Raw genomic sequence first — 144,179 nt, forward strand, 5'->3', positions numbered from 1 at the left:
TTAAAGTACTTTTGTTTCTACTGATAATATTTTAGTTTGCTTCTGAAGCATTTTGTTGTTATTAGCAAATGATAGATAAAACATACTGCTTTCATTTCCTGAATACTGATCTATAGCGTTTCTTTTTTTTCCCCTTCAACTTTTAAGTTCCAGATCTATAGTGTTTCCAACATCAGATGATCAGTGACCTTAAACTGATGACATAATCACAGGTACTTCCCAACCTTGAAATTTTGTGGTAAAGTCAAAAAAACTAAGTGTTTTTGTTTTTAAAAAAGGTCACATTTAATGACTATATATTTGATAATATTAAGAATTACTGTTTACGCTTTTTTTCAAGCTATGATAATGGATATTGTGATTATGTTTAAAAATGTTCTTATATTTTAGTGGTATGTGCTGTCTTAGTTTGGGCTGTGTAACAAAGTACCATAGACTGTGTGGTTTAAATCAGCAGTCTCCAACCTTTTTGGCACCAGGGACCAGTTTTGTAGAAGACAATGTTTTCACAGAGAGTGGCGGGTGAGGAGATAGTTGGGGATGAAACTGTTCCACCTCAGATCATCCCGGTATTAGATGCTCATAAGGAGTGTGGAACCTAGATTTCTTGCATGCGCAGTTCACAATAGGGTTCGTGCTCCTATGAAAATCCAATGGAGCTCAGGCAGTAATGCTCGCTTGCCCACCGCTCACCTCAGGCTGTGTGGCTCAGTTCCTAACAGGCCATGGACCAGTACCAGTCCGTGGCCTAGGGTTTGAGGACTCCTGGTTTAAACAACAGATATTTATTTCTCACAGTTCCAGAGGCTGGAAATACAAAAATCAGACTGCCAAAATGTTTGGGTTCTGGTGAGGACACTCTTCCTGGTTCCAGACTTTTCATTATATTATTACATGGCAGAAAGAAAGCAAGAGAGCTGTCTAGGGTCCCTTTTATAAGGGCACTAATCCATTCATGAGAGTTCCGCCAGGACCTAATCACCTCCCAAAGGTCTCATTTCCTAATATCATCACACTGGGTGTTAGGATATCAACATATGAATTTTGGGGAGGCACAACTATTCAGACCACAACACATACTAAAATGTTTACAGACAAAATTATATCATGTCTTAGATTTGCTTCAAAACAATACAGTAGAGGATAGGTGGTGAGAAGAGGGAGGTTATAGATGAAACAAGATTGGTAATCAGTTGATAATCATTGAAACTGAGTGATAGATTCATGGAGGTTTATTATACTGGTCTCTCTACTTCTGAGCAAATTATAATCTTTTTTTAAAACTTTATTTTATTTTTTATTTTTTTGAGACGGAGTCTCACTCTGTTGACCAGGCTTGAGTGCAGTGGCACAATATCAGCTCACTGCAAGCTCCACCTCCTGGGTTCAAGTGATTTTCCTGCCTCAGCCTCTTGAGTAGCTGGGGCAAATTATGATTTTTAATTTTAAAGACTTTTTTTAAAAAAAAAAGCTGTATTAAATCCACTTAATTTTTAATTATTTGAAAAGATTACATTGGTAAGTATATTGAGAGTTGTTTTTCCTTAATGCAGAAAAGAAAAATGTAAAATAAGATCTGTATATTATACTCACATATTGCTTTTCTCATATTTTATTCTTACCATAGATGATTGATTATTCCCAAATGATATTAAGCTTGGCTCATACTAGAAACAATGTTTTTCTCTTCTCTCCCTCTGTCTCTCCCTCTCTTCCTTCCTTCCATCCCCAGGATAGACTTGAACTCTAGGCTTAAACAATCCTCCTGCCTCTGCCTCCCAAGTAGCTGGGACTGCTGGTGTGTACCATCATGCCTAGCTAGAAACAATTTTTAATGTCTAAATATTGCATAATGAGTTGCACAAAATTGTGACAAAAACACACTGCTCTTGAATTGACGCATAATCCAAGCATGCCACTCTCTGGCTACAGACATAGTGCAGTTCTGTACAACGTAACTTCCTGCAATGATGGAAATTTACTATATCTGCTCTGTCTAATATGGTAGCCACTAATCACATATGGCTATTAAACTGACTAGTGCAACCAAGTGGCTAACACAACTGTTGAGTGGTTAATGCAACTGGGAAATTAACATTTAAATCTACTGATTATCATTTATATGTTTAAGCACTTTCCTTTAGAAGATTTGACAAATTATGTTTTTTGTTTGTTTGTTTGTTTGTTTGAGACAGAATTTCACTCTTCTTGCCCAGGCTGGAGTGCAATGGCGCAATCTCGGCTCACTGCAACCTTCACCTCCTGGGTTCAAGCGATTCTCCTGCCTCAGTTTCCTGAGTAGCTGGGATTACAGGCATGTGCCACCACATCCAGCTAATTTTGTATTTTTAGTAGACAGGGTTTCTCCATGTTGGTTAGGCTGGTCTCGAACTCCCAACCTCAGGTGATCCACCCACCTCGACCTCCCAAAGTGCTGGGATTTATAGGTGTGAGCCACCACACCCGGCCTTGACAAATTATGTTTTTCAGTTAAGATATACATCCTTTGACAAGTGGAAAATAAAATAAAAAGGTTAGTCCATAAATGAAAAAATCAGGGATTAGTAGTTATACTACTTGACATCAAATACTTTCTTGATGTTAAAACTTAAACTGAAAAAGCATTATAAATAAGTTATCTATAAACAACTGTATTCGTTTGAAGAGCTTCCATAAGAAAACACCACAGACTGGGTGGTTTAAGCAACATAAATCTATTTCTTACAGTTCTGGAGGCTAGAAGTACAAGATCCAGTTGCGATCAGCATTGGTGATCTGATAAGGCCTCTCTTCCTGGCTTGTAGATGACCATCTTTTCACCGTGTCCTAATATGGCCTTTCTTCTGTGTATGCATGCAGAAAGAGAGATCTCTGGTGTCTCTTCCTTATCCTATAAAGACAACAATCTTATCAGATTAGCGCCCCATCCTTGTGACCTCACTTAAACTTAATTGCCTTGCTTAAACGCCCTATCCTCGAATACAGTCACTCAGGGGTTAAGGTTTCAACACATGAATTTTAAGGGGATGCAATTCAGTCCACAACAATAACGATATAGATTTTAAGTGCAGTTAGTTCATTATTAATCTACCTTCTTTTAAGATTTCATTATTTACATGTCAAACCAAGGATTTTAAATAGCTAATGATAAGTTAACATTTATAGAATGCTTACCATATGTGAGGCACTATTCTAAGTATTTTATATGTTTTAACACATTAACCCCATACCAACCCTAAAAGCTAGGTATACCATTAACATTCTCATTTTTCAACGAAGAATCTGAGACACAGAGAAATAGTAACTTCCTCAAGTTTATGCTAGCAACTGGTGGAAGTCAGAATTTGAACCCAGAAATTTGTTTCAATCCTTTCTTTAATTTCTTTGCTATACTATTGCTCTTGAAATAATTTGCTTAGAGAAGGATTAAGAGAGAATGATTAAGCACTTGTTAAAAATGTGTTCACAAATTTTCTCATCACTTTGGAAAAATCCCATGTAGGTAATTATATTATAAAGTTAAGTGAAAAAAGGATACAAAATTGAATATAGAGAATTGTTCATTATGTTTAATCTCCCCCTACCCTCAAAAAACTATGCTTAGAAAAAAAGACCTGAAATAAATCTGTTGTCTACCTTTTGTATGTTCAAAATTTCTTTTATCAGGAAAGTGTTTATTATAAAACTTTAGTTATTAAAATTATGAAGAATATTTAGAAGTTATTTATGGTTGTATTAATAACCAAAGTTAGAGGCAATCTAAATCTAGTTTGTTGTAAAAGTTCATTAAAAATCCAGCTGAAAAGATTTGGCCATTTATTTTCCCAGATGTTTACCCTGATAATTAGATTAGTTTTAGTTGAGTCTAAAGATGCTTTCATTTATAATGAATTATCAAGTCTATATTCTTAAAGGTATGATTTTATTTTTCAGATAAACAAAGTAAAACAGTTATCCCCAAAGACAAATCATTGGTACTCCTTCAATTGAATTTTTTGACTTGACTTTTCTGAGGTTATCAAATAGATTGTGGGTAGAAAAGAAAGCTCATGTTTTACAAATGATTCCTGTCTTCCTTCACTGATTTCAGTATTTTGCAAGCTAAAAACATCTTCAGGACATGCCACATATACACAACCTAAGATGACTTTTAATAAAGCAAGAGACACATTGCATACCTTAGTCTGGACTCCTGAAATGTCTGGAACTGACTTGAATTGTCTTCTTTTGCCAGGAGTCATGTTTCTAGCTGCCAATTGTTGGATACCTACTATTTGCAGGGTTTATTCTAGGTATCTCATTATTTTATTAAATCCTCACTCCAGTCCAGTGAGGTAGATATTTTCACTTCCATTTTACAATGAGGAAATTAAGATACAAAGCGAAAATTCAACTTGGCCAGGGCCAGCTGCTGTGTAAGTAACAGAACCAACTTTAAAATTCAGCTCTGCCAAGGGCAGTAGTTATGAAGATTAAATAAAATAACTCAGGTTATTTTAAACAACCCAATGTTCATTTGTGGATGAATGGATAAAGGGAATGTGGTTTATAATGCAAGTGTATATTATTTAACCAAATAATTCTTACACTTAATACAACATGGAATGAAATTCTGACACATACTACAAACAAAAAGCAATAGGATTTTGACATATACTATAACATGGAAGAACCCCAAAGACATTATGCTAAATGAAATAAGCCAGACACAAAAGGACAGATATTGCTTGCTTCCAGTTATGTAAGGTAACTAGAAGTGTGACAGTCATAAAGACTGAAAGTAGAAAGGTGGTTGCCAGAGGTTGGAAGGAGATGGGAATGGGGAGCTAATGTTTAATGGGTACACAGTTTCATTTTGGGATGATAAAAAAGTTCTGGAGATGTGGTGGTGGTGGCCGCGGTGGCATAACAATGTGAATGTACTTAATGTCACTAAAATGTACATTTAAACATAGTTAAAATCATAAATGTTATGTTATTTATATTTTTTCAGAGTAAAACAGTCACCCATAAAGTCTCTTCAGTAGAGTTCTAGCTCATTATAGAACCAACATATGGTTGAGGATCACAAGAGACTATCTGTAATAATAAATAAAAGGAGGTCATTAATGAGGTACCATTTAAGTGGTCAGACCTATTGACATTTAGAGAAAAATCAGGGAAAAATTTAGAGACCTGTACTTACACTTAGAGAAAATCAGAGAAAAATTTGTGGAGAACTGTCAGAAGTTTTCTAAACCTCGTTTGCAAAGTATGATACTTTTTTTAAACCTCCTGAAATACTCCTTTCTTGAAATTAAAAATTCTTAAGAAATGACACAGCATCTTATGGTTATTTCTACCTAGCAATGGAAGGGAAACTTCAACCAAGTTTAGTCAACAAATCAATAATGAGGCCTTTATCAGGGGAACCCCACCCCCGATATTCAGCGTGGGTTCTTTTCTATTTCCCTAAGCGTTGGCTGGTCTGAGAAATAAAGGGAAAGAGTACAAAAGAGAGAAATTTTAAAGCTGGGTGTCCAGGGGAGACATCACATATTGGCAGGTTCCGTGATGCTCCCTGAGCCGTAAAACCAGCAAGTTTTTATTAGCAATTTTCAAAAGGGGAGGGAGTGTACGAATAGGGTGTGGGTCACAGAGATCTCATGCTTCACAAGGTAATAAAATATCACAAAGCAAATGGAGGCATGGCAAGATCACAGGACCACAGGATGGGGTGAAATTAACATTGCTAATGAAGGTTTGGGCACGTATTGTCATTGATAACATCTTATCAGGAGACAGGGTTTGAGAGCAGACAACCGGTCTGACCAAAATTTATTAGGGGGGAATTTCCTCATCCTAATAAGCCTGGGAGCACTACAGGAGACCAGGGCTTATTTCATCCCTTTGTCTTTGACTGTAAAAGACAGCCGTCCCCAAAGCAGCCATTTCAGAGGCCTACCCTCAAGGGCCATTCTCTTTCTCAGGGATGTTCCTTGCTGAGAAAAACAATTCCGCGATATTTCTCCTATTTGCCTTTGAAAGAAGAGAAATATGGCTCTGTTCCACCTGGCTTACCGGCAGTCAGAGTTTAAGGTTATCTCCCTTGTTCCCTGAACATTGTTGTCATCCTGTTCTTTTGTCAAGGTGCCCAGATTTCATATTGTTCAAACACACATGCTCTACAAACAATTTGTGCAGTTAATGCAATCATCACAGGGTCCTGAGGCGACATACATCCTCCTCAGCTTATGAAGATGACAGGATTAAGAGATTAAAGACAGGCATAGGAAATCACAAGGGTATTGACTGGGGAGGTGATAAGTGTCCATGAAATCTTCACAATTTATGTTCAGAGATTGCAGTAAAGACAGGCATAAGAAATTACAAAAGTATTAATTTGGGGAGCTAATAAATGTCCATGAAATCTTCACAAATTTACGTTCTTCTGCCATGGCTTCAGCCAGTCCCTTCGTTTGGGGTCCCTGACTTCCCACAACAGGGTTTATTCTATGCAGGTCTTATGTTAGATATTGAAAGTGGAAACATCCAATCCTCTGCAGCCAGAGCTGGACGGCAGGGGAAGCAAGCCCAGATAAAAAATTATAAAGAAACGAGGTGAGCAGGCAAAACTGATGAAGTGTTCTGAAGGGAACTTCAAAAGAAAGAGACAGATAGTCACTGGGATGTTCACATGGACAAACACACTCCCTGAAACTAAAGGTCAAATAAAGAACCAACAAAATAAAACAAAACTTCAAAGAGACCATCTGCTGATGGACAGTTCTGTACCAATTTATTCCTCCTCTCCCTATTTTGTAGTATGATTTTTCCTCTTCTACCTTGGGCATTTTCCACACAGGCATAGAGAAAGAGGCAGAAAGTGAGGCAAATCGACCACATCTGACCATCCGCCTGAAGCCTGGTTCCTAAAGCCAAGAAGAATGAAAAGGGACGTCAATATCTCTACCTCCATTTCTATATCTAACAAGGGACCCATTTCCAGAAAAATAATGTGTTGCTGCAAATCCAAGAAAAAAAGTAGGAGACTCAATACAAAAATAGACAAATAAATAGGTCGGCAAAGATGACCTCCAGATGGTCAAGAAGCATGTAAAGAAGAGTTTAACAGTCACTGGAAAATCCAAATTAAAATAACCAGATACAACTATAGTCTCATCAGAATAGCTAAAATAAGAAACAGAGACAATACAAAATGTTTGTGAAGCTGTGGCTCACCTGGAATTCCCACACATTGATGATGGGAGGAAAAACTGGAATAACCATTTTACAAAACCATTTAGCAGCATCTACTAGAGCTGAATATACACACATGTGTCTGTGTGTGTGTGTATATATACACACTATATTCGTTTGCAGGAATATACTCATCAGAAATTGCGCATATATTCACCACAACATGTACAAGAGTATTCTTAGCAGTATTGTTTGTAATAGCTCTCTTATGGGTTGAACTGTGTCCCCTCCACCCTCCAAATTCATAGGTTAAAGTCCTGGCCTGAGAATGTGATCTTGTTTGGAAATGGTGTTGTTGCAGGTTTTATTAGTTAAGATGAAGCCATACAGGAGAAGTGTAGGTCCCTAATCCACTATACTGGTGACCTTATAAATTGAGAAAATTTGGATATAGAAATGTACATAGAGAAAATGCCATATCAAGATGAAGACAGAGGTCAGGGTGATACTTTTACAAGCCAAGGAATACCAAAGATTGCCAGCAAACCACCAGAAACTATGGGAGAGGCATGGAACATATTTTTCCTTACATCCCTTCAAAGGAATCAACCCTGCTGACACCTTGATCTTGAACTTCTAGCCTCCAGAACTATGAGACAATACATTTCTGTTGCTTAAGCCACTTGGTTTGTGGTGCTTTGTAACAGCAGCCCTAGGAAACTAATGCAAGACCCCAAACAAAAACAACTCAAATGCTCACCAGTCATATTTATTTAGTAAAACAGGTAAATAAATAGTGTATTTGCACAATGAAGTACTGTACAGCAACAAAAATGAATCAACTATAACTACACCCAACGATATGAATAAATCTTACAAACATGAAGAAAATGAATCAGACTCAAAAGGATACATATAGTATGATTCCATGTACATAAAGTTAAAAAACAGTAGAAACTAATTTATGGTGTTACAAGTCAGGATGATGGTTACCCTTTGCACAAAGGTAGAGGCAAGAAGTGTACTGGGGTCTTTTGAGGTTCTGGAAATATTTTGTCTCTTAATGTGGGTGCTGGTTTCATGGGTTTGTCCAGTTGATGGAAAAATCATCAAGGTGTACAAGTATATTAAAGTATACATAAGGTGTATACTTTCCTGTATTGATGTATATTGTGATAAAATGTTGTTAAAGTAAAAAAAAAAAAAAAAAAGAAAGAAAAAGCCAGCAAATCTTCCTTCTCTAGTTGTGACCTTTGTTAAAATTTCTTAAGATTCTAAGACTCAGTTTCCTGCTACGTGAAATGGTAATAACAATAGTACTTATTCTGTATGTTTGTTGTGAGTTGATACAATGAAGTTGTGACTTAATACATATGAAGCACTTAGCAAAATGCTAGCAGCATTCAATAAATGTAAGCTATTATTGCCATAATTATTATGATCGACAAACATATAATAGTTTCACTTCTGGATAAACAACTAGTGACATATTTTCCATGGTTGCACACACTGGAATCTATTACGAATTTTGTGACGAGTCATTATGTAAGGTAAAAGCTCAGACACATAGCCTAGAAAAAATATGGAGCTAAGTTGGGAGACCTGACTTGTCTGTTCTATTACATAGCCTCTATCCTCCCTGAATTACAATTTTTACTCCACATTTTAAGTGCAAAATATTTTAAAATTTTTCTTTTTTTCTTCTTTGGGAGCCACTGGAAAATGAAAGAAAAGAAAAGCACCTCTAGGAATTATAAGCCTTTATATTTGTATGGTTATATTTTCACTTGAGCCTCACAACAACCAGACAGGGATGGAATTAATATTCTGATATTAAAGATGAGCAAACCAGCTCAACAGGTTAAGTAACTTATCTGAGGTCACCTTGCTAATATACAGCAGAGTTGGGACCAAGGCTATTACAAAATTATTTGGATAATTCAGGAAGTGAAGGAAGGAGATGCTTTGTTTTTGTTGTTTTTGAGACAAGGTCTTGCTCTGTTACCTTGGTTGGGGTGCAGTGACATGATCATAGCTCACTGCAACCTCTAACTCCTGAGCTCAAGGGATCCTCCTGCCTCAAGTTCCCAAGCAGATGGCACCACAGGTACACACCACTGCACCTGTCTAATTTTTTTATTCATTTATTTTTTGTAGTGACAGAGGCTTCACTTTGTTGCTGAGGCTGGTCTCTGGGTCTTGCTCTGTTACCCAGGCTGGAGTGCAGTGGCGTGATCATAGCTCACCGCAACCTCTAACTCCTAAGCTCAAGTGATCCTCTTGCCTCAGCCTCCTAAAGTGCTGGGATTGCAAGTGTGAGCCCAGCTGGAAGGAGAATGCAAGGTGAATAGTAAGAGAATATCTGCTTGAGCAATGATGTCCAATAAACTTTCTGTGATGATGCAAATGTTCTATATTTGCTCTGTCCCATATGGTAACCACTAGACACATGTGGTGACTGAGCACTTGAAATGTGGCCAGTATGACTGAAGAACTGAATGTTTAATATTTTAACATTTATATTTAAGTGGTCATACGTGGCTAGTGGCTACTATATTGGACAGTGTAGCTGTATTGTTTCAGGAATCATGGTAAAGTTCCATGGTCAAAATTTGGAGGCTGGACCAAGTGACGTAGGCTCCCACATACTTTACGTGTTTAGGTTCTCTTTTATCCCAACCTTACATAAATGGAAATGTATGTGTGGAGTTGGGATTCTTTGGTTTTTAAGCTTGAATACATACAACTAATGTTAGGTACTCATCGTATTTTCAATGATGATTTGTGGAGGACACTTTTTATTGTACTTTTAAAAGTTGATGTTTTACTTGTTTTAAAGCGTCAACCCCTGAGAGGATTCACAACTATCTTAGAATTTATCCTTTTTGGTGACAATACAATGCCTGCAATGTTTCTTCCAAAAGCATTTTTGACACGTTGAGTTCATAATGTGTTTTGAGTTCTTTTAATTTTGATTTTTATTAGTGCTGTTTTGGAGGGCTATTTCTAGTTGGATGAGGTAGGAACGGTCAACGGACTATTTTGGCTTGTTCTATTAGTTACCACATTTGAATCAAGCTGGAAATGGCGTGGTAGTTGCTTCCTAGATATCACTCTGAGGCTGCATTTACCTCTCTAAGCCTCAGGTTCCATATCTTTAAAATTAAGCTTTGGGGTGGGTGATCTCAAAGTTATAGGGTAAATAAAGGCTAAAGTTTTACTGTTCTATGAAAACATGCATTTTCTCTCTTTTCTAGACAATTGAGTTCTAAAGAACGTACAGGGACTACAGGGAGCCACATCATCTGTCTCATTTAGACAAAAAAATTTTGATTTTCTAGTACATGTGCTGTATTTGTGTGTGTGTGTGTGTGTGTGTGTGTGTGTGTGTGTATGTGTGGTTTTGTAACATTTATGCTTTTTTAATTATACTTTAAGTTCTAGGGTACACATGTGCAATGTGCTGGTTTGTTACATAGGTATACATGTGCCATGGTGGTTTGCTGCACCCATCAACTCGTCATCCACATTAGGTATTTCCCCTAATGCTATCCCTCCTCCTGTCCCCCATCCCCTGACAGGCCTCAGTGTGTGATGTTCCCCACCCTGTGTCTATGTGTTCTCATTATTCAACTCCCACCTATGAGTGAGAACATGAATGTTTGGTTTTCTGTCCTTGTGATAGTTTGCTTAGACTGATGGTTTCCAGCTTCATCCATGTCTCTGCAAAGGACATGAACTCATCTTTTTTATGGCTGCATAGTATTCCATGGTGTGTATGTGCCACATTTTCTTAATCCAGTCTATCATTGATGGACATGTGGGTTGGTTCCAAGTCTTTGCTATTGTAAATAGTGCTGCAATAAACTTAAGTGTGCATGTGTCTTTATAGTAGCATGATTTATACTCCTTTGGGTATATACCCAGTAATGGGATCACTGGGTCAAATGGTATTTCTAGTTCTAGATCTTTGAGGAATCGCCACTGTGTCTTCCACAATGGTTGAACTAATTTACACTCCCACCAACAGTGTAAAAACGTTCCTATGTCTCCACAGCCTCTCCAGCATCTGTTGTTTCCTGACTTTTTAATGATCACCATTCTAACTGGTGTGAGATCATATCTCATCGTGGTTTTGATTTGCACTTCTCTAATGACCAGTGATGATGAGCAGTTTTTCATATGTCTGTTGGCTGCATAAATGTCATCTTTTGAGAAGTGTCTGTTCATATCCTTTGCCCACTTTTTGATGGTATTGTTTGTTTTTTTCTTGTAAATTTGTTTAAGTTTTTGTAGATTCTGGATATTAGCCCTTTGTCAGATGGGTAGATTGCAAAAATTTTCTCCCATTCTGTAGGTTGCCTGTTTACTCTGATGATAGTTTCTTTTGCTGTGCAGAAACTCTTTAGTTTAATTAGATCTGATTTGTCTATTTTGGCTTTTGTTGTCATTGCCTTTGGTGTTTTAGTTATGAAGTCTTTGCCCATGCCTATGTCCTGAATGGAATTGCCTAGCTTTTCTTCTAGGGTTTTTAGGGTGTTAGGTCTTACATTTAAGGACCTCTTCAAGGAGAACTACAAACCACTGCTCAACAAAATAAAAGAGGACACAAACAAATGGAATAACATTCCATCCTCATGGATAGGAAGAAAAGGTAATTACAGATTCAATGCCATCCCCATTAAGCTACCAATGACTTTCTTCATAGAATTGGAAAAAAACTACTTTTTTGGTTCCATATGAACTAAAAAACAGCCCGCACAGCCAAGAAAATCCTAAGCAAAAAGAACAAAGCTGGAGGCATCACGCTACCTGACTTCAAACTATTCTACAAGGCTCCAGTAACCAAAACAGCATGGTACTGGTACCAACACAGATATATAGACCAATGGAACAGAACAGAAGCCTCAGAAATAACACCACACATCTACAATCATCTGATCTTTGACAAACCTGACAAAAACAAGCAAGGGGAAAGGATTGCCTATTTAATAAATGGTGATGGGAAAACTGGCTAGCCATACGTAGAAAGCTGAAACTGGATCCCTTCCTTATACTGTATACAAAAATTAACTCAAGATGAATTAAAGACTTAAATGTATGCTTTTTTTTTTTTTTTAAAGTCAGTATCTGGAATTGCACTTGGTGTCTTCACCTTTACTGGGGAAATCATGACAGATTTCTCAACAATCATCTTCATAAACAGAATTTATAGGTATTTCATGAAAATTTCACATATAATTGATAGGTGAAGTGAAATGCAATATAAATATTTTATTTTTTCTAGGATATACCTGCCAGATACAAAAGGAACTTCCTTTTTTTTCCCCAAACATTATCTTGGCTTACTTTGGCTTTGTCAGGCCAGTAGTTTTTTCCCCTATTTGAATGTTAAAGCCAGGAAGTGGGTATAATTTTCTTCATAGTTCTAGAAAGGCAGCATCTGGTAAGTTATTCCATCTGATTATCATTGTCATTTTATTCTTCAGATATTTAGTGACCTTTATCATCAGGACTGAAATCAGGCAACCTTCTTATATGTCGATCTTATTGTTGTGTCATAATATGTTGCTAATGGTGAGGCAGTGTACTGACATTAGACTGTGTTAAACAAATGAGGCCTGGTTTCTGTTATGAAATAAAAAGAGCAAATGCACATTAACATGTTAAGAAGATCTGGGTGCATAGCACACATTTCTCTTTCCTAATATTTTGCACATACAGACACACACACATACCACAGACACAGACACACACACACACAGTATTTGTCTTCTTATACAATAATCACATTAGCCAGTTAAGGGACACCTGTCATAACAGCCCTATGCTCAGTGACTGTGCTGCTCTTCTATGGCTTACAGAGTAAAAAGGAGATAACATCATAGAAAGTCCTGCTTTAGTATGGTCAAAGAACAGCCTTCCATACCCAAGGTAAAGTAAAGATTATTTTAACAACTTATGAGTTATTCCAAATTCAAATATGAATTCCCCAAAGCAACATGGCTACTGATTTGCTCACATTTGTTGCCTGTTAACAAATAAAGGAAAAATGAAAATGCTAAATAAAAATATTGTTAGGACTGAGATGTAGCTTATCAGAATTCAGATCTTTTCCAAGTGTTTACTGGTGATGCCATCATATATAACTATATGTATTATATAAAGCTGATAGGAAAACTTAAATTTAGGAAATTCATTTAAATTTCTAAGCTAACTCTGTGGTACTTCCTTCCTTTCTCCTGTTCCTTCCTCTACTTTTATCTCTATTATATAGATACTATATTAGTTTGTTGTATTTACATAAACAGGGAATGTCAGTTCTCTGTATCAACTTGGCTAGATTGTAGCCCTAATTATTCAAACACTGACATAGGCATTGTGGTGATTTAATAGATGTAATTAAAGTCTTGAATCAGTTGACTTTAAGTAAAGAAGATTATCCTCAATAATCTGGGTGGGTCTGATTGAGTCAGTTAAATGTACTTAAGAGCAGAACTGAGGATTCCCTGAGGAAGAAGAAATTCTGCCTGTAGACAGCAGCTTCAACTCCAACCCTAGAGTTACAGGGGTCTGCCCTGTGGATTCTGGACTTGCTGGACCAGCCCACAGAACTGTAAGCCAATTCCCTGCAATAAATCTTTTAAGGTATGTCTTCTACTGACTCTGTTTCTCTAGTTGAATCCTGACTGATAAAAAGTTTTATTTCAGATTCTTCCAACATACTGGAGGAGAATAAAGAGAGGAAAAACAAGTAGATACTTGATTTTAAAATTGCTCACTTAGATATCCTCTCTAAAATTATAGAGCTGAACAGATGACAGGAATCTCAGAACCAGTTAAATAAGAAACACTATGTGAAGCTGAACTGAGGTTCAAGCCTACAAACTGATTAAAATATATATATATACACACACACACATTATAAAAGTTTCAGAGATAAAACTGGAGTCATTATTGTGTTAATTTTCATTTATATATGAAAAGCAATAGTTTCTTATATTTTCTAAAATACACTTTAGAATTTAATGTCCAGAAAATGATTGCTAGTGAATTTTCATTAGGTAGAGATAGAAATTTTCAGATAATACAATTTTACCTCTTTCTAGTCATTCTACAGGTAATTATACAAAAACCATACATATTCCAAATGTGATTCATTACTAAGATCTGTGATCACACTAACCATCAATAGCTACTTTGAGTAGTTCTATGTGGTAAAGGAAATGATAAGAAACTAAAAATCAGTGAAGTAGTAAGGAAAATTTGGAACATCGCCTCCCTGTGATTTAGGCCTGTGTAGATGGCTTTCTGTAGGCAATGGCATGTCTTATTGCTCTTTAACTGGTGGGAATCCCAACAAAGAATCCTGGCATTTGGGTGTGCAGCTCAATATATCTGACGGTATAAGAAAGAGGATGATGAATGTTAAGTTGCTAGTTTACCTCTAGAGGGAATGACCCTGCTACTGGGAAGGTGGGAGGGGTTCCCAATGGGAAGTACGCCCCAAGCAAAGAGATCCCCATGACCTCTATACAGCATCACACTACAGAACAACATCAAAGTCATTCTTAGTAGGAAGGCTTACGGATACATTAAATTCACATGAGAAAATGCTAACAATGTAGAGTCCTGAGGGTTATTCTGAAGATGAAACACCAACCATGTAGAATGATAGTTGTAATTATCTAACACAATTTTGATAATGCTCCTCTATCACTATACACCTTGGTACTTGTCTTAGTTGGGTTCTCCAGGATGCAGATGCTGATATAAAGTTTTAAGTGCAACAGATTCACTGGGGAGCAACATCTGTGAAAAGAAAAAGGACTGGGCAGGGCGAGCTGCCACAACATGCTGCAGGGCTGGAAAAGTCTCTGCCAGCTTCACAGGGAACTCTGAAGCAAAGTTTGTCCCTTAAAGGGCTTCAGTGTCTAGCAAAAATAGCCAGAGCCTTGTACCACTGCCTTGCTCAGTTAGTGGCTGGATGCCACCCTGAAAATAGCACCTCCTCAGGTTGAAAGCTGAGGGAGACCCTGACAAAGCAACCAACTGGAAGTTGTCTGACAGCCACATTCCTTCCAGCTGGGCAGAGTGTGCTTTCTTGAAAGGGAATCTGGGCAGCTTATCTCCATGTCTTCTCCAGTACTGCAGAGCAGCACTAGTAAAATGTTGGGTGGCTGTGTGTTTGGAGATGAAAATTGATCAGGCCAGAATGAGAGGTGTTAGTGAAGTGCACTAAAATTCTACAATTCTACTTGAGGTAGCTTCTAGTGCTGCACCACCGCAAATTCCTTAGATAACTAGAGTTGTCACCCTAATACCAGAGACTGAAAATATTACTGGATGTTGCTTAAGGTCTGTAAAATGGTAAAGAATATTGTTATTCCCATCGCATCTCAAGTACGTTTCTCCTAGTGGGACAACTCAGTGCCTCTGCTTGTAATGGTCCATTATAGGTCACACGGGCTTAGTTGTAAAGTGGGCAAAAGCAGCTCAGAATGGCTCTTTTGGGGATGATGAATAAGAATCATTATTTTACATAGATCAAGAAGGTGGGATTTAAAGAAGTCAGATTGGCTCTTTGTGATACATTGCTATCTTTTTATGTCTTCTGCACGTTTCACAGTAGTGGTGGTTAGGAAGAAGAAAGAGACAAGGACTCTTTTTATTAGGTACATTACACTTAATATCAGCTTAATGTAGTGCTTAATATGGTGGAGGCTCTGATGTCTGTCATCATCTACTAGTGATTTGGCATTAGCCAAGTTCATGGAACTCTTTGTGCCTTATTTTCCCTCTTCATCTGTTAACCCAGGAGTGCAATTGTGCCTATATCATGAAATTGTGGTGAGGCTAAAATAATAGATGCATAGTACTGGCTTAGAAAGGGCTCTATACTAGTAAGCTGTTGTTCTACTTCTCCTTCCTGTTTCTCTTCCTCATTAAAAATACGCTTTCCTGCTGAATTTGTTACTTCACTAGATTAGCAAAATGTTCAGGGAATCTGAGAGGAGGGTAAAATAGAAAGAATCTGTTACTCTATCAGGATTCAAGATGTCTGCTTTTCATCAGGTCTTTGATTTTTACAGTTATGTTCTCAGTGCTGCGTTGGATGTAAGAAATGGTCTCTGCTCTGAGCGGCCGTCTATTTGAGAAACAAATGAACACATGAATGATTAATGAAAACACATATGCATATAAAATTAAGTTCTAAATAAATCTTATAGATCGTAAGTGATATAAGGATCTAATTTCAGTCTGCTGACACTGGCTGGTGTTTTGGTCATCGAGAAGCAATACCATTTGGAGTGAAATTGTGAGAGTGAGCGTTTATACCAGTTATACCAATAAAATGGCATATGTTTATTGGCTTAGAAACTAAAATACATTAAGATCAAAACAAGGCAAGTTTAACAATATTTAAGTATGAGATATCATTGCCTCTTATTGTTAGCACAGTAATGCTTTCTACTATTAGACATGTCAAAATGGCACAAATAGGAAGAGTTGATGAATGCTTTAAAAAGAACTACGAGGAAGGCTTACCTTTTCAGTTGTCAATCTCTCAAAGAGTTTTTGGGTTTTTTTGTATCTTGCTATTTTAACCAGTTAATTAGGCTCACCCAGTGGCAGTCTTCATTTCAAGGATGTCCTCTGGACATTCATGAAGGAAATAAAGTAAATGGGGCTCCAGATCCCTTTCCTTCCCTTCAGGGGGCTCCACTGTAAGATCATTTTGGGAAAATGTGGTGTTATCTTAAAAACATAGCTGGGCCACATCAAGCAGCACCATAGTTTTGAGGGTATAGAACGTTGGTCTTCAGGTTAAAAGGCACTTTTCACTGCTCTGTCATACTCTTCTACTTGCTAGAGAAATATGTTTTATGCCGTGTCATGTGTGGTTAACCAAGTGATTCCTTGCTGTTAAATCCATTGGAATTATTGAGTATTACCACAAAATAATCCTATCTGATTTCATTACTTTCTTCTAACGTCCTTCCAGTAACCTAGAACTCTAGAGACCTCTTCCTTTGAGAACTGTCTGGATAGTCTGTTGGATTTTTAAATCTCTTATTACCAAAAAGTGGAAAAAAATTTAAAAAGTAACCAAAGAGCTGGTGCCTGTAGTCTCAGCTACTCCAGAGGCTGAGGCAGGTGGATAGCTTGGGCTGAGGAGTTCGAGGCTGCAGTGAGCCATGATTGTGCCTGAGAACAGCCACTGCACTCGTCTGGGCAATATAGTGAGACCCCGTCTCTAATCATCCCACAGAAGAATTTCAGGGCAGTGGATAACTTTGTAATACTACAATGATGAATGCCTGCCATTACACATTTGTCGTAACTCGAGGAGTATACAACAACCTGAGTGAACCCCAAGGTAACTATGGACTTTCAGTGATGATGATGTGTCAATTCGGGTTCATCAATTGTAACACATGTACCACTCTAGTGGGGGATGTTGATAATGGCGGGGTTGGGGGTGGGGTTATGCATGCGTAGGAGCAAAGTGTATATGGGATATCTCTGTAACTTCTCAATTTTGCTGTAAACTAGAACTACTCTGTATTAGTCTTTTAAAAATCCCTTATCTTACGAATGATTTTGAATAAGCGTTTTAGCAATGTTCTAGAGATGAATCTCCTCCCCACGTCCTACGCTGGGTGAGTAATACGAGGAAGTGTCGGGTACCCGGGCGACCTGTCCTCAGGTGTTCTAGGAACGCGGCCCCATGCCTTTGTCAGCCTCTGTCTCTGTGTGGTGAGAAGGCGCACTAGCTCGTGCCTGCGCGACACTCGCGCACATAGAAAAGACCAATCAAGGACGGGTCATTCCCGCCCCCCGCGCGCCTTCTGCGACCGCCCACTCGACAGGTTGACAACCTAGACAGCTCCCCCGGACTTGCCTTACTTTTCCATCTCCTCCCACCCAGCTACACCCTCCCACTGGCGGCGCGGATGGGACGCCGGCGGAGCCAGCGAGTCTGCGCCAGCGGTCCGAGCATGCTCAATAGCGCGCGCGGCGCCCCGGTGCTCCTCCGCGGAACCGCGACCAACGCGGAGGTCTCGGCGGCCGTTGCGGGAGGCACAGGAAGTGAAGAGCTTCCGCCGGGAGACCGCGGCGGCAGGAACGGAGGCGGAAGGGGCCCTGCGGCGACGACGTCGTCGACGGGGGTGGCCGAGGGAGCTGAGCACGGAGAGAATTCCCCCGCTTGGAAGCCGGATCCCGAGCCGGGCAGGATGGATCACCACCAGCCGGGGACGGGGCGCTACCAGGTGGTGAGTTCCCGGCCTCCTGTGCTTCTTGGGACTGCCTCCCGCCGGGGCGTCCCGAGAGTCCCTTTCCTCAGGTTATTCCCAGAGGAAACGCTGTGGCTTTTGTTTTGTTTTCTTTTGGATCTTCTGACTGGAGCTGCTTCACTCGCCTCTCCTGCGCACTCCTGCCTAGGACTGCTTCGAAACCCTTCCCTGTCGCCCCAAGTCTCCTCCTAGCTCCTCACCCGTACCCTTAGCCCCCTTTGAGACACCCTCCCTCCGCACACCTTACAACTTGTATCTGTTTTAATTTCTCACTTTATCATTTTCTTATTCTCTGACTCAGTCACTTCTGAGACATTCTAGTCGATTGTCTACTGGAAGTGGGGCTGACTTCACGTACCTGCCCGGAAGGTGATCGCCGTCATAAATGGGGTGGGTGGGTGGGTAGGTGGGTGAAGGTGTAAGTACTGTGTAGAGTGGGATTTGGCAAAAATGTGGGTTAGGAATTGTGGAACCGAAGAGAAAGACTAGCCATAGTGCTGATCTTGTCTGCTCGTTAACCTTGTCATTTTTGTCCTTTTCCATTATGTTAGTATTAAAAATGACTGTATTTTTTGTAATCCCCAGTTTTTTGTTTTTGTTTTTTTTGTTTGGCTAGAGGGGAAACAGGTAGTTTTAGTAGAACAAATTCTAATCTTGTTCGAAAAATTATTTTAATTATTTTTCGTTAAATACAAGGTTTTCCAGCTTAACTGTGTAAACTTTGGTAACTGTATGTTGAAAAAAGTGAAATATGTTCCTCTATATTTTCAGTGTCAATTTTTAAATATATTTTTCTTTGTGTATTCTGGTGGTGACGTTGAAGACTCCTGTTGTAAACCTTAGTTAAAAATGGACTGAGCAATAGTTGACTGTGCTGTTGTGCTGTTGCAACTAGGTAGCATGTCATTCTACAAACTTTCAGCCCATTTACTGAGGGAGACGAGATAAATAATACATAGCAGTGGTGGTGCAATTTATGGTTTATAAAATTTTACAAATTTAGGTATGTTAGCCCCAGGTTTCAACTTTGAAATCTATCTGCACATGTAAGTCTTAGTTATAAGCCAAGACTTTCTATTAATAAGTACATTTTGGCAATATGAAGGACACTGTAAGATGAGATCCCAATGTATGTAATTTTGCATTTTTCTAAGATAAAAGCTCATGAGGCTTCTATTTTCAACTGGTTTGCATTCTTTAAAACCTACAAAAGGTCCGTGTTCCGAATTCTTTGAAAATGTATCAGCTTTTCTCAACAACTTGGGAAATACTGTTTCTCCTAGTATGGAAAGCATTTTTCAAGTGTACACCCTTTTGATGGTTTGAAGGGCATTTCTAGGTTTGTAAATGTTAGCAAAAATAAAATGATACAAATATTGAATAATACCAGCAGTGGAACTTGTTTCATTTTTCTAATCTTTCTATTAGATTAGAAACATCAACCATGTTCTCCTACACACGTCACTACTCAAAACACTGTTAATTTATGTAGCTCTTAGTTTTAAGATATTTGTTTTCCCTACAGCTCCTTTCAAAATAAATGGACATATTTTATTGCTGCCCCCTCCCCTCATTTTTTTCAAACTGATGATGTGTCCCACATAGACTTTGAATGTTCCTTGAGAGCAGAGGGCAAAAATCAGTTCTTCTAAAGATAATGCCTACCAGTCCCTCTAAAGATAATACTTTAAGTAGGTAGGACATCGATTTGTTTTCCTTGTAAGGCAACAGTGTTAGGGTTACACAACTTACATAGTCATTTACCCTATCCAGTATAACTCTTGGTTTTGTTTATAATGGCCTGATTAATAACATCTAAGTGTATGTCAGAGAAAAAGCTGAACTGATGTTTTCAGTAGACTTTTTAAACTAGGGATCAGTATTCAGCTCTGGCTTATATGATGAACATAACTATTTTGTGGTTGCCTTTAGCGCAGTTTTTGGGAAAACTGGAATGTGTAATAAACTGGAGCAATAAACAGCTTGAGTTGTTGAATGTTAAGGGATGACTAAGTCAGGAGATGGGCAAGTATACTTAGGGGTGAGATGGTATACAATGTTAATTTTTCACTTATTTAAAGAATTTAAATACAACTTTTCATACTGGAAAGCTAGCAGTGATGCTCAGGGTCATCAGAACGACCTACTACCATTAGCCAGTGCACAAGCTTTATCTAGAAACTGCTTTTTCTGTGATCTTTCCTTTCATTGTTAAAAGCACCCAAAATTTATTAAGTAAAGCAGTTAACAGTTTAGAGCTACAAAAATTCTTGATTGTTACCCTTCTAATTTCAGAAAAAGCCAGGTATGGTACATAATTTTCTGGGAAATTCAGTTTTGTTCGTTAGTAAATGAGCAGTGTTGCTAACTATGATAAAGTTGACTTGGCTTGCAGCTGCTAGACCACATTCTAACTTTGATGTTCTTATTTTATTATTTATTTATTTTTTGAGATGGAGTCTCTGTCACTCAGGCTGGAGTGCAGTGGCGTGATCTCGGCTTGCTGCAACGTCTGCCTCCCAGGTTCAAGTGATTCTCCTACCTCAGCCTCCTGAGTCGCTGGGACTACAAGTGTGCTCCACCATGCCTGGCTAATTTTTGTATTTTAGTAGAGATAGGGTTTCACCGTGTTGGCCAGGCTTGTCTCAAACTCCTGACCTCAAATAACCTGCCCGCCTTGGCCTCTCAAAGTGCTGGGGTTGCAGGTGTGAGCCACAGAGCCCGTCCAAAGTTCTCTATTTTAAAGGATTATGTACTTCTACCAAGCTGACTTCTAAGATTGTACCTGTACCAAGCTGACTTCTGATTCTGTGTACAAGTTAAATTGGCAGTGTTGATTGTAGCAGTAATTTCCCAAACTATATTTCAGAATGACAGTAAGTGTAACTGGAAGATTTACAATACATTAGCATATTAAAACCATGAAAAATTCTGCAGTAAAGACAGTGATTTGGATTTCTTTAACCTAGCTCTTCCTAATCTTTGTTTTGTTTTGTTCTTTGTTTTTAAAAATTTAAGATTATGTTAACATTTCCAAAATATCAATTTTCTGTGGAACATAATTTGAAGTATTCATTCTACAACGATCTGAGTACTTTGCTCTTGTATCTGGGGAATTAGAGTTGCCCTCAATAAATCAGCTGGGAAGGAGGCTTGAAGGAGGCCTGACTATTAACGGGTAAAAAACCTGCAGGTTTTAAAGCCATCTGGGCTTATATATTAGATGGTGCTGTTTGCAATTTGTGAGACCTTGGCTTAGTTACTTTACATCTTGAAGCCTCATTTTCCTCATATTAGTACCTACCTGACTAGGATTATTGTGAGAAATAATATAATACGTGTGTAAAACATATAAAGACTGGTACATGATAAATAAGTACCCTTTTTACAAGCTAATAAGTTAGTGTGCTAATGTTTCACGGTTGCTGGCAAAAAAGAGGTGACCTCCAGGTTAGAGACCGATCGTTACTCATGGCATAGCAAGCAGCACGAACATCAGCATATTTGTGTAGGTTTTCCTAGCTACCAAATTCCACAAAGGGGCTGGGTGTCCATATGGATGCGTGCAGTGGGTTTGCATCACAGCTGAGGAACTCAGAACCAAGGGTGCAGCCTTTTTTTTTTTTTTTTTTTTTTCTTCAAGCAGCAAATATCTTAGCAAACAAAAAACAAACTAGTTTACCTTTTCCTGGGATGGCAGTTACACACTGTGGTTGCCTGATCTTTGTTCCCGATGTAACTTATTAGAAGAAACAGCTCAGTATCAGGAAATGGAAAGCTTTACAGACTGACACACTCAGCAAGAATGTGCAGGGACATTCAGGCCCATGGCTGACTGCCTCACACAATAGTGCATGTTCTGGATGAGATAATGTATAATGAGTTTTCGGTATAGTCATTTCATTTTCCGTTGGAAGGAAGTGTTGCAGCCTCTTACCTTTCCTTACTGTCTAGTTGTCACCTTTTCTTGCCAACCTTATTCCTTTGATCGTCTCTTGTTTGTTTCTTTGGAATTTATCAGTGTATTTTATCTGGTTTATATTCTTACCATACCTTTTTTACATTATCAAGGTTACCCAACTGCATAGTCTAATAGCTACTTTTCAGTTCTCACATTGCTTGATTTCTCTGCTATATTGACAGTATGAACGTTCTTTGAAAGTCCATCCTTATTCCTGATAATAAGAAACTTCCTACTTCTCTTGACTTGTTCTGACTTTTCTTGTCTTAGTGAACTCTTTGTACTTAATTCCTTCTCCTTAAATATTGATGCATTACCTGGTATGGAATATTGTCTATTAACTTTCTTCCTCATTTGACCATCCCTGAGGAATTGTTTGTACTATGTGAATCATATTTGTAGAGTACAGGTTGAGTATTCCTATTCCAAAAACCTGAAATCTGAAATGCCCCCAAATCTGAAACTTTCTGAACACCACATGATATCACAAGTGGAAAATACCACACGTACATATTCAACACAATTTAGTTTCATGCACAGTCACGTTCATCTTTGGGATCCATTCCCAAGATATTTCGTTATGTGTATGCAATATTCCAAAATCCAAAAAAAATCTGAAATCCAAACATTCTGGTCCCAGGCGTTTTAAATAAGGGATACTCAACCTGTATCAATCTTATTTTTGTTCTTTTGCTCAAAAACCTTCAGTGGCCCCTTACTGAACCTGCCCCCAACATTTAATAACATTTAATATTTAAACTTCCAAATTTATAAAAAAGTTGAAAGAATTGTACAGTTAACCTCCATACAAATTGTAGGCTCTACAGTTGTTAACAGTTTATTTTATTTGTGTTGTGTATTTATCAATCCATCTTTTTTTTTTTTTGATCCTTTTGAAGTAAGTTGCAGGGATCAGTGTACTTGCATGCAAGCCACGAATTTTTCATTAGCCTACATTTTAATATTTGTTTGTGGTTCTTTTTCTTTGGGGTAAAATCAGTGTATATTGAAATGCACAAATCTTACATGGCCTAGTGGATGAACTTTGGCAAATTCATATACTCATGTAACCCAAACCACCTTTGACATGTAGAGCAGAGATCAGCAAACTATGGTCCAACTCCTGGTTTTGTAAATAAATTTTATTGGCACACAGCCATGCCCATTCATTTACAGTGGTAGAGTTGAGGACATTCATGTACTGCATAATGACTTTTCATTCAATGAGGGACCTCATATACTAGGGTCCTGTAAGATATATTTAGATAAATACTGTTGTGTTACAATTGCCTACAGTATTCAATGCAATAACTTGCTGTACAGGTTTGTAGTCTAGGAGCAATAGGCTAGACCATACGGCCTAGTATGTAGTAGGCTATATATACAACCTAGATTAGCAAAAGTACACTCTCTGATGTTAGCACAGACACTCATCCATCATAGGGACCCCACCCTCATGACCTCATCTAAACCTAATTACCCCCCAAAGGCTCTAACTTCAAATAACATTACTCTGGTGATTAGGGTTTCAACATACACATTTTGGAGAGACACAAACATTCAGTTTGTACCACTACCTTTTACAGATAAATTTTACTGACCTGATACAGAACATTACCATCACCCTAGAAAGTTTCCTTATTATTCTTACTAGATCAATTCCTACCCCCCAGGTGACTGTTCTGATTTTTTCACTTCAAATTACCTAGTTTTGCCTATTCTAGAATCGTACGGCATGTAGTCTACAAAGCTTCTTTCATTCAGCATGAGGTTTTTTAGATTGATCCATGTTTTTGTGTGTATCAGTAGCTTATCCCTTTTTATTGTATATTTTTCATCATCTAAATCATATGAATACACTGCAGTTTATCCGTTGCTATTGATGGATATTTGGCTTGTTTTTGGTTTTTTTTGCTGTTATGAGTAAAACTGTTACATTCTTGTACAAATCTTTTTGTAAAGCTAATATGAATATTCTTGTACAAATCTTGTTGTGGACATATGTTTTTATTTTCCATGGGTGGAATTACTGAGTAATAGGGTAGGTGTATGTTTAAATTTTATAAGAAACCACCAGACTTTTTTCCAAAGTAGTTATGCCATTTTATACTTCCACCATCAATGTATGAAAGTTTTGGTTGCTCCACACACTTGCAAACATTCTGCTGCTGTCAGTCTTTTTAATTTTAACCATTCTGGTGGGTTTATTACATTTTTGAAGTTTAAAATTTCTGTTCTTAGCATACAAATTTTTTTGAATGGGCCCTCCCTACCTGCACAGTGACATATCTCAGCAATCTGTCTTCTTAATTTTTATGCACTCATTTCTCATCTGAAGTTCTGTACTCTCTCTGGTTTGTTTGCCTCATAAAATCCTGTTCTTAAATGTAAAAACTCCTTCGAATCTATAATTGAAAGAGGGAGGTAAAGAGAGCTTCTTACCTCTCTCATCAGCATCAAGGCAGAAGAAAGTTAGGATAACTTGTTATACTGAATTATGTGTTCTTGTGTCTTTCTAACCTTGTAGACTCTTGCTTTTTCTCAAAGGTGTGTCAGGGTTATGTCAATGTCTGATTTTTATTTCATCTTTAAAATAGATCTTTACATGTTGAAAAAACTAATTGAGGAAATTTACACTCAAATATGTTGTATACTAAGTAGTACACCAAGTTGTACACCAATACTCAAATGTGTTGTATACCAAGTTGTTGCTTCTAACTTGAAGACCAGTTTTATGTTAATTTGGGTTGCAAGGGTAAATTGCTTTTAAACATACCCCAGATTAAAGTTTCTCTTGCTATTTTTGTGCATGTCATGATATTAACTGTAAATATGTTATTTATTTGTTTGAGTCTAGATCATTAAAAAAAATTATACAAATGAGTACACACCTGAACAGTGCTGAATCAAATGGTAGCCTTTGCTTAGGCACATTTGAGCAGTACATGATCTAGTACTGGAGGACTATATGTGAGTGGCAAATAATTGCATTGGAATTGTATCATGAAAATACCATATTATAATTTATAGCTTATGTTTTTGTGTGCCCTTTGTCAGATTTATGCTAAAGATATGGTAGCAGTTTTTAGATATCATTATTAATTATGAAACAAAGATCCTATAACTCATTCATCTGACATATAATAGCTTATGAAGTACTTCTGTCTGCTTCTGTTTTAGGTGTTGGTGAATAAGACAGTTAAGTTTTTGTCTCATGGCTCATGCTTTGGTGGAGGGAGTGCAGATAGATAAGTAAGCCTAATTTCAGATAGTAATGAATTCTTTGAAGAAAATAAAGCAAGTTGATGGAATAAATAATACATTCTATCAATTATGAAATAGCAATAATAGAACAGTAATTACATTAATAAAATGCTGCTAAATGCTTTATACATATTAGCACACTTAATCCTTCCACTTCTATGAAGTAGATAATGTCATTATCCTCATTTTGCAGATGAGAAACATGAGACACAAGTTAAATAAAGGCCCAGCTGTGATGGAGTTGGTATTCAGACTTGGGTGTTTTAGTTTTATATTGCTGTGTAACAATCATCTCTAAATACAAGCATTTTGTTTTCTTTTAAGATTCCATGGGTTGAGTGTGATCAGGGAATTGTTGAGTCTAGTCTACATAGTGTTAGCTGGGGCTGGAGCCATTTTGGGGCTTGATTGGGTTGGAATTTCCAAGATGTCTCACTCACTTGGCTGCAGTTGATGTTGTCTTTTTTCTGGGAGCTCAGCTGGGACTGTTGACTTAAGCATCTCAGTTCTCCTCTGTGCGCCCTCTTGATGTGACCTTGGCTTCCCACAGCATAGAAGGAAGAGGAAGCTGCCGTTCTCAGGGCCTGGGCTTGGAAATTCATAGTGTCATTTTTGCAGTGTCCTATTGGTCAGAGCAGTTGTAAGACCCCCTAAATTCAAAGGAAGAAGGAATAAATTCCATCTGTCAGTGGGGGAGAAACATGCACATACATGGAGGGAAGAAAGCGATAGTGGCCATCTTTGGAGATGATGTACCACACCAGTCAATTTGACCCCTTAGTAGATAGGGATCAGCTTAGTCAGGGAACTCCATCCACTCTGAAGTTGTGACAGTCAGGCAGACTTGATTGAAATGTGAAGATCTAGTTCTAGTTGATGAGTATTGTAAATGTAATAGTAACCTGTAGTGAAAATCAGTTTGTTGATTGAAGATATAGGAGGAAAGCTGTATGGCTGCAGCAAAGTTAAGGGGATGGCCTAGAGTGGAATGGGACAAAACAGAAACAAATTTTATGCTGGATTCGATAGACGAATGCAACTCTCATTTATAACTCTAGTTTATAATTGTTTCGTGAAAGCAGTTAGGTCCACCTACATGATTTGCAAAGTCTAATGCTGAATGAAAATGTGGGGCCCTGGCCTGTGATGAGGAAGTCAATCTCCCCTTTCTGCAGAGCTCGTCTTTGTACAGGTCTACGGACCCCTAAGCAAATATGGAGTCTCCACGTCAGGACATGCTCATTACCTACATCAGTGATAGGCAAGAGGCCACCCTCTGAAATGTGCCAGGGTGCTTCTAGCCTAGGATGGAGATGGCTGTCACCTTGCCTTTCCCCAAGTTGTGGCGTGAGGACTGGGAGGTCAGACTAAGCCAAAGGGTTCAACTGAGTGAGAACACTTCCTGGAGAGGCAGACTGCTGGTAAGCTGAGGTGTCAGGCCCCTGGCACATGCTCCATTGGAGTCCTATTAGAGTTTACTTACAAAACTGATATTTAGAGATAAAATTATTAAGAATTTTAAGACAGTGATCACAGGGTATTAAACCCCAATCATGGGTTCCTCTTGACTGGTGGTCCCATGTGACTACAGTGATCACATGCTCATGAAGATGGCCCTGAAGGCTGTGTTACTTGGGATGGTGGTGGTGGTGATGTAGACCGAGGGTTAGTAAACCCTTTCTGTAAAGGGCCAGATAGTATTTTCGGCTTTACAGGCCATGTGGTCTCTGTCACAGCTACTCAGATCTGCCATTGTAATGTAACAGTATCCATACCAAATATGAAAAATGAACAAATGGGCTGTGTTCCAGAAAACTATTTGCAAAAACAGTGTGCTGGATTTGGCCTACTTGCTCTAGTTTGCCCACTCCAATGTAGATGTTATAGGAATGTACCTCATATAGTCCTGAAGCTTGGCATGTTGAAGGGCACTTCAGAAAAATTAATTTTTTTTTCTTTTTTTTTTGAGACAGAGTCTCACTTTGTTGCCCAGGCTGAAGTGCAGTGGTGCGATCTCGGCTCATTGCAAGCTCCGCCTCCCGGTTTCATGCCATTCTCCTGCTTCAGCCTCCTGAGTAGCTGGGACTACAGGCGCCCGCCACCACACCCGGCTCACTTTTTGTATTTTTAGTAGAGATGGGGTTTCACCGTATTAGCCAGGATGGTCTCGATCTCCTGACCTCGTGATCCTCCCACCTCGGCTTCCCAAAGTACTGGGATTACAGGCGTGAGCCACTGTGCCTGGCCCAGAAAAAATAATTTTTTATTTCATCCAGTCTCTAAATAAATTCCTAACGATGTGGTGAGGTTGTTTTGCATCCCTTATTTGCACCTGATAATCAGTCAAGCACCTAGTCTGTCCCTAGAATTGGGATGGATGTGAGTGGATAGTAGAAGAGAATATAATACTGCCTGTGAGAGTGGCAAAGACAGCTTATTCAAATATGGTGGAATCTTCATTCTGTTAGTGTGATCTCCTCACCGAGGTTATCCTTGACTACCTTATTTTAAATCACTGTGTTTTATCCAGAGTACTTATCACCATCTGGTATTCCAAATATTTTGCTTATTTATTTCCTACCTCCCTTCTTCCTCCCTGAATTTAAGTCTCATGATGATAGAGAGATTTTTGTCTGTTTTGCTCACTACTGTGTATATCTTTCCATACCTGGCATGTGGTAGACTTTCAGTATTTGATAAAGGTGAATGAATGGTGCTAGTTCAAGGCCAATCTTATAGACATAAAACCTTGCCTATGTTATTTTATTCCTTTTTATATTTGTTCTGTCTCTGCTACTGAGACCTGGGCTCTTTAAGGTGGGGGTGATGGTGGTGGTTGTTTTTTTGCATTCTCTTCCAGCTTAAAATAATTGCTTAGTCTTCCTCCGCCTCTCCTCTCTCTCTGAATCTTCCTCCGCCTCTCCTCTCTCTCTGAATGGTGTCCTTTAGAGTTGTTCAGTAAGTAGCCTATGAAGCCATATGCAGTGGCCCTGCTTATCACTTTCATAAACTTTGGAGTTGTGAATACTGGTTTGATTTTCCTTATCTTTTTTATATTGATTACTCAGCAACTATTTTCTTCTTACTATTTTCTTAATATCTGACTTTCATTCTAAAACATTGCTCAATTGTATGTGTATCCACAGTATGTTATTTTAGGATTTTGTATGTATTCTATATATGTCGGCCTAACTTGAGTTTAATTAACTGTGGAATGGTATGGAATCTTCTGCTGACATTTAGTCAGTGTAAATTTACTGACAAGATCACTGTAATTAAGGCTCTGTAATTGTAAATCATTGTATGTCTCTGTTTTTGGGCCTTGTTGTTATGGTTTTGAACTTTCCGATGTTTGATCACTTAGCTGGAATTAGGGTGTGGGTAAAATTCTTGTTAAAGACATGCTAAATGCAAGTTGGGAAATGCAGTAGTCTAAGATTTACTATCAGATTATTTCAGGGTTTTGACTTGCTTGCTTTTAAGATTTGTTAGAACACGTACAGTTTAATATTTTAAAAGTTCAGTAATGTGCTGTGGTTTAGTTCGTCTATGATGTTTCTCCAGAATTACTCATAACATTATGTAAAGAAATTGTGCTGTTTGGACAGAGGTTTTGAGAATAAGGGAGTGAACTGGAGTTCATTGTGTAAAAGAACCTTTCAGTGTGATGGTATTAACCCCTTTACTAATTTTAGGGGTCTTAGGACATATAGCCTGTTGGATATTGGACTGAGGAAATCCAGTAGTGACACTTTTTTTTTTTTTTTCCTTTCTTTACAAGTGTTCAAAGTGACAGCTTTTATAGAACATTTGTTCTCACCTCGGGAGAGCTTTCATCTATATCGGATGACTTTTTGTGTGATTTCTCTCCAAAGGGAAGAGTCTTGAAATAACACTTGAGAGTTTTGTGTTTTTTGAGGCAGAGTCTTGCTGTGTCACCCAGGCTGGAGTGCAGTCTGGTGGATCACAGCACTGCAGCCCCAACCTTCTGGGTTCAAGCAGTCTTCCCCCTCAGCCTCCCAAGTAGCTAAGACTACAGGCATGCATCACCACACTTGGCTGATTTTTTTCTTTTTTAGAGATAGAATCTTACTATGTTGCCCAGTCTGTTCTCAAATCATTTTCATGCCTTGGCCTCCCAAAGTGCTGGGATTACATACGTGAGCCACTGTTCCTGGACACACTTAAGACCCTTTTAAGTTTTTGTTTTTAACCTTTAGAGAGCAACAGGAGCACCCGCATAGCTCATCCCTGCCTACTTTGTTGTTGCATTGCGTACTTTGGCCATGTTTTAAACTATAATGCTTTTGTTTCTTCTATCACCATCCCAAATCATGCTATCTCTTGCTTTGTAGCTTTTAAACGTATCTTTCCCATTTTTTCTTTTCTCCCTCCTTCCTCCAGGACTAATTTCAATTCTGTATTCAGATCTATATTTAGATCTTATTTTCTTCAAAAAACCTTTCCTTCCCTTTTACCTCCCCATCTCCATTTCCTGCTCTTTACTTTCAAGTTCTGTGTGTTCTTTTAACAGTGTGCACTTATCCTTGTTATAGCCCTTATTTCATGGTGTATATTTCCTCACTAGATTGTAAACTCAGTGGGAAGCAGGGCTTAGATCTGTCTTGTTTATAGTAGTTTATGTCATTGTACTGGTCCTGTTATAGGTGAAAAATAAATATTAAAGAAATAAATGGATGTCTTTTCTGAATGACTCCAAGTGTATGCATGGCGATACTGGTATATTTTCTTAAGTTTATAAAGTGATATGTAGTTTTACAGAATTCTGTGCTATAAAAGTAATAATGTTTTGCACAGCCTATATACTGTTGATATTCTTGATGTTCATAATTAGGATATATCCTTTGCTTTTATAATAGTGCTGATTAATCAGTTTAGATGAGTTCTGTTATTTTTGAATAATTCCTCTTGTGGCCCATGGCTTGCATTTGTAAGACAGTAACTATGGTTAGGTTATTTTGTCTACCCATGGAAAAGAGAAAAGGAAATTGTTTCCAGATATTGTGGAAGTAGAGGAGTCCTTAGTAATCATTTTCTTCAATGTGCTCATTTTACAGAAGACTATCGAAGGGAGGTTCTGTTCAAGGTTATGCAGGAAAGCTTAGAGGACAAATTTTATTACCATAAACATAGCAACAGAGTTAAAATACATCAAGGATCCTGGGAAATAAAACCTTTATGATAGCTAACTTTCTTTTATTTATGACAATGCCAGACATAGGGAGCATGGATGGTATAGCATAAAAGTCTGCTACAGTGAACCCAGCCGATTGTGTAGCACCCACAACTCAGTAACCTTTCATGGGGCTGGGTTTAGCTTGTAGGTAAGTTTTCTTTAACTGTCATATTAAAAAAAAGTCAAGTAGTACATGTACAGTTTTAAAATTCCGAGCACCAAAAGACAAATAATTAAAAACAGCAATCTCCTTTTCACCCTTTATCTTGTACGTTTTTCTCCTTGTAGGGGAAGAACCCAAAAAACCTTTGAACTATTTCAGCTGCTTTATTTTACTCTGTATTTTTAACATATGCAGTTTCAGCCACTAATTTATTTTTATTAATTTTACTTTGCTTTCTTACATGTCCTTGCTTTCCCTACCCAAATCATGATCTTTGTAGTCCTGCCTCTTGGGTTCAAGTGTTGACTTTACAAAAACATTGTGACCTTGGGCCAACTATTCTATGTTGTAGTTTCCTCATCTGTAAAGTACGGACAGTACAGAATTCTATCTCAGAATTATTGTGAAGATTAAATGTATGAAAACCATCTAATTTTTGCTTAAATCAGTGACTAATATTTACATTTTATGACTGAAAAAATAACTCATCACTGAGTTAAGCAGTATATTTTGTATAATTTAAAAAATGTTTCGTGGGGTTACTTTTTATTTCTTTAGTTATCTGTATATTGTTAATTTTTTGCATATCCTCTGGTGACTTTCCCAAACTTACTTTTCATGTTAATTTTTGCATGGTCAGAGTCATTGGATTAGTTCCTTTTTTCTTTGAAGACATTCTTCCTAGAGCCCTCTATTCTCCTATTTCAACTGTACTATTTGCTCTCTAGGCCTGATGCACAGCTGTCATACTGAGACTTTTCCCTGTAGATGTGTTATATTTCCTGTTTGTTGCACTGTAAGTCTTTTGTTGTTTTTGTTTACTCGTTTATTTTGCTGGAAGATGTTTTCCCATAGGTTCTTAAGAAGGGATACTTGGGAGGTTAAACATTTTTTAAGACATTGAGTTTGCTGACGTAAAGCTCATTTTAATGTCATTTTAATGTCTGTAATACCTGTAGTGATAATAACCTCTTTTTCATTGCTGATATTGGAGATCTTCTGTATTCTTTTTTCCTTAAATGGTCTAGCTGTGATTTTCTGTCAATTTTATCGATCTTTTTAAAGAATCATCTTTTGACTTTGTTAAATTTCTGTTGTTCTATGTTACCGATTTCTGTTTTTACCTTATTTACTGTTTTTCTCTTTGTGTTATGGTTTCCTTTTTTGTGTGTCTAATTTCTACTTATTTGATATTTTTCTAGAAATCTTATTTTCTAATTTGATTTTATTCACTTTAAATTTCTTGAGACATTTTTATGGGCTAATATATCCAACTTGATATACTGTGTGCACTTGAAAATAATGTATATTCTTCAGTTGTTGGATGTAGTGTTCTAAAAATGTCAGATCAGGTTCATAGTATTGTTCTGATCTTCTATGTCTCTACTGATTTTGTTTTTATGTTCTACTAATTGCTGAAGAAGAGTTATTAAAATCTGAAATGATATAATGATCCTTTAATGATCTGTTTCTTGTTTTCTAAATTTTGCTCTCTTATGAAATGCCCCACTTTATCTCTGATAGTGATCTTTGTCTTCAAGTCTATTTTACATGATACTAACATAGGCTTCTTATTTTATATTTAGGTTGGTGCAAAAATAATTGCAGTTTTTGCCATTTCTTTGAAATACTTTCAAATGGCAAAAACCACAAATACTTTTGCAACCTAAATATTTTTGTGTGGTGTATCTTTTTCTGTTTACTTTCAACCTATCTAGGTCCTTTAAATGTGTCTTTTGTTGGTACCTTATAGTTAGGTCCTACTTTTAACAGCTTCTGCCTTCTCATCGGAGTGTTTGTATTGAATGTGATTGTTGATATGATTGATTTACTGTTTGGGTGAGGGAGAAGGGACAAGATGGAGGAAGGTAAACAAGAAGGCACCGCCCCTGTTGCTTCCGGGTGCTTCATCACCAACTTACCCGCAGCGCGGAAAATGTAGCCCGCGCCTGGGAAAATGCAGATCAACTGAGCAGGCGCCACCGGACCTCAATCCGAAGAGATCGAAACTTACCCGGCCACGCCTATGGAGACGCCCCTATCATGCCCTAATCCCGCCCACTGCCCTCCCCCTTCCAGTACCAATGCATAAAAGTCCGCTGCGGGCAGGAGCTGGCCTGACTTCTTTGGCCCCCGCATTCGTGGACTGGAGAACCTCACGGGAGAGCGAGAGCGCCAGTGCGACTTCAGAGAACCTCGCTGGAGAGTGTGTGCATATTTGCAATAAAGGGCTGCCGCTTTCATATGTACTTTGGCCTCATGTTTAATTACTTAGCTCTCCTAAATTAAGTATTAAATTAAGTTACATTAAATTAAATTAAGACAGTTTTGTTTTAGCAGGCAATCAGCTCTCATAGATTCAGATTGTAAGCTGGATCTCTTATGCTGTGTGCAGTGATTCAAATCTTAGCTCAGATCCTTAGGCTTTTACTAGTATCAGTTTTGGATCAGTCCTACATATGCATGGCTTAAGGGTTAATGGTTTCCCCTTACTTTCTAGTTTGCATGGGCTCCATTCCATGCTTCCTCTGGCTAGAATAGGGTCTCGAGTGGAATTTTAGCATCCTGTATCTCTGTTCCTCTCCATAACTGTAGTTTTACCTTAGAACAAAGCTGCAAAAAGAAAGGGAAACTTACCTGGTACAGGTTACTTTTTCAAGTTTAACTTCCCTCTACGTCTTTGCCTGTCTTTTTTAATATTGAGAATGCCCAGGTAGTTGTGTTTTTTAAATTTTTTAAAATTCTTTTTGTATTTTGTCCTAAGTTCATAATTGCTCTCAGTTGGGAAGGCTGGACTGTAGGGGGCTACTGCCATGCTGGAAGTAGAACCAACTGTAGATATTTGAGGTTTTTTTTTTTTTTTCCATACTCACTGCATTAACTTTCCCCCTAGTATTTTTGTTTTTTCTTTCATGTTGGAAGTTTTCTTTAAATTTGGGTGTTCCTTCCATGCCCATTTATATCCTATATCTGTGTGTGTGTGTGTGTGTGTGTGTGTGTATACTTGTTGATCTTGGTTTCGATGTTTTATCATGTCTTGGTGAACCAGCCTTTTCTGTGGGACCCTCCTAGATGTCAGTGTCTGCAATTTATTTAGGAAGCTATGGCAGTAGTTTAGGTAAAGGATAATAGTGGCTTGGATTAGGGTAGTGTCACTAAAGAGAAGTGGGTGGATGGATTCAAAGATGTGTGTGTTTGAGTGTGTACCTTCAAATCAGCTTTACAAATACTCATAAAGGTCAATTTGTGCTGAGAGGAGATTACTACCTGTGAATTTTTATTGGAGGCATCTTAAAATAGAAAGAGCTTGAATTTAGAGACCGTTAAACCCGGGTGTGAATCTTTTTGTCTTGTTCATCTTAGTTCCTATTGCAGACAAATGAAGTAATGAAATTCAGGTTTTTACATTTTTACTAGAAAATGCTAGTCATGTTGTTTTCTTTAAAAACCTCAGTATGGCAGTGTTTTTAAATTGTCTAGTGCCTTAAGAGATATGGCATTATAATGATCAGTATAACTTGAAAATGGGTATTATTAATACAAAAATAAAGGAATATGAACCTTTCAAAACAGAAAGCACCAGGCCCGAATGGGTTCACTGGAGAATTCTTCTGTCCTAGTCTGATTTTGTGCTGCCATATCAATACCACAGACTGTGTAGTTTATAAGAAAAGAAATTTATTTCCCACAGTTTTGGATGCTGGGAAGTTCATTATTAAAGGTGCTGCCATCCGTTGAGGGCTTTCATGCCATGTCATTCCACGTCAGAAAGTAGAAAGGCAAGAGAGTATGAGAGAAAAAGAAGGGAACTGAACTCATCTTTTTATCAAGAACCTACTCCTGCACTGATTACATTAATCCGTTTATGAGGACAGAGCTGTCATGACCAAATCACCTCTTGGAGATTCCATCTCTCAACATTGTTGCACTGGAGATTAAGTTTGTATCACAGGAGTTTTGGAGGACATGCTCAAAGGATAGCGTCTAACAATAATTTAAGGAAGAAATTATTTCAGTTCTCTACAGTCTTTTCCAGAAAATTGAAGGCTGACTCATTCTCTGAGGCCAGCATTTCCCTAATATCAAAGCCAGACAAGATATTTTAAGAAATCTACAGACCAATAGTTCTTATAAATGCAGATGTAACAGTCCTCAACAAAATAACAAGTAAAATTCAACAATGTGTAAAATTAATTATGTGCCATGACCAAATGGGATCTTTTCCAGGTATGCAAGGGTGGTTCAACATTCAAAAATTAATTAATGTAATCTATTACATCAGTGGCTAAAGAAGAAAAATCACATGATCATATAACAGCTTCAGAAAAAGCATTAAATTCCAACACCCATTCATGATAAAATTCTAAGCAATCTAGTGATAGAGAGGAACATCTACTAAAAACCTATATCAAACGTCATACTTTGTACTTAGTAATGAGAAACGGAAAGTTTTCCTGATTAGAACAAGAACAAGGCAAGGATATCCTCTTCACTGCTTTTCAACATCCTACTAGAAGTTCTAGCTAATGCAATATGACAAGAAAGGAAATAAAAGTTATAGATTGGGAAGGAAGAAATAGAATTATCTTTGTTTACAGAGGAGTTGATTATCTGTGTAGAAAATCTGAAAGAATTGACAAACCAAAATAAAACAGAACCCTCCTGGAAGTGATTATAGCAAGATTGCAGGATAAATAGTTAATACACAAAAGACTGTTCTCCTAAATGCTAGCAATGAACAAGTGGAATGTGAAATTAAAAACATAATACTGTTAGCATCCCCCCAAAAGAAATACTTAAGTATAAATCTAACAAAATATGGACAAGATCTATATGAGGAAAACTACAAAACTTTGAAAAAAATCAAAGAACTAAATGAATGGAAATATATTCCATGTTCACAGATAGATAGACTCGATATTGTCAAGATGCCAGTTCTTCACAACCTGACTTGTAGATTCAGTGAAATCCAAATTAAAATCCAAGCAAGCTATTTTGTGAATATTGACACACAAATTCTATAATTTACATGGAGAGGCAACAGATTCAGAGTAGCCAACTCAATATTAAAGGAGGAGAACAGAGTTGGAGGACTGACACTACCCAGCTTCAAGAGTTAACTGTAATGCATGGTAATCAAGACAATGTGGTGTTGGTGAAAAAACAGACAAATAGATCAGTGGAAGAGAGTGGAGAACCCAGAAATAGACCCACAAAATTAGAGTAAACTCGTTTTAACAAAGGAATAAAGGCAAAACAGTGAAGCAAAGATAGTCTTTTCAACAAATGGTGCTGAACAGCTACACATCCACATGCAAAAAAAAAAAAAAAAAAAAGAACTTAAGTACAGACTTTTACACCCTCTACACAAACTCAAAACGGATCACAGATCTAAATGTAAAAGGCAAAACTATGAAACTCCTAAAAGATAACATAAGAGAAAAGCTAGATGACCTTGGATGTGGTAATGACCTTTTAGAAAAAAAAGGTAAAAAGCTAGATTTCATTAAAATTAACAATTTCTGCTCTGCGAAAGATACTGCCAAGAAAATAAAAAGTCACAGTCTGGGAGAAAATCTTTGCAAAAGACATCTGATAAAAGACTGCTATCCAAAATATACAAAGAACTCTTAAAATACAACCCTATTAATCAGGACAGAAACCTTAAGAGACACCTCACCACAGAAGATATACAGATGACAAGTAAGCAAATGGAAAGATACTCTGCATCATTTTGAAATGATAGTTAAAACAACTAGGTACCACTGCATGCCTGTTAACGATGGCCCAAATCCAGAACGCGGACAACAGATTCTTGTGAGAATGTGAAACAAGAACTCTCATTTGTTGGTGGGAGTCAAACTGGTAGCCACTTGGGAAGATAGTTTGACAGTTTCTTATAAAGCTAAACATACTCTTACCATACTATCCAGTAGTCATGCTTCTTGATATTTACCTGAAGGAGTTGCAAGCTTACAGTCCATTCAAAAACATGCACATGTATGTTTATAGCAGCTTTATTCATATTTGCCAAATCTTTGAAGCAACTAAGATGGCTGTCAATAGATGAATGGATAGACTGTGAGACATAGAGAGAACAGATTATTATTCAGAACCAGAATGAAATGAGCTGTCCAAATACAAAAAGACAGGGAGGAAATGTAAATGCATATTCCTAAGTGAAAGAAGCCAGTCTGAAAAGGCTGTATGCTATGTGATTTAAACTGTATGACATTCTGGAAAAACAAAACTATGGAGACAGTAAAACAATCAGTGGTTGCCAGGTGTTAGTGTGGAGGGAGGGATGAATAGGTGGAGCACAGAGGATTTTTACGACAGTGAAAGTGCTCTGTATGGTACTGTAATGGTGGATGCCTTATATGTTTGTCGAAACCCATAGAAACAGCACCAAGAGTGAACTCTAATGTAAACTGTAGACTTTGGGTAAAAATGATATGTTATTGTAGGTTCATCAGTTATAACAAATGTTTCACTGATGAGGAATGTTGTTAATGGGGAAGGCTTTGCCTGTGTTGGGAAAAGGGGGTATATGGGAAAGCTCTGTACCTTATGTGGACTTTAACTGTGGATCTAAATCTCTAAAAAGTGAAGTCTGTTAAAAAATGTGATTTGGTGAATTACTATGGGGGTTACATGATTGCTGACTTTGAGAGAGGGAAACAGAAAGAGTGAGTGATAGTGTGTGTATGTGTGTTCGTCTTCGATATTCTGAAGTTATTCAAATTATGTGTTTAGATTTAGCGGCCAACTTTGGAGCTTTTGCTTTGGCATATAACACTTTGATGGATCAACCCCTTAACTATCATTTGTAGTGGTGTCTTGGCATTTGCTATGCTTCCTGGATGAATCACTAACAACAGTATGTCTAAGTAATTGATGTTACTGTATTTAATTTTGCTTGAGTATTCTGTTGTTAGCTTCTCTGAGTTTGTTGAGGGAAGAATGAAACTTTCTGTGAAGGAAGTTGGTGTTTCAGGCCTGGTCCTTACTGGTTTCAGCTCCTTGGTTTGCCTATGGTAGAATATGTTGACTTTTCCTTTATTCCTCTTGCTGAAGTCATACTTGTTATGACCTTGCCTCAGAGCTTCTAGTTGTTAGAAGCTAGAAGTTGTAGGGATTAATGAGATGGGATTTGCACGTGTTTCCTACACCGACTATTATACCTGCAACATATTAGGCTTTTAGTAAATGTTAGCTGAATGATGGATGATTAATTGACTGAATGAAAATGCACGAATCATAGAAAGAAAAAGAGGCTCAAAGAGATTAATAACATCAAGATTATCCAGCTGGTAGGTGGTGGATCTATATCTTAAATTTAGATTTCCTGGCATCAAATCGTGTTCTTTTTTTAGTTTATTCATTTAGCAACCAGCTTTTTTTCTAAAAAGATGTGAAATTAAGTAAGACAGTACATCATGCTAATTTTTAAAAAGGACAAAATAATTTTTCTAATAGTAACTCTAACAATATTACGTGGGGTTAATTGCTTTAATGCCCTTGCAAATGAAACTTAAACCAAACCAATTACACACTATCCAGCTTCAGTCCAGTCCCTGGGTCAGAGACAGTATCCGTAGCTCTGGATTTAGTTTTAGATAAGACTCTTTAAAGTTGGCTGAGGAGAATAAAGCCCCTTACAAAAGAAACAGAATGAATGGTTGAAGATAGAGGGAAAATCAGAAGGGAATAGTTAAAGAAAAACTAATTAGAAGTATAGTTAAGTGTGTTGACTATATTAAATATTTAAATAGTATGAGGACTGAAAATAGGCTTTTGGATTTAATAATTAGAAGGTCATTGTTCTAAGCAAGAGATGTTTGGGTGAAAGCCACATGGTCATGAATTGGTGAGGAAATTAAAAAAGTGCAGAAAATGGGAGTATATACATACGTATATATATTTCTTTTCAGGATGTTTGTCACTAAAGGAAAGAGGGAGCTATGGAAATAGTTCAAAAAGCAGAAGAAAAAGTGTTTATTTTTAGCTGGGGGGAGGTGTTTTTTTTTTCTCTCTCTTTAAAGTATGGTGTGAATAGAATATACACGTGGGTAGGGAGAAAGAAGTCAGTGTTGAAAAGGAAGGAGAGAGAATTTAAAGAAAAAACAATCCTTTGGGAGGCAAGATCGTCTCTGTACAGTTGTCTGGCATTTGGGAGTGAAGAACATAAGTTAGGATGGATGCCATAATGCTAAGTTTAGAGCTGCAGAGGAGAGAAGTTAAAGGAATTTTTGCTTGAAAGCTTATTTTCCTACATGAAAATAGGAAGCAAAGATTTTGACTGAGAGTCTCATGGTTGGAAGTGGAGAATGGTGGAATTGGAACACCTGCCACGATGTCAGTGAACTCTGATGGCCCTGTTGGAATTGGAAACTAAATTTGCTGTGGCAGCCATCTACATAGTCACGTGGTTTGTTTTCCTCCTCCACCAGAAGGCAGTAGACAGACTTATCCCAAATTGAGTCTTAATGGGATAGATGTGGCCAAGGATAAGAGGACTAGAGAATTGAGGGTGCAGTTGAATGTCATGCAAGTTTTGCATTTTATAGTCCAGACTACATAGGGTAGAAGGTAAAACCAGGTAGCGGGGAATAGAGGGCCCAGAGAATAGGCTCAGTGGAAGTAAGGAATGAAAAATGTTGAGGCCAGGAGGTTGGGATCAAGAACCAAGTTGTGTGAATGTAATGTTTTCGAGAAGAAGCAGTTCTAGGTGACCAACCAGATCAGGCATTCTGTCAGAGGATAGAGAACTGAGGTGTACTGAACCACCCAACTCTAGATATCCATCATTACTTCTTGTTTTGTAGCTGAGGTGTTAGGATGGTTTAGTTGTCTTGTATTACAGTAGGATTTAAGGTTGAGGGGATGATATTGTGGGTGGAGAGCTGGCTTATAAATCTTACTCCCTGGGAATAAATGGACTTCTGTCAATGCCACTGATAAGAATAGGGCGATAGAGAGTCTGGCAGGCTATATGGACAGTGTGAACTTCAAAAGAGCCTCTTGATCTAGAATTGAAAATATCCAAGAAAATTTTCCTTGTCTTGTTCCCAGATAAGAGGGAGAGAGGTGAGGATTAGCACTCTTATTTGAGAGGGCTTTGAGGGATGTAGTCCCATTCATGGAAAGTTGGAGTTCAGTTAAATGTGGAGAGATCATTTTATAAAATGGCTGAAGGTATAGAGGAGTTAATCATCATATAGGGGTTCTAGAGATAGAGTGAAAATTTTTAGATACTGAATCGTAATGTTTTAAATTAATGTATTTGTTTTTATACAATATATTCTACTTTCTTACTATATAGCATTTTGCTTTTTAAACTTTATTTAAAAATAATTTTAGACTTACAGAAAAGTAGCAAAAATAATACAAAGAATTCCTGTGTATATTTTACCCATTGTCCCCAAATAATATTTTACCACATTTGTTTTGTGATGAGTTCTTTATGTATATTTATATACAAGTACATTTTTTCCTTGAAACATTTTAAAGTAAATGGCAGAAATGATGTTTCTTTGTATCTAAATGTTTCAGTGTGTATTTCCCAAAAACAAAGACATTCTCTTATATAGAGTGCAGTTATCAAAATCTGTAGCATTGGTACAGTATTAAACATACTTCACTGGTTTTTCTACTAATGTTACACAGCAAAAGAAAATACATTTTTATAAAAAATTGGAATCTGATCTCTGATTAAACATTACACTCAGTTATCAAGTCTCTTTACCTGCAACAGTTCTCTAATTTTTTCTTTTTTGTCTTTCATTACATTAATGTTTTAGAAAGGTTCAGGTCAGTTATTTTGTAGCTCTGTTTTATTATACTTTCACTCACTGGTTTTAAAATTCATTGGTGGTTCTTGCCTTAAATAGTTATAACTTTAGTGGTTGTCAAATGGTGATTTCCTAATTCCTTTTTTTCTATGTTTATTAATTAGAATTCTGTAACAGTTTTCTCTTGCTCCCAATCTATTAATTTATATCAGTATGTATTCATGGATTCATGTTTTATTTTATGAGTTATAATCTGATACTGTCATAATTTATTTTGAGGCTCATATTATCGCCGATTTGGCCAGCAGGAGCCTGTTCCATCTGCTCTTGCATCCTTGTAACATGTTCTTGGCATTTTTGTACTTTCTTACCATAGAGCATTCAGATAATGTGAATATGTCTGACTTCGGGAGTTTAATTTGGGTTGAAGAAGCACTGTTTACACTTATGCATGGGGCATCAATGGGAGAAAACTGACCAACACAATAGTTACTGCCACAATAGCTTACTGCTACTGTGCTAGGTGCATAATGAACATTTTCTCACAGAGTTGCTTGTGGAAAGGTTGCTAGAGTCCTTTATTAGCTGGATTGTTGAATAAAGCAGTTGGAACTTTGGTGGCATGTTGCTCACAATGTGGGTGTGTCGTCCTTACTATTGGAGTTCTAAAGAATAAGTAGTTGCCAGTGCAGCAGCTCATGGCTGTAATCCCAGCGCCTTGGGAGGCCAAGACAAGGGTATTGCTTGAGCCCAGGAGTTCAAGGCCAGCCTGGGTAACATAGCAAAATTTCAACTCTACAAAAAAAAAAAAAACAAAAAAAAACGTAATAAATTGACCAGACGTGATGGTGTCTGCTTGTCCCAGCTGCTTGGGAGGCTGAGGCGGGAGGATTGCTTGAACCCAGAAGTTAGAGGCTGCAGTGAGCTATGATTGTGCAACTGCACTCCAGCCTGGGCAACAGAGAAAGACCTTGCCTTTAAAAAAAACCCCAAAATCCAAAAAGCTCCCAAAGAATAGGTAGTATTGCTGTGAAACTAGAATGCCATTTTAGATTATATAAATGAATATACAGTGTAGGTAATAACTAGTTACAGCAAAAGGGCACTATGAGGAAAAATCTTGTAACAAGTGGGAAAGAGAAAAAGAAAAAAAAAAGCCCTTACGAATCATTGTAACTTCTAAACTGGGTTTCATTAGAAAATCATCACCTTAAAGTGGATACATGCTGGTTTTTACTCTATGTATTATTATTGTTAAATTATTGATGGCAACCAACATCATATCTGTGTTTATGTACTTGACTTTCTTGTGAAGATGAAAATAATTATCAGAGGTTTTTGAGTGGTTGTAGAATCTGTGATGATCTTGTTTATCATCATGGAGAAATTTAACAAATATGAGTTTTCTGACTTGTAGAAACTTATTCCTTTAAGCACAGATGGAAATCTCTTTAACATGTTACCTTCTGTCCTACATTAAAAACAGAAAGATATGTTCCTTTCTTTATCCCTATTCTAGGGAACTTGGAAAAAATACAGAAAAGTGAAAAATAAAAAAGAAAATGCAACTTGTAAGCAACCATGATACCTATTTTGTCTATTAACAGTCATTTAAAAACTGTTAACATTTTTGTCTTATTTAAAATTGGAATAATATATGATTCACACAGACACAACTCTGTTACTTCTTTAACATCTTTTCATGAACATTTCCTTACACTGTTAAAGATTCTTTCAAAACACCATTTAAAATGGCTGTATAATATTTTATTACCTTGATATAGCGTGTTTGTTTAACTCTTCTATTTTGGACAAGTAGTTTTTTTTTTTGTTTTTTTTGTTTTTTTTTTCAGTTTCCTATTATTGTAGTATCATGATGAACAACATTAGAAAGAAATCTTGTTTAAGTTTCTGGTTAGTTCCCTAGGGTATAGTTTTAAAATGGGAAGTGTTAGACTGACATGTGTGAGCGTTTTGTGTTCGAAAAATAAGCGATATATACTTTATTTTTTAAAAATATAGCAATACATATAAGTATAAAGAGACAAGCAGTCTAGGCACCCAGATCTTACCTATGTTAACATTTGGTGAACATCGTCTTATTCATGCTTATGTATAGACAGACAGGAATAATTTCATAATTATGGGATTATGCTATTTTAAAAAACAAAAAATTTAAATTATGATTTTGTTTGAATTTAATAACAAGGGAAAAATACCTTAAGCTCTAGGTAAATGCTGAACTCTAGGTAAAGGTTTCTTTGCCACAAAAATCTTAGGTTCCATAAGAGTTCACTAAAATTAGGAAAATGGTTTATAAAAAACAGTAAGAAATCGGAGTATTTTTAAAAATATTTTTAAATTTTTTAAAACTGCATGTTTAAAGTTTAGATATGAGATACGAAATCCCTGCCGTGAAAGATGAAGTTGAGTGCTGTTCATACGTTCTGTCATCTCTTTCTTCAGTTCTGAATTTTATGTTGTATTTTTGCTTTTTTAGGGCGTATAATATTTGCTTTCTGTTTACCAGAAGTTAGTCTTTAGTTCTATGTTTAGCCTTAGGTCTATATTTAAATGGATTTAGTGCTTACCATTGTATCTTTTCCATGGATTTTCTGTTTCTGTGGTTTTTGTTCTGATTGAGTTTTTAGTTGTCTTGTTTTCATCCTGGGGAGTTGCTTTTTCAAGGACACATGGGTGCTGTGTATTCTGTCTTCTTTCATGTTTAAAAATGTCTATTCGTGGAAGACAACTTGGCAGGATGAACTTTTTTAAAAATTTAAACATTAAAACTATGAAACATTTCAAACATAAAGTAAAAGATAGTTCTATATCCACCATGGACATAATAGGTGTTAACATCTTGCTGTATTATTTGTTTGAGATCTTGAACTTTTTTTTTTTTTTTAAAGAAATGAAATAAAGCATTACATTCTATGCTTTTCCTCATCTGTTTATCCTCTTAACGTTATCCTGAAGCTGATATTTATCATTTCTGTGAATGTTTTTCTGCTTTTCTTTTAATACTTACATGTATGCCTTATTATAATATGTATTTTAGTTTTAGATTATGTGAAAATGTATTTGTTATAGTATTCTGTTTTATACTTTTTGAACTTTACTCATTCAGCATGTTTTAAAGATTTATCTGTGATGGTTAATATAGATGTAATTAGTCTTATAAATCATGGGATAATAGTTATTTATTGCCTACTGGCTAGAAAGTTGTTTTAAGTTTCTCACCATTACAAATATTACTGCCTTGAACATTCTTGTACATACCACTTTATTTCCATGTGAGAATTTCCTAGTGTTAACATTTGGAAGTAGAACTCTTGGGTCCTGCACACTTTTACTTTTACTAGTGTTCCTGGAAAGGGGTCTGGATCAGAGAGGGTTCTTAGATCTCATGCAAGAAAAGAATTCAGGGCAAATCCATAAAGTGAAAGCAAGTTTATTAAAGAAGTAAAGAAACAAAAGAATGACTACTCCATAGACAGAGCAGCCCTGAGGGCTGCTGGTTGCTCATATTTATTGTTATTTCTTGATTATATGCTAAACAATGGGTGGATCATTCATGCCTCCCTTTTTTAGACCACATAGGGTAACTTCCTGATGTTGCCATGGCATTTGTAAACTGTCAGGATGCTTGCTGGTGGGAGTGTAGTAGTGAGGACAACCAGAGGTCATCTCTTGGCCATCTTGGTTTTGGTGGGGTTTAGCCAGCTTCTTTACTGCAGACTGTTTTATTAGCAAGGTCTTTATGACCTGTAACTTGTGCCAACCTTTTATCTCATCCTGTGACTAAGAATGCCGTAACCTTCTGGGAATGCAGCCCAGTAGGTCTCAGCCTTATTTTACCCAGTTCCTGTTCAAGATGGAGTTGCTCTGGTTCAAACATCTCTTGACAGTAGGAATTACCAGCTTGCTCTTCAAGGTGATTGAATTTATTTATACTGTTACTAGCTAATTCAACTCCAACTCTCTTCTTTCCAACGTGCAGTTTTACTTCCTTCATTACTAGAAATATTTTATTTTTATTGATTTACATTTCTTCTGTGTGCTGTTGTTTCATGTGTTTTGTGTAATAAAATTATTCTAGAGTTGGCGTTTTTACTGTGTCACCCAAAAAGTATCTGAAACAGGTCTCAATTAATTTAGGAATTTATTTTGCCAAGCTTAAAGATATACTGGCGACACAGCCTCAGGAGGTCCTGACAACATGTGCCCAAGGTGGTTGGCCTACAACTTGGTTGTATATATTTTAGGGATACATAAGATATCTATCAGTATGTGTAAGATGTACATTTATTTGGTCTGGAAAGGTGGGACAATGGGTAGGGGGGCAGTGGAGAGTGGGGACTTCAGGTCATAAGTGGATTAAAAAATTTTCTGATTGGCAATTGGTTGAGTTATTATCTAAAGACTTGGAATCAATAGAAAGAAGTTATGATAAGAGGTTGTGGAGACCAAGGTTTTATCATTCAGATGAAGCCACCAAGTAACAGGCTTCAGAGAGAATCGATTATAAATGCTTCTTATCAGACCTAAAGAGTCTGTTCTATCAGCCTTAAGGTCTGTGTTGATTTTAATGGTAATGAGGCATGTCCACTCCCTCTTCTCATCATGGCCTGAATTAGTTTTACAGGTTAACTTTGGAATGCCCTTGGCCAAGGGGAGGAGTTGTATTAGTCATATATATATATAGAGAGAGAGAGAGACAGAGAGAGAGAGAGAGAGAGAGAGAGGTTTATTAACTCACACAATCACAAGGTCCCACAGTAGGCCTTGCATCTGCAAGCTTCAGTTTTCAGTTTTGGGACTCAGTATGGCTCTCCTTGCTACTCAGCTTTCCAGACCAAATAAATGTACATCCAGCACAGGAAAGAGATGTAGGCAGGGCACCTAGGCCAGTCTCGTCTTTTCATATTTTTTTGCCTGCTTTATATTCTAGCTGTGCTGGCTAGATGGTGATGGAGGTCAGGAGTTCGAGACCAGTCTGGCCAACAGAGTGAAACCCTGTCTCTACTAAAAATACAAAAATTACCCAGGGTGTGGTGGCACACACCTGTAATCCCAGCTACTTGGGAGGCTGAGGCAGGAGAATCGCTTTAACCTGGGAGGCAGAGGTTGCAGTGAGCTGAGATCTTGCCACTTCACTCAAGCCTGGGCAACAGAGCAAGACTCTGTCTCAAAAAAAAAAAAAAAAAAAAAAATTGGTCTCAGTTAAACTTTCCTGGATTGGACAAGGGAAGGCCCTCAGAGAAAGCCTGGCTGCATCAACGTAGATTTTCTCTGTAGATGGAAATCTCCCACAAAAGATGGCTTTTCAGGGCTACTTCTGTTTGCAGGCCCTCTGAATAGCAATCTCAAATTATGTCAAAGCCGTATAATTTGGGGTAAAATAGTTTGATTTCCTTAGCTCTCTCGTCTAGCTATGGTAAGCATGGCCGTCACTAAAGTAGTAGTTATTATAAAGGCTTGGGTGATGTGGGGTTGGAATTTACATTCTTGTTTAGGATACATATTGAGTGACCTGTAGTTTTCAGAAACCATTGTTTAATTTTGTAAACTTTTAGGGGCACATATTTACTTACTAAATTATGGTGACTGCTTCGTAACAGTTGAATATGAAATATTTCAAGTTTATATATGTAAAGCACTGTGGGAATTGTAGAAATCTGTGAGGCGTGCAATATTGAATCTTGATGTATTCAGTGCATATTGCATCCATTATTTGACAAGCTCCCATTTCCATGAGGGAAAAACTCTACGAGGTTTAGAGGACAGTATATTTAATGTGAAGCCAATTCTATGCCCTAAACTCTGTTACCTGATTTAGGGGATACCAAGATGAACAAAGCATATTTCCTAAATATCAAAAGCTTATGATCTGATTGGGAAGGCAGACATAATTCCCAAATCTAATTAGAGATGGCCAGGTGTCCCTAAGCCCCCAGGGACTCAGAAAGCAGCACAAACTTGTGAGTGAATGTTTCCTGGAAGGAAATGGTTGCAATTAGAATTTACTAGTTCTTGTTTTCTGTTCTTCTCCCTAAATAGTTTTGCTTTTAAAACCTCTTAATGTTCAGATTCTGATTGCTGAATATTTTGATATTTTTCTATGCTTTAATGTGTGAGACCTCAGTCTTTTATTATTATGTATATATTCTTTGCACAATTTGACTTTCAAACTTTATTAGCCACCCCATTTTTGACTAATTTTTGGTACATGCAAATCAGAAACTTTCTGGAGAATCTGTCAAAATGTCCTTACTTAATTTGATTAAGGAAACAAAACCTTTAATTACTAGTTACCATTATCATTATATTGTCGATGGCTTTGTTGGATAGAATACTAGTATGTTAGCTTGTGAAAACCAAAGCACTGGAATATTTTGAAAACTTGAAAATTTAAATAGTTTTATAAATTCAAACACTATCATTTAAAATGTCTTCTGCTTTTAAAAAATGCATTGAAACAGCCTTGTTACCAAGCACATGGGCTTGCTGTTGCTGCCTGATGGATACACAGAGACCCAGTAGTATGTGGAACTGGCTTTTGAGAAAAGAAAGGCTTTACTACAAAACTGGTAAGCAAGAAGATAGGAACAGATTCAAAACCGTGTCCCCAGTTTAGGCTCTAAGGCAACTTTTAAGGGATCAGAGGGCCGGGAAAAGGATTTAGGAATGTTGGCTTGGCAGGGTCTGATTGGAGAGCTGCGAATTTGACCATTTGTGGAAAGGTATATTGATGTGGATTGTAGTCTCAGATCTTCCAGGCCAATGGACCCCTGTTTTTGGTCACATCCCAGTCTTCTTGGTTCTGAGGGGAGGATTCTTTGGTTGTGGGGATTGTTAGAAGTCAAGCTTTTTCTGTTGCATATGCCCAGGCTACATGTCTTGCAGTCTCTGAATCTGTTACACCTGAAAGGTACTTGACATTTTGTTATTGACAGAGTAGGCTCAGTTTGGGCTGGTCCTGTGGTTGTAGCTTCTCCATTTTGGTTTCTAAATTATGGTCTCCAAGCCACTTAAGGAGGGAAATCTTAAAAACTAGAATCACTCTGTGTTGTCATTTTATTAAAACAATTTGATGAAAACCATATTTGTCTTGGAAATTAGCTCAATTAATTTATGTGAATATTAAAATATGCCATCATCTTTAATTGGATCGTTTTAGGTTACCTTATCACCTAGCTTTGACCCAGGTATCCTACACAGGAGGAAAGCCATGCTGGTTGGGAACCAGTTGTCATGCCAAAGGAGTATCCTGATTAATGTAGTTGGGGTTAGGCTTGGAGTAGGGTGGGTTAATTCCCACAGAAATTACTGTGGACTTACAATGAAAGAGTTATGGAAAGGATTTTAGGGAGACAATCACATGTCTACTCTGTTTAACACCCAGCATAGTCGCCAACAAATATTCAAAAAGTTCCAGGCCTTAATGAAATCAAGATATTGTACTGTGGAGAGACACAAACTCAAGTTCGTTGCCAGACTTCAAAAAATGCCATCTTTTAAAAGTAAACTTAAAATATATCTAACACATATTGTGATATAAAACTACAAAAAGTGAGCTGAACATCATCCCATGATGAAACATATAGACATTAATGACATACATTGTGGGCTTTTCATGATAAATTGATGGGAGCTAGATTGTTGGATTTTCAGAAGACTTTGAGAGGGTGAGTGGAGTCCAGCAGGGAGCAGCGTCCTTGAAGACAGACAACCTTAGAGGGAAAGAAAGCGTGAGAAGGTGTCAACCCAGCACACTCAGATGTTTTCTCTCCTTTATGTTGGTTTTTTCTCTTCTCTCTCTCTCTTTTTTTTTTTTTTCCATTAAGGATTAGGAGATCAGCAAGCCATATGTTCAGATCATATTGACCTATTGATAAAAAGTCATAATTGTAGGACAGATTCGTAAATACTTTTTTCCTTAGATAAGATCTGAGTAAGGTAAATAGAATTTTGAAGAGAGTATGTTTTTGTTGATATTTTGTAAGATTTCAAGAAGCGTATCTCTCCTAATCAAAGGAGTGTAAACACAACAAATGAATGTGCCATAGAGAGCATGTTGTGTTCCAGGAGGGAATCTTGGTATTTAGTATATTTACGTTGCAGTCTTAACACATGAAAAGGAATTTGACCAGAGTTGTGATTCTTTTTTAAATAGAAATTTATATAAGATCTTTATTCCACCCGTTTGACTTCTTTGTTCCTTGGAGGTCTTTGAGAAGTTAATGTTCTTCAGCCCTCTCTCTTTAATTTATTAGGTTGGTGCAAAAGTAATTGTGATTTTGCCATTAAAAGTAATGGCAACATATTAAGGAAAGTAGTACTAACTGTTAGAGACGTCAAAATACTTGTGTTAGCAAGGTTTTTCTCTCTCAGAGCTTTCCATCTTATGTCATTATGACTGGTGACCTATATTATATTTTCTTTTAATTTTAACCAAGGCTGAATCAGAGTACTTTGGGGGACTTACTTCTATTTAATATTTTCAGAGTGTTCGACAAGACAGATATAACCTCCACTTTTGGAGAGCTGTTACTTTAACAGGGTCTCCCTGTGTTGCGCAGGCTGGTCTTGAATTCCTGGGCTCCAGTGATCCTCCCATCTTGGCCTCCCAAAGGGATTACAAGGTGTGAGCCACCACAGTCAGCCAAGTTTTTTATTGAGCTAAAATTTATCTCATTGCAATGACTCTTATTCCTGGATCTGCCCTCTGATACTAAATATAGTAATAATATGATAGTATACATATTCATAGGCTGTTTAGATCACTTTTTTTTCCTACTTTAAAAATGATTTGTAAAAAATTACAGTTCTCTTCCTGTAGGTCTAACCTACATCCAAATTAAAACAGAAAAGAAATGAGAAGAGGTCACATTGCTGGCTGACCCACCAGGCTCTAATGTAGTGCACTGCTTGCCAAGCAACACTTGATAGCGCATCTGCACAGTCTTATCTTGTTACTTTTAGAGAACATTCAGTGAGGTCTCTAGCTTCTCAAAAGCAAAGCATCCAGTTATTACATTAATATTTTATCACCTTAAGATAGAATGAAAGGTTATTATACAGGATAAATGCCAATAAAAGTAAAAGAAACAATCTTTATACACTAGAAGGCTGTGCTTCCAGCTAGAGTTAATCATAATGCTTACAGTTTTCTTGTTATTAAAAACACTCAGTATACATCTGTAAAGACTAGCTACAAATGCTTTTAAGACAGCACTGTTGTCATTTTTTTTTTCTTTAAACAAAAAGAAAAAAATTTCGGTTCATTCACTGTGCAACTTTTCACCACCCTGGTTGATATATTAAAGACAGTTTAGTTCTCATGTGCTATATTGCCCACATTTTTTCAGGAGACTTACAAGTAGGAAAAGCTGGAAGCTTTTGAGGTGATGTATAAATCGGGCACAGAGCTTAGCGCATTACGGTATACAGGTAGGTCCCCTCTTCTCCTGCCTCCCCCTCCTCCCTTTTTGCTATTAGGTAATTGTTAATGAATGTCAAATAGAACCATTGGAGAACATGTTTAAGAGAAATTATTCTCAAGTGGAATTGTCTAATTTGATAAATATGATTTTCTTTTAACCCTTGTAATGAATTTATTTAAAAGGCAATCAAAGTTGGTTAATTCATAGAGTCAATTTTATTGCTGGCACAAAGATATCAAAATTACATAATATTATTTAAAGTAAATTGAAAGTTATATATGCTACAGTAGGTAGAGGTCGTTGACTGAGTTAGTGAGTTTTACTGTTGATGCATGGTAATATTCACATATTATAATTTTGTCAAAACCGTAGGTGTTAGGTAGGGCAGTTGAAATAAATTAGGGCATGTTTTATAGGCTCCAAAGCTTTATTTTGGAGCTTATATATAAAAGTGTTTGTAGTTATTCCTTTCATTTTAGTTATTTGAGTAAATTCTGACAGTTTTTGAAAGTAAGTTGGTCATTCTGGGGAGCACATTTTTGTATTTAATGTGGTAAAGAGTGTTTTTTTGTGAGAAACTGGAAGAATGCTGTTTTGCATATAAAGTTCGCTGTATCTACATTTGCAACTTTAATAAGAGATGTGGAAAAGTGGTTTTCCCTTTTCGACACCTTCACAATTAATTGTTTAGGTGATATTAACAAGTAGATATCTGTATTGTACTTTTATTTGACTTTCTTTGCTCATCTAACATTTTTGGTCTTAAAATATTATCACTTAAAGATAATTAAGTGAGGAATTCTCCTGGATACCATGTAGTAGGAAGACGTGGGAGACAGATTGTAATACCAGGTGCAACATGTCGCTAGTCAAGAGGGTGGTCATTTAGTGCCTACTTGAAAAGTGCTTCAAGAAATATAAATTTCATAAGGCTCATAATCATAAAATTCACTTATGTTTATTTGGTTTTAGAATTCAATTTATGTGAATTGATTTAATTATGTAACTCTTAATGTTATGTTTGTGGAAAGAGTGGTCTTAGTAATTTCAAAAATGATTTTAGACATGATGGTGACAGTTTTGTTAAGTTATACTACATTTACTATCTCACAAAAATGTTTTGCTAGTGTGATCATTTACCAAGACATGGAAAAGCAATGTATAGTAAATTGACCTCTTGTTTTACTTTGCATTTATTTATTTATTTTAAAGATGAGTGACTACTGACTGGATTGTTAGAGAGTACCGCATAATTTCTCCTTGAGGTGATGAACTAAAGTAAATAAAAGGGAAGAAGTGGGAGAATAGTATTTGTTAAATCCTTCAGTGTGTTGGTTGTTATATTAGATGCTTTCCAAATATTATTTTACAACCCTATGAGGATTTTGACTGCATTCAGAGCTAATAAGTGAACACTAAGGCATAGAGAAAATTTTATCAGAGGTCCTAAATGGTAGAGCAAAAATTTACATGCTGATCTTTCTTTGTTTGTTTTTTCTTTTTTTCTTTTCTTTTTTCTATTTAAGACAATGTCTTACCCTGTCATCCAGGCTGGAGTGCAGTAGTATGATCACGGCTCACTGCAGTCTCATCCTCCTAGGCTCAAGTGATTCTCCCACCTCAGCCTCTTTAGTAACTGGGACTGCAGTCACATGCCAGGCCTGGCCAATTTTTGTATTTTTTGGTAGAGATTGGGTTTCACCATATTGCCCAGGCTGATCTTGAACCCCTGAGCTCAAGCAGCCCGCCTGCCTCAGTCTCCCAAAATGCTGGGATTACTGGTGCAAGCCTCTGCGCCCAGTCCAACATGCTGCTCTTTCTAAATTCCAAAATTCATTTTCATTTTGCTACTTCACATTCAAATTGGTATGTATACTAGCTCTGACAAAATTTATTTGGGGGATTATTAGACTAACAGGAATAAATCAAAATATGAAAATTAAATAATACGGAAAACTATTAGTTTCTTTTGAAATCGAGATTCCAGTTTTAAAAGTATCTTCAAATTTTTAGTAAGACTTTTTGCCAGATATATTTAAGGATCAAAGTACTTCTTGATGAATCACTTTTTATAGTTAGTATTGATTCCTTTGACTCATCTTAGTTTGTCTGCATGTAGTTATTACCAGTTCCTGAAGAATGACCATTTCAAAGATTACCATAAGTAAGCAAAAGGTCTTCAGTCACACTGCTTGGCTTTACTTCCTTACTTTACCCTTTCTTACTGTTGTGACGTTTGGCAAATTAGTTTCTGTACTCCCTGTTTGTTTATTGTTTTCCTTTTATTGGTGATAATAACAGTCTCTGTCTCCTAGGATCTCCTAGGTTGTTGTGAAGATTGAGTTAAGTGATTAAAGATCTCAACATGTTATTAACATTTATTGAACTCTCAGTGAATTTGTTGAGGTGAAGAACATTTGCTAGAGTTTTATATACACATCAACTCGTTTTGCTTTAGTAATTTTTTTGTTGGTTTGTTTTTTTTTTTTGAGATGGAGTCTCGCTCTGTCGCCCAGGCTGGAGTGCAGTGGCGCAATCTTGGCTCATTGCAACCTCCGCCTCCCGGGTTCAAGCAATTCTCCTGCCTCAACCACCCAAGTAGCTGGAATTACAGGTGTGCGCCACCACACTCAGCTAATGTTTGTATTTTTAGTAGAGACAGGGTTTCACCATGTTGGCTAGGCTGTTCTCAAATTCCTGGCCTCAAGTAATCCACCCGTCTTGGCCTCCCAGTGTGCTGGGATTACAGGCGTGAACCACTGCGCCCGGCCTTGCTTTAGTAATTTTTTTTGTACTTGGGAAAACCTACTTAGAGTACTCCACATTTTTAGAATGTTTATCTGTTTTATTCCATTTCATTAATTCAGCTTTCATTTCTAATTATTCTAGATTCACACATTTTTTCAGGAGGCTCATAAGTAGGAAGAGATGGTAGTAGAGATGGTATTGTGGCTATGTTATTAGGATTTTTGCTTTTCTTTGTAGTATGCAATAACTATTGTCACAATTGCATACTTCCTCTTTCCTGTAACACCAAACCTTCTCCTTCTACAGTCTCTCTGATTTCAATAAATGGCTTCAATAGGCCAGAAACCTTGGAGTCTTCTTTTGGTACCTGATTTTAAAATTACAGTAGGCCCCCTTATCCAAGCAATGTGGTGGACCTTTGATATCTACTGTAGGATCATATGAATTTGTATCTATTTTGAATCCTGATATTTTCTTTATAAATTCTTAATTTGAACTTTCTCTTTATTGTAAAGAAACTGAAAATTCTGAACTTCTTAATAACTAAGTCTTTACAAATTGTTTTTTAAAAACTTAGAAATACTAGTGTGATTTTGTATACTATCTAAAAATGCCATTTTACTTTGTGTTTGGCCAAAAAGTGATCCTGTGTCTGAAATGATAAAATTAGCCTAAAATTAGCCTAAATTTAAAAAATAATTAGCATTACATGAATGTTTTCTTTTTCTTTTGTTCTCTTAGCTTCTTAATGAAGAGGATAACTCGGAATTATCGGCCATAGAGCAGCCATCTACTTCAAACCCAGCACCGCAGATTGCGCAGGCTGCCTCCTCAGCACCAGCACTTGAAACTGATTCTTCCCCTCCACCATATAGTAGTATTACTGTGGAAGTACCTACAACTTCAGGTATGAAACAGCTAGTAATGTTTTTATTAGTTCTTTTTTTTTTTTTTTTTGACATTTTGGTTTTGTGTACTTATCAAGTCTGTTAATGGACTTTTAAACATATATGCACATGGATGTTTATATATGTGTATACAAACTGTGTGCACATATAAATATACAAATGTATATACCCATATATATGTGTGTATGTATATATGTGTACATAATTATGTAGCCATAAAACAAGATGATGATGAGTGTGAGAATGTGGTATGTGTGACTACAGGTGAAGGGTGTATATAGTATTATCCCATACATATGATAATTCTTGAATACAAGTCAGTAATTCCTGTTTGCTGCTGTTCATCTTATTCAGGTCACTCTAAAGAACTAATCTGTTTTTCTGACTACAATTTTTATTTCCTAAGCAATGATAAATTATTCAGTTTGATCACTTTTGTATACCAGTGTGATTTTGTATACTATCTGATGATTGTTTAATTTTGTATGTGATTATAACTTCTCTAGTCTAATAATTTCTAAATAAATTCTAAATAACTTCTCTAAATATTTTGTATACTCATTATGAAAAAATTTCATTTTAAAAATCAGTTACTGAAAAACATTTTAACAGTAAAAATTTTTCACTGGAACTTTTCATCTTATTCTGTAGTTAACATCATCTACTGCTCTCAAATTAATGCCAGCTTTCTCTGGTTACCATTTTTACATTTGGAATGTGTAAATTCAGTATTTCTTCTACCAAATTCATTTACTTTTTTTGTGTAGTTACTGAAAATCATTTTTTCATGGTGTCCTCACTAATGAAATTAATACATGCTTACTCCTTTTATTTGTATAAAATGTTTATTTGATGAATATGCTTGCTCATTGCCCAGTTTTATGCACAGTTTTTATGTTGATAACAATTTTGTCTTTAAGATTTAATAGCTGGTTTGATGCCTGTTAAAATTTATTATATGGTAAATACTTCTTCAATATTTTACAAATTTTCACAATATAATAATAAGACTTTGCTACCTTAGATTTAAAAAATTAATTTGACTGTAATTTTGAAGAAAGAAAATGAGTTGTTTTCCCAGTGATGTTTGTCTGAGTAATGAAAGATGCTGTGAATAATTTTAAGAGTGAAATTGTGATCCCTTTGTTGTGACTACCATTGCTATTGCTGTGTAACAAACTACCCGAAATGTAATAGAGTAAAATATCAATCATTTATTACTATTAATTGTTACTGTTCTGGGCATGGACTGGGTTGAACTATGCTATTCTCTCCTAGAGTCTTATGTGACTGTTGTCTGATGGCGGCTTGGGTTGGAATGATCTCAAAAGCTTCCTTTTTCACATGTTTGGTGGTTTATACTGGCTTCAGCTAGGACCACAGCTGGGGCTACTGGCCAAGACAGTTAAATGTGGCTTCTTATTGTGGCTTACACTTCCTCGGTAGATGGTGGCTGGGTTCCAAGAACAAGCATTCTGAGAGAAAGTCAGATGGAAGCTGTATCACCTGTTATGATACTGTCTCAAATGTCACATGGTATTACTTCTGCCATATTTGGTTGTTAGAAATGAGTCACTAAGTTTAGTCCTTATTCAAGAGGAGAGGAATTCATCTCTACTTCTTGATGAGAGGAGTTTTAAAGAACTTGAAGACTAACTTTTAAAACTGTCACAACTGCATACTTACTCTTCTCTGTAGCACCAAACCTTCTCCTTCTACAGTCTCTCCTATTTTAACAAATGGCTTCAGTATGCCAGAAACCTTGGAGTCTTCTTTTGGTACCTGATTTTAAAATTACAGCAAGCCCCCTTATCCAAGGGAGATGTGTTCTTAGAACCCCAGTGGATGCCTAGAACTACAGCTAGCACTGAGCCCTATAAATACTGTGTTTTTTCTATACATACTGTTTTGTTTTTGTTTTTGTTTTTGTTTTTTTTGAGATGTAGTTTCGCTCTTGTTGCCCAGACTGGAGTGCAATGGCGTGATCTTGGCTCACTGCAACCTTCACCTCCCGGGTTCAAGCAATTCTCCTCCCTCAGCCTCCCAAGTAGCTGGGATTACAGGCATGTGCCACCACACCTGACTAATTTTGTAATTTTAGTAGAGACGGCATTTCACCGTGCTGGTCAGGCTGGTCTCGAACTCCTGACCTCAGGTGATCCGCCTGCCTCGGCCTCCCAAAGTGCTGGGATTACAGGCATGAGCCACCGCGCCGGCCCATACTGTGTTTTTTTTAATACATACATACTTATGATAAAGTTTAATGTATAAATTAGCCACAGTAAGAGATTAACAACAACTAATAATAAACTAGAATATTTATGGCAATATACTGTAATAAAAGTTATATGAATGTAGTCCCTCTTTCTCTCTCTTGAAATACCCATTCTTCTTCATGGGATGATATGAGATGATAAAATGCTTATATGATGAGATGAAGTGAGGTGAATGACATAGGCATTGTGATGTAGTGTTAGGTTACTATTGATCTTCTGATGATATGTCAGAAGGGGGATTGTCTACTTCAGGTGATCCTGGACTGCAAAACCATCACGATGTTGATGAATGGGGATCCTTGATAATTGAAGGTTATTTTGCTGAAACCTTTTGGAAGAACGTTGTAACTGGAAATTGTTGTCTCTTTTTTATTAACTCGTTGAAGTGTTGCTGCAGAGGTTGTAGTGCTTCAGTGATTATTTGGGTGACTTTGATACTATGTCCCATTAAGGATCATATTCAATAATTTTGTCATTTAATGTCTGTGCAATTTGAAACACTTCAGCAAATTTTGGTAATGGCCTCATTACTGATTCTGCTTCATTTTATTCTTCGTCTTCCTCTTCCTCTGTAGATGACTCTAACTCTTCCATGGCCTCATTTATTAACACTTATTGATGGCCTTCAGTTATGACCTTCTACTTCTTCATCAAGGATATTGGCAAATCCTTCTCTACCAACTTGTCATGCTGTATGATTTTCCTGACTTCTCCATTGATCCCCAAGAAGCCTTTAAAATCATTCATAACTTTGCTCCAAACATTCTTCAAGGAGACATCTACAGTTTCTGGTTTTAATTCATCAGTTGCAGCTTTGATGAATGTTACTGCATCAGCAATAGTGATTTCCAGCACTGTATTATGTCCATATTAGAGTCTGCATCAATTGCTGATCAAATGTGATTAAATACTAGGCAAGTATATGTGGCCTTGACAGACCAGATGATGCACTGGTCAAGGGACTGAAGCAATGAGGTTATATTTGGAGGTCAAAATAAAACCTCGACATTTTCATTTTCATAGCAAACAGGTTCAGGATGGTCAGCTGCATTGTCTGTTATTAATAGGACTTTAAATTTCAACTTGTCTTCTTTCAAATGGTTTTTCACTTCGGGGATGAAGCATTGGTGGAACCATTCCATGAACGAGATAGCTGTCACCCATACTTTCTAATTATGTTGCCAGAATTTGGGCAGATAATTTTTCATTTTTTCTTTGAGGGCACATGGATTCTTCACTTTGTACAGTATGCCTGGCTCTGTCATATGCCCTGCAGTGTCACCACACGGTACCTGAGTTAATCTGTCCTTCCACGTTTTATGCCTTAATGCCTCCTTTGTACTTTGATAAATGTCAGTTCTGTCAGGCATCTTCTCCCAGAAGAGCCCAGTTTCATCGCAATTGAAAGCTTGTTTGGATGGTATCCTTTCTCCCTAATCAGCTTCTTCAACTCTGCCAGAAATGCGACAGCAGTAGACACAGACTCTCCAGTAATTTTTTATTTTTTAGTCCAAACCTAATCCTCAATCTGTGTGACCATTCCTTATTTGCAGTAAATGGCTCAGTGTCTCTGGTTTCAGGAGATTCCTTGCTGAAATCTTCGTATAGGCTCAGTGCCTTCTGGTGCAACACATTGCCGTTAATCGGAACATGTTTCTGCTTGTGTCCTTCACATACAAATTAATTCCTCTTCCATCTTAACTAAGCACTTATCACACACTGTGGCCAAAACTTTTGCAGTTGGGGATGTGACAGCAAAACTAGCACAAATTTCTTTTTCCTTCACAATTTCACAGATAGAAGATTCTTTTTTACTGTAGATCTTAGCAACCTCAGCCTACTATTTTTTTTCTTTATTAAGGCAAGAACTTTCACTTTTTCACTTAAAGGTAGCACTTTATGGCTCTCTTTGGCGTATCTGAATTGCCAGCATCTCTACTCTTGTGTTTTGGAGCCATTATTAAGTAAAATAGAGTTACTTGGACACAAGTACTGCAATACTTCAATTGTAGATTTGATAACATAGAGTTGCTAAATGACTGATGGGTGGGTAGTATTGACATCATGTATACACTGGACAAAGGGATGATTCACATCCTGGCCAGGACACAGTGAGTTGGTGTGAGATTTTATCGTGATATTCAGAACAACGCACAATTTAAAACTTATGAGTTGTTTATTTCTACAGTTTTCTATTGAATATTTCTGGATTGCAGTTGACCTTGGGGTCACTAAAACTGTGGAAAGCAAAACCATGCCTAAGGCAGAACTATTGTATATGGTTTTTCTCTTTTAATTTTTGATGAAATGAAATATATTATTATATGTCTTTAGTCCATCTCCATGTTCTGAAATACACAGTTTTCATGCCATGTTGTAATCTCTTCTGGATTTAGATTTGTGAATATTTTAAAGTTTTTGCAATATTAGTGAGATCTATAATTTTATGCTCTTAGCAGATGGAGAGAAGAGGTGGAGCTGCTAAAACTTCAGACAGGAGATGCTGGTAGTTTGGACTAGAGTGCTGGTGGTGAAGAGTATGTGGATTCAAGCAATATGTGGGAAGTAAAAATCAATGCCTTGGTGACAGATTGGATAAGGATGAGGGAGAAGGGGTTAAGAATGATGCCCAAGTATCACTGAAAAGGAACAGGTTTGGGATGAAGATCAAAATGTTATTTTTTGGCCATGTTGAATTTTAGGTGCCTTTGAGAACTAAAGAGGAGATAGCAAATAGGCAGTCAAGTGATAACAAATAGACCCACATCAAATAAGCCTGAAATTCAGAGGAGAGGTTTGGGCTAGAAATAAATGTTATAAATCAACTGTGTGTAGTTGGTAGTTGAATTCTTAATCCATGAATGAAATAGCAAGGGAGAGAGTAGAGAGGAGGAAGAAGTTGTCTATGTTGAGGAACTACAACATTTAACAGTGAGTAGGGGAAGATTAGCAGATCAGCGAAAGAGAAGCTGGAGAGGTATGAGAAACACCAAGATAGAGTCATCTAAGGACCTTCAGGAGAATGAAGTTAGATAAAGGGTAACAGGAGAACCTTGAAGACTAGCAACACAAGTAAAGAAGAACTATTAGGCAGGTAGGAGAGGACTCTGAAAAGAATATTCTAGAAGCCAAGAGAGGAGAGAATTTTAAAAAGAAGTGGCTGGTCAAGAATTTAAAAAGATTATACCTAGCACTTACTGTGTGCTTACTGCATACCTGCCCTTTCTCCAAGTTCTTAGGTATATAGCTCATCTGATTTTCCAGCCATCCTGAGTAAATCACATCTGTAAAAATGAGGTTCATTTTACAGAGGAGAAACCAATGATGGAGAATTAAATAACTTGCCCGTGTTCACATAGCTTCTCAGTGGTAAAGACAGAATTCGAACTCAGATGTATCTAATTCTAAAGTCCACAGTCATGTTTTATAATTGCAGTGTCCTATGATTTTGGCTATTTGAAGGTCATTAGTGACTTTTGCCATAATGGTTTCTTTGGAGTGTTTCAAATAGAAATCTAGCATATAATGGGTTAAAAAGCGCACAGGTAGGGAGGAAGCAAAGACAGCAAGTGACTTTAATAACTAACAAATGGAAGCATCACACATGCCCAAAATAGGGGAATCATTAAATACATTTTCAAATAATAGTATGTTTATTGCATAACCATTAAAATTAGGTTTTTTGAAGACCGTTTACTGATATCACATACTTTGAAACAGCAAATTTTAAAAGTAGAATATAAAATGACATATATGATGTGATCCCCATTATTTAAGAAATAGATGAACATTTCCATGTAAAGGAAATTCCAAGATATGTTAAAAATAATCACTTAGTCTCGATGGTATAGTAATTGGGTTGTTTTCACTTTCTTTAAAGAGATTTGGTCATATGCTGCATAACAACATCTTGGCCAGTGACAGACTGCATGTACAATGGTGCCGAAAAATTTCCATCACCTAGTGACGTGGTAGCTGTCATAAGGTTGCACTACTCAGTGTTTGTGGCAGTGTTAGTGTAAACAAATCCACTATGCTGTCAGTTGTGTACCAGTCTAACACATACAATTATGTACATTATATAATACTTGATAATGGTAATGACTATATTACTGATTTGTATATTTATTAATCTTAATTATTATTTTAGAGTGCATTCCTTCTACTTATAAAAAACACATTAACTGTAAAACAGCCTCAGGCAGATCTTTTCAGGAGGTATTCTAGAAGGCGTTTGTTGTCATAGGAGATGACAGCTCCATGTGTGTTATTGCCCCTAATAACCTTCCGGTGGGACAAATGTGGAGGTGGAAGACAATGATATTGATGATCCTGACTCTGTGTAGGCCTAAGCTAATGTGTGTGTTTGTGTTGCAGTTTTTAACAAAAAAACTAGCCATGCATGGTGGCACATGCCTATAATCCCAGTGCTTTGGGAGGCTGAGGTGGGAGGATCACAGCCTAGGAGTTTGAGACCAGCCTGGGCAACTTGGGGAAACCCCGTCTCAACAAAAAATACAAAAATTATTTAGGTGTGGCAATGCACACCTGTAGTCCCAGCTACTTGGGAGACTGAGGTGAGGGAATTGATTGAGCCTGGGAAGTTGAGGTTGAAGTGAGCCATGCGCCACTGCACTCCAGCCTGGGTGACTGAGTGGGACCTTGTCTCAAAAAAAAAAAGTTTAAAAAGTTTAAAAAATTTAAAACATAGAAAAAAGATTGTGGAGTAAGGATATAAAGAAGAAAATATTTTTGTACACTGTACAGTGTGTTTGTGTTTTAAGCTGTGTTCTTATAAAAGTCACAAAGTTAAATTTAAAAGTTTATAAAGTAAAAATACAGAAAGCTGAGATTTATTATTGAAGGAAGAAAAATATTTTAAAATAAATCTAGGGTAGCCTAGGTGTACAGTGTTTCTAAAGTCTATGGTAGTGTATGGTAGTGTCCTAGGCCTTCACGTTCACTCGTCACTCACTCACTGACTCACCCAGAGCAACTTCCAGTCTTCTAAGCTCCATTCATTGTAGGGGTCCTATCCAGGTAGGCCACTTTTTAATATTTTAGAACATATTTTAACTGTACTTTTTCTATGTTTAGATGTATTTATATAACACAGATACTTAACATTGTGTTGCAGTTGCCTAGAGTATTCAGTACAGTAACATGCTGTACAGGTTTGTAGTCTGAGCAATAGGCTATATGCCATATAGCCTAGTTGTGTAGTAGACTCTACACTCTAGGTTTATGTAAGTACACTCTATGATGTTCCACAAAGACTAAATTGCTTAACACATGTCTCAGAATATATCCGTGTTAGTAAGTGATGCATGACTGTATTTTAAACATGAACTGTGCTAGATTTTGCAGAGATTATATTCTCCATTAGGTCACTTTTTGGCTAGTTTTTAATAGATCTGAGCAACGTAAATAATAATAATACGTGACATTTGTGTAAAGCTTCACAGTTTACAGAGTCCTCTTGAATACTCTTCTATTTTATCCCGTAATAGCAAGTAATAGCCTTGCTGTGTCAGTTTTATGGATGAGAAAGTGGAGCTTTATAGTGCTTAAGTGATTAGCTTGAGGTCACACAACTTCTAAGAGGAGGATTTGGAGCTGGAGCTCGCCAGACTTTAAATCCTTTTGTTGAGAACTACTCTCTTAAAAGGGTAGAGAAAAGTAAAATTTAAAAGTGAAAATTAAAGCTGTAGCAATTGAGTTTTCCTACCCAACTTTCATCTATTAGTCGTAGGGATTTTTTTTCCTGTCTCGAGTATTAAAACCTTTCAAAAATTTACATCCTTGTTATTATGAAAGATCACATCTCCTCGGATAATGTGTGCCATTGTTCCAGTTTTTAAAATTTACAGTTTTAATGTTACTACCTTAAAATTTGTAAACATTGTTTTTACTTAGATTTTGCTTCTACTCTTTCAGAACTAAAGAAATCTGTTTACTTGACCACTTATGTTTTTACATTCTGATAATAAATCTTTTCTAAGAATTTGACTCTTGTCTCTTGTGTTTGATAACATTCAGTATTATACTGCTAGTACCAATTCCATGTGATTAGATTAAAAATGACCTAACTTCAGGTCCTTAGCTCTTATTGACAGCACTAAAAATTGTTTTAAGACCTATATGCATGAAAATACAGTAGAAGTATTGCTAGAGTAAAATGTGTTTTTAGGTTGGAAATGCAAGAAATTCTGTTAGAGAAAATTGTAAACAAATGTAAAAAAAAAAAGCATACTTCAGAAATATTGCTGGTTCATTTTCAGACTACTGAAGTAAAGCGAATATCTCAGTAAAGAGAGTCATATGGATTTTTTGGTTTCCCAGTGCATACAAAAGTTACGTTTACACTATACTCTTAAGAGTGCAGGCCGGGCGCGGTGGCTCAAGCCTGTAATCCCAGCACTTTGGGAGGCCGAGACAGGCGGATCACGAGGTCAGGAGATCGAGACCATCCTGGCTAACACGGTGAAACCCCGTCTCTACTAAAAAATACAAAAAACTAGCCGGGCAAGGTGGCGGGTGCCTGTAGTCCCAGCTACTCGGGAGGCTGAGAAAGGAGAATGGCCTAAACCCGGGAGGCGGAGCTTGCAGTGAGCTGAGATCCGGCCACTGCACTCCAGCTTGGGCGACAGAGCGAGACTCCGTCTCAAAAAAAAAAAAAAAAAGTGCAGTAGCGTTATGTTTAAAAAATGTACATATCTTAATTTAAAACTTTACTGCTAAAAGATGCTAATGATCATCAGAGCTTCCGTGAGCCATAATCTTTTTCCTAGTGGAAGATCTTGCCTCAGTGTTGATGGCTACTGACTGATCAGGGTGGTGGTTGCTGAATGTTGGGGTGGCTATGGCAGTTTCTTTTCTTTTTTTAGAGACAGGATTCAGTGGCGCTATCATAGCTCACTGTAGTCTTGGACTCCTGGGCTCAAGCAGTACTCCTGCCTGGGTCTCCTGAGTACTACAGGGACAGCCATTTAAAAAAAAAAATAAGATTTTTAAAGATGGAGTCTCCCCATGTTGCCCAGGCAGGTCTCAAACTCCTGGCCTCAAGCGATCCTTTTGCCTCAGCTTCACGAGTAGCTGGGATTACAGGTGCCAGCTACTGTGCCCAGCTCCAACTGTGGCAATTTGTTAAAATAAGACAGCAATGAAGTTTGCTACACCAATTGACTCTTTGTTTTACGAAAGAATTATCTATAGCGTGCAGTGCTGTTTATGGCCTTTTACCCACACTAGGACTTCTTCCAAAACTAGAGTCAGTTCTCTCAAACCCTGCCACTGCTTTGTCAGTTAAACTTATGTAATCTAAGTCCTTTTTTGTCATTTCAATGATGTTCACAGCATCTTCACTAAGAGTATCTCCCATCTCAAGAAATCACTTTCTTTGCTTATCCGTAAGAAGCAACTTTTCATCCATTCAAGTTTTACCATGAGATTGCAGCAATTCAGTCACATTTTCAGGCCTCACTTCTGATTCTACTTCTCTTGCTGTTTCTCCCACGTCTGCAGTTACTTTCTCCACTGAAGTCTTGAACCCCTCAGTCATCTGTGAGGGTTGGAATCAACTTCCTCCAGCTCCTGTTAATATTCATATTTTGACCTTCCCCCGCGATCCTGAATGTTTTTAATGGCATCTAGAACAGTGAATCCTTTCCAGAAGGTTTTCAGTTTACTTTGTCCAGATCCATCAGAGAAATCAGTATGGCAGCAATTGTCTTATGAAATATAGCTGTAACATCGTAAGACTTGAAAGAATGACCCTTTGATCCATGGGCTGCAGAATGGATGTTGTGTTAGTAGGTATGAAAACAACATTAATCTTCTTGTACATCTCCTTCAGAGGTCTTGAGTGACCAGGTGCATTGTCAGTGAGCAGTAATATTTTGAAAGACATATTTTTTTCCTGAACTTTCAACAATGGACTTAAAACATTCAGTAAACCATGCTGTAAACAGGTGTGCTGTCATCAGGCTTTGTTGTTGCATTTATGGAGCACAGAGTAGACTGAGCATAATTCTTAAGGGCTCTGTGATCTTCAGAATGGTAAATGAGCATTGGCTTCAACTTAAAGTTCCCAGCTGAATTAACTCCTTACAAGAGAGTCAGCCTGTCCTTTGAAGCTTTGAAACTAGGAATTGACTCCTCTCTAGCTATCAAAGTCCTAGAAGACATCTTCCAGTAGAAAGCTGTGTCATCTACATTGGAAATCTGTTGTTTAGCATAGCCACCTTCATCAATGATCTTAGCTAGATCTTCTGCATAATTTGCTGCAGCTTCTACGTCAGCACTTGCTGCTTCATGTTGCACTTTTATGAAGATGGCTTCTTTGATGTAGCCTCATAAACCAACCTCTGCCAGCGGCCAACTTTTCTTCTTTACCTTCCTCACTTCTCTCAGTCTTCATAGAATTGAAGAGTTAGCACGTTGCTCTGAACCAGGCTTTGGCATATAGGAATGTTGTGACTGGTTTGATCTTCTAACTGGAACTAGAATTTTCTTCATATCAGCAATAAAGTAGTTTCCCTTATTACTCATGTGTTCACTGTAGTAGCACTTTTAATTGCCTTCAGGAACTTTTCCTTTGCATTCATAACTTGGCTGTTTGGAGCAAGAGGTCTGGCTTTCAGTGTGTCTTGGCTTTTGACATGCCGTCCTTGCTAGGCTTAATTATTTCTAGCTTTTGAATTAGAGTGAGAGACATATGACAAAACACGTACAGTGTTTATTAATTAGGTTTCCTGTGTTCTATGGGCACAGTTTGTGGTGCCCCAAAACAATTACAATAGTGACATCAAAGATCACTGATCACAGATCACCATAAAAGATATAATAATAGCACTGGAAACGTTTGAAATGTTGCTAGAAGTACTAAAACAGGACAGACACACAAAGTGAGCACATGCTCTTGGAAAAGTGGTGCTGATAACACCATTTTTCGATGGTGTTATCGAAATTCGATATGTTGTCTATTCGATGCAGAATTGCCACACACCTTCAGTTTGTAAGAAATACAGTATTTGCAAAATACACTAAAGCAAAGTGTATAAAACCAGATATGCTTATAGAAAACTACTATAGTTATAATGGAGGAAAATACAAAAGTGATGTCAGACAATGTGGTGTATGCTACTTTTAGAACCTACTTTTTTGTGTGTGTGTCAGTGACTCTAGCATCAGTCTAATGAGTTGATTGACGTGTAGCATTTTACTTTACTACTTATGTTGTAGTAAGTGATGGGCTTTATTTTTAAAATAAGCAGTCTGTACTTTCTATTGTAATGTATTTCTGGATATTATATTTCAAAAATTGGAAAGAGAAATACTTTATAAAAGAAAATCTAAAGAACCAGATGGATAAAGGAAAAATGGGAAGAGAAAGGCACAAGAGTGAAAAAGTAAAACTTCAATCTTTTAGCAAAGGGAAATACTGAATTTGCTTAAGAGATTAGGGCAGTTGCTGAAATCAACATATGTAAAAAAATTACCCCTTGTATGTTATTGGAGCAAAGGATTTGGGGTCAGGAGCTTCCTTGTCTGCCACTTAATGTTTAATATTGTACAAGCAACTTTTCTGAACCTCAGAGATACTAAGATCAATGTATATAGAAGTGGTATATGAAATGGTTAGTGCTATGTAAATGTTTTGTTATTAATATTATTCCTGACTTTTTCTTTTTGCTTCTTTGGCTGTGAGATAGTAGGCAAGTAAACTTAAGTTATTTGTGCATACTAATAAGCACATAGAGGATGCTCATGTGCACCAAAAGCCTATACACCAAAAGCCAGACCTCTTGCTCCAAACTGCCAAGTTACGAATGCAAAGGAAAAGTTCCTGAAGCAAATTAAAAGTGCTACTACAGTGAACACATGCGTAATAAGTATTGTGAGATTCTTAACTTCTCTTGTCTGGCACTCTTTTTCAGAATTTCAATCTAGAGGTTCTTGTTTAGTGTATTAGCCTCTAAATGGTATTTGTCCATTCTTTCTCTTTAATAATAAATTTGGACTAAAATAAGATATATGATTGTAATAGTAATTTATAGCTTGTAACATAGGACTATAATAGTAGTCCTGTATTAGTGGCCTATTGTAAATTGTTAAGTATGGCTACAAAATTAAATAGATTTTATTGGTTGTTCTTTTTGAATTCTTTCTTCAGATACAGAAGTTTATGGTGAGTTTTATCCTGTGCCACCTCCCTATAGCGTTGCTACCTCTCTTCCTACATACGATGAAGCTGAGAAGGCTAAAGCTGCTGCAATGGCGGCTGCAGCAGCAGAAACATCTCAAAGAGTAAGAAAATTTAATCATTTCTTTTGATAAAATTATTTTTGTTAATTGATATGTACATTTAGTAATACTAAAAATAGTTCTTTGTGTTTAAGTGTGTATGTAGATTTTTTTTGAGCATCATGGGTTTGAATTGCATAGGTCTACTTGTATGCAGATTGTTTTAAATAAGTATATTGGAAAAATATTTTGGAGATCTGCAGTAATTTGAAAAAACTTGGGATGAATTGCGTAGCCTAGAAATATTGAAAAAATTAAGGCATGTAATGAATGTATAAAATGTATGTAGATACTAGTTTATGTATTATTGACTGTATATATTATCAGCAAGGCTTCTAGTTAACAGTAGGCTGTGAGTCGCTAAGTTTTGGGGAAGTCAAATCACTCAGATTTTCTACCACATGCAGGGGGGTCGGTGTCCCTAATCCTTGTGTTGTTGAAGGGTTACTGTATTTGTTCTACTTTTGCTTATGTGTGTGGTCATTTTTGTTGAAATTGACATTCCCCTAGTTAAATTCACCTTCTCCATCCCTTGACTTCCTCTTTTCTATTGCTCTTCCCCACTTTTACCATTTCCTAAATTTTGATTTCAGGCACCTCATGTGTTAGCCTTCACTTCGCATCCTAACTCACTCACTCTGGTTACCACCACTTGGAAAGTTCTTCTCTTTGCCTGGACCTCAAGTCCATGGACCCTTTGATGTCCATGTACTTATTTCTCTGCTTACGTAGTTTGAATTCCATGGCCCATCATTTTAATTGTGAATCATCTTTTTTTTCTGTTTATGTTTTCTATATTAGCATAGCCGGTTTAGTGACTGTGAAAGAACTCAAGGTAGCCGAAAAACACAGAGAAATGTTACAAGGCCTTCAAATTATTTTTGTCAGCTGTTTTTTGAAATAACATACTCTACTCTACAATTTTGGAATGATGATCAAGCATTCTGTCTTCCTCATCTACCTGTTTTAGTAATAGAGTTAATGAGATACATGTATATTATTCTTTGGTCTGGTAAAAGGAGTGGCTGTCTCAGTCATGGAGAGTCAGTGACATGCATATACAGCTGCTATTCTGCAGCCAGGTAAGAGGCAGAAATTATTACATTTTAGTGTGGCTGCAAGGAGTGCTAGAATTTTTTGCCTTTTTTTTCTTGCTTCAGACTTGAGAGATGCCATTTCAGATCCCTGGATTCACCCCATTTTGTTCGGGAAAAGAAAAAATATCAATTCACCCAGGAAAGGTAGAATTAGGTGAGGAATCAAGGGAGAGAGATGTACTTCCATGTATGGCATTCTCCTCTAGCTGCTATGAGGTCAGAGCCCAGCAAGCAGATCCTCTTGAGAGATGAGCATGTGCCCTGGATGTGTTTCTTTTATCAGCAACAACCCTTTTTATGCCTGCTCCCACTACCCTCTTCCAGCACACACAGGGTTAAATGTCAACATAAATAAATAGCTTTGGACACAGTTATGAAGGTAGATAAAGACAGTAAACTCCAGATTTATTTGTTATGCCTTTTCCTTCACAGAGGAGGAAAGTAAGTCTCTTAACACAGTGGCATAATATAGCTAAGTCAATAAGAATTTTTGTTGCTGTGAGGGGAACATCATAGAGGAGGAGGATAGATCTAAATAGGGTGGTTTCTGTCTAAATCAGTTCTAGGTTACTTAGAACACATATATTTGTAAATGCACATGCCCATCTCTCAGTGAAGTAGATTGAGTCCTCTCTAGCTATGAAAGTCCCAATAACTCCTTTTCTCAAGGGGTGTTTCCCTAGAGACCTTGGCAATGGCAAAGGTCCTTAAAGAGTATTATGGACCTTAAATCATTTACTGCCCTAACTTCCATACAATAGGATAGAATTCTAAAGACAACATAGGAAGTATTAAGTCTTGCTAAGTGTGCTTTGAGGAAAGTTGGTTTTACCCCTTTTGGAGAGAAAAATCTGAAGTGTTACTGTTCCGTTTCCTCATTGTCATCATTTCCAGCACCCTGTTTTAGAAAGTAAATGTAATCCTCAGTGGGAATTGGAACATGTCCATAAAGAAAAATTCTGTTTTCACCTGCTTCTGATATCATTGTAACTCCAACTTGTGAGCATTGTGGAAAATTTCATAGACAGCCAAGTATTAATAGAATTGTGTACAAGAGACTAACTTAGGTCTTGTAAAAAATCTTTTAAATTTACCAGTGCTTCCTTAACCCAGTGCTTCAGTACCCTCTTTGTGCAGAGTATGAATGTTTGCATATGAGTCTCCATTACCTGATTGAGATTAAAATATTGGTCTGTGCTTGAAAATTGCTAGGAGAGTAGATTTTAAGTGTTCTTACCACAAAAAAAAAATATTTGAAGTACTGTACATGGTAATTAGCTCAATTTAGCCACTCCACAATGTATACACATTTTAGAACATCATGTTATATACATCATACATATATAGTTTTTGTCAATTACAAACAAAATTTAAAAATTGAAAAAAAAGTCTCATCGAATTAGCATTTGAGTACATTCAGTTGTAAATGAGTCTCAGCTGGGTGTGAACGCGTATGTCCTAAATCAACTCTCATTGGGAGAATATAGATAGTCAAGAGACTTTAAAACTACTGTTTTTTACTATTTCCTATTTCTGATGCGTAGAATTGCATGTATGTCACGGAATGGTTAAGCAGTTTTCTGAAAATGACAACTCATTTTTAATATTTCTATGAAAAATGCTAATTCCAAACCATTAATTTTATAAAATGTTTAGAACATGGCTTGTTCTTCAGGTAGTCTCATTTCATCATCCTATAATGGGTAGGGCTCTTTTTTTGTAACTTGTTTTAAATTGTTGCAGTAACTTGTCTTTTGACATTAGAACTACCACTGGATAAATCATGAGCGACTCCAGGACAGAGATCTTGCATTTACATTCCCAGTACCTAGTTATTATCAGGCACATTTTTGTTGTTTAGTAAATGACAGTCGATTATGTTAATGAATGCTTTCTCTGTATTAGCCAATGTGGGAAAATAGGAAGAGGAAAATACCACAGGTGTTCTATTACAGCTCTCTATTTTAAAATATTTCAATGTCTTTACCAATTTCAGGATTCAGAAATTAATGTTTAATGTAGTTGAAATTATTGCCTAGATACCATTTTATTTTTTAAACATCTTATATAAACATTTCCCTGTTACTTAATAGTTGAGTTAAATTCCCTGGAATCAATATGCTATTGAAATTTAGTGGCCATTCCTCTAGAGTGAACAGTTAGAGTATTTTCAAATGTTTGTGTTTCAGTTTTTTCCTACTAATATTATAAAAGACATCTTTGGGCATATTGCAGTGACTCACTCCTGTAATCTCAGCACTTTGGGAGGCTGAGGCAAGCAGATTGCTTGAGCTCAGGAGTTTCAGACCAGCCTGGGCAACATAGCAAGACCTTATTTCCACTAAAAAAAAAAAAGTTCAGCCAGGTATGGTGGCATGCATCTGTACTTCCAGCTACTTGGAAGGCTGAAGTGGGAAGATCACTTGAGCCCAGGAGATTGAGGCTATAGTGAGCCCAGATGAAGACTGCAGTGAGCCATGATTGTGCCACTGCACTCCAGCCTGGGTGACAGAGTGAGATCTTACCTTAAAAAATTTTTTTTTTCTTAACGACTTTTGATAAAATTTCTGTGTTGATTTTCTTGTTGTCGTTTTGTTTTGTTTTGTGTTGTTTTTGAGGCGGAGTCCCACTGTGTCCCCCAGGCCGGAATGCAGTAGTGCGATCTCGGTTCAGTGCAACCTCTGCCTCCCCAGTTCAAATGATTCTCCTGCATTAGCCTCTTGAGTAGCTGGGACTACAGGAGCATGCCACCATGCCTGGCTAATTTTTTTGTATTTTTAGTAGAGATGGGGTTTTTAGTAGAGACGGGGTTTTGCCATATTGGTCAGGCTAGTCTCGAGCTCTTGACCTCACCTCGGCCTCACAAAGTGCCGGGATTACAGGCATGAGCCCCTGTGCCTGGCCTGGACTGATGTTTTAAAATACACAGTATGAAATATATTTTTGCCATCACACTGACAGTTTTTTGTTCTTACTATGCTTTAATGTTTATTCCTTGAATTAATTTGAAATTATATAAAATTTTATAAATATATACTTAGTCATGGCCAGTGATTAAATTTAGTATATTGAGTTTACCTGTGATATATGATTGCACAGTTTAAGGGATTTTTGTACCTAAATAATAAGCAATATAAAATGATTTTGAAAGTTTTTAAATTTCAGGATAGCAGTATGCTTAGTGAGGCTACCATGATTGTGTGGAAAGAACATCAGTGCCCTGGATTCAGGTTCTACTTTGACCCTCCTAATTATGTAATCTTGAGCAGAACCCTAGCTTCTCAGACTTGGCCTCACAAAATTGAGTTATTCACACTCAACTGAGATGATGTGTACCATATTAGTTAATTTTCACACTGCTATAAAGAAATACCCAAGACTGAGTACTTTATAAAGAAAAAAGGTTTAATTGACTTACAGTTCTGCAGGCTGTACAGGAAGCATAGCAGCTTCTGGGGACGCCTCAGGAAACTTACGATTGTGGTGGAAGGTGATGGGGAAGCAGGCCCGTTTTACATGCCTGGAGTAGGAGAAAGAGAGAGAGTGGAGGGGTGATGCCACACACTTTTAAACAACCAGATCTCAGAAAAAAACAATAATTCACTCACTCACTATCATGAGAACAGCAGGGAAATGATGTTAAACCATTAGGAACCATCCCCATGATCCGATCACCTCCTACCAGGTGAGGATTACAGTTGAACATGGGATTTGGATGGGGACACAGATCAAACCATGTGATTCTGTCCCTGGCCCCTCCCAGATCTCACATCCTCCTCACATTTCAAAAAACAACCATTCCTTCCCAACAGTCTACCCCAGAATCTTATTCCAGCATTAACTCAAAAAATCAGCAATCCAAAGTCTCATCTAAGGCAAGGCAAGTCCCTTCCACCTATGGGCCTGTAAAATCAAAAACAAGTTACTTCCTTCTAAGATAAAATGACACTATAGGCATTGGGTAAATATTCTGGTTCCAAAAGGGAGAAATTGGTCAACAAAAGGGGATACAAGCCCCGTAGAAGACCAAAACCAAGCATTACAGTCATTAAATCCTAAAATTCCAAAATGATATTTTTTTTGAGACAGTCTCACTCTGTCACCCAGGCTGGAGTGCAGTGGTATGATCTCGGTTTACTGCAACTGCCACCTCCCGAGTTCAAACGATTCTCACTCCTCAGCCTCCTGACTAGCTGGGATTACAGGCATGTGCCATCATACCTGGCTAATTTTTGTATTTTTAGTAGAGCCAGCGTTTCACCACGGTGGCCAGGCTGGTCTTGAACTCCTGGCCTCAAGTGATCGCCTGCCTCGGCCTTCCAAAGTGTGGGATTATAGGCGTGAGCCACCACACCTGGCCAGAATAATCTTTGACTCCATGTCTCACATCCAGGGCTTTCTGGTACAAGGGATGGGCTTCCCAGGCCTTGAGCAGCTCTGCCCCTGAGGCTTTGCAGTGTACAGCTCCTGTGGCTGCTTTCCGGGGCTGGCATTGAATGCCGGCAGCTTTTCCAGAAAAAAGGCCGCCAATGCCTTTACCTGGAAGACATGTAGAAACATGATAGAAGTGTGGAGAATATCTCCTAACATAGTCTGCTGTTGATGGGCATTTAGATTGTATCTAATCTTTTGCTCTTATTAGCATTGCTGGAATGAATTATCTTTAATACATCATTTTTATAAGAGGGAATATGTGTATGTATATATATATCTGTGCAGTATATTTTAAGAACTGGAATGGCTGGATCATAGGGTATGCACATTTTTATTTTTGATAATTATTGCAAAATTGCCAACCATAGAAGTTGTACCAATTTATACTCCACCACTGGTTATGAAAGTTCTTATTTCCCAATCATTACTAATGCAGCACTGTCACTTGTGTCTTCTTGATACCATTTTTATGAGTTTGATGTTACTCATCTTTTGTCTTTTTTGTGTTTATCTTTAAAGTTACTCTTTTCAAATGTGACTGTGAAAAAATAGTACTTGCTAATGCTTATTGATTACTCTGTGCCAGACATTGTACTCATTATTTCATTTGTCTATACAACAAATTGAGAACATTAGATTTTGTTGAAGTTCTTATGCTTACGTTTAAGATGGTAAAGTTGTAATTTTTAGTGAACTATTCCAATGTTACATATTTACAGATTCAGGAGGAAGAGTGTCCACCAAGAGATGACTTCAGTGATGCAGACCAGCTCAGAGTGGGTAATGATGGCATTTTCATGCTGGCATTTTTCAGTAAGTAATCTTTCCCAACTATTTTGATTTTTTTTGCATGTATTGATTTTATGTGTATTAAAGTAACATAGTGAAGAGAAGCAAATATTGTTAGCATGTGTCTACCTTTCTTAAAATGTAAATTGTTTCTGATATTGAACTAATGAATACTGTGATCATATGTTTAAATACAAATCCTAGAATTTATTAAACTCTTGTTTGCATAAATATGCATTGCAGCCATTATGAAGACGCTGACATGTAAAAGTACATAAGCGTATTTAAGCTATTTCAGATTTTTAAAGAGAAATACTGCTATATTGGTGCCCATTCAGCTCTCTAGGAGCATATAGAATGAAACTATAAATTCCACTTTGGGGGCAGAGGATTTCCATTTGAGCGTCCTTAAGCTAGAAGAAGGATTGGAAAAAACGACATTCTGGGCAACTGAAACAGTGTCACTTGAGACAGACAGTTATGAAAGTATAAGTCTTATTTGGGGGAATGGTAAGAATTAGAAGATCAGAAACTTAGTAACATTTTAACATCTTGCAGAATTCTTAGTATTTGACTTATAAAGTAAATTTAATGTTCTTGAGAGAAGACTGTGTCAAAGTCTTCATTATTTCAATTCTTAATACAGGGATTGACATAGTAAACTCATTAAATAATAAGATGCCCAATAAATTACTAAAGCCAGTGGTAGAACCCCAATATTCATTTAAGTAAGTTTATTAATCTATGATATAGTTAATTTCTGCCCTCCACCTGGTTAAATGATCAAGCTTTCATTCTTGGATAGAATACTGATTTAATTCAGTTTAGTTATAAGCTTTATTATGATCGTAAAACCGAGAAATAAACTTATTTAAAGTGTCACATTCAACTTTAAAAAGTAGAAAATACAAACTTCATGAGTTGACACTTTTGAGTCTGAAAGTTCATGTAAACCTTGTCCTCCAAGTTTGAAATGGTTTCTTGCTTCCCTTCTATTTTCATCTGCTGAAGAAAAGAGGGGGAGAGGAATGAGGAAGGAGGGCGGGCAGCTCCTCGAATTTACTAATTGTAATATTCAGGTTGTCAACCAGCAAATGTATATGCAAGATTTAAATCTTAAATTGGTTTTAGTTACAATTTCTAGTTAGATATGTTAGTTATAATAAAAAGGAAATAAACTCTGGTTACAAATGAGTGCTGTTTTGTAATATTAGTCCTGTGAACCTTGGTTTTTATCTTAATTTTGGTTAAACTGGTAATCCTATATATTAGTAACATTTTAATAACAAACTTCTCACATAGTGTGTTTACAAAAAAGAGTAGCTTAAACATTCATTGCTTTCATTGTTATTATACCTTTTAAGAAACCTTAATTAGAAAAGAAAGGATCTAAATATATTGTACTAATTTTAGTATAAATACCTGTTTCTTGGGAATAAAAACATGTTATTTGACACCTTCTGATTATGTAACTCAGAAATCTTGTTTCTCCGTTTCTTTATTTCATTTACCACCAGTATCTTCTTTTTAATTTTTATTTCTTAGATTTGAAGGCTTTTCACTGAGTGTTATAAATGCGTGGTGACTTAGACACACTGGATGACTTTATTCTTAGCCAGTGATAGTATTATTAGCTAATATAATGTAAATGTTTATATTTAATAGATTTAATATAAATATTTTACTAAATTTTTACTAAATTTTTTCCACAACTCATATATGTAACGCTTCCTGTTTTACAAATATTGTACCAATATTGTGACAGTAAATTTGTTTTTACCTCTATTTCCTGTTTTTTTTTTTTTTTCTGGTAGGCTATAGGCCTAGAGTTTATTTGCTTGATAAGCATAGATTTGTTTGTCATCACTACCATCTAGTGGCTGTTTTTCAGATTGCAACTTGCTATATTTTCCATGTTTCTTAAACATCTAATAGCTACTCTGGGTAAAACGGTCCAGAAAAAGATTTTATTTTTAGTGTGGTTTATTTATAACTTAAGCATGTCACGTTACATAACTTGCACAAGTAAAGTTACAGTGAATATCAATAAGACTATTTCAATTAAAACCTTTTGGTGGTTTAATTCTTTCCTTCTTTATTTTTAGTGTTTTACCTCATATAACCCTAAAAAAAGTTTACACTTAGATTTGGTGAGATAATTGTGTATTCTTGTTCAGAAAATGTAAAAGAAGAAATGTTTGTAATAATGCTTTTGCTCTCAAAATCCTTTTAAAGTGTTACCATAAAATGCCTCAGATACATGCATAATATGCGTATCTCTGATCTTATTTTTAAGAAACTTTCTAAGAGAATGGAACAGAATTTGGTTATTTGCCAAACACTAGAAATGAAAAGTTTACAGATGATTGACAGTCTATGGAAATGACCTTAAATTTTAGTACTTTAAAATGTAATGGGCTCTTATTTGATCCTGTTTAGAAAACTTTTCTTCTGAGGTTTAGCCATTTGTACTGTGTGTGAATTTTCACGTCAACATGCTATGGTAATAAGTAGTCACCTGCATTATTCTCATTTTAGACTTGCGGGAAACAGAAAGAGAAGATACTTGTAACCTTAAAAGAATTAGAAGAGTGTTTTGAAATGTGAATTCTGATTTGTAAGAAATTGCCAAACTGTCTTCCGAAGTAGCTGTAGTATTTTGCATTCCCACCAGCAATGAATGAGAGTTCCTGTTGCTCTGTGTCCTCACCAGTATTTGGTGTTGATGATTTTTTTTTTTTTTTTAGACATTCTAATAATTTAATGATGGTATCTCATTGTGGTTTAATTTTATTTCCCTAACAATTCATGTTAAGCATCTTTATTCAGTTCATTCTTTTGAGCACCTACCATATACAAGTCAAAAAGTTACAGTTTTTAAAGGGGTTATCTGGACACTACACATCTTGGAAAACAAAAATTGACGACGTATTCTGTCCATGAAAAGCTGTTTTTTACATAGCTTTTAGATGACATTACATAGCATAAGTAAATCCAGAAAAGGAACATCTAAGAATTGTAATTACAGCTGAAGAAACCCATAAAGTATTTGTGAAGTATTGAATTTTGTTGTTTTGTTTGCCTTTTCTTTTCTTTTCTTTTCTTTCTTTTTTTTTTTTTTTTGTTTTGAGCCAGAGTCTTGCTCTGTTGCCCACGCTCCAGTGCAGTGGTGTGATCTTGGCCCACTGCTACCTTCACCTCCCAGGTTCAAGCAATTCTACCTTAGCCTCCTGAGTAGCTGGGATTACAAGTGCCTGCCACCACGCCCAGCTATTTTTTTTATTTTTAGAAGAGACAGGGTTTCATCATGCTGGCCAGGCTGATCTCGAACTTCTGACCTCAGCTGATCCCCCTGCCTCGGCCTCCCAAAGTGCTGGGATTACAGGCTTTTATTTACCTTTTTTAAAAAGCCAATTTTGTTGGCTGTTTGCTTAGGCTGGACTTCTTGCGTGGAACCACATGTGAGCTACATTGTGATCTGGTTTTAAGCTAGTTTAAAACTGCAGTTTCAACTATTAATGATAAGCTTTCAGGAATGGATTCCTGTTGGCCAGACTGACGAGAAACCAAGCTTACCCATTTGTTGATATACAGTATAGCAAATAAGCCGTTTGCAAAAAGTAGGCTATAGTCTATAAAGAAGGCTTAATTGGCAGAGTTAAAAGAAAGGGAACTGCTGTTTCCATTGAGCAGTGAAATATTATTAATATGTCTATGTTAATTTGTTTCCAAATTGTGGTTTATAAAATAACTGTTTCTGTTACTTTTAGTGGCATTTATTTTCAACTGGCTTGGATTTTGTTTATCCTTCTGTATCACCAATACCATAGCTGGAAGGTATGGTGCTATCTGTGGATTTGGCCTTTCCTTGATCAAATGGATCCTCATTGTCAGGGTGAGTGTCTTGATAGCCTGTATCTCTTTTATCTCTAAAATGAGATGTATGAAATTTTCTGTGTGATTCATAAATGGGCACTTTATTTTCATGAATTCAGTTATTTGAAGGCTTATTCTTAAATCCTATATTTAATCATTATAGTGAGCTCTGCGGTATGAACACTTTATCATATGAGAAATTGTTAATATAGTGGAAAGAACTTTGAAATCATAAAAATTTAAGTTTGAGTCTCAACTTTTTTATATGTCTTTTAACTTTATTTAATTGTTCTGAGCATTAGTTTCTTTATAATAGGCTGATGATAGCTGCCTTGTGGCATTTTTATGAGGTATGGAAATAATGTAATTAAAGTACCTTATCCAGTTACTGCACAAATATATGTGCTCAGTAAATCATGGCTGCTACTATTGTGATATAGTGCAGGTATGCCTAAAATCAGTTAAAACATAAAAATTTCTCATTTAGTCACATTATCATGAACTTAAATATTTTCTCACTCTTTTCTTTTGAAAACATTGAGAGCTCAAAAGGCCTATGAAGTGGTTATCAGAACCCTTTTTTTCCCTCATGCTTCTTCTAAGCCTTCCTTATTTTCCTGTTGTTCCCTGAAGTCACCCTCTGCCTTCTTCTTATCATTTACAAGATAGTGTGTAGGGAGACAGTGATAAGTCCTTTTCCCCACCTTAACAACTTTTCTAGTCCCAAAAAAGTTTTCTGTAAAAATTGCTTAGGCATTAGTGTTGTTAGCATCATCTTCCCCCAGCTCTTTACCTTTGCCTTTTGAAGGCCTCTTTTCACTTCTTTTTACAAATGTTTCTTCCTAGTTTTTTTTTTTTTTCCTTTACGATAAGATCTAGGAGAATGATCAAGAATGGCTTTACTTATTGTTTTAATAAGTCTTTTGAAAAGTTACCTACACATTTAAAATGCTATTATACAATTAATAAATTAAAATATATACATTCTACATTTAAACATTCATTTCTTATTGAATGAGCTAAGTCCTCCTAAAATTTTTAGTAGAATCATAGATCAAATATATTAGCTTCTCTTAAATGTTCACTTTGATAATATATCTATATTACTAAGTTGATTTAAAAGTCCCCATTATGAAAATATTAATGTTTATAGATGTGATGCATTTCTTCATTATTTTAAAACTTATAGCCTCCCAGGGTTTCAGTAATCCATACGTTTTGGTTATTAATCAATTAATTATTGGTTGGGACCTATGGACTGGTTTCTTCTAAGAAAATTAAAATTTGAGCCATCGTAAGAACTATCCGCTGACAATTTCTTGTTTTAGTTTTACTGCAAAAGATGTACAGTGGGTTCCTAACACAAGTATAAATCTAATAGGTGTTACAGAACATACAAAGATAAAGACACAATCCCTTCCCTTATAGAAATTATTATTAAAATACCTCGAAGTTGGGCCTAGATAAGTCCAACGTTGATTATGATACTATTAAGCACTATTATTCAAATGGGATTTCTCATCTAAACCACAGAACACAGAAAATGATATGAGGACTATTTTCTCAATTCTCCAAGTTAGTAAATTGCTAGTATCATTCTAGATGTATAAGAAAGAAGTTAATGCATCCTATACAACTTATGCCCTTAGAGTATTACAGCTTAATTTTCTCATAAGAACCTCAGGTTGAGAAGGGATTAGATTATCTAGTTATCAACTCTAGTTGATGTGATAAGATGGGGAACTTATATTCAAGGACTGGAGTTTCTTACAGTTTTGTAAGGTATATACTGTCATCAAGTTTGATCTCCAGGACTGTTTAGTTTCCCTTAAAATACTTTTACTGAGTTAGAGTTAATGTTATGCCTTTAGTGTGTATTAAGAAGTGTTATAAGAAAAGGATTTTTAAAAATCTTTTGTATAAAATAACAATAACTGTCATTCATTTAACCCTTAGTGTGTGCCAGGCATAATTTGTTACAAATAACGAGTTTTCAAACTTTTAACTGTATCTCTGATGCTGGTGATGATCTAGCCATTTTATTGGTGATGAAAGTAAGAATAAAGAGTCTAATAATTTGCTCAAGGTCCCACAGTTGTTTTTCTTGTGGAGACGGATTCTCACTCTGCCACCCAGGCTGGAGTGCAGTGGCGCCATCTTGGCACCCTGCAACCTCTGCCTCCTGAGTTCAAGCGATTCTCCTGCCTCAGCCTCCAAGTAGCTGGGACTACGGGCACATGCCGCCACGCCTGGCTAATTTTTTATATTTTTGTAGAGACAGAGTTTCACGTCATTGCCCAGGCTGATCTCAAACTCCTGAGCTCAGGCAGTCTGCCAGCCTTGGCCTCCCAAAGTGCTAGGATTACAGGCGTGAGCCACCGTGCCCAGCCAGTCCCACAGTTTTCAATGTGAATTGGCATGTACCTTGGTCTCAATTCATCGCCTATGTTCCTACTTCTGTACTGCCTCTGTGTGTGTACACTGTATTTTGACTTTTACTATAATGCTCCAAGTAAAACTTTCCTTTCAGAGTTTAGTGCTGAGAGAAAAGTTTTCCCCTAAAAGCCTGGTGTTTCCTTTCATTAGACAATAAGTAATTTATAAATCATACTGCTGCTGTCCATTTTGTGTCTGAGCTGCCATGAACCTCGGATTTTGTGTAAATATCTTTAGCCTAGGCTTCCGATACTACTTCTGTCTAAGGTTTTTATTATTTGGTTAAAAATACATATGTGTTTTATTAAAAACTAAGAAATTATATTTCGAAAGTAGGATGTAAACAATGAAATAGTGATGTTGTATTAATATAATAAAATCAGATGAATTCTTAATGTTCATTAATTTATTTTCCAAAATTTGATTTCTCTAGCCTGTGACTGGCCAATCAACATGATTGGTTTACTTATATTAAAAAAAACAACAACAGTTGGCTTAGGCTTATGATTTTAGTATTTTAAAACATTTTTGCTAACACAGTAATGAGTCCAACATTACTTTATCCTTTTTACATAGCGAATCCTTCCCTTTCAAAGTATTTTGGTGAAGACAGACTCTGTTCTGGCTGTTCGGGTTGCCTGTTACTGGGTAACACGCAGAAATTTAAAATAAAAACGTATTGCCTTGGTTCTTTATTCTTTTTTGTTCTTGAAAAGCCTTTAAGACCTATATGAAAGTGTTTTATTTCTAACTGTGAATCACTTGACTAAAAAATAGTATAGTACAGTCCTGTGTAAGCTGCATCTTTTCCATTTCAAGTCCCTCCTTCATTGTACACATATTTTAAAGATGTAGGTGTATGTGGGATCTCTGTGTTTAGTAGTACTTTGAAATTTTAAATCTCTGAAATTACTATACATTTTTAAAAAGTACTATAAAATGTAAAACATGAAATTACTGTAAATACTGAAATTACTATAAATGGTTGATTTATTAATTAGAAATACTTCCTGAGAAAATACTTAAAAGGCTATAAAAAGTAGACTTAGGTAATCTTTATTTCATATGCTTACTAAATAACATTATTTACAATTTGTAAGCATTTTTTATTATTTCCAAAGCCTAGGATTTTTAAGCTTATATGGAAATTACCAACAAATAATTGGAAATCTTTACGTATAAAGTTACAAATACTTTTAATTAATATCAGATTTGGGAGCAAGTCTGCATTTAACAAAATCATTTTTAGTTACATCAGATTCAGTTTGCAGGCCAGTGGAAACAGGGTGGGTAAATACAAGCTAATTTTTAATAATTTTAGAGTAGGTTATATTAAACACTTTTAAAAAATAATCATTTGAGGCATTGTTTTAGGTGCTAAAGTTATCTGAAGTAACTGAAGAAAATCAGATTGATTTTTTAAAAAGCCTTTTAAAATTAATGAAGTGTAATGTCTAGAGTCTAATCAAGGAAAAGATAACTGTGTCCAATATCATCAAACTCTGCCTTCCATCTGCCTGTTCATATTCCCACACCACAGAGAATATAAAACTGTCTGCCATGGCCACTAATAGGAACTGTTGAAATGCCACTTTAAGGTTCATTTAGCTGTTCTCAGCTCACTGTTGGGAACTGAATGCTAGAGCATCTAGTTTGAAAATAGAAAGACTCTAATGGGGGTCTTTATGCACCTAGTATTTTTGGCAGTGATTAGCAGTAGGGAGTGTACAGAAGGTCAAAAGCTCTTCTTTTTGGAGGTCAGCAGGATACCCCCATCTGATAAGATTAAACTAATGTGGCTTTTGGTGTTAATATCTGAAGCAGCGGGTTGCTATAGTGTGTTTGGGATGGTAGTTGTGGTTTTGAGAGATTATGAAAGAAGGACTGATGTGAAATTTTTAATAAGAAAATGTGTGATTCAGACATACAACATTTACTTGTATTTCTTGCAGGGAGTTTGAAACTGGTTTTTGTTTCCAAAATACTTCATTTAATTTTTTTTTTTTTTTTTTTTGCTATTGCATAAGATGATTTTTTTCTCAAATAATTTATATGTATGTATGCCATTAGGTGTTTTTATTTTTCCTTTGTGCTATTTTTAAGTGTTAAAGATTATTTGAGGTAAATCATTCTGAAACTGAAGATAATCTATGATTTTCAAATTCAGGTGTACGAATTTGGTTAATATATTTATGTTCACTCCATAGTTTTCTGATTATTTTACTGGATATTTCAATGGACAGTATTGGCTTTGGTGGATATTTCTTGTACTTGGTAAGTTTATTCTTAATGTATTTAGTTTAACTTTGATATTTCCAAAAACTGTAAATATAAATAAACTATGGCACAATTTATGTGGAAATTATTTTTCTTCCGTAAAATTCTCATATTCAAACACATCATCTCACATTTTTAAACTATTCTACATAGCACTACAGATTTCTTAGATTTAAAATCCAGAGGCTATCAGTGTAAAGAGTCAGTGGTGGGATGATCATTGAATGCCACAAAATTTTAAAATAACAATGTGATAAAAAACTGTCTTAGCATTTATCTCAGAAAATATACACAAATAACTTCTTTTAATGATCTTAGGAAATTTGAGAGTTGGATAGTTTGGTTGTTTTGTCTATTCTCTTATTTTTCGATCGTGGAAACATTCTTTATGCTTTTGAATTGTGCCTTGAATTAATCATTAATCAGCCAGGCATAAGGAAAGGCTTTATGCCTAATGATCACAGTACTTCTGTTGAGTTGTCTTATAAGACATGTCTTTTTATTAATATTGATGGAATTTTATGGATTTTCAATTTTTGTTCCCTTTTGTTTTTTACCTTCGATGTGAGATAATTAAGTTAATCATTAAATCACATTATACCTTTAATCCACTTTTCAGATGTATTTGCTGACATAAGGAATACATTTTGTTTCTTGTTAGGATTAAAAGCCCATGTTTCACTCAGAATTGTACCAGAAAATAAGGGCATTTCAGTAGGTGGCAGTCTTCTCTCTGAGTTTTTATTTAGTCGTACTGTTAGATCTTTAGGATCTTTTGGGAAACAAATTATTGTTAAATAAGGTCACTTAATTCTTTAATAGCTATAGGGAAATTATTTTAGTATTATGACCTTGTTGAGATGCATCTGGAGGTGAAGCCAGTTTTATATTGTTGTGTTCTAACTGCCTGAATGCCGTGTTCTTTATTGAGTTTCTTACCTAAAAGTGAGAAGGTTTATAAAGTCTGTTAAGTATTTAAGTATATTAAATGAGTACATTTGTGTGTGTATATATATTATTTAGAGATTGGAGGAATCTTAGGGAGGTTAATGTGGGGCAGAGTAGAATACAGAGGACAATGCCAGTTCCACTTCAGAGCCGTAATCTAGTATTTATTTATTTAGGGGAATGTGAAAATGTAATAAATGATAAAAATGTTGCTCTCACATATGCTGAAAAGAATGTTGAGCACTTTGTAGAATGCTCAGAAACAGTAGCCACTGAGTGATTGGTTTTTAGATATGAACTGGGTGACTTCTTTTAGAAATGCCTGAAAAGTAAAATGTGTGTTAGAAAACAGCAGCTTTAGAGAGAAAGGAAGGGATCCCACAAATAAGTTGGTTTACATTTTTCAGTAATAGTTTTACATTTGGATAACAGTATTACTATCTTTGAACAGCATCTGGAAGGGTATGAGGGTGGAATGCAGAGGGAGTCCCAAACGGAGGGAGTTAGGACATGGGAAGCAGATGCAATTGGGTTTAGCTGAAATGTATACCCTTTAAGTCATCATTTGTAGCTCTCTTCTGTCTTTCCTCTCCAATTTACTACACACATGCTTCTTTTTTTTAGTGATTTGATCATTGCCTTGCAGTTGGGGTACAAATTTAGTTTGAGACTTTGTATTTTAAATTCACAAACTCCTTTTCCTCCTGGTGAGGAAAGTCATACACATACAGTAGATATCTTCTGTTTTTGTTTTTGGATCCCCCACCCCAATTTCCTGATTAAAAATTTACTGGGGTTAATGATTCCCTAAGAATCATGTGCTTAAGTATTTCAAAGGCTTATACTAATAATGGTAATGTTTTATATTGATCTAATATTTGTTATGTGAAACTTTAGAGAATTTCACAGGTATTGCTTTTTAAATTATTAAAATATATCTGTGGTTATTTTAAAATACTACTTTACAAAGGAGAAAACTGAGATAGATATAAGAAGAATCCCAAATAATCTAAATCATTACAGTAATTGTCTTCCAAGTTGTCTTTTCTAACTCTTCTTAATTTTTTATTATGTTAGTTTCTTATTATTACTTCAAAATAAGAACTCATAATTGAAAACATGTACATAATGCACATATCTTCAAATACAGATTTCACAGATGACAGGCACTTGATACTGCTGTACAGGCTTATTGTTTTTTTCCCCACAGTTGTTAGCAACCACATGTATGTTTTTCCTTTTTATGTACTTTATATAAATAACTATGTCTTAGTTCACTCAGTAGTTACATTAATTGAAAAGATTGAACCCATGGGCTCAATGGGAGTTTTATGAGTTGAATCAGTTTAAGTGCATCAGGTAACTTTGCTATTTAAGGAAATTACTTAAATGTATGTTTTTATGTAATTCTGGATTTTTATAACTAGATTTGCTTTAATTTTGGTACATCTAGGCTTAACAAATTGAAAAATTGTATTTCCTTGTGACAGAGTTTATCCTTATAGTGTAAAATATATTACAGAAATGAATGGAAGTCTGCAAATAAAATTCCTTAAGCCAAGAGGATCTTGTTCATAATCGTCTACTTTAAATTTATCTTGCCCCTTTCTGTATAAAAACATATATATCCATATTATTTCAACTTTCTCAGGTCTGCTTCTTTTCTTCAGAGGATTTGTTAATTATCTAAAAGTCAGAAACATGTCTGAAAGTATGGCAGCTGCTCATAGAACAAGGTATTTCTTCTTATTATAGAGGTAAGAAATATTAATCTGTGAACTCTGCCTATTTCCTTTATGTATTCAAATTTACCAGATACATGTTAAATGCCTAATGAGTATTCATGATTTTTACTGTTAGCATATTTAATATTTTTTAATACTGCTAATGGTCAGCTTATTGAAATTTAATAAGTCATAGACCTTTTTAGATAACTCTTAGATTTTTAAAATTGAATTTCATAAATTTTAGTTTTTAAAATACATAACGAGTAAACTGAAATTTTAAATCAGACTTTTAAAACTTCTCTTTAAAGATTAACCATAGAATGTATATGAAGTAACCACCAGCACGAAATTTGAAAGCTTGAAAAACAACAAACTATACTGAAGGAATGGGCATTTTTGTATAAAACAATGTGAAATTTGCATAGATATCTGGTGGAAAAAAAAATCTGTGACTGAAAAACAATTTGTCTTGCAGTGCTTTTAACAGTCTGGATCAAGGAATAAAAGTCATGTGAAGAAAATAGTTCTGTTATTGTTTTCTTAATGTGTGCTGGTTTTTATCAACTATGAAGGCTACAACTTGAATAAGTAGGAATATGAAGAAATGAGTAGACGTTGTCTTACTAGTTATCCAGTGAATTTCTGGAGGCCGTGGATATAGTAATAGTATTTATTTATTGTGCAGCGGGAGTATCTTCACATAAAGTGACTTCCTACTCCCTATTCTATTTTTTAAAGCAAGTACCATATACTTTATGCCTATAAATAATGTAAATTGATAAAGCATTTGAACTCCATAACCAAAATGTCTACTAGTGCTTAACTTCTGAATGTAGGACTATAAGGAACAAAGTGTTTCAAGTTTACTAAGTATTCTTTTTTCAAATAAATTGTATGCTTTGTGATTTGGTTGCTTACATTTTATTTATCATTTATGTAAGTTATACATAAGCTTATATAATTTACTTATTTCTGCTAGAGTACTATGAATACACTTGTATTTCTAGATCATGTTTAAGTATCATTTTAAGTGTTCTATTAAAGTCTCCCCCAACCACTCCCAAAGAAGTCGCTGTCGCTTTATTTTAACAAGCAAAATATCTTCGCAAACAGTGGCATTAAGAATTTGTCAGTATTAATAATAAGATTAAAAGGCAAAGTAATTTTGCCATTTTACTAATTTGTGTGGTTATCTTCTGTGCATTTCAAAGAGTGTAAAATACAATGCAAATATTTTCTAGATGAAAGTCTGCTATAGAAGCCTTACACTTTAGAATATATTCTGATTTATAGACTTTATCAAAAGAATATTATATACTTGATATAATTCTTCTATAAAATGTGTTGTATTATACTGTGATTTAGATAAAGACAACTTAATACATTTTAAGACTAATTCCTTCTTTGTCTCCAGACTGCATCAACCCAACATTCCTTTCTTATACCAAGGTGAAATTTCCGGATCATCTGTAAACCTACAACTTTAATAGAAGACTACTAATAACAGAAGACTAGTAAAGAAAAGACGGAGCTTCAAAATTGAATGGCAGGGTGGTTTATGCTTACAAGCCATTTCTGTTCATTCTTTAAGTATCTGTATTTCATTTGTTTTGCACATACGCATATGTGCCCATTTGAGAGATTTGCATATACTTGATAGAAACTGTAAAGTTGTAGCAGTTAAGTCCAGTCACATTTGGTTAATCAGTGTTTGATATAATTGAAAGAGTTGAGTGGATAAACAGTCTTCCAGCTTGTAAATGCCACTGACTTCTGACCTGACATTTAGTATAATAAAAATGAAATTATTAACCATGTCTAATGATTTAGTTTCTGGCTCTTAGACTCATCTGGTAATTCTACACATGAAACATCTTTTGTTACATAAGGTTTATTGAAACCTGCAGTGCTGATTATTAGAAAGGATTTGTCAGATTTTTGAACATGACATTTACATTATTATTTAGGAAAACTCTTCCTGTAAATAACCATGCATAACTTACTTTCTGCAATGTTTTCTTAGAAATTGTGTCCAGATAGCTTCCATTAATTTTAAATTAAGTGAACTAAATATATATATGTATATGTATACATATATATACACACACACACATACACACACACATATATATATTTAGAAACCTGAGTGTTAAAGATAGAATTTGTTTTAGGACAAATTTTAAGAAAATGTGGGAATACCAAATGTCCTTTATAAGATAAAAAAAAAATTTTTTTAAGGGACATACTAGTTTTAGGGATTTTCAGATGAGAAGCTGGGTTTTTAGGATTGCCCGTCTTGGAGATTCTTGCAGGAAGAGATTGTATTAGATATTATATTTATTTCATTTAAGATAATTTTGAAAGTTAATTTTCTAAATAAGATAATTCTCATTTGTGTTTGTCTTTTAAAAAGCCAATAAAATATCTGTCAGTATCATTGTAATAATTTTTTTAGAGTTTAATTTGTAAAGCTTGGCAAATAAAATCTTGTACTATTAATAGCTTCTTGCTTTATGACTTTAGGATTAACTTGTAAAAAACATATCCTGAACTGAGATATGCAAAACACTCATTTTCAAGTTATGGAAATGTGTTTGTGGCATATAGGACTGTGGGGTCTGTGTGTGTAGTGAGAGTATGTAACCATTATTACAACTGGAAGTTAATTTACATTCATAAACTACTATATTTCCCATCTTGCAAATCATTTTATGTCTCATGTTTTTCCTTTCGGTTATATCTTTGGTTTTGAATACCAACATTTAAAATGATGGTATTTTATCTTTTAAACTTAAAAGTTATTTAATACAGCTATATGGAACGTATAAAATTGATTTCTTATTTATTATTAGACATTACTACTAAAAGGTACATCTAACTATTCAGGGACATTTTTCCATTTCCAAAAAATAAAATTTATTATGCTTTATAACCCCTTCTGTATTTCTCTGTATTTTCTGATTGTTTCATTGTCTTTGATAAATAAAACATAGTTTAGTTTTGCTAATATAGCCTATTTTTTGTTTTGTCTCATTGAGTTTACTTTCCTGCGTAGAATTTTTATTGTTGTATTAAAATTTTTATTGTTGTATTGAAGTACCTGTGTTACAACCCTTGAAGTAAGACAATAGCATGGGGTAAAGAAAAAATACTTGGTTTAGTTGCCTAATTTGGAAATTAATTAAAATTAAACTGTACTAATAACATATTCAAACTCATGCTGTATCTCTTTCGTATTTCTTATAGACCTGTACTTTATTCTTTCAATAATTTTTAAATTAAATTAAAGCTTTGCTATGTGGTAATTAAATAATTACTAGGAAGCTTAGCTATCAAACATCGACTTACTAGAATTTCATTTTAGCTTTTATGGTATATGTGCTTGTTTTCTGAATATGGATATGTTACTTTTGATCCAGCATCAAAACTTCACTTTTTGTTTTGACTTTTTCCCCCCAAATCTATAAGGTTCAAGTATACATATGACTTAATCCTCTATAATTGGCATAATTCAATGGTAGCCTTAAATCTCATCACGTAAGCAAGGGAATCAGAATGTTATTTTCAAGAACTTAATGTTCCCTTCAGATATATCAAATCCTGCATACTTCATTTCCTGTGACCTTGAACAGCTGCTGTTGTTTTTTGGGGACACTTGATCATCTTTGCACTCTGCCTTAAAGATTGAAAAATCAGAACTCTTGTTAGGGTATCTAAACATTTTTGAGTGTGAACTGGGGATTGGAAGTTAATACAAAAATTTTTCAAATTACTTCTATTGTAAATGAATAAGCTGGTCATGGCTAGGATAATCCATTTTCATGTATTTATGCAATAAACTGAATTTTAAGGCAAAAATACACTTTTCCATATGGTGTATGCAGGATAGATTTTAGGAACTTGGATTAGAATAGAAATCCCATTACATTTGATTAAAATGAAAATCTCTGCTTAATATAAAAAAATACTAAACTTTAGCCTATTATTTTAAGTCTATAAGATATATTTCATTTTAGACATGCCTTTGAAGTTGTTCACATATTTTTACCTGCTAAAACAATATTATTTCCAGTAAAATCTCTCCTAACAGGAAAAGTGGAGTTCAAAATATCCAGTTGGAGAAAAATTCAGAGTTCCTTCATTTAATATAATTTTTTTCATCTAGTATGCACTATTTCCAGAAGTGCAAAAGGTAATGATAGTGAATGTGACACCGTACTTAACTAAGGTAATACATATCCTTAGTTTGCTCAAAACTGTCCTGGTTATTCCTGTTTTCTCAGCTTAATAGTGCCTCGTCGTACTCGAAAGTGTTCTAATTTGGAGGATAAGTTATATGATCATCCTGTGTATAATTGTAGACCGTACCAAGAAGCAACTACCTTAGCTCCACTGCCCTTTGAGGGATGGAACTGGGGTAAGGGTAGGAGCCAGTTATTATTGCCACAGTGTTTTCTAATGAACCATTTGGCCTGTAGAAGAGGAATAATATTTTTTTTTAATAGTTGTATTTGAATCCAGCTTATGGTAAATATTAAACTGAATGGCTTTTATATTTTTAACTGCTGTTAAATGTTATTTTAGCATTTATTAGTTGTTTAATTCTTCAAATAGTCATATGAAATATTAACATATATTTGATAAAGGTCAATTGTTAGATGATAATGTGCCATTCATTATCATAGGAATGTCCTTGCCCATATATAAAACATGCTGGCATGTATTTTACTTGTTAATAAAGTTGTATAGATGTGGAAGTGTGAACCTGTGATGCATCCTTTTCAAAATCAGTTTAAGATTCACTTCTTACCACCACTTTGGCCTCACTAAACTGTTTATGTGACAAACCTTTCAAGATTGGAGATGGAAACAACACTTGTGAAATTAGGTTGGAGTTTAAACATCTTTTAACTTCTCAGTTATTTGTATGTCAGGAGATAAATAGTGGTTTAATTTTAATAAACACAAAATACCAGCTTTTTGAAAATAATTTGTTCATTTCTACTTTCTAAAGTATCATTGGTCACGTAGGTCAGACCTGCTTATGGGTGTGAATTCTTATTGGGGACATAATACCTAACATGCAAAAATTTCCAGCAAGTAAATAAGAAAAATAGAAAACTCATTTCATACTTTTAAAAACATGTTTTTAAAGTTTACTTTAAGCTCAGAGTATGTGCTGCTTTTAATTTTTTAATGTTTTGAGCTTATATTTCATTATTTTTGTTTTGAGAGATTGAGTTGTGCTTTAAAAAAATTCTCCTTGTTTTATTAGAAACTGTTATTTAAAAAAAAAAAATCAGCACCTAAATAGAGAATATATGGGGTATTACTCCTTTAACAGTGGAGGTTACAGCACACCAAAGCAATACTTCCAGTTCACAGAATCTTAGAGGTTTTCTGTCTCTTCAATCTTGCAAAGAACCACTTTACTACTCCCTAATTAAATTCATATTTGCTCCTTATGTCTTGTCTCCTGCAAGTGGAATTAAAGCAAAAGTTACCTAGATGACATTTGATCTTAAGGGATACAATTAGGTGAAAAGGGGAAGGCAGTTGCCTGTTTACCAAGCAGTAAAGCATTCTAGCTGGTAGGAAAAGTGGAAGTTTGACATGTCTCTCCAGGCAGAAGGGTGGGGAGCCCAGAGGCCAGTCCCTTAGATTTTCATTCTGAATTGACTTAGATGATACTACCCTATAACTAGTGACACATTTATTTTGCTCAAAGAGCCACTGCACTGAAATCCTTGTTAGAAGTGATCAGGAAGTAAGCTGGTGGGCATGTTGTTTCTGATTCTAGGATAAATTACTTCACCGGCTTTCTCTTACAATCATAGGTCAACCTTGGGTTTATTTTCAAAAATGGCTGTTATGTCAAAAGGGAAATACTTAGATGGGAATCAAGTTCTCCAGACTCTACCCTGATCATACTTTGGATCATTGAAATATTTTTGAGTGCCTGTTAATAGTTCTTGAAGGGATTATGCTGTTACTGCCACATAAAATCTGTCTTTTACCCTATTCTTCTTTCCACCTTCTTTGAAAAAAAAAAAAAAAACACACACACACACACAAACAAACCTTAATTGCTATCTCTTTCAGGAAACCTTTTTCTCTCATCCTCTTTAATTTTCATCATCTTGGTTTCCATAGCCCTATGTGTGATTTCTGTCAAGGTACTTACGAGACAGTGCTGGGAGTATTAATTTTTAGGTTACTATCCTCAATTATATTTTACTCAATTTTGCATGTCACCACCCCCCCTCCCCCCCCCCAACACCTAAGCACAAAGCTCAATACATTTAGTGAATGGATAGGATGGATGCCAGTGTGAGACTGTGTACTGGTGTATATAAAATGTCTTCTGGCCTTTAACTCAATGTCTAATAGAGGAAGATTTATAAAGAGGAAAATTGCCTAATATTGAGGTACGAACAAAAATTATGGGTCAGAGCAATTGAACTCCAGGAGAAAATGGGCACTCTTCACTGCAGAGGTGACACTGGAACTAGATCTTAAAGAATAAGTAGAAGTGTGCAGTGTGTTGAAGCATTTCATACATTCTCATATTTTTCCATCTCTTGCATGATGTTCTCTGCCTGCCTTGATTGTCCTCAGAAGGAAGGAATTATCTTTCCAATTCTCATAACACTTCTTCTGAGGCTCTTTATTAAACCACTTTCTACTGTGTGTCTCAGTACTGTGCATTCATGCCTCACCACTTCTGCTAGAGGGCAGGATCTGTGTGAGGTATAGAGTCGTAGTCTCCAATGAGCCTAGCACATACTAAACACCTTTAAAAGATCAAGATTTTCCACATCATTGTGAGCCACTCACTTTACCACTGCAGATACCACTGCAGATGTCTACAATGGTACAGCCTTCCTCTTCTCCAAAACACTGTACAAGAAGTATGTAGAGTAATTGTGAACATCTTTTTCACATATCTCCCAACTTTATCTCCCTCTCTAGAAGTAACCACTGTTAACAATTTATTACACACTCTTACAGATGTTTTCCACATAGATTTTTCTTTTAGGATGATCCTGTGCTCTATGATGTCAGCATAACTTCTGGTTATGAAGGTGTGAGGATCCCAGGTATAAATGTCTGAAAAAGTGTACCTCTTGCTTTGTATTTATAGGAGACTGCTCTCAGGGGAGAGTACTGTTTCTTTATTGCAAACATAGTTTATTTACTGCGAAACCAAGGTTTATTTTCTTGGTCCTTTAGTCTCTAGATGAAGAATGACTTGTGGTTTCGAGGCCTTTGGGAGCTGAACTATTCCTGGATCTGATACATGCAGCATGTAAATGTCCTATTTCATGAACTCCTTACAACTCAATTTGGTGAGAAGTTCTCTGAAACGAGGTCATTTGGAGGGAAAAGGTCAGAGTTGGCAAGAAAGTCCAGCCTGGGTAGGCTGAGAGAAGACTAAAATAATGCTGAGTTTAGGCTGGGCGTGGTAGCTCACGCCTGTAATCCCAGCACTTTGGGAGGCCAAGGCAGGTGGATCACATGAGGTCAGGAGTTTGAGACCAGCCTGGCCAACAGGGTGAAACCCCGTCTCTACTGAAAATACAAAAGTTAGCTGGGTGTGGTAGTGGGCGCCTGTAATCTTAGCCACTTGGGAGGCTGAGGCAGGAGAATCACTTGAACCCCGGAGGCGGAGGTTGCAGTGAGCCAAAATCACACCAGTGCACTGCAACCTGGGTGACAGAGTGAGACTCCCTCTCAAAAAATAAAGAAAGAAATAATGCTGGACTTAAAATGAATTCCCTTTGTTTTGGGACCAGCATGTCCCAGGATGTGGCAGTCACTGTTCTCTGACTAAACCTACAGCCATTTAGAACCCCTCTGTATTAGTGTTCTCCAGAGAAACAGAACCAATAGGATCTGTGTATGTATGTATATATGTATGGTCAATAGATCCATCTGTCTATTGGAATTTATTATTGGAATTGGCTTATGTGATTATGGTGGCTGAGAAGTCCTACTTACAGTCTGCAAACTGGAGAACTAGGAAAGCTGGAGGTGTAATTCACTGAGTCAGAAGGCCTAAGAACCAGGAGAGCCTATGGTGTAACTCCCAGTCCCAGTTGGAAGGTGGGAGGAGGGTGAAGAAATGGTGTGAGTCTGGAGTCCAAAGGCCCAAGAACCAGGAGCTCCAGTGTATAAGGGCAGGCAAACATGAATTGTCCCAGCTCAAGAAAAGAGGGATAGTTCACTCCTCTTCCATATTTTTGTGCTATTTTGGCTCTCAATGGATTGGACAATGCACACCCACATAGGTGAAGGCAGATCTTCTTTACTCAGTCTACTGATTGAAATGTTAATCTTTTCCAGAAACACCTTCACAGACACACCTGGAATAATGTTTAATCAGCTATCTGGGCATCCGTTACCTCAGTCAGGTTGACACATAAAATTAACCATCACACCCTTCTTCTTCCCCAGTTTTTCCTGCCTGAATGCCAGTATGGTATCTGGAGGTGAAGCAGGACCCAGATACACAGTTTGGGTTCTCTGTACTGTGTAGTGATAAACAGTTTGGATTGCTCTTAAACATGACCAAAGTAAGTAATATCCTCAGTGGCTAAGCCAGTGGCTCACAGTGATGTGCAAAATCTTGCACCTTGTTTTTTAAAGGTGCTTACAGTAACCTATGTTCTATAGAATTTACAGGAGAGCTGCTTAGGCCTTCACAAACCACCAACATGAAAAAAAAAAAAAAAAAAAGTTGCAAGTCTTACCTTCCCACAGGGGTTACTGACCAGACTCCTCACGCATGGTTTGATTTTCAGTCAACTCACTACTGTGGCAGTGTGTAAGTAGTTTAAGTAATGGGTTTATATCTGCTTGATTCTCGCCCTTTTATTCTCTTTATTCTTCAACTGTGTTCCAGTTGGGAACCCACTACTTCGCAGTCGCTTCTGGAGAACGGCTTAGTGAAAATGTCAGCAGCCATGATTTCAACAACTATCTCAAAGGTCATTCCATGCTGTCCACATTAACCACCAACAAAACTTTGCCAAGCAAAGCAGGTGCCATTTTCTTTCTTCCCTTCCCTTCCCTTCCCTTCCCCTCCACTTACCCCTTCCCCCTTCCTTCTCCCTTCCCTTCCCTTTTTTCTTTTTTTGGCCACCTTCCTGGCTGGGAAAGCAGATGCCATTTTCAGATATCTGCTTGGAAAAACAACAAATCAGAATGGCCGGGTGAAATCAACACTCCCTTTTATGGTAGTCCAGCTCCCAAATACGTAATGTTGGCTTTTCTGAGAAGAGTTAAAATATGGCAGGAGTGAAGCAAGATGGCTGACTAGAAGCAGCTACAATGTGTGACTCACAGAAAGGAGCAAAAGGGATGAGTAAATACAGCACCATTAACTGAAACATCCAAGTACTCACACTGGGATTGATCAGGGAAACGGCTCGACCCATGGCGAATGGAGAAAAGCAAGACAGAGTGACGGCCCACCCAGGAGTGACATGGAACCAAGAGAACCCCAATCCCTGGCCCAAGCAAACAGTGAGTATGCAACCTCAGGAACCCATGCTTTTCCTGTGGATCTTTGCAACCCTCAGATCAGGAGATCCCCTCATGAACCCATTTAACCAGGGCCTTGGGTCTGACTTACAGAGCTGCATTGAGTCTCAGCAAAACAGCTACTCAGGCGTGCACAGAGATCTGAGAACTTTACGTATTTGGGATCTGTGATTGCTGACAAAGGTGACTGCAACTTAAGCAGGGTAGGAGGTCCATACATACCCCTGGGAAGGGGGCTGAATCCAGGGGGCTGGGCATTGTAGGTCTGTGGATCCCACTCCCATGGCACCTCACAAGATAAGACTGACTGGCTTGGAATTCCAGCCAGCCACTGGCACTTAACCTGAGACAGGACAGAGCCCCTTGGGGGAGGAGCAGGCCACCATCTTTGCTCTTTGGATGACTCAGCCATTTTAGCCTGCAGACTTTGGAGAGTCCAAACAGACTGGGTGTGGAAGGGATCCCCCAGCACAGCACAGCTGCTCTAGCCAAATGTGACCAAACTGCATCTTTAAGTGGGACCCTGATCTATTATTCTGCATTGAGTGGGACCTCAGCTGAGTCCTCAGAGGTGGACTGTAGGAGGCTACCTCCTACAGGTGTGTTCAGGCTGGCAACAGGTTTGTGCCCCGCTGGGATGGAACTCCTAGAGGAAGGAGCAGGCTGCCATCTTTGCTGAATCACAGCCTTCACTGGTAGTACCTCCAGGTACTGGAAAGTCCGAGGCAAGTAGGGTCTGGAGTGGATCCCCTGGCAAACCACAGCAGCCCTATGGAAAAGTGTCCAGACTGTTAAAAATAAATAAATAAATAAATAAGTGAAACAAAACCCCATTCAAAGGTCAGCAACCTCAAAGATTAAAGGTAGATAAGCCCACAAATATGAGAAAGAATCAGTGCAAAAACACTAAAAACTCAAAAAGCCAGAATGCCCTCTTTCCTCTAAATAACAGCAATACTTCTCCAGCAAGGGTTCAGAACTGTGCTGAGGTTGAGATGGCTGAAATGACAGACGTAGACTTCAGAATGTGGATAAAAACAAACTTCACTGAGCTAACAGAGCACGTTGTAACCCAATGCAAGGAAGCTAAAAATAATGATAAAACAATGCAGGAACTGACAGCCAAAATAGTATACAGAAGAACATAACCAACCTGGTAGAGCTGAAAAACACATTATGAAAACTGCACAATGCAATCACAGGTATTAATACCAGAAGACACCAAGTGGAGGAAAGAATTTCGGAGCTGGAAAACTGTCTTTCTGAAATAAGACAGGCAGACAAGATTAGAGAAAAAAAAATGCAAAGGGATAAACAAAACCTCAGTGAAATATGGGACTATGTAAGAAGACTGAATCTACAACTGATTAGGGTACCTGAAAGAGATGAAGAGAATGGAACCAATTTGGAAAACATTTCAGGGTATCATCCAGGAGAACCTTCCCAACCTAGCTAAATTGATCAGTATTCAAATTCGGAAAATGCAGAGAACCCTGGTAAGATATTCAATGAGAAGATCATCCCCAGGACACATAATCTTTAGATTCTCCAAGGTCAAAATGAGAGAAAACATTAAGAACAGTCAGAAAGAAAGGCCAGGTTACCTACAAAGGGAAGGCCATCACACTAACAGCCAACCTCTCAGTGGAAATTCTACAAACCAGAAGAGATTGGAGGCCAATATTCAGCATTCTTAAAGAAAAGAAACTCCAACCCAGAATTTCATATCCAGTCAAACTAAGCTTCATAAATGAAGGAGAAATAAGATCCTTTTCAGACAAGCATATGCTGAAAGGATTTGTTACCACCAGACCTACTTTACAAGGGCTCCTGAAAGAAGCACTAAATATGGAAAGGGAAAACTGTTACCAGCCACTATAAAAATACACTGAGGTACACAGACCAGTGACACTATAAAGCAACCACATAAACAAGTTTACAAAATAACCAGTTAGCATCATGTTGACAAGATGAAATCCACACACTAACCTTAAATGTAAATGGGCTAAATGTCCCGAATAAAACCCACAGAGTAGCAAGCTGGATAAAGAACCAAGACCCAAGGTATGCTGTCTTCAGGAGACTCATGGGCAAAGACACACATAGACTCAAAATAAAGGGATGGAGGAAATTTTACCAACAAATGGAAAACAGAAAAAAGCAGGAGTTGCAATCCTAGCTTCTGACAAAATAGACTTTAAACCAACAAAGATCAAAAAAGACAAGGAAGGGCATTACATATCATGGTAAAGGGATCAATTCAACAAGAACCAACTATCCTAAATATATATGCACCTAATACAGGAGCACCCAGACTCATAAAGTAAGTTCTTAGAGACCTACAAAAAGATTTAGACTCCCACACAATAATAGTGAGAAACTTTAACACCCCACTGACAATATTAGAAGAGATAGAAAATTCACAGATATTCAAGACTTGAACTCAGCTCTGGATCAAGTGGACCTGATAGATATGTACAAAACTCTTCATCCCAAAACAACAGAATAGACATTCTTCTCATCACCACACATCATGTACTCTAAAACTGATCACATCAGAAGTAAAACACTCCTCAGTAAATGTATAAGAACTGAATCATACCACACAGTCTCAGACCACAGCATAATCAAGTTAGAACTCAAGATTAAGAAACTCACTAAAAAACACACAACTAAATGGAAACTGAACCACCTGCTCCTGAATAACTGTTGGATAAATAATGAAAATAAGGCAGAAATCAAGAAGTTCTTTGAAACTAACGAGAACAAAGATGCAACCTACCAGAATCTCTGGGACACAGCTAAGGCAGTATTAAGAGGGAAATTTATAGCACATCATAATAAATACCCACATCAAAAAGCTAGAAAGATCTCGTTAACAACTAAACATCACAACTGAAAGAACTAAAGAACCAAGAGCAAATTCCAAAGCTAGTAGAATACAAGAAATAACCAAAATCAGAGCTGAACTGAAGGTGAGAGAGATTTAAAAAAAAAAAAAAAAAAATTCAAAAGATCAATGAATCCAGGAACTGGTTTTTTGAAAAAATTAATAAAATATATAGACTGCTAGCTAGACTAATAAGAGAGAAGATTCAAATAAACACAGTCAAAAATGATAAGTGGGGTATTACTAGTGGCCCCACAGAAATACAAACAACCATCAGAGGATATTAGACACACATCTATGCATATAAACTAGAAAAATCTAGAAGAAGTGGATAAATTCCTGGGCACATCGATTTTCCCAAGACTGAACCAGGAAAAAATGTAATCCCTAAGTAAACCAATAATGAATTCTGAAATTGAGGCAATAATAAATAGCCTACCAATCAAAAAAGGGCCAGGACCAGATGGATTCACACTAAATTATACCAGATGTCCAAAAAAGAGCCAGTACCATTCCTACGGAAACTATTCTAAAAAATTGAAAAGGAAGGACTCCTCCCTAACTCATTCTATGAGGCCAGCATTATCCTGATATCAAAACTGCACAGAGTTACAACAACAAAAAAGAAAACTTTAGGCCAATATCCTTGATGAGTGTTGATGCAAAAATCCTCAACAAAATACTGGTAAATCGAATCCAGCAGCGTGTCAAAAAGCTTATTCACCACAGTGAAGTAGGCCTCATTTCTGGGATGGAAGATGGGTTCAGCATACACGAAACAATAAATGTGATTTATCACATAAATGGAACTAAAGACAAAAACCACATGATTATCTCAATAGATGCAGAAAAGGCTTTTGATAAAATTCAACATCACTTCATGTTAAAAATTCTCAGTAAACTAGTTATTGAAGGAACATACCTCAAAATAATAAAAGCCATTATATGACAAACCTACAGCCAATATCATACTGAATGGGCAAAAGTTGGAAGCATTCCCCTTGAAAACTGGCATCCTTGAAGACAAGGATGACCTCTCTCACCACTCCTGTTCAACATAGTATTGACCAGGGCAACCAGGCAAGAGAAAAAAATAAAATGTATTCAGATAGGAAGAGAGGAAATAAAACTATCCCTGCTTGCAGATGACATGATCCTATATCTAAAAAACCCTATGGTGTCAGCCTAAAAGCTTCTTAAGCTGATAAACAACTTTAGCAAAGTCTCAGGATACAAAATCAATGTGCAAAAACCACTAGCATTTCCTTCTTTCTTTCTTTCTTTTCTTTCTTTCTTTCTTTCTTTCTTTCTTTCTTTCTTTCTTTCTTTCTTTCTTTCTTTCTTTCTTTCTCTTTCTTTCTTTCTTTTTCTTTCTTTCTTTCTTTCTTTCTTTTTCTTTCTTTCTTTCTTTCTTTCTTTCCTTTCCTTCTTTCCTTTCCTTCTTTCTTTCCTTCTTTCCTTTCCTTTTCTTTCTTTCTTTCTTTCTTTCTTTCTTTCTTTCTTTCTTTCTTTCTTTCTTTCTTTCTTNTTCCTTCCTTCCTTCCTTCCTTCCTTCCTTCCTTCCTTCCTTCCTTCCTTCCTTCCTTCCTTCCTTCCTTCCTCTCTCTCTCTCTCTTTCTCCCCCTCTCTCCCTCTCTCCCTCTCTCCCTCCCTCCCTCCCTCCCTCCTTCCCTCCTTCCCTCTTTCTCTCTTTCTCTCTTTCTTTCTCTCTTTCTTTCTCTCTTTCTTTCTTTTCTTTCTATGGAGTCTTGCTCTGTCATCCAGACGTCCAGGCTGGAGTGCAGTGGCTTGATCTCGGCTCACTTCCAACTCCGCCTCCCAGGTTCATGCCATTCTCCTGCCTCAGCCTCACGAGTAGCTGGGACTACAGGCACCCACCACCACGCCTGGCTAATGTTTTGTTTTTTCAGTAGAGACGGGGTTTCACCGTTTAGCCAGGATGGTCTCGATCTCCTGATCTCGTGATCTGCCTGCCTTAGCCTCCCAAAAGTGCTGGGATTACAGGCATGAGCCACCATGCCCGGCCAAAAATCACTAGCATTTCTATACACCAAGAACAGTTAAGCTGAGAGCCAAATCATGAGTGAACTCCCATTCATCATTGCCACAGAAAGAAAATACCTAGGAATACAGTTAACAAGGGAAGTGAAGGACCTCTGCAAGGTGAACTACAAACCACTGCTCAAAGAAATCAGAGATGACACAAATGGAAAAACATTCCATGCCATGGATAAGAAGAATCAATATTGTGAAAATGGCCATACTGCCCAAAGCAATTTATAGATTCAATGCTATTCCCATTAAACTACCATTGACATTCTTCACAGAACTAGAAAAAACTTTTTAAAATTTATATGGGACCAAAAAAGAGCCTGAATAGCCAAAGCAATCCTAAGCAAAAAGAACAAAGCTGGAGGCATCATGCTACCCGACTTCAAACTATGCTTCAGGGCTACAGTAACCAAAACAGCATGATACTGGTACAAGAACAGACACATATACCAATGGAGCAGAAGAGAGAACTCAGAAACAAGACTAAACACCTACAACTATCTGATCTTTGAGAAACCTGACAAAAACAAAAAGTGGGGAAAGGAGTCCCTATATTTAATAAATGGTGCTGGGATAACTGTCTAACCATATGCAGAAAATTGAAACGTCCTTACACCATATAAAAAAATCAACTCAAGATGGATTAAAGACCTAACTGTAAAACTAAAAACTATAAAAACCCTAGAAGAAAACCTAGTTAATACCATTCAGGACATAGGCACATGGAAAGATTTCATGACGAAGATGCCAAAAGCAATTGCAACAGAAGCAAAGACTGACAAATGGGATCTAATTAAACTAAAGAGCTTCTGTACAGCAAAATAAACTATCAACAGAAAACTTTGCAAACTATGCAGCATCTATAAGGAACTTAAACAAATTTATAAGCCAAAAGCAACCCAGTTAAAAAGTGGGCAAAGACTGAACAGGCACTTCTCATGCAGCCAGCAATCATACATGTGGCCAACAATCATATGAAGAAAAACTCAACATTACTGATTATTAGAGAAATGCAAATCGAAACCACAATGAGATACCATCTCACACCAGTCAGAATGGCTATTATTTTTACTATAAAAGTAAAACAAACAAACAAACAAAAAACAAAAACACAAAAACACATGTTGGTGAGGTTGTGGAGAAAAAGGAATGCTTTTACACTGTTGGTGGGAGTGTAAATTAGTTCAACTATTGTGGAAGACAGTGCGATTATTCCTCAAAGAATCATCTAGAAACAGAAATACCATTTGACTCAGCGATACATTACTGAGTATATACCCCAAATCGTTCTATTATAAGGACACATACACATGTATGTTCATTGCAGCACTATTCACAATAGCACAGACATGGAATCAACCTAAATTCCGAACATCAGTGCTAAACTGCATAATGAAAATGTGGTACATATATACACCATGAAATACTATGCAGCCATAAGAAAGAACAGGACCATGTCCTTTGCAGGGACATAGATGGAGCTGGAGGCCCTTATTCTTAGCAAACTTAACACAAGAACAGAAAACCACATACTACATGTTCTCATTTATAAGTGGGAGCTAGATTATGAGAACACATGAACATATAGAGGGAACAATGCACACAGGGGCCAAAGAGAGGGTGGAGGTTAGCAGGAGGGAGAGAGGACCAGGAAAAATAACTAGTGGATACCAGGATTAATACATGGGTGATGAAATAATCTGTACAACAAACCCCCATGACACATTTACCTATGAAACAAAGTTGCACATCCTGCACACGTACCCCTGAACTTAAAAGTTAAAAAATGTAAAGAAGTCCTACAGAGAGACACACCTTGCCTGTTCAGGTTCCAGATTTTGAATTTGACCTTCTCTCAACTCTGTAGAATGCAGTTGAGATGCATAGAAAAACTATAGGACTATTCACACCTATTTGCTAACAGTAGGTGTTAACTCTTTTCTTCTTTTGTTCCTACTGCCTTACTTCTTGACCTGTCTTCCTTCTCCCCTCCTCCCTCTCACCATTTTCTTGTATCATTGCCTGAAGTCAGGAGTAAAGCCCAAATATTAAAACATCCGGAAGAGGCCTGGTGCAGTGGTCACACCTGTGATCCCAGGGCTTTGAGAGGCCAAGGCGGGAGTTCACCTTGAACTCTTGGCAGAAGACCAAGAGTTCAAGGCTGTAGTGAGCTCTGATCATGCCACTGCACTCCAGCCTGGGTGACGGAGACACTGTCTCTGGAAAAAAAAAATCTGGAAGAGAAATGAAAAAAAAATTACTTGCAATATGAGTACATTAACTTTAGCCATTCATATGCATTGTTAAATCTCCAGGTCTTTGAATTCCAGCAAAATGTTTCTCATTTTTCATAATGCTAATATCTTACATGTCTGTGAACTAGAGGTTTATTTTTATTTTTTTAGATTTGGTATACTGTTGGACAGTGGGAAAGGAAAAAGTTCCCCTCTTACTTTTGGTGTTTCTTCCATGTGGAGGGAATGTAATTACTGTAACTCCTGATCTTCCTCCACCTCTTTATTAGCTCTTCCCCAGGGGAGTCGTTTATTTGATGGGTAAATTTGAGATGTAAATACCTGAGTATGCTCTGCTCAGCTTGTCTTCTTCCTTTGGGCAGCTCAGTTCGCAGGAGTTGTTGCTATGCTGTGTTCTCCAGGGTCGGCTCTCCTATATCCCCACCCAGGGAAGCGGCTCATAGTCCACTACTTCCTCGGTAGGGGACAAGGGGGCCCAATTCTGGAATTCATCTAGTTAACCTATTTTTTCCAATCTACTTTTATCAGTAGTAAAGTTAATATTTTGTTTGTCTATGTGCCACTGCTTTGCTTCATTATTTACGCATATCTCAGGTGGGAAAGAAGGGTGCTGTATTGGAATCCTCAGTGACTCACCATATACATCCCATTAGATCTGCTGTTGGCTAGAGGCCCCATTGGCCACCTTCAATATAAATGAATCAAATGCAAGACTATCTGTATTCTCTTATATTTGAAGTCTTTTAGATAAGGATTTTTTTTTTTCTTTTCCAAGATCATCAAACAGACACCACCTGACTTGCAAGTAGAAGGCTCAGAAGAAATTAAGAAGTTGTCCTCTCAAAAATAACCCACTATCCCTTCCGATAGTTTTACCACTTGAACAAATACAATCAACTTACTGATCTTATAATGTCTGCACACTCATTTGGATTTAGGATGCCCAATAGTCAGTATATTCCACAGTGTCTATTTACAGTCTATATTATTTATGCCAGACATATACTAATGGATCCTTGATGCTGGCAGTAACATGACTTCCAGATTAGTGAAGCAGGAGGAGATCTGAGTGAGTGTCTCTCTCCTCCGAACTTCCATACCTGTCTATTGGATCTTCTTTTGTAAAATGCTTTATTTTCTACCATGTTTTATGATTATTTCTGGTTTTGGTTATCTTCTCTGACGGCGTTTCAGCAAGTCTTGTCAAGTTATATGTCTCTTTGGTCTTTGTTTTCCATAAACGATGTAATATTTCTCAAAATTCCGTAATTATGTTGAAGAACAATAGAGAAAGTGGGGCAAAGGAAGAGATGAGGAAAACTAGGAGGGAGTGATTCTCTACAGCCATTGTGAGAAACTTTCTCCACATGGAGAGGTGCAGCAGCAAGATCAAAGGCCCATGCTCACTCAAAATCTTACGTAGAGATACTCCATGCAAAGGCTGAGAAGTCTGCACTCAGCCTTTGCACAGATTGGAAACATAAGCAAGGTGTTGGAAGGATATAGGGGTATCTGACTCATGAAACCCAAGGGCAGGGCATGTAGCCTGGATACACAAGAACATGGAACTAGCAATGGAATAGTGATGAGGACCCAAGTCAGAAACACATTCACACAATCGCTCTCTGGAACTCCAGGGTTTCTTATTTCTTCTGCTCTCTGGGTGTCTGCTTTATTCTTTTTCCTTCTGTAGATTGGTTTCTTCAGTTTATTCCACTTGTGCCTGGCTCATCACAGTCACCTCCAAATGCCTGGCTCAGCCCTTTATTGACCTGACCACATGAACTCGACAGAAACAAACTTATGAAGTCTCTCAAGTCCCAACCTCAAATTCACAGGAGATAGAATCCGCTGCACCTCTCTCCCAGGAACCCTCCAACTCTGTGGGTCAGTTGTATTCACCCATAATGCCATCTGGCACTGGGCAAAGGGCAGGGTCATATCTGCTTTTATTTGGAGCCTTGGTAGGAACATATTCTTGTGTAGAAGTGGGCAGAAAATTATTGGTATCTTTAGCACACTTTCTGGTCCCAGAAACATGATCAAACTGAAGGATCCACCCTGCCTAGGATGACCTTTCATATGTTTGGTGAGAACTGATTGAAAAACAACACGTTTGGGCGTGAAGTTAAATGGAGTTTTAAAATATGGCCCTCTAGTAATGATAGTTTCTTTACCTTTTGTTTTAGGTATACTACAGGTTAAAAGATAGTAACGGAGAACTTCTGCTTCTAGGAGGATGAAGTAGATACACTTTTCCTGTTTCCCACTAAGTACAACTAAAGACCCAGGACATTATGTAAAAAATGAACACTAGAAGACATCAAAAGGTGGAGGGAAGGCAGTACATTGGCTTGGAGCCTTATGATATGAGAAACAACACAGGTGAAGTTCCCTGAGTTTTCTGAGTTATCTCAGACATGGGACTGAGGAAGCCAGCAGCCCAGAAATACCAAAGGGCACAGACACAGAAGGCCACCTGCAAAACTCTGGCCTCTCTATGCAAAGGACCAGGAAAGGGACAGACTAGCAGTTGGAAAACTTCTAGACAATAGCCACTCTACTGCAACCAATCACAGGAAAAGTTGTGGTTCTACCCGTACCTCCACCAATGAAATGGGAAATCTAGACTTCTACACTTGCCAGGTTGTCACAGGCACCCTACACCCTCAGCTGGAGTGAGGAGACCAAATAAGTATTAGAGGCTGCCTAGTGGGGAATCGGGATCTTCTCCAGTACCCAGCAGTAACAAAGTTAACCCCTCCTTGGTGTGGGTGGAGACCACGGAGGGAGCTGAAACACGCTTCCCTCCCCAGCAGTAATGAGGAGTGCCCCTTCTCAGGCATCAAAGCAGACTGAGTTGAGAACAGGGACTTCTACCTCCATTAGGTAGTAACTGAAGCAATAACTCCCTTCCTTTGCTAGAGAAAACCAGCAAAAACAATGTTTAAGTAACATTCAGAGTCTTAAAATATGAAGTGATCAGATTTTACAAAAATTACTCATCATAACAAGGATTTCAGTTTTGCAGTTACTAAAAATCTAAAACCAGGAAAAAAAAATCCATAAATCCTCATGTGACTGTTAAAGTTTTCGGGGGGGGGGGTCGTGGGGGAGAGGAGCCAGGTTCTTGTTTTATTACCCAGTCTGGAGTGCAGCGGTGCAATCATAGCTCACTACAGCCTCCAATTCCTGGGCTCAAGGAATCCTCCTGCCTCAGCCTCCTGAGCTGCTAGGACTATAGATGTTCACCAACAGGCCCAGCTAATTAATTTTTGTAGAGATGGGGCCTTGAACACCCAGCTTCAAGCAATCCTTCTGCCTTGGCCTCCCAAAGTGTTGGAATTATAGGCGTGAGCCACTGCACCTGACTACAAGTGATTTAGATTGGAGAAAAAACACAGCTGATTAGTCATTTGTTATTTATTTGTTTCAGTGTCTTTGAAGAATGTTACTAGAGAGAAGCAGGTACAGCCTTGTGATTATTATGCTTTGAGCTTGATGCTTTGTTGAACACATAAAAGAGCCCTCATGATGAGAGATTGGAAGGAGAATGAAGGAGAGGGAGCAAGATCATCCAGAGAACCATGAAGTAGTGACCTTGAATGATGAGATGAAATGTGTCCAGACAGAATGAGACCTGTATACTTGGATTTTTTTCTAGAAATATCTGGAAAACAAAACAAGAGAAGTATTTGTAGCTTTTACTGGAAAAGATTTTTGTGTTTTTCTAAGTAGATATGTTAGTTGCCCATGTTAGTACAATTTTAAAATGTTTTAAAAATCTTAAACATTTGTATCTCTAGTGTACATTGTTGCTGATTTTTACACAGTTTTGGGTAAATTTTGAACAGTTTTTAAAATAGAAAAAGATGACATTCTTAAGAAAAAAAAGCACTACTAACTCCTTATTTTACATCCTCCCATCCCCTAGGTCTGGCATTCATCAGCATTCACACATCTGCAGAAGGGGTATGAGGGAGAAATGACTTCATCAATTGTGTCACCAAGTTTTTCTTCTCTTGATTCCTGAGAAGAAGAAACAGAGATTAGATGTGTTTACTTAAGGGTAAGCACTAACTGAATGTTTAGTGAGTGGCTAGATGAATATCTGAAAAAAAAAAATGGTTTCTGTAGGCTTTGGATTCTGCTCAATGCTTATGCCCACCCAGAATGCTCTATAACACCTTCACTGTTGTTCTCCTCAGGATCAGCCTTCCTGAATTCACCCTATAAACTTTTAATGAGTGACCTATTTGTAAAACTCCTTTCCAGACTGGCAACTACAAGTTGATAGAGAACTTGAATGCCTTTTTTCTTCTAACCTCCTTTCCTTATACCTTCCCCTATTGAATCTTACAAGAGGGAACACACACACACACACACACACACACACACACACACACACACACAACTCATCAGCCAAAAAAACTTTTAAAAAGTAAAAATAAAAAATAAAAAAAAATACAGTACTCAAAGCAGCAGTCCACAGCATTTTTGTGCTGTGATTTCTGAGGGAGATGAATTAGGCACATTGTTTAGTTTGTTTGTTTTTGTTTTTTAACAGTATCTGCTTTTGCCCATGTGGAAGTTTTTTGATGTAAAACAAAAGCTCTCGATTAAATGCTAGAACCTACCTAATTGTTGAAGTGTAGAGATAAAGTGACATACAATGATACTTGGAAACAAAGAAAGAATTGGGGTCTGTTCTATTTTGATTTAAAGTAGGCAACTAGCATGCATTAATGGCTCTTAGCTGTCTTTTAAGATAATTTTACAAATACAGGAAATGTCTTATTCTCTTGTCCACCCAAAGAATAGCCACTAAACCCCATCCCCATTTTATTTCTTTCTTATTGTTTATTTTGTCTTTCCTCTGAAATGTATATACAAAATGTAAATTAAATTAAAATCTGAATAAACAAGAACCAAACTATAAAAAATTACTATTCATCTATGTTTAATTAGTAGATCAGCTGATACTATAACTCCCCAAATGTGCATAATTATGGGAAGAGTAGTACAATATAAAAGGGTACTGTTTCTTCTTTTACTGTTATTGTTCCTTTGATACTTTTCAAATATTGAAACCTCCAGCAAACAATGCAAGTACAGTTTGTCATTAAAAAGCTATAATGCGCTAAAGAAAAGTCATTCTTTTTCCATATGCTCTTTACAGAATCAGAACAATCATTTCAATGAGAAACTAAAGTGCTCCTCTAATTAGAAAACTTCAGTGGTCTTTTAAAAAATTCCAACAAAATTTAACATCATTTTATAAATTTTCTAAAGAAATGGGAAATTATTTATAACCCCATTATCTTGGTACAATGTTCATTTTGGCATGTTCCTTCCAGGCCCTTGACCACACGCACAGTTATTGTTATTTATTCAGGTAAATTTGCATTCTATTTTTCTTAAGTGTTTTATCTTAAATTCTATTTTTATACAATTGTCATAATTATCATTTGTAATCATTTTTGTAATCTCCTTTATGGGAATTTAACACATGGAAAAAATTCAACAGAAGAAAAAATATATAAAGATGTCATGGTAGCCTTATTCAGGAAAATAGCAGGATGAGCATATTCCTTGGCTGGCAGTGATAAATCATGGCCTGTATGACACTGGATGGAATATGATGTCAGTGCTTTCAACAGTAGCCGGAAGAATGAAGATTCTAATCATGGCTCTTGGTCAGCTCAAGGGCTCTGGTCGTTAAGCTGAATTTCACAGGAGGTTGATTCATCTTTCAGTGCTGCCTCCTGTGTTAGGTCTCTTACAAAAAACCTCACTTAACAGATTAAATTATAGAACTAGAGGCGGCCCAGGAATGGCCCAACCATTTGTGAACATTTAGAGCAAAACAAAAGTGAAACAAGCCCCCATATTTGGCAGTACTATAAGCAGAAATGAGTGGACAAGTTGTAGACATTATTCTTTCCCATCAGGTTTTTCTATAAGGAAGGACTAATGTGCTGTGTTGACTTAGGTCACCTGGCTGTGGAAACCAGAAGAGGAGATAGGTAAAGGAAAAATTTAGAGAGACTGGATTAAACTACTTTGAAATGTTGGATGCTGGCAGCCTGAGTGAGGCTGGTTCAGTTTAGTTCAGAATTTTCAGCTGCCTGTGCTGAGCACAAACTGCAACTGTTTCTTCAACAGAAAGAGCCAAGATTATGACTAATGCCAGGGTGTCTTTGAGTTCCGAACAATGTTCATATAGGTTGGGCAAATTGGCTAAGTCATATCGAGGTGTTGGGTTTTCATTGGATACGGTTGGTTATTGTTCCTTAGATGCTTTTCAAATATTCCATTGCACTGGAAATATGTTTAAGAAATGTTTTAATTAATGTCATTACCTTTAATAAAGACTCTTAAAATATGTCAAAACAAAACCCCCAAATAGGGATGGATCAGACGCTTCATGCATAGGTTTGCTGTTCATTGATATATCATTAATAAATGTCCCATTTCACTCATTTATGGTAAGTTAAAGGAAAATATCTTATAATTTTAAAGGCATACTTATTTTAAAATAAAGTATCAAGAATAATTACATACTTTTCTTTAGTGCAATGAGATGATAGCCTGAAATGTTAATCTGTGCTTTATTCCTTGGTCTTTCTTGTGACTTCCTGCCATGTGCTCCTTAGTCAGACAGCAGGGAAGGTAGTACCAACAGTTTTCAAGGTGTGTTCATTATAGTAGTGCGAAGACTAGCAAGTAAAGGCCTTAACTAACAAAAAAAGTCAATGTTCAGTTTCAAATTCTCAAACACAAACTTGACATTCATGGCAAGGATAGTAGTGTAAGAAATAAAGGTTTTGAGTTGTAAGAAAATTGATGTCAAAGTCAGAATGTTGAAGTCTATGCCAAAGATGAGAGACACAGAAGAATATTGGACAGATCCAGGTAGCCCACCTTCCTAGACTAGATAATGTTACTGCAGTTCGGGGAAAGAATAGAAAAAAAGAGCCATAGTTAGACGATGGTATGAGGGAATAAAGAACTCCATGCACACACTTAAGGATACAGGAATGCTTTGCAACTTTGCTTTGTTCCTGGGTGGATCTAGGAGAGAGAGGTGAGGTTTCCAATTTTTTTCCACATCATGGTGCGGGTCATATTATCTAGGCAACATGACATGGATAACATCTAAAACATTGCCCTGTTTTTAAGATGGTCACAGAAACAGGTAGAGAAGGCTGTTGGGCCTGCAGAGCCCCAAGGTTAGCACAAGGGTGACACAGAGAAATACTTTAGGAGTTTAGACTGAATACCAGATGGAACTCAGGTCATTGGTGGGTGTTAGCTAGATAGATGTTCCACACTAGGGCCCAGTGAGAGCAAGGACCAGCAAGATATACCAGCATGGACAGATGGGGGCAGATGGGTGGTTAGAAGGCATCTGACCACCCACCTGCCCCCATGCCTGGATATTAGAGATCCTTTTGCATCTTGGAATCAATCTCAGAGAAATGGAAAGAGAATGGGGAAAATGTTCTGAACTGGCAGAGGAAATTCTACTTGACTAGCATTAATTTTGTGTCATTCATAGGATAATAGCTCAAAAAAGAAATTTAGTTATGGAAAAATATATATATATTTTATTTTAAGTTTTGGGATACACGTGCAGAACGTGCAGGTTTGTGACATAGGTGTACATGTGCCATGGTGGTTTGCTGCACCTACTGACCCATCCTCTAAGTTCCCTCTCCTCGCCGCCACCCCACAACAGGCCCTGGTGTGTGATGTTCCCCTCCCTGTGTCCATGTGTTCTCATTGTTCAACTCCCACTTATGAGTAAGAACGTGCAGTGTTTGGTTTTCTGTTCCTGTGTTAGTTTGCTGAGGATGATGGCTTCCAGCTTCATCCATGTCCCTGCAAAAGACATGATCTCATTCCTTTTTATGGCTGCAAAGTATTCCATGCAGTATATGTAGTATGTTTTCTTATCCAGTCTATCATTAATGGGCATTTGGGTTGGTTCCATGACTTTGCTATCGTAAATAGTAATGCATATGTGTGCATGTGTCTTTATAGCAGAATGATTTATATTCCTTTGTATTCCTTTGGGTATATACCCAGTAATGGGATTGCTGGGCCAGATGGTATTTCTGGTTCTAGATTCTTGAGGAATCACCATACTGCTTTCCACAATGGTTGAACTAATTTACATTCCTACCAACAGTGTAAAAGCATTCCTATTTCTCCACAGCCTTGCCAGCATCTATTGTTTCTTGACTTTTTAATAATCACCATTCTGACTGGTGTGAAATAGTATCTGATTGTGGTTTTGATTTGCATTTCTCTAATGATTACTGATGTCGAGCTTTTTTTCATGTTTGTTGGTTGCGTAAATGTCTTCTTTTGAGAAGCGTCTGTTGATGTCCTTTGCCCACTTTTCGATGGAATTGTTTTTTTCTTGTAAATTTATTTAAGTTCCTTGTAAATTCTGGATGTTGGACCTTTATCAGTTGGGTAGAATGCAAAAACTCTCCCATTCTGTAGGTTGCCTGTTCACTCTGATGATAGTTCATTTTGCTGTGCAGAAGTTCTTTAGTTTAATTAGATCCCATTTGTCAATTTTGGCTTTTGTTGCAATTGCTTTTGGCATTTTTGTCATGAAGTCTTTGCCCATGCCTATGTCCTGAATGGTACAAAATGTCACTCAAGGATGCTGGAGAACAGCAAAGATGGGTGCCTGCTCCTTCTTCTTGGACCTCTGACCTCAAGGACCACCAACCGGATAACAGTAGGATTGCTTCTGTAAAGAGTGTCTGAGAACTCCTGTTGGAGGGTCTCACCCATTGGGTGGCATGGGGAACAGGATTCATTTAGTGAAGCACTTTGTCCCTTGGTGGAGGGGGTGTGCTTCACTGGGGGAAACCCACTATTCTGGGCTGCTGGGATTCCTCAGAACTACCAGGAGGAAAGGCTAAGGCTGCTTGTCTGCAGAGACTGTGACCACCCTCCTTCTAGGGGCTCAGGCCCAGGGGGGTCAGGGTTCTGTCCCTGAATCTCTGGCTGGAATTGTTGGAGCTCCTGCAGGGAGGCCCCACCCAGTGAGGATGGATGAGTCAGGGCCAGGCCTAAGGAGCCATTCTGGCTGCAGTCAGCCACAGCCAGTGTGTTGGGCTGTGGGAGACACCTCTTGTGACCAGGCCATCCAGACTTCCTGGCTCCAGCAGGGTAAAAGCACAGCCTGGAGCTATAGAGATGGATGTCTTCCTTCCCCTGCCCAGGGAGCTTAGCAAGTTAGGCAGTTATGAGTCCCAGTGCTGGCTGTTGCCCCTGTCCCAAGGAGCTCAAACGGCTTAGACAGCAGGCAGCCACAGCTGTGGTGCTGGTTGCCCCTCCCACCAGGAACTTGGCAGGCTTAAGCAGATTGTAGCTGTTGAGAATCTGTGCAGCTCTGGGGTTGGGATCCTAGGCCCCAGTGGCATTGGTTTGTGAGTGGGATCTTCCAATCCTTGAGTTGCACAGTTCCGTGGAAAAAGCAGTTTTCCCAGCTGGATAGCATGCTCACTCACCGTCTCCCTCCACTGGGGCGGTGGGGTCTCCCTTGCCCTGTGTGGCTCTCAGGTGGGCACCATGCTGCTCTTCCTTCCTCCCTGTGGATCATGCTGACGTAGTCGGTTCTGATAAGAGAATCTGGATACCTTGGCTGCCAGTGCAGGATTTGCATGCTATTGTGGTTCTTTTTGATGGGAGCTTCTGATTGCCGCTGCTTCTAGTCAGCCATCTTTCCACTTTCTGGAAAAATATTTTTTACGTGCCTGAATTGCAGCCTATGAGATTCAATGTCTCTACATAGTTATTAGTATAAAGATCTAGTCAAAAATTTGTATCAGAATCTTACACAGTCAAATAAAATAAAATATCTTAAATTATATATAAAAGTTTAAATATCAACCTTTGGGGAGGAGGTTTTCACTTTATAGCTTAGTTCCATCAAGATTTAACACATTTGGAAAGGGTTCCCCTTCTAATTTCAACAGTGTTCTTGTGAAATAAATGTCAGTGCTATTACAGTAGTTTTCTTGGTGGAGAAAATAATATTGTGATGTAAAACTAAGTTTAAATGAAGACCTTGATTCAGAAGAACCAATAGGCTACAACTAGGCTTTTGCCCTCCCCTTTCTGGGAAAATGTAAATCCTAAATACTGGGTCCCTGTAATGATGCCTCTGTTTCTGTTTCTATGAGAAGAGCCTTCCCCATAAACCATGGACATGCTATTTCATCTGTTGTGTTTCTACAGTCCCATGGCCATAGATAATTGACTCAAAGGTGGACAACTGATCCAAGCTAGGTCAATATAATTTTCTCTTCTGGAAATTCAAAATGTAAAATACACAGACTAGGAGTTTTAGTAGCTGAGACATATGTGGGGAGGAAGGAACTCATGTAGTGAGGTTCCCACTGGAGTCTTGAAGCCTTGATTTTCAAAAATCTTTGAATTTCATGAGCCAGTCTAAAAATCTTTCCATTGTTTTTCCTTAAGTTAGCTACATTTGTTTTTGGTACTTAAAACTGAAAAAGTCCTCAATCATTCTTCTTACAATAATATCTTCACTTAATGAAAAGAAAGAATTGACCTTAGGCAACAAGGCCCTACTACAATGTCTTGGATGAAATCAGATTTTGACTGGGGTGGTGGCCTCTATTTCCCTGAATACACAAGACTTTTCCCATCCCTCTTCAAACATATACAGAACACACATAATACAAAGTGTTCTTTTTGAAATCAGCTCACAATTGTTGATGAGCCAGACCTGTACAACTTAGTCCTTGTCCCAGATTATAGTTGAAAATATTCTTGAAAGTTTTACAAATCTGATTTAGAGAACATTCGTATCTGCAGATGTGTTTAGAAAATATTAGGTTGGCTTGAAATTGAAATTAAGATTCCAGGTGCTCTTTTATGGCTTATTCCTGCCAATTATGTATATTGTATATTTTTACCATTACAGAAAAATAATAAAGGGGTTTTGAGAGCACTTATGGGACAGCACATCCTCCTGCACAGCTGCTTTTTTTTCTTTTTTCTTTTTTTTCTTTCTTTTTTTGGTTCTCAGCTCTGTCCGCTGTGTCCCCTGGAGTGACCCATCCAGACCAGTGGCCAATGCCTTGCCCATCAGGAAACCCCTCATACCAGACAGTCCTATTACTTTTGATTTTTTTCTCTTTCCTTTTCTATGGATGCTGTAAGTGTGCTATTTAGGTAGAAGGGAACAAGACTTAAATATTTTAATTATAAATTTTATTTATAAAATTTAGAAGTTTGCAGAATGAACTGTGAGCTGCTTGTTTTTTGTTTGACATGTAAAAAGCTTGTAAGTCACCATGGTGGTCCTCACAATAAGACAAAGCTAAACAAACTGAAAGCTAACAAAACTAACAGTTCTTCTTAGATCTGTCAGAAGATTGAGATAATGGGGCAAGATGTTGCCCACAAAATTGGAGAGACAGGCAAATACAGAGAATCATAGCTTACTGTGAGCAGAAGCCGGTATTGGGTAGGAAGATTTGAACTATAATTGACCAATTACTGGATAAACTTAAGAGTTAAACACTCTGGGGGACAAGTTTTAGGGGTTTCCCATTTTTTTGTGTGTGTGAATTTTACTTCCAGGAGCCCCAATGGGTTCTTAGCATGAATACTGGAGAAAAATCTGCTTATGTTTCTGGTAGAATTAAAGGGAGTGGCCATTTTGAAATATGCCCAGAACATTCTGTTTCTCTCAAGGGAAATTATTATACCAGAGCCTAATTATCACAGGTTTCATTAGAGCCTAACTGACCTAGAGGAAGGGAAATATACAACTTCATCCCCCTCTAGCCTTTCTATTTTGCCTAAAGAGGAAAAAAAAATTGACAAGCACTGTGAAGGTCACAGCCCAGGGACACAGGCTCACAAAGACAGGGACCTAATGAGGGGAGAATGTTTCCCCTCTCCTATGCATTACCACGCATTACCACCACATAAATCAGGCCCCTGTATATATAATAACAAGGAATTACATCTGAACGGACTGCAAAACTCAGACTCTATTTAAGAAAGAGTCTCTAGGGAAGCCCAAAGACAACAGAGGAGGAAAAAATGAGGACACTAGGAAAAATTTTAGCTTCTGACACCTACGTCTACAGCAAACAATTAATACAACCTAACTCCTAGCCAGACAAACATAAAATCTCATATTAAAGACCTATTTACTTCATCTTGTCTAGCTATCAACAAAAAATTATGAGCTCCATGTGGCTTGGGATTCTTCCCAACATGGTGGCTGGTTTCCAAGTTAATCATCCAGTGAGTAAGATTATATGTGTGTGTGTGTGTGAGAGAAAGAGAGAGCTTGTGTGTGAGAAAGAGAGAGAGAGAGAGGCAGAAGGCATTGCCTTATATAATCTAGCCTCAGAAGTCATGCAGCTTCATTTTTGTAACATACTATCAGTTGGAACAATTACAAGGTCTGTGTGCTGATGTCACTTTGTAAGAAGAGTATATGGGATGGGATAGATATTAAGTGTGGCCACCTTTAGAAAATATGACTTGCCAATTATGTGTCAGGCCCTGTTAATACATTTTTCTGTGCTTTTCTTTAGAATATTTACTTACTTTTTTTAGATGATTGAATAGAAATTAATGGGCTGGGTGCAGTGGCTCACGCCTATAATCCCAGCACTTTGGGAGGCATAGGCGGGTGTATCACCTGAGGTCACGAGTTCGAGACCAGCCTGTCCAACATGGTGAAGCCCCATCTGTACTAAAAATACAAAAATTAGCTAGTCGTGGTGGTATGCACTTGTAATCCCAGCTACCCAGGAGGCTGAGGCAGGAGAATCGCTGGAACCTGGGAGGCAGAGGCTGCAGTGAGCTGCGATCATACCACTGCACTCCAGCTTGGGTGACGGAGCAAGACTCCGTCTCAAAAAAAAAAAAAGAAGAAATTGATGTTAGCAACATTCTTTTATTTCTGTTCTTCTATATCATGTTCTCAGGAGTCTAAAAAAGTGGAATGTAATTGGTCATCTTCTTTCATGGTTCAAGATGGTTCATTTGTTCAACAACTATTTATTGGGCATCAACTGCCAGGCACTAAAGCTAGGTGTGGAGGAGAGAGGTGAACAAAACAGAAATGGTTTCTGTCCACATAAAGGTTGTGGTCTGGTTGGTGTCAGAAGAATGCATAACAGACACCATTTTTGGTTGCAGAGTCAAGACAGAGTTGAAATAGTAGAATCATGGATTGACAAGGGTAAAAGGGACTTTCATGAGCACCCTCCTTCTTCCATGGAGGTCATGTAGACCAGATGTTTGACCATTATGTTTTTAAAGCTATCCAGGATATAAAAGAGGAAGTTTCTACTGTTAAAGGCTTATTGCAATTTAAGCTCATCCCTCTCTTCCCTGTTCTTGTGTGAAGCTGTAGAAGTGATCAGTGTCTTCCTTACAAAAACTTGTTATATATTAAGTGAATTTATTGAATCACATACTCAGTTTTCCTTTTTCTAGCTAAACCTTCTCAACTTTTTGAGATTTTTCTCATGGGGTATTATCTATTCTTTAATTTTAATATTTCATATTTATTTTTCTGTAGGGAAATTCAAACTGTCCACACGATTTTGAGGAAATCTAAAAAGCCAAGGAAAGTGAAAGCCTAACTTTTTGTCTTACAACTGTGACCTTTCTCTGGGGGTACACACTGCTATCAATGGCTTTTAATGTGAAACCATATTGTCTATATGTATTTGAAGGCAGGACTGTTCATTGACTCTTCTATTCCTCCTCTTTCTTATGTGGGTTCCAACTGGTGTTTCTATTTATTAGAGATAGGGTCTTGCTCTGTTGCCCAGGATGGAGTGCCATGGTGCAATCATAGCTTACGGAAGCCTTGAACTCCTGGGCTCAAGCAGTCCTCCCACCTGAGCCTCCTGAGTAGCTGCAAATACATGATACATGTCACCATGCCTGGCTATTTTTTTTAATATTTGGAAGAGATGCTGGTCTCAAACTCCTAGGTTCAGGCAATCCTCCTGCTTTGGCCTCTCAAATGTTGGGATTTATAGGTGTGAGCCACTGTACCTGGCCTTAATTGGCACTTTTAACTTTGCTCTAGTTTTTGCTTTGTTCTTGAATGTCCACATTGAACCCTACTATCAGAATTAAAACATTATTGAAAGAGGCTCTGTAATTCTATTTTCCTATTTTGATATTTAAAATATTTTAGCATCCTTTTTGACCTAGGATTGAATGTGTTGAATTTAATTAGTTTAGACAAACCAGTTCTAAACACTGGACCTAATTACCTTCACTCAGCACATATTTATTGAGTATCTACTACATGATAAGCACTGTACAAGGTCCTAGAGATTTAATGCTCAGAAAAAACTGGCATGGTCTCCCTTCCCAGAGCCTACAGATTCTGGTGGGGGAGACATTAATTGAATTACAGACTTCTCAGGAAAATGTTTGCTTCATATGAGGCAGAACAGTATGTTTGCTCATATGGAAATATTTGAGGGTTGGGACAGAGAGCCTGATTTTTTTTGTCTAACAACTTTTTAATGTTACATCAGTTTTAGACTTCGAGAAAAACTGAGAGTCAGTAATAGCATTCTCATATATGGAGTGCAGCACAGTTTCCCCTCGTATTAATATCTTTCACTAGTTTGGTATATTTGTTACAATTAGTGTGACTATATTGATACATTCTAATTAACTCCATACTCCATTCATATTTTCTTTGTTTTTCACATAATGTTCTTTTTCTGCTCCAGGATTCCATCTAAGATACCACATTATTTATATTCAGTCATCATGTCTTCTTAGCGCCTCTTGGCTGTTAGTTTATCAAACTTTCCTTGGGTTTGACGACCTTGGCACTTTTTTTTTATTATTATACTTTAAGTTCTAGGGTACATGTGCACAAAGTGTAGGTTTGTTACATATGTATACATGTGCCATGTTGGTTTGCTGCACCCATTAACTCGTCATTTACACTAGGTATCTCTCCTAATGCTATCCCTCCCCTATCCCCTTACTCCAAGACAGGCCCTGGTGTGTGATGTTCCCTGCCCTGTGTCCGGGTGTTCTCATTGTTCAATTCCACCTATGAGTGAGAACATGTGGTGTTTGGTTTTCTGTCCTTGCTACAGTTTGCTCAGAATGATGGCTTCCAGCTTCATTCATGTCCCTGCAAAGGACATGAACTCATCCTTTTTTATGGCTTCATAGTATTCCATGGTGTATATGTGCCATATTTTCTTAATCCAGTCTATCATTGATGAACATTTGGGTTAGTTCCAAGTCTTTGCTAATGTGAATAGTGCCACAATAAACATGCGTGTGCATGTGTCTTTATAGTAGCATGATTTATAATCCTTTGGATATGTACCCAGTAATGGGATCGCTGGGTCAAATGGTATTTCTAGTTCTAAATCCTTGAGAAATCACCACACTGTCTTCCATAATGGTTGAACTAGTTTACACTCCCACCAACAGTGTAAAAGAGTTCCTGTTTCTCCACATTCTCTCCAGCACCTGTTGTTTCCTGACTTTTTAATGATTGCCATTCTAACTGGTGTGAGATGGTTTCTCACTGTGGTTTTGATTTGCATTTCTCTGACAGCCAGTGATGATGAGCATTTTTTTCGTGTGTCTGTTGGCTGCATAAATGTCTTCTTTTGAGAATTGTCTGTTCGTATCCTTTGCTCACTTTTTGATGGGGTTGTTTAATTTTTTCTTGTAAATTTGTTTAAGATCTTTGTAGGTTCTGGATATTAGTCCTTTGTCAGATGGGTAGATTGCAAAAATTTTCTCCCATTCTGTAGGTTGCCTGTTCACTCTGATAATAGTTTCTTTTGCTGTGCAGAAGCTCTTTAGTTTAATTAGATCCCATTTGTCTATTCTGGCTTTTGTTGCCATTGCTTTTGGTGTTTTAGTCAGGAAATCCTTGCTCGTGCCTATGTCCTGAATGGTATTGCTTAGGTTTTCTTCTAGGGTTTTTATGGTTTTAGGTCTAACATTTAAGTCTTTAATTCATCTTGAATTAATTTTTGCATAAGGTGTAAGGAAAGGATCCAGTTTCAGCTTCTCCATATAGCTAGCCAGTTTTCCCAGCACCGTTTACTAAATAGGCAATCCTTTCCCCATTTCTTGTTTTTGTCAGGTTTGTCAAAGATCAGATGGCTGTAGATGTGTGGTACTATTTCTGAGGCTTCTATTCTATTCCACTGGTCTATATCTCTATTTTGGTACCAATACAATGCTATTTTGGTTACTGCAGCCTTGTAGTATAGTTTGAAGTCAGGTAGCATGATTCCTCCAGCTTTGTTCTTTTGACTTAGGATTGTCTTGGCAATGCAGGCTCTTTTTTGGTTCCATTTGAACTTTAAAGCAGTTTTTTCCAGTTCTGTGAAGAAAGTCATTGGTAGCTTGATGGGGATGGCATTGAATCTATAAATTACCTTGGGCAGTATGGCCATTTTCACAATATTGATTCTTCCCATCCATGAGCATGGAATGTTCTTCCATTTGTTTGTGTCCTCTTTTATTTCGTTAGGCAGTGGTTTATAGTTATCCTTCAAGACGTCCTTCACATCACTTGTAAGTTGAATTCCTAGGTATTTTATTCTCATTGTAGCAATTATAAATGGGAGTTCACTCATGATTTGGCTCTCTGTTTGTCTGTTATTGGTGTATAAGAATGCTTGTGATTTTTGCACATTGATTTTGTATCCTGAGACTGCTGAAGTTGCTTACCAGCTTAAGGAGATTTTGGGCTGAGACGATGGGGTTTTCTAAATATACATTCATGTCATCTGTAAACAGGGACAATTTGACTTCCTTTTTTCCTAATTGAATACCCTTTATTTCTTTCTCTTGCCTGATTGCCCTGACCAGAACTTCCAACACTATGTTGAATAGGAGTGGTGAGAGAGGGCATCCCTGTCTTGTGACCATGGCACTTTTGATGAATACTGGGCAGGTGTTTTGTAGTATGTCCCTCAGTTGAAATTTGTCTGATGTTTTTCTCATTATTACTTTGAGGTTAAGAGATTTTGGGAGGAAGACCACAGAGGTCAAGCGCCATTCTTATCACAACAGTTCAAGGGTATATATTGTTAACATGAAGGATCACTGTTGATATTCACTTTCATTGCCTGTTTGAGATAGTGTTTGTTGGGTTTCTCCACTGTGAAATGACTTCACCTCCCAACCGTAATTTGGAAGGAAGTCATTATGCAAAGCCCATACTCAAGGAGTGGAGAGTTATGTTCCACTTCCTTGAGGACACAGTACCTCCATAACTTATTTGGTATTTTTCTTCATGGGAGATTGGTCTTTTCTCCCTTGGAAACCTGATTTTAATAACCAGCTTTGTCTTTGCCATCCATGCTACCTCTGGCAAGTCCATTTACCTTGGGTTTATTTCCCTATCTTTCAACTCTGCCTTCTTCACATAATTTTGTGAGATATGGTAAGGCAAAACGCTTTATGCTTTATAGAGTATGACTGTATGAAGGTCTTACTAATTGTTTCTCCTAATTCAGATTCCTTGTCCCCCCAGAGAGAGATCCTCTCATGGAGGCCACCTAAACAATGCGTTTCCACTGGGTATCAGGAGTACTTGAGCAGCTATTAGTGGAAGAGGAATTATGGCCTCCTCCATAATTAGGGTAGGGTGGAGGCTGGTGATTTCTGCCTTGGGGACAGACAGTTAGGCCCAGACAGTAAGGATTCCTGCGTTGCTTTAAATTCCTTCCCTTTCTGCCTGGTACACTCCCAATCTGGGGTGATTGCTGTGGTTAAGATTACCCAATATACATGTTTGAAGGCTGTTAACCAGGTCAGAGGTATGAGAAAAAGAAAGGCTTTTTCTAATTGGGTGCTATGAAGAGAGTCTGAGGTCAGAAGCATTTTGACCCAAGGATTTCATTAATAGCCTCCTTCTCCTACCCTTTTGGGTTTACTTCTACCTCAGACTTTCTTGAGCGTATTTTTGGTTTCGGTTTTGTGCCAGCTTCTAACACCATGGCAGGTTGTGATTAGGATGACTGTCTTTATAAAAGTTACTTGTAATTCAGGTTTGAACAAGACACTCACACGTTCTTTGCAGAGGATGTTAAGCTTGTTGACTGGAAGCCTGCCTGCCAGAACAAGATCTTCTGCACACACCAGAAACAATCTGCTATTGTCTCCAGGGGTAAAATAGTGCCAATAAAAAATGAAAACTTTTAGCCAAGAGGAGGAATACTGCATTAACTGCTTCACCACTAAAGGTAATTATGGGAAAGGATTGAGAAGGTAAAAAACTCTTTTGTTTTCAGCCTAGAAATACACACATTGCACAAATGTGGTACCCAGAGCAAAGCTGCCCTGTTACAGCAGAGTGAGTGGTTCATTCCCCATGCAGGAACTTGTCAGGGTTAGAGCTCTTCCCTTATTCTGAAAGTTCTTAATGATGCCAGGGGAGGAGGCTGAGTGCCCCCTACCCTGCCCCGTTTCCTCTGTGCTGATCTTGATCCCAGAAACTCTTACCTCAGGGAGAGTTCCATGCCAGGACTTTGGGGAAGATAGAAGAGTGTGCATAGCTTTTCAGACATCTTCAGGGAAGAGCACAAAATGCAGTGTCTATGGCGAAAACCAGGGAAAGAAAAGCAAGCAAGAAAAGATAAAAAAAAGTAAACTGAATCAGGTAATGGGGAGGCTTGTCTTAATTTTATTAATTTTCAATTTGTGGCTTAATGAGTGTGGGGGCAGAAGATAGGACAGGGAATTACAATTTTCAGAGCCCCCTGTCCCATTTTCTCCCTTATCCTCTGATGAATAAAAATAAAGGACTATTGATTAAATCTTTATGGGGGAAATCCATTTACTTTCTTCCCACAGTCTGTGTTGGCGTCTGACCCCCACCGTAACTCGTAGGAAACACAATGTTGATATTCCGAGCCCTTATTATTCACCTACCAGGTCTGTCCTAAATTTCCCATCCTCTCACACAATTCAGCTTTACCATTAAAAAATTCATGTACTGGCTGGGTGTGGTGGGTCATAACTGTAATCCCAGCACTTTGGGAGGTTGAGGTAGGCAGATCACGAGGTCAGGAGTTTGAGACCAGCCTGGACAATATGGTGAAACCCGGTCTCTACTAAAAATACAAAAATTAGCCAGGCATGGTGGTGTGGGCCTGTAGTCCCAGCTACTTGGGAGGCTGAGGCAGAAGAATTGCCTGAACTCAGGAGCTGGAGGTTGTAGTGAGCCAAGACTGCATCACTGCACTCCAGCCTGGGTGACAGAGCAAGACTCCATCTCAAAAAAATATAAATAAAAAAAAAAATTCAAGTACTGTGTACTGTTCAATAATTCCAGACTCTGAGAACTTTGAGAGGTCCTGACTTCATGAACAATCACTAGGTAGTAAAGAAATGAACCTCTGGGCAATAGTCAAAGTTCCCTCTTGTTAAACAAGGACTACTCACTCAGAACAACAGCCTTCAGAGGAGTTAACAAGGAGTTCATTCCTGAGTTACCAAGATTTCTAGCCAGGTCCCCTTCCAGTTTCATATGTTACAAATTCATCTATGATCCTTTATAAACTATCTGTGGTTGGGGGCGGGGGTGGAATTTGCCCTTGTTTTAAAGTTTGTGTCTGATTATTTCAATATCTGATTTACTACAGAGTCTGGTTTGTTTCTTAATTGTCTATCTGGGTATGTCTGATAATCTTTCATGGGAGTCTGGACATTATGTGTGGAAAATGGTAGAGGGTCTAGACGGTGATCTGTTTCTTCGAAAGAATGTTATTTATCTTCTGGGAAACGGTTAGTATATCAGCAGATCACATTCATCTAATTAGGGAGCAAGGCATTTGAGGCTGTGCCTGTCTTTAAGGCTCTGACTACCTTGGGTTCACCCTATGTCTAGGGTGTAGAAAGTCTCAAATGAAACCTTGGTTTGTTTACTTGACAATATGGTTTGGCTGTGTCCCCACCCAAATCTCATCTTGAATTGTAGCTCCCATAATTCCCATGTGTTGTGAGAGGGACCCACTGGGAGATAATTGAATCGTGGGAGCGGTTTCCCCCATACTGTTCTCTTGGTAGTGAATAAGTCTCACGAGATCTGATGATCTTTTAAGGGGTTTTCCCTTCTGCTTGGCTCTCATTTCTGCCTGCCACCATATAACATGTACCTTTCATCTTCTGCCATCATTGTGAGAACTCCCCAGCCACATGGAACTGTGAGTCCATTAAACCTCTTTTTTTTTTTTTTTTTTTTTTAAATAAATTACCCCGTCTCGTGTATGTCTTTATCAGCAGCCTGTAAATGGACTAATAATACCCTTGAGCACCTCCACCTGACAAGTCCCTGAATGCCATTTAAAAAAATCCCCTGGCTGGGCGTAGTGGCTCATGCCTGTAATCCCAACACTTTGGGAGGCCAAGGCAGGTGGATCACCTGAGGTCAAGAGTTCAAGACCAGACTGGCTAACATGGTGAAACTTTGTCTCTACTAAAAAATACAAAAAAATTAGCAGGGCTTGGTGGTATGTGCCTGTAATCCCAGCTACTCAGGAGGCTGAGGCAGGAGACTCCCTTGAACCCAGGAGGCGGAGGTTGCAGTGAGCCAAGATCGTGCCACTGCACTGCAGCCTGGGTGACAGGGGGAGACTCCATCTAAAAAAAAAAAATCCCCCTAGCACACTGAGATTGCCAATAGCTCTGCTCAGTTTTTCAGCCACCTAGCAATCTGGATCAGCTTGTCTCCCTCTTGGGTTAAGCCACAAAGAAATGGATGACTGTCTTCAGAGGAATAGTAGCTTGTATATCAAAGTTATTCTCTTTCTCTCTAGAATATTGGCTCCTGTCAACATGGGACTCTTGATAGTCTTGAACTTCAATTTCTGTTTCTCCAGCCCCATGGGGTTGCTAAAAGCTTTGCTCAGCTTCTCAGTCTCCCTGCTTAGGCTTAATTTTTTCTTCTGAAAGAAAAGGAAATCAAGGATCTTTACCCCTGAAGTTTGACTACTTTTATAGTTCAGTGTCATTAAATAGGGTTGTGTGTTTGTGTTTGTTGTCCTTCTTTTCCAGTTTTTCTAAGACTAGTAGAAGCATTACTCTGCTATAAGTCAGAAAGCAAAGTCTTTCCCTTGTTTTAATTACCACAGTTGGAAATGTTTTACAGTTTTGCAATAGACTGAATGATTATGTTCTCCCCCTGCCCCCTGCCCAAATTCCTATGTTGAAATCCTAACTCCCAAAGTGATGGCATTAGGAGGCGAGGCCTTTGGGAGGTGATTAGGTCATGAGATCGAAGCACTCATAACTAATTAGAGATCATAAGTAATCTCTTAGTGGGATTAATTCCCTTATAAAAGAGATCCAGAGAGATCCCTCTTACCTTTCCACTATGTGAAGACACATGTGAAGACTGCCATCTGCCATCACCAGACAGATTTGGTGTCTGGTGAGGAAGTGAGACCTCTCCAGACTCCACACCTGCTACCACCTTGTTCTTAGACTTCCCTCCATCCAGAACTGTGAGAAATGAATTTCCGTTGTTTGTAAGCCACTCAGTCTAAGGTATTCTATTATAGAAACCAGAAAAGACCAAGGCAAGTTTCCTTTCTTGTCTTCCTTGTTTCCAACCTTTAGTTTTAACCCAAGGAACCAAAAATAAACTTGTTCTGACTTTACTTATAATTTAAATGTAAGAGGGGTTATATTTGGGATTGTGTATGTGTTTCTAACAAATAGGAGTTTGTATTTCTTGCATCTACCATTGTGACTTACAGAGTAGATGCTCTAGAATAACTGGAATAAATGAATTTTGTGGTTACCATCTTACTTATGAGAAATTCCCCATCCCTGGGAATCCAGCTGAATCACTTAGGGTGCCAGCCAGATGGAGATTTCCTGCCGGAGATAAGACAGACCATCTGCATCTCTCCTGAGGCAAAGGGAGAGGAAGCCAAGAGACAACTCATTTCAGTTTCTTCTGCTGTCAACTGAACAGGATGACTCTAGTTGGTCTCAAAGTCCCTTGTAACACTAAGAGCCTCTGCAACTATTAGTGAACCCATTCCTCATTCTTTGATTTCTTTTTTGAGGATTTTGTTAAAGACCATGCCACATCTGCATCTTTGTTTTTGACAGGCCATGCCCGTGCTCAGTGGCACTGTGATAAGGGAGACTTCAGTGTGGGTAGTCATTTTTGCATTAACTCTGTTCACCATTGTATTAGTTTCCCAGGGCTGCCATAACAAATTACCATGAACCATTACCATAACAAATTACCATGGTGGCTTAAAACAACAGAAATGGATTCTCTCACAGCTCTAGAGGCCAGAAAGTAAATCAAGGTGTTGAAAATATTGTTTCCTTCTGGGGCCTCTAAGGAAAAACTATCTCAGGCCTTTCTCTTAGCCTCTGGCAGCTGCTGGCAATCCTTGGCCTTCCTTGGATTATAGAGGCATCACACCAATTCTGCCTCCACCTTCCAGTTGACTTATTCTCTTTGTGTTTCTCTGTGTCTGCTCTTCTTACAAGGACACAAGTCATTGGATTTAGGGTCCTAAATCCAGGGTGACTTAATCAAGATCCTTAGCTAGTTATAGTGACAAAGACCAGTATTCTCAAATAAGGTCACATTCTGAGGTTCTGAGTGGACATGACCTTTTGAGTTACACTTTTCAACCTACTGTAACCACCAATAGCAGTCTTAAAACAATAAGCTTTATGAGGGCAGGAATCGTGTCTGCCTTATTCATTACAGGATCCTCAATACCTAGTACATTCAAGGCACTTAATATTTAAAAAAATGATTGAAGTTGAAATGATAGGAACTCATTACATGTTGCCGACATTCAAATTAAGATGTCATTCATGGGCCAATCTGGGATGCCTGTTCTTAGAGTTTTCGATATATTTATATAAGCTTCTACGCCTCATTGGATAGATGGAAACGTAACCTACTATTGAAAATAGTATTACTTTGTAGTCTACTTTTGAAAAACTTATCCTTAAATTATTACTTTTACTCTCTCTCTTTTTCTCTTTCTTTGATTTCTTCCTTTTTTATTTTCTGTTAGATTACCAGCTACTAGTCCTCTGTTTTCTTCTCAGTTCTTTTTTCAATTCCTCATAATTGTGCTTTTAAAAGGCATGTGCCTAGAATGATGTGTGTGTGTGTATATATACACATACTAGTATTATATATAAATTATATGTATAAAATATTAGTACATATTACTAATATGTATTAATCATATATATACATATATATATAATGACTTAAATAAGACTGAAATCTGACTTAAGTCTTGTATACTTAAATAAGATTTAGATCAAAGGAGTCTGAAACATTTGGGCAGAATCTGAGAAAAGAGGATGATACTTAATTAGCAATTTTATAGTTTATCTGAAGAAAGGAGAAGCAGTTCATTTTGTATTTTAAATGAGTCATAAGAGGAAAAGAATTTCATGTTTTCCAGCACACACTCTTTTAAGGTAATACTGTCTGCATCTTTTCCAACTATTAAACTAGGACATAATGAGTGAGATGACATTATACATAATAAGCTTCTAGTCTTCCAACTAAGAAATCCTTTCTCACGCCATTTCCTGCAGAGTGAGATTGTATGGATGCCTGCAAGTATCTAAACTCGCTGCACTGTTTGAACATCCCTATTACCTTTCCGAGCCTCAGATCTAGTGCTTTGATTTGTTCTCTCAAGCTCCTTAAAGCTTCTTCTATGCCAGTTTGGATGGTATTTAGGAATCTTGATGAATATGTTCATTATCTAATACAAAGTGACATAAAAAACTCCTGCCATGAACTCTGCCACATAAGCATACCCTGCTGAACTCCTGTGATTCATTTGGTACTAGATTAATAGCATTTATGTTATTCACATATCTCTGTTGACCTTGATCTGCTAGAAACTCCCTCCTTTTTATCTCTGTTCCATACTGGGGAGGTTTTGTCCCACATTAACAATGGTTCTTTTGTACATCAAAGCACACCCCGCCCCTCAACATCCCGAGTTTTAATTTTCCTTGCATGCATAATATGTATCTCTCTTCTGTTCGCTGTCTGTTACTTCTTACCTATGTTTAATTGATGGATAATAGAATTTTCTACTCCTTTTTCAAAAGAAAAGCACTTAAAATTAACCTTTTAGGATCTGAATTAAAAAGACTGCAGCTTTGTGAATAAAAATATTCACAGAAATGATTTTTTCCTTCTCTTTTACAAATTTAAAAAGTACAGACTAGACACTTAAGCAGAAATCTAGTCTCATATACTTCCATTTGCCTAGCATCTTTCAAATAACAGTATTTATTTGTCTTGGAAAACAAAAGTTTTAACCAAACTGTAATATCCCTATTTGGAATTGAGTATTAAAAATTATATATATTATACACACAATTTTTCTACGAGTAACAATAAAGACATTGAATAAAGGTTTGTGGGCAATAATTGAGTTTAATTCAGTCAATCAATTCTGCCATACATTTTAGGAAACTTCATTGAAAGGCAAACAAACAAAATCAACAACAAAATCTAAAAATTAAAACCTCATAACCTAGGAATCATTTTGTAATGTGTATCTTCCCTATTCTCAATAAAACATCTTAAATGTGAAGCATTCCCCTTTGGTTATGTTTACGTTCAATTAGCTTATTTTTTTGTAATCAGTGAATACTAATCTGGTATTTAGTAGTTCCATATAAAATACCTGTAACTCAGTTTTCCAGCAATTACTGTAGTGGTACCAGCTGGTAAATAAAAGCTTTTTAAAACTTCTGTCATGGAGTCTGATTCAGAGTGTTCAAGCAGCCTCTTGTTTTTACTTGAATTCAAACCTTCATTTAATGTATTTATTGTTCTGGTATATTACTTCTGTGAGAAGGTAGCTCATAGCCATTATTGGTAGCAAGGTGTGTAATGAGAATTAGCTGCCTTACATGGTTTTTAATTATCCAAATTTTCAAACTTTAGTGTGTATAAATGTCACCTGGGCAGCTATTTAAAAATGCAGATTCTTGAGCTTTCCCCATTTTGAGAAATGATGACTTTGTGGATCTGGGGTTAAGGACCCAAGTATGTGTTTTAAGAAAGCAGCCCTGTTGATTCTAATGTGCTTGGCTACAGACCACACTTTGAGAAGCACTGTTCTAAAATATGATGGAGCCAAGTGCTTAGTTCTATTGCTGATGGGCTTAGAATCTGAAGGTTTGAAGGATGCAGTGGAACTGCATCCTCAATGCATAAAGTTGAATCTAGAAACAAAAATGTATAAAATATATAAACTAAGAAGAAGAAATACTCCACATACTTGGCTTTTAGTACTTTGCCAAAAGCAGGAGGAGGGAACTCCTGAATAAACTGATTTAGAAAATGATATGGGGTAATGAGTCTTGTTGGATGTAGGACTGATAGGATATTTTCTTCTTTACTTCAACTGGGCTGATTTAAAATAAGCTGGGCCCCATGATTACTCATGCAAAAGAATAGGACAGGCTAAAATTGCTCCATGGGAATGAAATAGTCACTCAATCATTTGTACTTGTTTTTGTTTCTTTAAGTCTTCCCATAACTGTGTTATAGGGATACTTTAGAAATGAAATGTTTCAAATCAGTTTTTAAACAGTTTTTAAATTCCTCCATGATAAATTGCTTATTTCCCCAGATAAATAGGTATGGGAATATTCATAATCTGCATTAACATAGTGTAGAAAGTACTTTAAAAAATTAGGTCATATAGTTAATTGTTTCTATCTACATTTGTCTTTAGTTAATTAAGTGAGAAAACATATGTGAAAGGACCTAACAGAATCTGGTACATGTTAAGTACTTGTATCCAATTGCCCATTTAACATCTTCTCTTGGGTACCTTGCAGCATGTCAAATTCAACATAAGCTATATTGAGCCATCTTTTCTGTCACTTTTCTAAACTATTCCCCAAACCACCCAGTTGTTCAAGCCAGAAACCTTTGTTCATCTCCCCTCCAAATTCTGTTGAATTCGTAAATACGTCTTAAACCACAGATTTCATTCACTCATTGCTTTTGGAATAAAGCAGTGAACCAAACAATTTTATCTCATACAGAGTTTTTAGGTAGGTTATGAGTGATCTTCCTCCTGTCCCAAGAGCTTGGTACCTGTAAAGAACAGAAAGGGTGAGTGTGCAAGAGGAATGGGGCCAGAACACAAAGAGCTCCTTAAGCCATGTTAAGAGTTCTGAAATTTTATCCTAAGTACAATGGGAAAGGCTTAAAGAGTTTTGATTCTGGGAATGACACGATCAGATCTATGTTTTACAAAAATTGCTCCCTTCCATGTCTCTCCAACCCCGTTTATCATAATACGAAGCCTGATCACAACCATCTGACCTCAGGAGTATTACATCTGGTCTCCTTGCCTTATTCCTTTCCCAAATGCATACTCCACATTGCAACCAGACAAAGGAAACAGAATAAACAAAACCCCTAGAAATCTGATTACATACTCTCCTGTTTCAAATCTTTTAATGATTTCCCAATGCCCTTAGGATAAAATCCAAATCCCTTGATAGGGTTCTGAGGCTCATGGTTAATGTTGACCTTTTTAGCCTCTTCACTCAACACTTTCCCTCTCTCACTCTCCAGGTACACTGAACTTCTTTCAGTTACCCTAATGAACTGTGGTCTCTGTCACTCAGACCTTCCTGTTCTCCATGCCTGGGCACCATCCCTGTCTAGCTCTGTTTGGGCTGGCAAATTTGCTAAGCTTCACTTGGCTCGAGGTGATTTTTTCTAACCCTTGACTATGTGAGGTCCCTGCAAATAATCTTTTCCAGTTGCAACATTGATCACATTTCTGCTAGACTTAAGCTCTACCAGTGTTCTGTCCTGGTCATTTCTTCAACCACAGATCCCTGCACAGTGCCTGCCACCTGGCAGGTTCTCAATACACATCTGCCTAATGAATATTTGAACAGTACCTATTAGCTTCCTTGTAAAGAGGTCCTTGGGAAAAGGAATATTATATGTTCATAATGACACATCTGTTTTGAGTTTATATGACAAATATCAGTAGAGTTGAAAATAAAGGTAACTGAGTTAAAATTTAGACAGGGATGTGGGATCTGATAGATGAGGCAAATGAGAAAGGACAGACAAATGGAAAGTTATGTCTATTCTAAATGAGTGATACTAAGTAATTGTTATACATAATTGTATCACTTGTATAAGGTTTCATTTATTCCTTTCACAATCATATATTTGAAAAATGTTTTATATTTTCTAAAACGCTTTTTATACACATGATCCTTTTAACAACCTATACTATTATTATCCTACCATAAATTAGAAAATTGAGGCCTAGCAATGATGCAAAGTGACTCCTCAGCAATAAGTGGCAAATTGGGACTTGAACTCATTTCCTGACCACAAATCCCACCCTCTTCAGCTACAGCACATTCCCTTCCTAAATATCTGAAAGCAAAATAATAATAATAATAATAAGTTGGTTACTTCTGGGCATGGTTTTATGTACAAAATTATTTAACCCACTAAAAGTTGAAAACAAATGGAAGGGAAAGATAGACAACGGGGAAATGACTGCTATGGCCAGGAATCAAACCAGTTTCTGAAATATTTGCCTACAGAATAGCAGTGCAAAGGTGTGTCACACCTAACTGGGATTCTCATTAAGCAGACTGACCACCTGAGGAAGAAGAGCCTCGTGGAGGGAGGTTTCTAGTTGCTGTCACAATTTGCCATTAAACAGTCAATCAACAGTGACGATGAGATTCTACAAGGCACTTACGCAGGCTAAAAGAAAAAAATATAAGAAATAAAGCCCTGATGAAACTTTTCCCCTATAGGGGAAATGGATAAGCCCTCCAAACCTCTACCAGCATAAGAATAGCTAAGACTTAATTGAGAACAGATGGCTTAATGAAGAGGCTATGCCAGTGGTCCTCAACCTTGGCTGCACATTAGAATCACCTGAGGACTTAAACGGTTCTCCCATCCAGACTGCAGCCCAAACCAATTAAATCAGAATCTTCGAAGGTGGAGCCCAGGCATCAGTAATTTGAAAAACTCCCCAGGTGATTCCAATGTTTGAGGCAAAGTTAAAGTGTAAGAAACGCGGCCCAGAATACTCTTCTTTTGCTAATTCAAAAGGAGTTATCCCAATCTTAGTTTTATGACCCCCTTATGCTATGTTTCTGATTATCTTAAGAAGTGCTGAAAAAGTTTCTAAATATTGAGCTGAAAACGCATCTGAATCTGCCTGAATTAGATGAGCATACTACAATGGCCAGTATCCACAAGAGCACCCATAAAAGCCCAGCACAGCCTTAAGGGCTTTATCTAAATTATCATCCTGTTCCATGATAAGTGAACTGAGATTCAGATAATTACATTTCCTGCCTAAAGTCATATAACTGGTAAAGGGTAGCAGAGACTGCTATGGTTTGAATGTGGTGTCCCCTCCAAAATTCACGTTGAAACCTGATCACCAAGGTGATGGTATTGGAAGGTGGGGCCTCTGGGAGGTGATAGATCCTGAGAGCTCCTCCCTCGTAAATAAATTAGGAAACTTATAAAAAGAGCTTGCAGGAGTGGGAGTGGGTTCACCTGTTTTTTTTTTTTTTTTTTTTTTTTTTGGCGCGTGAACACGAAGTGTTCCTCCCCTCCAGAGGATGCAGCATCAGGGTGTTGTGTTGGACCCCTGCGAACTTCAATAGGGACGGCACCAGGTTCAGGAGGCTGAAGAGACCCAGAGCTAACAAACAAGACAGTCTTACTGGGGAGGACTTACATACAGGAAAGGTCCAGTGGTGGCAGTCTGGACGGGAGAACCACAACCACTTGCAAAAAGCATGCAGTTTATACAGCACCTTCACTTAGCACCCTCCACTCCCCAGCAACCTCCATGTGGTAACCCTCATTTTGTAAGTCACATTGTTAGGTGACTCTAGCATACAGGGTCATTCTCAGGGTATGCTTAAGTTATTGCTGTCAGGTGCATCTACCACACACAAGATACCATCTTGAGAGTGGAGACTTGGCCCTCACCAAACAATTGAACCTGCTGGCACCTAGATCTTGGAACTATCAGTCTTCAGAACGGTGAGTAAAAAAATTCTGCTCTTTATAAAACTTACCCAGTCTTAGGTATTCTGTTATATCAGCACAATTGGTATTTGTTATATCAGCACAAATGAATTGGAACTTGTCTGCTTGATTTTTTTTTTTTTTTTTTTTTGAGACGGAGTCTCGCTCTGTCGCCTGTCTGCCTGATTTTATAGTCACCAGCCTGTAAGCCATTCTGTATAATCACTGGGCAAGAGATATTAACAGTAAATGATGTATCTGCAGATGTCGGGACTTGCTGGAACTCATACTAGAGATAATGTGTTGTACGCTTAGGTTTTATTTCTACCGCTTTCAAAACCTATAAAATTTGCATTTTTATGCTCTAGTTTTCTAGTTAAAAATGGGCAACAATGCTTTTTACAACTTTTATGTATTTTTTCACACATACACGCCCATGTAACAACATTCGAAGAATTCAAAGGGGGTATTTAGTGAAAAGTAAATCTCCTGTTTTCCCCTATCCCCCAGCTACTCAGTTCACCCAGAGGCAGTGCTTTGGGATATTTTATTGCATTCCAATAAGGAAAACAGAATGACTGTTGTTGGCATAGGCTCTTCAAGATTAATCTCCTGGGGCTGGGGAGAGGATTAGTGAAACTAGTCTGTTGGCGAAACAGAAGACAAACAACAGTATCGGCCATGGTTTAGATCATCTGTTACTTATTTAGTAAAATGCGCTATTGATGGCACTTTCTAAACTTTTGCTATAGTGAATATCTTTATATAAATGTAATTTTGCAAGTATTTCTGTAAGATAAATTTTTAGAGGTGGAATACCTGGGTGAAAACTGTGCACTAAAATTAAAAAAAAATAATTTCAACTTTTATTTCAGACGCAGGGAGTATATGTGCTAGTTTGTTACCTGGGTATATTGCATGATGCTGAGGTTTGGGGTATGGTTGATTCTGTAACCCAGGTACTGAGCATAGTACCCAATAGTTATTCAACCCTTTTCCCCCTTTGTCCCTCCCTCCTCCAGTAGTCTCCAGTGTCTATTGTTGCCATCTTTATGTCCATGACTACCCAGTGTTTAGCTCCCACTTATAAGTGAGGACATGTGGTATTTGGTTCTCTCTTTCTGCATTAATTCACTTAGAATAATGACCTTCAGCTGTATTCATGTTGCTGCAAAGGACATGATTTCATCCTTTTTCATGGCTGTGTAGTATTCTATGGGGTATTCCATGGTGCATATGTACTACACTTTCTTTATGCAGTCCACCATTGATGGGCGCCTAGATTGGTTCTGTGTCTTTGCTATTGTAAACAGTGCTGCAATGAACATACAAGTGCATGTATCTTTTTAATAGAATGGTTTATATTCCTTTGGGTGTATATCAAGTGCTTTGGGTGTATACAAACCTAGGATTGCTGGCTCAAATAGTAGTCTTTTCTGTTTTTAGCTCTTTGAGGAATCATCATACTGCTTTCAACAATGGTTGAACTAATTTGTACTCCCACCAATAGTGTATAAGCGTTCCTTTTTCTCCACAACCTCACCAGCACTTGTTATTTTTTGACTTTTTATTTATTAATAGCCATTCTGACTGGTGTGAGATGGTATCTCATTGTGGTTTTGATTTGCATTTCTCTGATTAGTGATGTGGAGCATTTTAATACTGTTTATAATAACTAGCTTTATAATTGATTTAATCCCTAGGAAGGCTAATGTCCCCTGACCACCATTATCATTTCAGAAATTTTATAGTTATTTTTACTGTTTTAATTTTAAATTTTTATTTGCCTTTTCATCAGTTTATCAAATTTAAAAAATCCATGCATATTGTCATAAGAGTTAAGTTAAATTTATAAGCGAACATGGAAATCCTAGTTGACATTTTGCCTTTCTATCAAAGGGAACGGTATATGTACTTTCCACTTTTTTCTACTAGTTTTTGTTTTTAAACTAAAGAATGTTTGATTCTCTTTCTCACGGGAAATTTGTCTTTAGGAAATAGAAAAAATATACTTTTGTTGTTGTTGTTGTTTTTGTTTGTTTTGGTCTTTAGATTTGGCTAAAATGTTCACCCTGAACTCATTCACCGATTTTATGACAAAATTATAATGGAAAAAAAAAGTTTGCTTTTATAAAGTTCTGTGAGTAGTTGGTCTTGAATCACAGCAATGCCAAATCTGCTTTTTCAGTGTTTTGCAAGTTCTTCTAGGGTATCCTATAGGTGTCTGCCAGGGATTAATATACCTTATTGTGGCTTAGGACTTCAATAGCAATGGTGAGGTCCCCAGATCAAGCACCACCAAGGCACACAGCATGTTTACATTTCCTAACCAGCCTCATTCTCATGCCAACGTTCAAAGAGGACAACCTAAATAAATACTTATTAACTTGTTTAAATCTTGTCTTAAATTCTGCAAATGAAACCTGAACCTTCCTGAAATCAACTCCCTAGGTAATAAAAACATCCTTATCAATGTTGGGCATGTGCTATAATCACAGTGTCATTGTTTGGAGAAGGATGTAGATTACGGCCAAATATCCTTTTCAGTTTGTGAGGAGCCACCGTGCAAATCTTATGAAACAGTTCTGACTTCTCTGCATGCTCTGACTTGCCATGAAATAAAGTACTTCCTCTCACAGCTAACCAAACTTTCTTCATTCCTCACTGCTTTAAGATTTAAGAGTGCCTGTTTCTAAGAGGTGTAATTTAAAATTATTATGCATTATACATCAGAGTTTTCATTGAAATTGCTCCTGTTTGCAGCTTCTAGGCCAATACCTCTATTCTAGGGATCAGCAGTTTTTCTATTTTATATTTAAACATATATAAACATTGATTGTACTTTGGGGATGAATGGAAAATTAAAGGTTAATGTAAATTAACTTTATTTCATGCAAACATTTAACTTGAGAAAAACATCCTGAAATGTATTTGAAACTTTCTTATTTCTTGCTGTGGAGCTGCACAGCATCCAATCAGGGCCCATGGCAGCGTTAGAAGTCAAGATAAGTTTCATGCCCAGATAAAAGTGGAAGTGGAGGGTACTGGCTTCTCTTTATTTATTTAATGCAGCACATGTTTGGGGAACTCATTCTACTGTCTATTAACTTGGCCAGCTCTTAAGCGTTCTTGTTTGTTTTGTTTTGATTTGTTTTTTGTTCCTTCAGGAAGAATCAGAAAGAGTGATTGTTTTGGTAACTTGGTTTCAAATCCAAAATAAAATTGAGGTATGGACTAGAGAGGAATGGGTGAAGATCATACTGTGGTTAGTGTGTTCGGAAGGCAGTGATGTCTGAGCAGATGCATGAATTCCTGAAAGGGAATCAGCCACATGAAGAGCTGGGGAGAAAGGGTTTTAGGCAGAGGAATAGTTAGGGAGAAGGCCCTAAGGTAGAGTCAAGCTTAGTGTATTAAAAGGACAGGAAGGCAGCCAAGGTGTCTGGCACCTGGAGTACAAAGGTGAGAGGAGTTGGAGATGAAGTTCAAGAACAGATGTGGTGTGCAGGTGGCCTCTGGTGATTCCACCTCCTGGAATTCATGCCCTTGTGTAATCCCCTCCCTTGTCTCTGAGCTGGACTTGGTGACTCTCTTTTAACAAATAGCATATGGCAAAAGTGAAGCAATATCACTCTGGGATTAGCTTATAAAAAACTATGACTTTTTGCTCTCTCCCTGTATTAGTCTGTTCTTATGCTGCTAATAAAGATATACCCAAGACTGAGTAATTTATCAAGGAAACAGGTTTAATGGACTCACAGTTCTGTATGGCTGGGGAGGCCTCAGACACTCAATCTCTGACCTTTCCCTGTTTTTATCTCCATGTGGATATATTATCTGCAATCATGGTGGAAGGCAAAGGAGAAGCAAAGGCACATCTTACATGGTAGCAGGGAAGAGAGCTTGTGCAGGGGAACTCCCATTTATAAAAGCATCAGATCTCATGAGACTTATTCACTAGTATGAGAACAGTATGGGGCAAACTGCCCCCCATGATTCAATTATCTCCACCTTGCTCTGCCCTTGACATGTGGAGATTATTACAATTCATGGTGAGATTTGGGTGGCAACACAAAGCCAAACTATATGATTCCACCGCAGTCCTTCTCAAATTTCATGTTCTCACATTTCAAAACCAATCATGCCTTCCCAACAGTCTCCCAAAGTCTTAACTCATTTCAGCGTTAACTCGAAAGTCCACAGTCCAAAGTCTCATCTGAGATAAGGCAAGTTCCTTTAGCCTATGATCCTGTAAAATCAAAAGCAAGTTAGTTACTTCCTAGATACAATGGGGATATAGGCATTGGGTAAATACACCCATTCTAAATGGGATAAATTGGCCAAAACTGAGGGGCTACAGGCCCCACACAAGTCTGAAATCCAGGGAGGAAACCAAATCTAAAGTTCTGAAATGATCTCCTTTGACTTCATGTCTCATATTCAGGTCACGCTGATCCAAGAGGTGGACTTCCACAACCTTGTGCAGGTCTGCCCCTGTGGCTTTGCAGGGTACAACCCCCTCTTGGCTGCTTGCATGGGCTGGTGTTGAGTGTCTGGCTTTTCCAGGTGCATGGTGCAAGCTGTCGATGGATCTACCATTCTGGTGTCTGGAGGACAGTGGCCTCCTTCTCACAGCTCCACTAGGCAGTGCCCCATTTGGGACTCTCTGTTGAGGCTCCAACCCCACATTTCTATTTTTTAATTAAATTTTTTTATTTCCATACATTATTGGGGAACAGATGGTATTTGGTTACATGAGGAAGTTCTTTAGTGGTGATTTGTGAGATTTTGGTGCACCCATTACTCAAGCAGTATACACTGCACTTAATTTATGGTCTTTTATCCCTCACCCCTTTCCTATCCTTTCCCCATGAGTCCCCAAAGTCCATTGTGTCTTTCTTAGGCCTTTGCATCCTCATAGCTTAGCTCCCACATATGGGTGAGAACATACGATGTTAGGTTTTCCATTCCTGAGTTACTTCACTTAGAATAATAGTCTCCAATCTCATCCGGGTCGCTGCAAATGCCATTAATTCATTTCTTTTTATGGCTGAGTTTTATTCTATCATATTCATATATGTGCTCAAATTAGCAAGAAAAAAAAATATATGTGCCATAGTTTCTTTACTCATTGATTGATGGGCATTTGGGTTGGTGCCACGTTTTTGCAACTGCAAATCGTGCTGTTATAAACATGCATGTGCAAGAATATTTTTCATATAATGACTTGTTTTCCTCTGGGTAGAAACCCAGTAGTAGGATTGCTGGATCAAATGGTAGTTCTACTTAAGGAATCTCCACACTGTTTTTCATAGTGGTTGTACTACTTTACATTCCCACCAGCAGTGTAGAAATCTTTCCTGTTCACTGCATCCATGCCAACATCTATTATTTTTTTATTTTTTGATTATGATCATTCTTGCAGCAGTAAGATTGAATCACACTGTGGTTTTGATTTGCATTTCTCTGATCATTAGTGATGTTAAACATTTTTTCATATGTTTGTTGGCCATTTGTGTATCTTCTTTTGAGAATTGTATATTCATGTTCTTAGCCCATGTTTTAATGGGATTGTTTTTTTTTCTTGCTTATTTGTTTGAGTTCATTGTAGATTCTGATATTAGTCCTTTGTCAGCTGTATAGATTGTGAAGATTTTCTCCCACTCTGTGGATTGTCTGTTTACTCTTCTGTTTCTTTTGCTGTGCAAAAACTCTCTAGTTTAATGAAGTCCACCTATTTTTATTTTATTGCATTTGCTTTTGGGTTCTTGGTCATGAAATCCTTGCCTAAGCCAATGTCTAGAAGGGTTTTTCCAATGTTGTCTTCTAAAATTTATAGTTTCAGGTCTTAGATTTAAGTCTTTAATCCATTTTGAGGTAATTTCTGTATAAGGTAAGAGATGAGGATCCAGTTTCATTCTCCTACATGTGACTTCCAATTATCCCAGCACTGTTTGTTGAATAGGGTGTCCTTTCCCCACTTTACGTTTTTGTTTGCTTTGTTGAAGATCAGTTAGCTGTAAGTATTAGGGTTTACTTCTGGGTTCTCTATTCTGTTCTGTTGGTCTATGTGCCTAGTTTTATGCCAATACCATACTGTTTTGGTGACTATGGCCTCATAGTATAGTTTGAAATCAGGTAGTATGATGCCTCCAGATTTGCTCTTTTTGCTTAGTCTTGCTTTGGCTATGCAGGCTGTTGTTTTTTTCATTTGTTTGGTTTTGTTTTTTTTGGTTTTTTTTTTGGTACCATGTGAATTTTAGGATTGTTTTTTCTAATCTGTGAAGAATGATGGTGGTATTTTGATGGGAATTGCATTGAATTTGTCAACTGCTTTTGGCAGTATAGTCATTTTCACAATATTGATTCTACCCATCCACAAACATGGGATGTGTTTGCGTTTGCTTGTGTCATCTGTGATTTCTTTCAGCAGTGTTTTGTTATTTTCCTTGTCTTTCACCTCCTTGGTTAAGTATATTCCTAAGTATTTTATTTTTATTGTGGCTATTGTAAAGGGGTTGAGTTCTTAATTTGATTCTCTGTTTGATCACTGTTGGTATATAGAAGAGCTATTGATTTGTGTACATTGATTTTGCATCCAGAAACTGCTGAATTCTTTGATCAGTTCTAGGAGCTTTCTGGAGTAGTCTTTGGGGTTTTCTAGGTAAACAATAAATCATCAGCAAACAGTTTGACTTCCTTTTTATTGATTTGGATGCCCTTTATTTCTTTCTCTTGTCTGATTGCTCTGGCTAGGACTTCCAGTACTATGTTGAAAAGTAGGAGTGAGAGTGGGCATCCTTGTCTTGTTTTAGTTCTCAGAGGGATACTTTTAACTTTTCCCCCATTTAGTATTATGTTGGCTGTGGGTTTGTCATAGACGGCTTTTATTACATTGAAGTATGTCCCTCGTATGCCAATTTTGCTGAGAGTTTTAATCATAAAATCATGTGGAATTTTGTCAAATGTTTTTTCTGCATCGATTGAGATGATCATGTGATTTGTGGTTTTGATTCTGTTTATGTGGTGTGTCACATTTATTGACTTGTATATGTTAAACCATCCCTGCATCCCCATTCGATCACAGTGAATTATCTTTTCAATATGTTGTTGGATTTGGTTAGCTGGTATTTTGTTAAGGATTTTAGTATCTATGTTCATCAGGGGTATTGGTCTGTAGTTTTCTTTTTTTGGTTATGTCTTTTCCTGGTTTTAGTATTAGGGTGATACTGGCTTCATAGAATGATTTAGGGAGGGTTTCCTCTTTCTCTGTCTTGTGGAATAGTGTCAATAGGATTGGTAACAATTCTTCTTTGAATGCCTGGTAGAATTCTACTATAAATCCATCTGGTCCTGGACTTTTTTTTGTCGGTAATTTTTTTATTACCATTTCAATCTTGCTGCTTGTTACTGGTCTGTTCATAGTATCTAATTATTTCTGATTTAAGCTAGGAAGTTTGTATCTTTCCAGGAATTTATCCATCTCCTCTAGGTTTCCTAGTTTATGTAGATAAAGGTGTTCATAGTAGTCTTGAATAATCTTTTGTATTTCTGTGGTGTCAGTTGTAATATCTCCCATTCCGTTTCTAATTGAGCTTATTTGGATTTTCTTTTCTTCTTGGTTAATATTGCTAATGGCCTATCAATTTTATTATATTTTCAAAGAGCCAACTTTTGTTTCATTTATCTTTTGTGTGTATTTTTGTTGTTATTGTTGTTGTTGTTGCTGTTGTTTTAATTTCATTTAGTTCTGCTCTGATCTTGGTTATTTCCTTTACTCTGCTGGGTTTGGGTTTGGTTTGTTCTTGGTTTCTCTAGTTTCTTGAGGTGTGACCTTAAATTAACTGTGCTCTTTCAGGCTTTTTGATGCAGGTATTTAGGGATATGAACTTTATTCTTAGCACCACCTTTGCTGTGTCCCAGAGGTTTTTTATAGGTTGTATCACTATTGTCATTCAGTTTAAATAATTTTTTAATTTCCATCTTGATTTTATTTTTGACCCAATGCTCATTCTGGAGCATGTTATTTAATTTCTATGTATTTGCATGGTTTGAAGATTCCTTTTGGAGTTGATTTTCAGTTTTATTCCACTGTGGTCTGAGAGAGTGCTTGAATATAATTTCAATTTTCTTGAATTTTTTTAGGCTCATTTTGTGGCCTATCCTATGGTCTATCTTGGAGAAAGTTCCATGGATTGTTGAATAGAATGTATATTCTGCAGTCGTTGGGTAGAATGTTCTGTAACTATCTGTTAACTCCATTTGTTCCAAGGTATAGTTTAAATCCATTGTTTCTTTGTTGACTTTGTCTTGATGACCTGTCTAGTGCCATTAGTGGAGTATTAAATTCCCCGCTATTATTGTGTTGCTGTCTAAATCATTTATTAGGTCAATTAGTAGTTTTATAAATTTGGGGGCTCCAGTGTTAGGTGCATATATATTTAGGGTTGTGATATTTTCCTGTTGGACAAGACCTTTTATCATTATATAATGACCCTCTTTGTCTTTTTTAACTGTTATTGCTTTAAAGTTTGCTTTGTCTAATATAAGAATAGTTACCCCTGCTAGCTTTTGATGTCCCTTTGCATGGAATGTATTTTTCTATCCCTTTACCTTAAGTTTATGTGAGTCCTTATGTGTGAGGCATGTCTCTTAAAGGCAGCAGATGGTTGGTGAATTCTTATCCATTCTGCAATTCTGTATCTTTTAAGTAGGGCATTTAGGCCATTTACCTTCAACATTAGTATTGAGATGTGAGGTACCATTCCATTCATCATGCTGTTTGTTGCCTGTATATATATATATATATTTTTTTTTTTAATTGTATTTTTGTTTTATAGATCCTGTGAGATTTATGCTTTAAAGATGTTCTGTTTTGATGTGCTTCCAGGATTTGTTTCCAGATTTAGAGGTCATTTTAGCAATTCTTATGGTGCTGGCTTGGTAGTGGCACATCCTCTTAGTTATTTGTTTGTCTGAAAAAGACTGCATCTTTCCTTCATTTATGAAGTTTAGTTTCACTGGGTACAAAATTCTTGGCTGATAATTGTCTTGTCTGAGGAGGCTGAAGATAGGGCTCCAATCCCTTCTAGCTTGTAGGGTTTCTGCTGAGAAATCTGCGGTTAATCTTATAGGTTTTTCTTTATAGGTCACCTGGTGTTTTTGCCTCACAGCTCTTAAGATTCTTTCCTTTGTCTTAACTTTAGATAACTGATGACAATATGCCTAGGTGATGATCTTTTTGTAATGAATTTCCCAGGTGTTCTTTGAGTTTCTTGTATTTGGAAGTTTTAGTTCTCTAGCAAGGCATGGGAAGACTTCTCAATCAGTTCAAATTGTTAAAAAGTTCAGTTGGAGGTTTTCTTCTCTCTGTGGCCTTTTCCCAGTGCCTCTGGAAGCCATCCTCAAGGACTCCTATGAGGTGAGGAAGAAATGGCTTGCTAGGGGACCCAGAAAGCCCACAGGGATTTTTCCACTGCTTCCTCTTGCCCTGTATTTCACTAAGCTCTCTAAACTGACTCAGCTCCAGGTAAGGTCAGAATCTTCTCCTGTAGTCTAGACCTTCAGATTCCCCAGGTAAGGTCAGAATCTTCTCCTGTAGTCTAGACCTTCAGATTCCCCAGTGAGGGTGTGTGTTCAGGGGTGGACGATATCCATTTCCTACTTCCTCTCTTTGAGCACTCACAGCATTTGGGTCCTGCAGGAGCAATCTGCTTCCTTCAGAGGGTTTGTGGATTCTCTTGGCTTTCCTAATGTATTTCTGCAGTTGCACTGCAGCCAAAGTTCATGCTGCCAGCCTCCACGTGCTGTTCTGTCCACCTGAGTGGGAGCTTAAGTCTAGTCCTGCCTCCCATCTGCCATGATCTCTCCATCTAGAAGTAAGTTAGTTTTGGAGGCTGGGAAGTCCAAGATCTAGAGGTCAGGATATTTGGTTTCTGCTGAGGGCTCAGTCTCTGCTTTATAAATGGCACCTTGTAGCTGTGTCCTCACATGGGGAAAGGACCAACCCCACGTTTCCATTCCATACAGCCATAGCAGAGGTTCTTCATGAGGTTCCCCCTGCCCCATAGCAAACTTCTGCCTAGACATCCAAGAGTTTCCATACATACTTGAAATCTAGGCAGAGGTTCCCAAACCTCAATTCTTGACTTCTGTGTACCTGCAGGCTCACCACCACGTGGAAACTGCCAAGGCTTGGGGCTTGTACCCTCTGAAGCCATGGCCTGAGCTGTATCTTATGCCCTTTTAGCCATGGCTGGAGCAGCTGAGACACCGGGCACTAAGTCCCTAGGCTGTACACTGTTGTGGGCGCTAGGCCTGACCCATGAAACCATTTTTTCCTCCTAGGCCTCCAGGCCTGTGATGGGAGAGCCTGCCATGAAGGTCTCTGATGTGCCCTGGATACATTTTCCCCATTGTTTTGGTGATTAACATTTGGATCCTCTTTGCTTATGCAAATCCCTGCAGCTGTCTTGAATTTCTTCTCAGAAAATGGCTTTTTCTTTTCTGTCACATCATCAGGTTGCAAATTTTCCAAATGTTTATGATCTGCTTCCTGTTTAAACATAAGTTCCAATTGCAAACCATGTCTTTGTGAATATATAAAACTAAATGCTTTTAACAGCACCCAAGGCATATCTTGAATACTTTGCTGCTTAAAAATTTCTTTTGCCAGATGCCCTAACTCATCTCTCTCAAGTTCAAAGTTCCACACATCTCTAGGGCAGGGGCAAAATGCCACCAGTCTCTTTGCTAAAGCATAACAAGGGTCACCTTTGCTCCAGTTCCCAACAAGTTCCTCTTCTCCATCTGAGACCACCTCAATCTGGACTTTATTGTCCATATCACAATCAATATTTTGGTCAAAACTATTCAAGTCTCTAGGAAGTTCCAAATTTTCCTACTTTTTTTGTCTTATTCTGAGCCCTTAACACTTTCAACCTCCGCCTGGTACCCAGTTCCAAAGTCATTTCCACAATTTTAGGTATCTTTACAGCAGCTCCCCACTCTATCAATACTACTTTACTGTATTAGTCTGTTCTCATGCTGCTAATAAAGACACACCGGAGACTGGGTTATTTATAAAGGAAAGAGATTTAATGGATTCACAGTTCCACGTGGCTGGGGATGGTCTCCCAGTCATGGTGGAAGGCAGAGGAGAAGCAAAGACACATCTTATGTGAAAGCAGGGAAGAGAGCTTGTGCAGGGAAACTCCCATTTGTAAACCAGATCTTGTGAGACTTATTTACTATCATGAGAATAGTATGAGGGAAACCACCCCCATGATTCAATTATCTCCACCTGACCCTGCCCTTGACATGTGGGGATTATTAACACTCAGGGTGAGATTTGGGTGGGGACACTGTCAACTGTGTCATTCCCTTTCTGTCTCTCTATTTGGCTCTTTTTGGCTCACCCCTTCTGGTGAAGCAAGCTGCAATGTTTTGAGATGTGCTATGGAGAGATCTACGATCTGTATCCAAGGAACTAGACGTGGCCTTTGGCCAATAGCCAGTGAATAATGAGGCCCTCACACAAACATCCCACAATGAACTGAATCCTATCAACTACCGCATGAGTGAACTTGGAATGGGATCTCCCCAAGTTGAGCACTGAGATGACCTGCAGCTCTATGCAATTCCTTGAATGAGACCCTGACACAGAGGACCCAGTTAAACTGCCTTTGGATTTCTTATCTATAGAAACTGTGAAATAAGTGTTGTTATTTCAAGTCACTATGTTTTGGAGTAATTTGTTATATAGTAACAGATAAATAATATAGGTAGGTAGGGTCAGATCATATTGAGATTTATGGGCTATGGTAAGGAGTTTGTATTCTCATTACAGTACAGGGAAGGATATGACCACATTTTAAAAGATCACTTTGACAACCGTGTGGGTGAACTAACAGCACAGAGGCAAGAGTAGTAGCGGAAGAACTAACTAGGAGCCTCTCACAGAAGTATAAATGTTTGGACATAGTACTGATATAACTTGCTGGGTATTGGATGTAGGGGATAAATGAAACTGAAGAATTACAGTTGACTTTATGATTTTGGCTTGATTAACTGGATAGATGAATGGGCCATTTGCTGAGATAAGGTTAGAGGAAGAATTAAGTTGGGGTAGATATGGGAATATTCATATTGAAGATAATATATCCACATAGAGATGTAAATAGGGAAAGGTCAGAGGTTCAGACATGCCTGAGTATGTCTAGAAGATGGGTGGAGCAGTTCTTTGGGTGAATCTACTTACATGAGTGCTCAGAAGCCTCTTGAGAAAGAACTAGCCTAGCCTAAGAGAAGTCAAGATGCTTTTTTTGTTTGAAAGAAAAGAAGCCAAAGTTAGGGTTGGTAAGCCTGTGTATACCACCTCATCTTCTAGCTTAAGCCACATGTGCTTAAGGGGGATACAATAACAGCCTCAATAAAAATAAAAATAAACACTTTCAATAACATCTCTATTGATTCAGCATTTATCAGTCCAAAGGACAGAAGTTCTGCAGAAATGGGAGATGGACATCAGCACTTATGATATGAGGCAGCCTTGACTTGCATATTGATGGGTCTCAGCAATGTTATTGGTGGTGTTTTCCACCACTGGTGATGACCACTTCTGTGAGTTACAGTAACATGGCTGCCACTATTGTCCTCAGTAGTGATAGGAGCTATCATTGCAGAAACAGGAGAGAAAATGGTGGATGCCTCATTTTAGCCAAGAAGGCCCTTCTTGGGAACTTTTTTTTGTTTAGGAATTTGAAATGGGCTGAGCTTCCTCAAGTGGGATAGAATTGGACTTTTATCAGGAACCTATTTTTATCTTTAGGACATATTCTCTAGAAAACAGGGGCTATAGAAGAGTCATTAAGAAAAAAAAAACTTGTATATTTGTTGGAAAATTGTGAAGAACATTATTTCTTGAAGCATACAATGTACATATATAAAATCCTAGATGATATTAATTACTATTTACTATTTAGACAAGAAATTGATGTGCTTTATGCTTTGAGTGTTTATGTTCAAAAGAACATCATAGGTGAGTGTGTCTATTTTCATCCTAATTCTCAGGAAAATCATGGATACATTTTACTCTCAATTATGTTTATACTTATGGTTGACACATTTGATTTCTCCTCAATTATTAGTTTTTATTTTATAGTCTCATTTCTTAACCTTGTTAAGATTCTTTTACTGTATGTCCTTTCAAGTTTTTCTTCTTCCAAGAAAAATGAGGGTGTTAAATAAAATATTTTAGGGTGACTCAATATTGAATTATAAATACCCTTAGTATTTTTTAATACCATGCAATATGGCATAAATTTTGTTTTCATATGTCACTCTTTAGTTTTAAATACTTGTCATTTCTAAATAGGAAAAAAGAGATTCAAACTGTTGAATTCCTTTTTGTCTTTGACCCCCTTGCCTTTTTTTTTTCCCCAAATATAACGGTTTGGACCATTGAACTTTTCAAGAGTTACCTACTTTGAGAAAAAATTTGCCGCCTAGGGGAGGTTAGTTTTGTTTGTTTCTTTTTCTTTTTTTTTTTTTTTTGAATGAGAAAGTTAACTGAGTAGAAAGAGTATAAAAATATTAGCAAATGTGCTCCAAATATTTGCTCTAATATCCTCAAAATAAAACTTTTCTTTAATGTAATGTTGATTTGTTTTTTGAAACTACCCTTGTTTTTAAAATTTCCTGTCATAGCACATATTATTCTTTTTCTTGAACACAGCATTTATTACTTCTGAATTTATTACTTCTGATATGATTCATGAATTAATGACCAGCAAACTTGATTGTGTAGAAAAAAATATTATATATTAAAATTTCAGATGTGATAAGATAAAATTATGAATAGGGTTGACACACATTGTATTATGCCACTACTTATTGAGAAAAAAATCTTCTGAATCCTTACCTACTATTATATTTTTCTCTTGAAATTAATATTACATGTAGTTCAACATTTAGAAAAACTGATGATAATTGAAAAGCCTGGAAAGAGATTCTTCTGTTAAAATTAGATGAGGTTGTGACTTCTCTTTCTAGTTGGTATTCCTAGACCTGACCCTAAGGCTTAATTAGGGTGAGTCAGTTATTGCCTAAAAATGTTCAAATGAGTTACCCACTGCTTGAAAATCAAGAGTTGGCCATATATTCACCTCTTTAGAGGTGTTAAGTTT

General features: G+C 37.3%; 1 protein-coding gene across 3 annotated transcripts; it reads left to right on the plus strand.

Moving 5' to 3' along the window:
* Positions 1-17,639: 17,639 nt before the first annotated feature.
* On the plus strand, positions 17,640-89,118 carry NDFIP2 (Nedd4 family interacting protein 2). 3 transcript variants are annotated; one of them, XM_025364372.1, is made up of 8 exons: positions 17,640-18,458; positions 53,797-53,962; positions 66,414-66,547; positions 72,795-72,888; positions 76,635-76,759; positions 81,384-81,450; positions 84,053-84,158; positions 85,543-89,118. In XM_025364372.1, the coding sequence occupies exons 1-7, from the start codon at positions 18,138-18,140 to the stop codon at positions 84,154-84,156; spliced, it is 1,011 nt and encodes a 336-aa protein (XP_025220157.1). In that variant the 5' UTR covers positions 17,640-18,137; the 3' UTR covers positions 84,157-84,158; positions 85,543-89,118. The 3 variants fall into 3 exon arrangements, 2 of the variants coding, with proteins under 2 accessions (XP_025220157.1, XP_025220158.1); XM_025364373.1 differs by having other exon boundaries at positions 76,695-76,759; XR_003116494.1 differs by lacking the exons at positions 76,635-76,759; positions 85,543-89,118 and having other exon boundaries at positions 84,053-84,090.
* Positions 89,119-144,179: the final 55,061 nt, after the last annotated feature.

Source organism: Theropithecus gelada, chromosome 17 (assembly GCF_003255815.1).
Source record: "Theropithecus gelada isolate Dixy chromosome 17, Tgel_1.0, whole genome shotgun sequence".
NCBI classification, from domain to species: Eukaryota; Metazoa; Chordata; class Mammalia; order Primates; family Cercopithecidae; genus Theropithecus; species Theropithecus gelada.

What these genes read in the sequence shown, in the direction of transcription:
- NDFIP2 (XM_025364372.1), top strand. Translation starts at nt 18,138, where the DNA reads ATGGGACGCCGGCGGAGCCAGCGAGTCTGCGCCAGCGGTCCGAGCATG. An exon ending in AATGGATCCTCATTGTCAGG is followed by an intron (nt 76,760 to 81,383) that starts GTGAGTGTCTTG and finishes TTCACTCCATAG; the next exon opens with TTTTCTGATTATTTTACTGG. An exon ending in GTGGATATTTCTTGTACTTG is followed by an intron (nt 81,451 to 84,052) that starts GTAAGTTTATTC and finishes CAACTTTCTCAG; the next exon opens with GTCTGCTTCTTTTCTTCAGA.